This window comes from Lactuca sativa, chromosome 8 (genome assembly GCF_002870075.4).
Source record: "Lactuca sativa cultivar Salinas chromosome 8, Lsat_Salinas_v11, whole genome shotgun sequence".
Taxonomy (NCBI): domain Eukaryota; kingdom Viridiplantae; phylum Streptophyta; class Magnoliopsida; order Asterales; family Asteraceae; genus Lactuca; species Lactuca sativa.
Window position 1 is genome coordinate 83,111,935 of NC_056630.2, and position 123,446 is coordinate 83,235,380.

The window sequence follows — 123,446 nt, forward strand, 5'->3', positions numbered from 1 at the left end:
ACCCTTCCGGGTCAATCTGGTGAGTGGCACTGCGATCTTGGAGAAATCCTTGATAAATCTCCGATAATACCCTGCCAACCCAAGGAAACTCCTGATCTCAGAGGGTGACTTCGGCACCTCCCAACTCATCACCGCCTCAACCTTGGCCGGATCGACTAATATCCCTTTCTGATTAACCACATGTCCTAGAAACTGGACCTCCCGCAAGCAGAAGTCACATTTGGAGAACTTTGCATAAAGCTTCTCCGACCTCAATACCTCAAGGACCTCCCTCAAATGCTCCTCATGCTGCTCTCTAGATCTCGAATACACCAGAATGTCGTCGATAAATACGATCACTGACCGATCCAACATCGGCCTGCATACCCTGTTCATGAGATCCATGAACACAGCCGGGGCATTGGTGAGTCCAAAAGGCATCACCACAAACTCATAATGCCCATATCGCGTCCTAAACGCTGTCTTCTGGACGTCTTCATCCCGTACTCTCACCTGATGGTAACCTGACCTCAGATCGATCTTGGAAAACCAAGACGCTCCCTGCAACTGATCGAATAAATCATCGATCCTCGGCAACGGGTAACGGTTCTTGACCGTTAGCTTGTTCAACTCCCGGTAATCAATGCACATCCGGTGTGAACCATCCTTCTTCTTGACGAACAGAATAGGTGCTCCCCATGGCGAGCTGCTCGGCCGAATGAATCCCTTCCCCAGCAACTCCTGGAGTTGCGAGGACAACTCTTGCATCTCTGGAGGTGCAAGACGATAGGGCACTTTAGCAATAGGTGCTGCCCCCGGAACCAGATCGATATTAAACTCTACTTGCCTCACAGGCGGTACTCCCGGCAGTTCCTCGGGAAAAACATCTGAAAACTCACGCACCACAGGGACCTCCTTAATTGACTTCGGTCTCTCGGAAACCTCCCGCGTATCCATCACATACGCCACATAACCCTTACAGCCCTGCTGTAGACACTGCCTCGCTCTAGCGGCCGAACAAAAAGCTGATCCTGAACGGGTACCCTCACCGTACACCGAAAGAACTCCCCCACTATGGTCTCGTATGGTCACCAACTGGCGCTCACAGTCGATGACAGCGCCGAATCGGCTCAACCAGTCCATGCCCACGATGACACAGACATCCCCCATCGCAATAGGAATCAGGTCAATCGGGAATTCAACCCCGAAGATCTCTAGTACACATCCCCGAAGAACCTCCGTAGCACAAATCACCTTCTCGTCAGCTATAGAGACTCTCAAAGGTCGACTCAACGACTCACGACTAACGCCAATATGCTGACTAAAGGCCAAGGACACAAAGGACCTACTCGCACCCGAGTCAAATAACACTAAGGCAGGCACCGAGTTCACAAGGAAAGTACCTACGCGCATAATAACATAAGCATAACATATCGACATTAAAATAATTACATGAATTACAACATACCTGCCACAACATCGGGCGCAGCGCGGACCTCTTCCGCAGTCAGCTGAAAAGCTCTCCCACGAGCCCTCGGGGCCTCGACCTTCACCGGTCGAGTCTCAGTAGTCCTGGCAATAGGTGCAAATCCCTGACGAAGCTGCGGACACTCGGCCTTTCGATGGCCGGTCTGGTTGCAATGGAAGCAAACCATAAACCCCTTGGGGCACTCCCTAGCAATGTGCCCCTCCTTGCCGCACTTGTAGCAGGCACCGGCTCGACACGCCCCATCGTGACCCTTGCCGCACTTTACGCAAGTGCGGTTCTTCGAACCTCCCGTCCTCGAATCGGCGGACTTGATCCGCTTGGCTGCCGGCTGAGACTGAGCCGGCCGCCGGTCTGCCTGCTGAGACTCGGCCTCCTCCCTGGCCTGAGTCTCTAACTCGATCTCACGCTTCCTGGCATTCGCCTGAAGCTCAGTAAAAGTATGATAAGTGGAGTTTGACACAAACTCCCGGATCTCCCTCCTCAGAACACCCAAGTACCGGCTCATCCGAGCCTGCTCTGTGGCCACCAGCTCGGGGCAAAACATCGCCCTCTCATGGAACTTCCGCGTGATCGCCGCCACCGAATCAGTACCCTGCTTGAGGGTTAAGAACTCCTGAACCAATCGTTCCCGCTCCACCGGGGGAACGTACTCCTCCCTGAACATGGTAGTGAACCCCTCCCATGTCACTGCCGCAGTCTCTGCCAAAGTGAAGTTCGCCGTCACGAACTTCCACCAGTCCTTTGCTCCCAGACGGAGCTGGTTCAAAGCGAACCGTACCCTCAGGTGCTCCGGGCATGAACAAGTGTAGAAACACCCCTCTATATCTGCGATCCACCTCATCGCAGCAATCGGATCCTGCGTCCCATCGAACTCTGGTGGCTTCGTGTTGCTGAACTCTCGGAACAGCAATGAATCACCCCCCTGTGGCCTAGCAGCGGCCACAGCTGCGGTAGCTGCAGCGGTTGCAGCCTCAGTCAATGCGGCGTACCGCTCGTCGAACGTCTCCATCAGGGTGGTCTTGATAGACCCAAACATCTCCGGGATCTCAGCCCGGATCGCCGCCGCCACCTCCTCGTGGATCATCTGACGAATATCCTCGTCACTCACACCGCTCGTACTTGCCCCGTGCCGCGGTCTAACCATGATATCTCTGAAATACAACATAAAACTATCAGAGATTCTACCAAGTATAATCGTACTCGACACGCAACCCTACTCAGTCCCAGATATCCAGGGATTCTTACTTGGGCCTCCCACTGACCCGGTGTCCTCGGTAGTACGGGCCCAATACTACCGACCACACCGCATCAATGTTCATCCCAAGTCCTCCTCCCCAAACTCCAGATAGTGAGTACTCTACTTCTGATACGCTCTATCTACCCGCATACTAGCAAAGCATCTCATATAAGCAACTTCCCTAGACTAAGGCACCACAAATCAGGCCACTCTAGTCCTATCATGAATACCTAGTCTTCTAGCATGCATAACAATTCATATCATATAATATTGTAAGGTATTTTGGGGATCTTTACCGCTCGGGCGCTGACTGATCGTACACACTGCTTCTTTCTTGCTTACCACAAAACCATTTACAAAAGTTTATGCCTTTATTTGAAAAGTTTCCTCAAATCCTCGGTTTGAGTTCAGTTACCCCCAAAGGTGCACCCGAATCCCTCAAACCAAGGCTCTGATACCAATTGTAACGACTCAAATTTTTCAAACAAATTTTTCATTTTTAAAACACAATTGTTTCCATTAAAAACAAGGCATAACTAGTTAATTATTCAGTCAATACAATTATTCAAATCCCAAGATCATAAAAACCATCTTCAGTGTGTATCGATCATGCCGGCGCCTTCCCACGGTCCTCGCTAGTACCTGGAATACATGCACAACAACTGTAAGCATAAATGCTTAGTGAGTTCCCCAATATACACTTACACACATACGCCTTTCCAGGCCCTGACCTTCCGGTCCTCATTACAACGCCTTCCGGCCCATAACATAATCGCCTTCCGGCCCACATATCATACATAGCATACATAACAATTAACTTACCACATATAGCATACATATCACATATCATATCTGACCTTCCGGTCACACAGTCAAACCCTTCCGGGTACAGTATAGTGAGAAGACTCACCTCGTATATGCTGAAAGCTAGCAACTCCTGAAATGACTCGTGCACAACCGACGAGCTACAACCTCCCTATAACATTACATGACTCATTAATACTTATCTCTTCTAAGTGTGACTATCCCTAAGAAGTCAGACTTAGGTCAACTCTGGTCAACGGTCAACGGTCAGCTCGACCGGACTCGGCGAGTCCCCTGGCGACTCGGCGAGTCTAGTCGTCCTCACAAATTCCTGAATATTCCCTTTCTACTCGTCGAGTATTCCTCTTGACTCGACGAGGTCCTCGTGGAAGAATCGCGGGGCCACCCCGACTCCACTCGCCGGGTCTGATGAACAACTCGGCGAGTCCCAGTAAATCTTCAAGCTACTCGCCGAGTCTGAAGAACAACTCGGCGAGTCCATGCCATGCAGACGAGTAACTGCTTCCTGAATTACGTATGGTCCAACAATATACAACCATGGGACCCTCTGGACGTCTAAGCATCTCATTACTGGGGTAAAAACGTTTGGGTAACAACATCATAACCCATCAAATCACTAAATGGGTTTCATAAACCCTAAACTTACATACACATCAAAATAACAGAATTGGTCCGAGTATTACCTGAAAACGCACTCTCTGTGTTCCCCAAATCTCAGGTCTCAATTCTCCTTGATATTCTTTTAGCCAAATCCCTCTTCTTCTTGCCTAACCAATTCTTCCAAGTTCCAAAAGCTTTCTCTCCTGCTCCAGACGTCCACAGCGATTAGGGTTCTTCTCAATCGACCAAAAGACTGAAAATGACGGCCTAAGAGGCTTTAAATACGATCCAAACTGAACGGTTAGGGTTTCTGCTGAACAGCGTCGACTCGCCGAGTCCATATCTGGACTCGTCGAGTCCAGTCGCGGACCCGCGACCAAGTCTGCGATCCTACTCGGCGAGTCTAGGCTCCAACTCGCCGAGTCCCCTCTTAAATCATCCCAAAAACATAATTTTAATAATACCTGAGATTCCGGGCTGTTACAGCTTCCCCGCCCGACATCGAGCTCAGTTCGGTAAACGGGCCCCGCCCAACATACAATAACATATATCGGATGAACACATACACATGTAATAGCATACAAAATTTCATCAGGCCCTGCCCGACATCGGGCCTTATCCCAGAAAACATATAAACACAAGTCCATGCAAGAGTCACAAAGACAGCTAGAATACCAACAGCATATCATGAACATGGGCCAGCATTGGTGCCTTCGACTCGCTAAGCCTGGTAAGGAAACTCACCTCGAATACAGAATGATAGCTGAACAAATCTCTGGCTCCGAATATCGACTCTACTCAACCCCTAAACATAAATGATTTCCTTAAATACAACTCAAAAAGCCCAAAAGCCCCTTATAGGTCAAGCTTGGTCAAAGACTAAAGTCAAAGTTAAAGTCAATGGCCTGAGTTGACCCAAGTCGCCGAGTTGTCCTTCAACTCGCCGTGTTTCTCCATTAATCTGCAAAGATGGGAAGAAACCGATCCAACTCGATGAGTTTAACAATAAACTTGTCGAGTTCGCAAGAAAACCAACATCTTAATTCATTAAGCCGACACAATCGAAACTAAGAGTTTCACTGCTCATATCTCAACTAGAATGACATCTAGAAGGGTAAAGTTTCCCACTTTACACCTAGGAACCACCAAAATGGGTTCAAAACCCAAACGCTAGCCTTAGAAGGGTGATGACTTAATCATTAAGCACTAAATCATCAAAGGCATAGCCCCAAACTGCAGATCTGGCCCCTTAAAGCTGAATAACCATGTAAAGTTTCCAACTTTACACTCATGCATGACTAGAAGAGGCTTAAATGCTCAAAAGTAGCCAAAAGAAGGACTTAATGAATGCATGAAGCCCTTAAGACCATAAAGTTGGTACCTTTATGCCAAAAGAGCTCATGAAGATCATAGATATGAAATAATAAACACTTGGGACGCTCTACTTCCCCAACAACCACCCAACCATAGATAAATGCATACAATCTAACCCAAGAAGAGATCTAAGCAATTATTAAGCAATCTTAGAACTTGATACCTCAAAAACTTGGTAAATGAGCTAGTGATTCTAGATCCAAGACTCCTTCTTCAAGCCAAGTAACTCCAAATTCCTTAGCTCCTTCAACAAGCACCAAAAATGAACACGCAAGGCTCTACCCAAACTTACACACTCAATAATGGAAGAAAATGCTCGATTTAGGGTTTCTGGACATAAGAGGCTAGTAAGGAGGCCAAACAAGGGACTTAATACCTTTAAATATGGTGCAACACCCTAAAAATTAGGGTTTCCTTCCCAGCTGCCAACTCGTCGAGTTGAGACACCTCAACTCGCCGAGTTGACTCATTAAACTTCGCGGCCAAAAATAACTCAACACGTCGAGTTGAGGCATACAACTTGTCGAGTCTTCCAAGATAATATACATAATTGGAAAAATAAATTCATACCGGAACCCAGACATTACATTGCCGGCATGTCTCTCATTCTACTGAGGATCTTATGGTCAAGATGTGACATCCCCAAAATCATGGCCAGAAAAGACCGGTTTGTTTATGCTTTGTTTAAAAATCAGAGTAACATTTTAAATAAAAGTGTTGCGGAATTTGTCCCAAAACAAAATATGATAAAGATTTATCAAAAGCATTTCCATAGAAATGTATTTCATTAAAAGACTTGGGATGTCATGTTCGTACAGATCAAAAGCATAAACAGTACAATATAAGCCTTACTACATTATTTCATATCTACAGGCCTATATCCGTAATCCCTCGTCCAAACATCATAACTATGCTCAAGCGCCACTACCTGTAATACATAAAACTGAGTGGGTCAGGCTTGGGAGCCTGGTGAGCACATAGGGTTTTCAACCCACAATAAATAAGTTTATTAACTTCATTAAATTAAACAAACCCGATTACCCGTTCCCGTTATCCTCACATTACGTCCCTAAGCATCTATCATAAGGGACCTATCCTAAGGATTATCATCGGGACGGACACTACTACTAAGGGGATTCCTCAGAAATAAATGTCCTTAAGGCAACCATGTGGGGGATGGAGTACATCTGGTGAGCACACAGTTCAAATAAACACACAGTTCGAATAAACACCTACAAGTTGCGAGCCTGCTAGTGTTCCACTGGACTGTCTAGAATAGTCCGTGGTCGTCATCTATACTCTGCTAGATGACTGGATCGTCAATAACATCTATAACGAGGCCTCTCATCGTTTTATCTTGTCACACAACAACTATTACATCTACCCATGTTTTACCCAACACATTTTGTAGATATAAAATACATATACAGTTTAAATCATTGAAAACATGTATAAAAATGTCCATCCAGCATAGATAGCAAGTATTCAGATAATATGCACACATAGCACGTAATTTATATAAAATACTTCATATCTATGTGTAAGCTGAAAGTAACTATGCACTCACTTGTTAAAGTGATGATTCCAAAATCGGGCAGCGCTTGCTTCTAACGATTCTATTTTCCTTCGACGAAACCTAGCATTATTATCGCTAAATTTTAGTCTAATATTTACCGTGACCAACTATTAGTCTTAGTATTATTATTATTATTATTATTATTATTATATAAGCGTTAAACAATATTTTCCAACCACTATGTATAGACAGGGGCCAGACATAAAACACCGGAGGGCAGGACCATTTTGGCATATAGCACTTCTGAAATCCAACAACCCTATGCGGCCCTTTAAACCAGATTCCCCGTACCGCGAGTAGTTAAAAAAAATATATTATAACGACACTTATATAAGTTATAATAATAGCTCAAATATTTATTATAAGTTCATAATAACAATACTAATTTTAAATATAAGCTATATTAAAATAAGGTAAGCATAACTTACTTACAAGGGGGTTTTAGCTAGGAGTCGGGCTCTGCAGGGGCAGAACTTTGTCGCTGAATCTTTCTAAGAAAGATTCGTGCAGCGCTTCAGCGCTCACCTTACTATACTAAAACTACAGAAAGAGAAGTCGAATCACGAGAGACCGACATACTCGGGGGATAAGGAGAGAAAAACTCTTGAATCAAGAGAATGGTGCAAGAAATATGAGAGCCCAAGCCTCTTATTTATAGTAATTGAATTTACAAAAACTACCCTCCATAATTACTTAATGACCTTATAGTTATATAAACAACTAAACACCCCTTTATAATACTATTTTAAATAGATTTAATGATATTTGCACTAAACTAATGTCGAAAAAACTCAACATTAGTCTTATAATGACCGCATCGTCGATACCTTTCTAATGATATATACATATGTATATATATGTGTACGTATATATGATTTATACTTTATTTTAATACGTAAATATACTATTATAATTTGTAACTCGTTCATACGAACTCCGTTTTTGACGTTATTTATATCCACGCGTAGGTGGAGACGTACTCTACAACTTTCGTTTAGACTCCGTCGGCTAATTTTGACTTTATTTTTAAAGTTATATTTTTAACAAGCCGGGACAAGATTGGTCCGTTAAAATGTCATAACTTCTTTATCCGATGTCCATTTTCGTCTGTCTATTTATCGTTATGCTACTAATAACGAGATCTTTGATTCTCGTTTAGGTTGTGTCGGCTAAAAATCACTTGATCTAATACTCGAATTTCGGGTTGTACACTGCTATTCCGAAACTTCAAAAAATCATAACTTCTTCACACGAAGTCAGATTTGGGCATTCTTTTTATCGATGTTCTTAGTTTAACATATTGTATGACTTTCGTTTAGATCGCTAAGGCTAAATCTCGCTCTATCGTAAATTCACTGTTTACGCTTCCTGGTATCGTGTCGGTTCTGTCGCAAAACTTCGACGGGTCATAACTTCTTCGTTATAACTCAGATTTCGGCATTCCTTATATGTACGGAAACCTTGAGACATATTCTATAACTTTATGTAGAGATATAGGGATTATCTCACACTTTAATTTTGACGCTTATTTTTATTCTCTATTAATTATACATTTATAATTAAATAATAAACACATAACACACATAATTCACATAATACTCAAATATTTCATTTTTATTACTTCAAAAAGAGTTACAATAGTTGACCTAGACTATTACATTGACAAAAATGCTTAGCCTTGAAACCCGGGCATTACACAAGATTACTCAAATAGAGCATGCTCTGAAAGAGCAGGAAGAGATCAACAAGGATCTAATTCAATAGGTGGAGAAGTTGTCCAAGGACTACCAAATCAAACAACGTTCATATGCGGATTCTCGGAGGATCCCGAAATTATCAGACTTCTTGTTATTAGCATTAGACTATAAATAACACTTGTATTACACACTCAAGACACAATTAGCTCATCTATGATACATGTACTGGCATTTACACACTAATCTATGTAATCAACATTTTACATCAATAAAATCATCGAGAGAGGTGATCATTATCACCTCCCAAGGTTTTGTGTTAGAGATCCTAGCAAGGATCAAGGGCTTTCCTTGTAAACCATTGTGTCACCTTGTCTACCATTTCATACTTGTTTTACCTCGAACATCGCAGCCTCTCATACAATTTGATTGATTATTGATTGTTCATTTTTTGACCAAAACATGTAATTTGTTTATTTTTAGCAATTTACTATGATTTATAAGTAGTGGTTGAAGGAAGTTTACCAATGAAGAAGAAGTGATTGTAAGAAGTTAAAAGCTAAGGTGAGTTACCGGGAACATACATCCCCTTACTAATTTCTATTTGATAAGTTTTACTTAATTTTCATCGCATGATACTTTGTGTACCCATTGATTGGTATATGACCTAATTGAGCATCCATGAAATGTGATTTTTGAAATGTTTTGATAAACTAAAGAATTGAAATCTTGAAAAATGTTTTCATCATCTTATGTGTGCATATTCATACTAGGATGGGTGTGACTTTGAGATTCTCGGGCACCCAAATGGACATTTGTTATTTGTAGGGTTTCAAAGTACTCCATGGATGATGGCAATGGGCCCCCTTGATGAAGTGTAGGTTAAAAGTCCAAGAATTGTCTTTTCCCTATAAATAGTCATGTATTATTCACTATTAGGGTTAAGAATGAGGCAAAATGTAGCCGCCAAACATTGTGAGGTTTCTTATGTAGAGTTAGATTATTTAGTCTATTCTGAAAGTGTAATTTATTCCTCATGTTTTGAATAAATCGAGTGATCATTCAACATATCTTATTAATTGTGTTTGTTCTTATTTTCATCAAATCTCAATTAGGATTTTACTCCCAACAAGTGGTATCAGAGTGGGTCTTTGAAGATCTATGAATTTTTGAAGTATCGGTTCTTGATTTGATGATTTTCTGCACAAATTATTGAAGATGGTGTTTTGGCGGTTTGGAATCAAGATTCTTGTTCGTTCTATTGTTCATGAAGATTTATGGGATTCTTCAACTGTTCATCTGGGTAATTTTTTTTAATCCAATTCGTATCTTGTTTGTATTTTCTGATTAGATCTGATCAATTGTTCAATCCAAGGTTATTCTATTGCTTCCCAGATCTAGTTCTATTTATTTAGCCCAATTGTTTTTTATCTATATTCATTCAGCCGGTAAACTGTTCTTAGCCTATTTTTTATTACTGTTCATTCGTTCCATTCATTGGGCTCATTGTGTTCATTTAGTGTTCATTGTTTAGCCCACGTAGTTGTTGAAATCGTAAGTTCTGAATCTGTAAGTCAAAGTCTTTTACTCAAACAAAGCGTTCAATCTCACGTCGATTACGAATTCTTATTGGATTTCATCATTCTCGATTTTTGTCGCTAGTCGCTTTGTTCTTGTCCGTGTGTTTTGTTCTTAACATCGATTTTGTTTAACGATTGATAATGATTTTTTTTGTCTGAAAGTGAACCATCCCTGTTATCATCGACTGAGATTTTGGATCCAATATTGTTCTTTGATATTCTTATTAATAAATCGATATTTTTTTGAGAACCGATGATGAACAGACGAAGAACATAGGGAGTTTATACTGATTTTCGATTGAATGTGATGTTTGATCTGAAAATCGATCTGTTGAGTCTGGAAAATGTGTTGAAGAAAATTTAATCTTGTTGTTTGGCGTTACCTGATGTCGATGGTCAGTGCTAAATGTCAAAATTGGAATTGTGAATGATAGCTTCATTTTATTTATTTCTTTTTATAGTTTATTTTAGCACATTTCATTCGCATTTTAGTTAATTTTCATGCATATTTCCTTTTTGTTATTTTCATGACGATTTCGGGTACTTTCTAGTTTCTTAAGCATTATTGTAGATATTTTGGAGACTAGCGGAGCGGGATTTTTAGGAGGCGATTGGACTTGAAGGGTAATGGAGATTTCATGCTTGATGGCTATAGAGGTGATTCATGGAGTAGACTTGTCAATGGTTTGAAGGCTTGGAAGTGTTGAGCTTTAAATTTGAAAGGCACGAGATAATTCTTGAATGTGCAAGATCGATGATTAGGGAGTGTGTGGAAGCTATGGGTGATTTGGAGAAGCCAAATTGGGTTTAAAATGAAGAAAAACTTGAAGAAAATGGGCTAGGAGGTGATTGGAATCGATCTGGGCTTGTGGGATATGCTTTGGAGGCCCAAAATCTCAAAGAATCCCATGTCAGACACCACCCGCGCAGCAGCACGCAGGTCGTGCAAGGCCCTGCAGGGGCATTTCCGAGAATTCATGTTTTGAGCTATAGGGGGAAGGTTGGTGCCTATCTTTTGGATATTCTTGGACATCCGATTTTTGGAGATTCTCTCTGGAGTTTTGAAGACTTTTGAAGGCCAAGAACACCTCAAGAACATCATCTTTTTACCTCTTGATTCTTGCTTAATGTTTGGTACAATCTTCTCTAACTTTGTTTCTTTGAGTTTAGCCATGCTTAGCTAAACTAATCTTGGTTGAATTTTGTTGAATCCTTTGAACTTTTGTTGAATGTTGAAGAATCCATGAACATGTTCTTAAATCTTTATGGGGATGTTTTGTGTTTTAACATCTTATCACCACTTGTATGTTTTAGTTCATGAGTTTAATGTATTTGTGGTGATTAGTTGACTAATTTCTTGATTAAGTAAAGGATCCTCAAATTAGCAAGCAACAAATGATTTTTGTGTTGTTTTTGCTTCACACAATCATAAAAACATTTCCTCCAACATGGTGGTGAAAACATTTGACCCCTTTTGGATTTGGTGACTTTTTGGTTCTTAATGCTAGTTGACCTTCACTAATTACATGCTTAATGGGAATTGTGACTTTGACTAAGGAAATTGTTATGAGCTTCTCTAACCATTTTAAAAACTAAGAAAAGTCTAGGTAATCTCAAGCTTTTTGGATTACTATAGCCAAATTAAGGATTTAAATCAAGTATTGCACCATTGGATTCTAATGATATGTTCATCAAAAGTCAAAGTAAGGAAACTTTAAGTCAACCATCATTCTCTTATTGATTTTACATCAAACTCCTATTTTTGTTGAAATTATTTATTTAAATCTTAGTTTAATTCTAGTTTATTTCAAGTATTTCAAAAGACCAAACCCCCAATTTTTAATTTATTGTCATGTTACAAGTATTTTTACAAACAGATTTCTCATAGAGTTATAAAATTGCACCAATCTCCGTGGATACGATCCCTTTACCACTATACACTATTTTAGTGTGTAATAATTAGGGTTATTAATTTTGTTGAACGGACTCCCTGCGAACTTAATTTCAATCGTAATCGGAAGTGTGATGCGAACGAATGAGATCGAAATTAGAACTCAATCGGAATGATTTGAGCAGATGTTCTTGGTGGTCAATGCTAAAAGTCAAAATTGGTGTGATTGGCCTTACCTGCGAACCATCTAAGAATCGGAGTTGATCATCTGGGTTCGGCCTCGTTTTTACCACGAACGTTCGCAACCGATTGTTTGGAGTATGCTTGGATTCGGGGATTGGCTTTGATTCGCACTGCAATTGTTTGACTCGGAACAAACTGACTCGGAATCGGAGTTCCAGTCGGCTCAGAACTGGAATAATTGATCGTGTCGATGTGATTCAGAATAGTTAGCGAACCAGTGCTCAGAACGATGGGGCTGATCGGAACCGGAATTTTGGTTTTCGTTTGCGAGCGTTCGGAATCAGGTCGCTTTGCTATGTTCACATTTACTGGTCACAGTGGAATTGTCGCGAACGGCCTCACCCACGAACTTCAAAATTAAGATCAGAATTGGAATGAAATGTTGTATGGCCTGACATTCGTAACTATGCGATCGGAACGAAGGGATATTCGGAGTTTGGAAATATTGGTTGAGCTCTGAATTGGTCTTTGGAATTAATTCGTTGTTGTTGTTCGTTCGTATTTAATCAAATGGGGAAGAAGATGTCAAAGTTTCATTTTTGGTCCCTGCAACTTCAGCGGTTTGACGCTTTTCGTCCCTGTTGTTTTTACAGCTTGGCAGTTTTGGACTATTTCCAGAAATTGTTACAAATGAAGGGGAATGTGATGCATATTTATTATTTTAATCCCCTAACTTTCAACAAAGTGACAATTTCAGCCCATTTTTCGAAAAGTTTGCAAATTTTAGGGCTGGTGAACAGTTTTGAATTTTTTAACGCACATATTTTTTTTTCGTGAACAAAAAATTAAGGATTCCATCAAGTCATGGTGGCTCGGAAAGTCGTTTTTCGTGATAACGTCAAATTTTTCCGACTATTTCGAATTTTAATTTTTATACTTCATCGTTTATATCATTTTGTCATGGGGGAGCATAATAATTTTTTATCCGTTCAAGATCATTCTCATTACCATTTGAATGCTTTACAATCACGTTTTTGATTATAAATCAGGGGAGAATTTGCTATTTCCATTCGAAATTTGATTTGTGACTTTTCAAATTTGAAGATTTTTGATGAAGCTTGTGGTAGAATTATGAAGGTAGCTTTTACAGTAGCAGTTCTTCATCGAACACTTTTAAAGCTTTTATAGAGAAGTATCATTTACAGTAGCAGTTCTTCATCGAGCTCTTCTAAGGACTTGTTATATCTTTGACTTCTAGTATTTTCTCGATCAAGTGGCGTTACGAATCTTAAAATTTGGGTTGTTACATGATATTTTTTGGTGGCTTATATCATTAGCTTATTTGAAGATCATTGTGACTTGGAGGGGGATTTCTTCAAAGATAAGAAGTGATTTGGTTTCTTAATTCTGAAGAATCAAGATAAGAAGTATCCTTTACAGTAGCAGTTCTTCATCGAGCTCTTCTAAGGACTTGTTATATCTTTGACTTCTAGTATTTTCTCGATCAAGTGGCGTTACGAATCTTAAAAATTGGGTTGTTACATGATATTTTTTGGTGGCTTATATCATTAGCTTATTTGAAGATCATTGTGACTTGGAGGGGGAGTTCTTCAAAGATAAGAAGTGATTTGGTTTCTTAATTCTGAAATGGGTTTTTATGGCGGGTTTGGCTTGATTGAAGATCTTTGGGATTACATTAGAAAATGAAGTTTAAAGATATTACTTCAGTGCTTGGTTTATATATATATCCTAGAACCCGTTTTTGAAGACTCTTGAAGAATCAAGATTCGTGGATTGCTTCAAATATTCCTCGTCGCGAGATCATTTCTTATTTGATAGATGCTTGGATTGGAAGTTGAAGCATTGTCATCCATTCCATACCTTGAGGGGGAGATTGTAGGGTTTCAAAGTACTCCATGGATTATGACAATGGGTCTCCTTGATGAATTGTAGGTTAAAAGCCCAAGACTTGTCTTTTCCCTATAAATAGTCATGTATTATTCATAATTAGGGTTAAGAGTGAGGCAAAATGTAGCCGTTAAACATTGTGAGGTTTCTTATGTAGAGTTAGATTATTTAGTCTATTCTAAAAGTGTAATTTATTCCTCATGTTTTGAATAAATTGAGTGATCATTCGACATATCTTCTTAATTGTGTTTGTTCTTATTTTCATCAAATCTCAATTAGGGTTTTACTCCCAACAAGTGGTATTTTTAGAGCGGGTCTTTGAAGATCTATTGATTTTGAAGTATCGGTTCTTGATTTGATGATTTTCTGCACAAGTTATTGAAGATTATTGGTGTTTTGGAATCAAAATTCTGTTCAAGCTACTGTTCATGAAGATCTATGATTTTCTTCTACTGTTTATCTGGGTAATTTTTATTTAAACGAATTCATATAAGTATTTTCTGATTGGATTTGACCAATTGGTTGATCCAAAATCAACATATTGTCGTTGGATCTATTTATCTTGATTTAGCCCATTGGTTTAATTCTATACTGTTCATCCGATTATCACTAGCCCACATTCAATTTGTTACTGTTTGTCTAATCTCGATTTATCACTTGTGACATGCTTCGTCGAGTCATCGTTGTCGATTTCCTTCATCCTAAATTATTTTGGGTAATCGATTCTCCTTAAGAATCATGTTTCTCATAATGTCAATCCTTAATCAGATTTCTTCTTTATTTTATTGGTTTTTGTTCTTCAATCGTCTTTTTTTTCCACAAAATCCTTTAGCGATTTGTGGAACTGAGCTGTCGATTTCATTATACTATGAATCGATGATATGAGCAATCAATATCCATTGATTTTCTATCTCATAGTTAGTAATGTTTTTGAACTTCGATCGATAATTACATTCTGATGAACGGATGAAGAATATTTTGCTATTTTGGTTGAAAATAATTTTGATCTGAAATCGATTCAAAGGAAATGAAATTGGTGTTTGTCGAGCATTGTAATGGGTCTCGCAATCGAAATTACTCACAAATCATAAAAGAAATCTAGACCTGGATTTGGATTTATGAAATGCATTGACATGATTCGGAACTAAAGTGTATTGGAACTATAACTCGCATCAACATGAATCTCTCGTAGTGATGAAGCGTATCTTGTGTTCGCAATCGAATCAAATGAAATTGGATTCACAATCGGAATGATTAAGCCGTTGTTCTTGTGAGTCAAACAAAAGGTCAAAATTGGAATTATTAATTTGTGAACGATGTAATCGGATTTGAAGTATAGGTATCGGAAGCGCATCTTTCATCTGCCATCGGAATCGGATATCATGGTCAAAATTATGAGCTTACTTGCAAACGTTTGTTGTCCGCGACTCGCAGCGAACCTATGTTCGGACTCGTCTCAACAACCTATGAATGAAATCGGGATTCAATCGGGAAAAACTACAGTAAAACGAAAATCAAAATTAAACTATTTGCGAATGAATGAAACTAGGCTCGTTCTTCACCTACGAACACTCGTTAACTGTGATTCATAAGCGATCGGTATAATCGACGACCTTGGAACGAACCTGGAACGAATTTGGGTTCGCGTGATTATGCTTGGAACGAAAGAAGGGAAAATGAACTTGTGATTCGGTTTGGCTATGGTTTCGCCTTTGTTCGCTTCATGATGCTCAGACCGAACATGGTTTTGTTTTGTATCAACGATCTTGGACCGAACTTGGTTTCAGTTGCTTGTACTCGGACCGAACCTATTGCAGTCGTGTTCGTTCAATCTCATCTAAATGGGAAGGATGACTAATGTTACATTTTTGCTCCTTGCAACTCCAGCGAATTGGCACTTTTGGTCCCTGTTTTTTTCACAGTTTCGTATATTTGGACCATTTCCATTTTTTGTTACAAATAAAGGGGTATATTGATGCAGGATTACCATTCTAGCCCCTTTCTTTCAGCAAGTGACAGTTTCTGCCCAATATTCAGAAAAGTTTACAAATTTGAGGGCTGGTGAACAGTTTTGGATTTTTTAATGCATATATTTTTTTCGTGAACAAAAAAATAAAGATTTCATCAAGTCTTGGCGGTTCGGAAAGTCGTTTTTCGTGATAACGTCAAATTTTCACGACTTTTTCGGATTTTATACTTCATTATGTATATCATTTTGTCATGGGGGAGCACGATAATTATTTATCCATTCAAGATCATTCTCATGACCATTTGAAGGCTTTATAATTACATTTTTTTATTATAAATCGGGGGAGAATTTGATATGGTCATTCGAAATTGGATTTGTGACTTTTCAAATTTGAAGATTTTTGATAAAGCTTGTGGCAGAATTATGAAGGTAGCTTTTACAGTAGCAGTTCTTCATCGAACTCTTCTAAAGCTTTTGCAAAGAAGTATCCTTTACAGTAACAGTTCTTCATCGAACTCTTCTAAGGACTTGTTATATCTCCGACTTCTAGTATTTTCTCGATCAAGTAGCGTTACGAATATTAAAATTTGGGTTGTTACATGATAATTTTTGGTGGCTTATATCATTAGCTTATTTGAAAATCATTGTGACTTGGAGGGGGAGCTCTTCAAAGACAATAAGTGATTTGGTTTCTTTGTTCTGAAATGGGTTTTTATGGCGGGTTTGGTTTTCATGAAGATTTTATTTTGGGATTACATTCGAAAATGAAGTTTAAAGACATTACTTCAGTGCTTGGTTTATATATCCTAGAGCCCGTTTTTGAAGACTATTGAATAATCAAGATTCGTGGATTGTTTCAAATATTCCTCGTTGCAAGATCTTTTTATTTGTTAGATGCTTGTTTTGGAAGTTAAAACATTGTCATCCATTTCATACTTTGAGGGGGAGATTGTAGAGTTTCAAAGTACTCCATGGATGATGGCAATGTGCCCCCTTGATGAAGTGTAGGTTAAAAGCTCAAGACTTGTCTTTTCCCTATAAATATTCATGTATTATTCACTATTAGGGTTAAGAGTGAGGCAAAATGTAGCCGCCACGTTTGTGTGGTTTCTTGTAGAGTTAGATTCTTATTCTAAAGTGTAATTTGTTCCTCATAATTCAATAAATCGAGTGATCATTCGACATAATCTTCACATTTGTGTTTGTTCTTATTTTCCACATCTTATTCATCAAATCTCAATTAGGGTTTTAATTCTAACATTATTGTTATTGTTGTGAGTAGATTTTAGATAATCCTCACATGCACAAGTAGAGACTCGCTACCCCTCGTGTAGCCTAGGTTGGAGACTCCTAGAGCCTTGATTGTGGATGTAAAGGGAAATTTGACAATTTCATCAACTTGTGAGTTGGACTTTGAGATTGACATGGGGTTGGGAATAGATACATGCATAACATCGCATTTAGCATGAGAATCTTATCCATCTTTTGTCATTCTTAGAGTATGATATTTCCGTCGTTTTTCAACTAAAATGTTAATTATAATTTTTTGGGAGGATTAATTCAAGTATTGTGATTGTTATTCCTTACTCAAAATGAGTTGATCATCGGTAACTCACTAGATATGTCATTGTGTAACTTATTTTAGACGTGCATTCAGATTCAGAGGCTTGGTGCTTAGGAGATAGCATGGATTTTAGAAGACCTCGACTTATGGGGAACTTGAACCATTGTTAAAACTTTTATTTAACTAGTGAACAACCTTGCTTCTTAAAACTTTTATTTAACTTTTGGGGACCGTTGAACTTTTCCGCATCAATTTGAAACTTTTGAACTTAAAGAGAATTTACATTTTATGATTTTGCAAGTGGGCCCTAGCTAGGGTTGTTATAGAAGGAAGCACGAATCCTTTGATCCGGTTTGTTTTGTTTTGTTTTTTTTTAGTGTGTGTTCAGAATCAAACTAACTGCTCACCCTACACTTAGAATCATATCTTTTTTATTACGAGAATAACAACATTTTATTCAACATAATATAAAATTTTATTAGTTTTGAAAAAGTGGGTTATGATTTTCGTACAATGGAAAAGTATACACAGATTATTGTGATTGGTATCTCAGCGAAGGAAATTGTTAGAAACTTCGTAAAAAGGATTGAAACTATGGAATCTCTAGTAAAATACCAAAGAAATGCCAATACACGGAAATATAAAGATTACTCATTTGACTTACCCATATAACTAAATATTCTAATTAATCGTGACGAGTTTAAGTAAACATAATTATTTCATATTTATGATGAATAAACCCAAATGATCGATCCTACGGGCTATGGGCATTTAGGTTTGCCATCGTGTGTTTTCCTATCCCTATAACAAGGGCATTCATCTTTGTGTCCAACAAAGCCCGATGGAACACATAAGCATGCTCGACAACAACTGTTACATGTATCCAAACAATTTCCACGATGATGCGTTTTAGAGCAACGAACTCCACAAGCATGTGGGCATTCTGCAAAATTCACGATATTAATTAATTAACACAAATTTAACTCATGTGATGATGGGAACCTTAATTAATTAACACAATAATTTTTAATAATAAGAAGAACAAATACTTACGAGCACGCGTTAACGATCCTTCTCCTCCTGCCTGATAAAAGTTAAACAAAAAATAATAAGCAAATCTAGCTTATATATAAGCATAAACATTATAACAAAACTGCTTAATAAATGAATATTGACACAAAAGTAATAAATAAATAAATATAAGCATAAACATTATCTTCTTACTTGTGAGAGGTCTATAACGGCGATGCAGAGAAGGAGGAAGAAGAAGAAACTTGCTTCAAGTTTGGCCATTAACAAAACGAAGACAACCTTTTGGCTCACAATGTAATGCACAAACAAAATTATTATTTGATTACAGGTGAAAGGTATTATATATAATTTTTTTTTGAATATTGATACGAAAATAGGGACTCTTTCCTTTTAGAATTGACGATTAAGACATTTAAGGCATACAATATATTTATATATAAAATCTTTTTGAATATTGATACAAAAATAGGGACTCTTTCCTTTAAGAATTAACGATTAAGACATTTAAGGCATACAATATATTTGTCCATTTTATTAGGTTTATTGTTGGTATTAACTATGCTTAATTTTAACCGAGCATAAAAGTCAACATTCGTTCTTTGTCCACATAGTACAATAGATTTTAACAAAGCATTATATTTCACATTTATGTTGATTTGGAGAAATATGTCATCTTGAAATTAAAATATATTACTAGAATTTTAAAAATTTATATCGATACACTAATAGCATATCATTTGGAGTTTATTCACTAACTAGGTGTGAAACCTGTGTATTACACGGATTTATTAAAAAAAGTTTTGGTAACCATAAAGACCATGTTCATAAAAAAATAAGTAATGATTGAGTTTGTAACATTTTGTTAAACTGCATGTACTATTTATATAATTTGGTCTTAGTTAATCTATACTAATAAAATTTATTAATATGAACTTACAAATAGAATTTATTATCTACATAATATACATATACATTAATTAATATATTAATAGAAAAAAGAATTCAAAAATAGAAAGTAATTATGAATATTAATGAATCTATTTATAAAATTAATTAATATGAGGTGGCATTTGAGATTTGAATAAAAAATAAAAAACTATAAAAATGACAAGTGTATATTAAATAATTCAAAAAAATCTAGAAAATGACAAGTGTCCAAAAGAAGGAAAAAATGACATGTGACAAAATTATTCTTATTTATTAGGATAGATAGATGGTAATGATTTTTTTTATATAGGGCTACATTTTTTTTTTGAAAAATAAGAAACAAATATAAAAAAAATTATAACTTCTATATTCTATACTAGTTTATAACCCGTGGAAACCACGGTTACAAAATTAATTAAATATTCATAGTAAAAAATTCAAAATTACTAATCAATTATTTTATATAAAATTTTAAATACATTATTAATTAAGAGATTTTTTTATTAGTTATGTAAAATTATAATTATTGATTCAAATAAATATGTGGAATTAATTTATCATATATATTAGACTCTTTTTATTTGTGGACTAATGAAAACAATAATATAAAATTTAAAATTTAAAATAAAGAATAAATAGATTGACAAATAACATGACATTAATTAGGAGGTTTAATGAATTTAAAATAGAGAATTAATAGAATGACAAGTGGCATCATATTAATTAGGAGTTCTAATATTATGACACTTGACAAAAAGACTACTCTTTTATTAGTATAGAGATTATGAACAAGACATATATAATAATATAAAATACGGTTTTCTCAAAAGTTTTAGAAAATATCAAAATTTTCAAATTTTTTGAAATGTAAAATTTTCAACTCTGTTAAAAACAATATTTTATGATGTTAGTAAAGGTCATCATATCTTTGATTGTCTTTTAATAATTAAAGGAGACGGTAACGAACTGGTGCAAAAAGAAGAGAAAAAAACTAATGATTTTGTATATAGACTTTGAGAAAACTTATGATTCTCTAAGTTCTGAATTTTTAAAATAAGATACGTAGTTTATGAGTTTATGAGTAAAATGGAGCGGGTGGATCAAAACATGTCTCAGTTTTTCTAGTTCTTCTATTCTAGTTAATGGTAATCCGACTCAAGAATTTCAACTAAAGAGGGGTCTAAGAAAATAATATTTTCTTTCTCTTTTCTCTTCATTCTTTCCATGGAAGCATTGCATGTCACTTTTGAAGATTCGATAGTTGCGTATTTATTTACATGTTCGAAAGTTAGTGAAGATGGTTTGGTTTTATCTTATATGTTTTATGCATATGATGTTTATGCATTGGAGTATGGTCTAACGAAAATATCATATATATTGTAAGTGTTTTGCAATGTTTATATTTGGTGTTAGGTTTGAAGATAAACATGCAAAAGTCGAGTTTGTATGGTGTGGGGTGAATTTTAATGATTTCGATGGATGTGTTGAGTTGGTTGGATGTAAGTGGGATAAATTGTCGTTTATTTACCTAGGTCTCCCGGTTGGAGATAACATAGCTAGAACTGAAGGTTGGAAAATAGTGATGGAAAGGATTACAAAGAAGTTTTCTAAATAGAAGACTAAAATGTTATCTATCGGTGGTAGATCAAATTTACTAAAGTCAGTGTTGGGATCTTGAAACGCCCGTAGATCAGGGCTAGTCAATTAAGAGACGATAAGTGTCGAAAACAACCTTTTGATAGAAGATTATTTAGAATGAATAATCTTAACTAAGTTGTAGTGGTCGTGACAAGGTTTCCGAATATATAAAGAATGTCAAAATCCGAGTTATAACGAATAAGTTATGATCTGTCAAAGTTTCGCGATAGAATCGGCACGACGCAACGCGACGTAAATAGTGAATTTACGTTAGAGTGATATTTGGCCTTAGCGATCTAAATGAAAGTCGTAGAATACGTTAAACCGAGAGCGTGCATAAAAAGAACGCCCAAATCTAACTTCGCATGAAGAAGTTATGATTTTCCGAAGTTTCAGCTTAGCGGTATGCAGCCCGAATATTCGATTTTAGATCGAGTGATTTCTAGCCGAAACAATCTAAACGAGATTCGAGGATCTCATTAATAGTAGTGCAACGGTAAAAAGACAGACGAAAACAGAGTTCAGATGAAGGAGTTATGAATTTCTAGCGGAGTTTTCCTGTCTCGGCCTACTAAAAATAATATAATAAAAATAAAGTCAAAATTAGCCAATTAAGTCTAAATGACAGTTATAGCTCTTTTTTTTACCTACGCGTCGATATAAAGAACGTCGAAAACGGAGTTCGTATGCGAAAGTTATGAATTTCTGAAGTTCGGGGCGGCAAACCCCACGACTATCAGAGACCACGACGCGAAATCAGTAGTCACGACGTGGCATGTCTTTTGACGCCTCCTGAAGTCTACCAGACCCAACTTGCGATGACGATCAAACCCACGACGTGGAAACACTGTCCACGATGTGGAAAATGAGAAAACAGCCCTATAAATAGATTTGAAGGGGCAGCCGTTTGTGGTTGCCAAATCTCTTCTCTCTCACAAGTATTACATCGATTTACGTGCAAATAAGTACCCCCGAAGCCCCGATATCATCCCGAGACCCGAAGTGAGTCCCGACACTCCGAAGATCCCGAGAAGAAAAGAGTTTCCGAGCCGAAGCTCTGTCCGCGAGAAACCCGGTGTGTGAAGATATCCCGATTTCACCGAAGAGTTACTACTTGGTGAGCCGTAGTGTTGTCCGATAATCGTATTATCAAGTGAGTGTGTAGTTACTTTCTTCTGACACATAAATATGAAGTATTTTATGTGTTTATATATTGTTGTTTATTTAAGATGAGTGTGGTATGGATGTTTTATATAGTTTTTAAATGAGTTAAACTGTATATGTATTTATATCTACAAATATGTTGGGTAAAACATGGGTAGATGATATAGTTGGTGTGTGATGAAAGATGGTATGAGTGAACCTTGGCAGCTATTGTCTTAGTGTCTAACAAAGAACCCTGGCAGCTATTGTCTTAGTGCTTAACAAAGAACCCTAGAAGCTATTGTCTTAGTATCGTATGGATGAACCTTGGTAGCTATGGATTTAGTACCGTATAGATAAACCTTGGTGAATATGGAGTTAGCGCCTATTGTATAAACCTTGGCGACTATGGAGTTAGCGCCTATTGTATAAACCTTGGTGACTATGGAGTTAGCACCTATTGTATGAACCTTGGTGACTATGGAGTTAGCGCCCGATAGCTATGGATTTAGTACCCGAGAGAGAAATGTTGGTAACTATGGACCTAGTGCCTGATAGATAAACTTTGGCAGCAATGGACTTTGTGCCAATCCCTTAGGTTAATTCTTAGGAATGAATGAATGAAGGATAGTTGATTCTTAGGGTAAAACCTTAAGAGTAAAGAAGATAATGAGGATGAGTAATTGGGTTGATTGTTTGATAGTTGAATATAATAATTATATTATTGTGGGTTGAAAACCCTATATGCTCACCAGGCTCCCAAGCCTGACCCACTCAGTTTTCTTTGTATCACAGGTATCAATACGAAGATATATTTCACTGAGAGTTTAAAGGAGATGTAAATCATTAGTGTAAATAAATGTAAGTTCTGTTTATGCTTATGTGTCTGTATCGGAACATGACATCCCGAGATTTTGTTATATAATGAAAATACATTCTCTTTGAGAAACGTTTTGATAAATTCTTATCATATTTCTTTTGGGAACAAATTTCACAACAATTTTCTTTAAAAGATTACTCTGATTTAAAAAGAAAATCATAAACAAATCGGTCTTTTCTGGCCGTGAAATTGGGGATGTCACAGTTGGTATCAGAGCATTAGTTTAAGCGAACTAGGAATTTGTAGGAAATTTCTAGACTTAAACTTAGAATGCTAAGTAATGATTGTGAGGAGTGTGTCTAAAATATGTTAGGTAGTACACCTAAATTGACACAAGCACTAGTTTATTCAGGAATGATGCCTAAAATGCTTTTATGTGCTAAATGCTATATGTTTGCCATATATGAAATTGTTTGTTTGGATCTATGGTCTATTGCCGAACGGATCTGGAAACCTTATGTGTTTAGGATTCTAGGTGTACGACTATGATATTAGAACTAGCAAGTAAATGTTTCGGAGTGATAATGAGATTTATACGTCTATCGTAAATAAAGCTTTCTTCTCTGAAATTCTTGCCCGGTACACCGAACGTCTGCTTGGGTGTACAAAACGTCATGGTGAAGACACGTAGGGAATTGAGTAATTTGAGGAAATGAAAAGGCTTATGATAGTGAATGACACCTATCGGAAGATATAGTAAGAGTGGTATCTTGCCTTTAGAAAGTCTTATAAAATAGCAGTACGTTTAAAAGAGTACGGTACGTCTGAAGTACACCTTCAATTGACAGGATGATGGAACGATTGGTGTAATTCTTGAAGTTGTCCCATAATCTGGAATTTCCATCACCAATTGAGTTAAAGCATGATTGTTGAAAAGACCCAAATTTCACGTCCAAAAAAAAATTTTCTTTTTAAATCAATACTTTAGAAAACGATTTTAATTAAAACACTGTCTGGTCAAACCATCTCATAACATACATCGTGTCTGAAAACCGAAACATGAAAACAATCAACTATCAGAGTACAAAATCCTAGAATGACTCATGGTGCGGAAAACAAGGTGCGTGTATGATGTGCTGCTACCGCGCCAGCTCCTTCCCCCTTGAAGAAGAGGTACCTGAAAACAAAACTGCAAGCCGTAAGCACGAAGCTTAGTGAGTTCCCCCATAATACCTCATACCATACAAACATACAATGAACAACTAGGAGATACGGGCCTCGCCCACACTCATGAAGATACAGGCCTCACCCACACTCCGCTAGCTGGGAGATACGGGCCTCGCCCACACTTCGCTATCTGGGAGATACGGGCCTCGACCACACTCCCTTATCTGAGAGATACGGGCCTCGCCCAAACTTTGATATCTGAGAGATACGGGCCTCGCCCACACTCCACTGTCAGAGAGATACGGGCCTCGCCCACACTCAGCTGCTAAACCATAACATACAAGTATCACACAGACAACGAGTATAAACAATTCTATCATACTGGCATATATCATAATCAAACTCTACCATGAGATACGGGCTCTGCCCACACTCCGACACTAACATATCGTCTATACGGGCCGACCTTGGTGCCTTAGACCCGTTACTACTGGAAGGAAACTCACCTCGAAAAGTAGCTACCGAAAGTCTGACTGCTAGACGTCTGGCTGCTGCACCGGTAATCCTCCGGCTACAAATCCATAAACATAGATTAGCCACTCATAAATACCCTTAGGTCAATTGACTGACCCACCCCTGGTCCAAGGTCAACTCTTTGGTCAAAGTCAACTTCCAGTTGACTGGACTTTCCGAGTCGTGGCACAGACTTGCCGAGTCCTTCTCCTACTAGCCCGGTCCTACTCGCCAAGTCCCTCTTCCCACTCACTGAGTTACCCGTAACTCACTACTCAGGACTATAGAACCAACTCGTGATCCGACTCGCCAAGTCCAAGAACAACTCGTCGAGTCCCCACGAGCAGATCTCCTACTCGCTTCCAAATCCTCACCAGAGCATCCCTTAAGAGGATTTGGGGTTCTGAGACTATTTCTACACGTTAAATTGCTAATTCCGCGTGCAGATACGAAGGGGTTCTGAGACTATTTCTACCCTTCGCCGAGTTGAAGAACAACTCAGTGAAAGCTTCATATAACTCGCCGAGTTGAAGAACAACTCATCGAGTTCCAGGAAATCTTCATAGGACTCGCCGAGTTGTTCATCCAACTCGTCGAGTCTAAGACCATCTTTATAGAACTCGCTGAGTTCCACTTTGGGACTCATCGAGTCCCTTCGACCCACTTCCCATACAAACCAAATCTGAGACATGCAACGCTTCTGAACCATAGATCTATGCTCCTAGGGCATGCTTATCACGTAAAGTTGCAAACTTTACGTGCATGCATGGCCTTATAAGCTCAAGAAGGCAAATCCAAGCTCTTTAAGAGGTCATACACTCAATAGGGACCTCAATAACTCCAACCACAGAGACTTTATACTTCTAAGATGTCCATAAGATCCCAATCTGAAGTCCTTTCAGAACATAGAGCATAAATACATGGAGTTTGAGGTTTTAGGGCTTGAAAACCACTAATTTGGGACAAAAAGGGGATCTAATGAACTAGTGATCAAGGTAAGAACATTTTTCTACCCGAATGGAAGCTTCTCACAGTGTAGATTTTGGATCTACCTCCCCTCCTTGCACACTTTAACCTCTTCCTTCTTCTTCTAAGCTCCAAACCTTCTCCACAAAGCGAAAATCACTCTCAAGAACAATATGGGGGCTAGGGTTTCTTTCTACAGCTCTCTGGAAGTGTTAGGGACAAAGGAGGCCAAGTTAGAGAATTTAAATAGGGTGCAGACACCCGGATTAGGGTTTTTGCCCAAACAGGGTCTACTCGCCGGACCGACTCGCCGAGTCCAAAGTTCAAACCCCACGCCTTATCTCGCTCCTACTCGGCGAGTTGGTCCTTCAACTTGCCGAGTCCAAGGCAAAAATGCACTTTATTAAAATATTAATCACAAGGAGTACGTACCAGGAACCAGGTGCTACAAATCTCCCCCACTTATTTTAGACTTCGTCCTCGAAGTCTGCTGCTCGATCCTGAAATAACTCGGGGTAGTGCTCCATTATCTCTTCCACCGGCTCCCAAGTCCACTCCGATCCCTTCCGGTGCTGCCATTGCACCTTCACGAGTTCCACCCTCTTGTTCCTTAGATCCTTCGACTTCCTGTCGAGGATTGCCATAGGCCGCTCGATGTAATTCAGGTTGTCATCGACCTGAATATCCTCTAAAGGCACCACTGCCGAGTCGTCTACCAAACACTTCCGCAACTGAGAGACGTGGAAAGTGTTGTGGATCTGGCTGAGTTCGGCTGGCAGATCCAACCTATACGCCACCTTGCCCACCCGGGCTACAACCCTGAATGGCCCGGTGAACCTTGGGCCCAACTTGCCTCGCTTACTGAATCGGATGACGCCTTTCCACGGCGACACCTTCAGGAGAACCATATCCCTGACTTGGAATTCCAAGTCTGAACGACGCTTGTCGGTGTAACTTTTCTGCTGACTCTAAGCAGTCTAAAGCCTTCTCCGGACTTGCTGGATCTTCTCTGTTGTCTGGAGCACCACTTCGGTGCTTCCCATGACCCTCTGGCCAACCTCTCCCCAACATATCGGGGTCCTGCACCTCCTCCCATACAACATCTCGAAGGGAGGACGGTCGATGCTCGCATGATAGCTATTATTATATGAGAACTCTGCCAACGGGAGGTAGGTATCCCAACTACCTCCGAAATCTAGAACGCATGCCCGCAACATATCCTCTAACGTTTGGATGGTCCGATCGCTCTGACCATCCGTATGCGGTTGAAAAGCGGTGCTGAAATGCAGACGAGTACCCAACTCGTCATGAAACTTCTTCCAAAACCTGGAAGTAAAACGTACATCTCTATCTGAAATCACTGATACTGGCACCCCGTGCCATGCCACTATCTCCCTGATATAGATGTCGGCCAACTTCTAGGCCGAGATGCTCTCCTGAATCGGGATAAAATGGGCGCTCTTGGTCAATCGATCCACGATGACCCATATAGAATCCACTCCCCGCGCGGTCTTGGGTAGCTTCGTGATAAAATCCATTGTAATATCTTCCCATTTCCACAATGGGATGTCCAACCACTTTATCTTGCCGTGCGATCTCTGATGCTCGGCCTTGACCTTCCTGCAGGTCAAGAATTGCTCGACGTACCAAGCCACATCCCGCTTCATGCAGGGCCACCCATAGTCCAGACGAAGATCCCTATACATCTTTGTCGCCCTGGGATGAATGGAGAATCGAGATTTGTGCGCCTCCTCCATCAAGACCTGACGCACGCCTCCGAGGTATGGCACCCACACCCTGCGGTGTAATGTCAATAATCCCCTGCTATCATAGTCGAAGGAGGAAACCTGACCCACTATGCGCTCACTCTTCCGATGTTCCTCCTTTCTGGCCTCCTGCTGGGCCTCCCGAATCCGCTCTAAAAGCGGAGTCACCACTTTCATCTGCATGCAAATATCCCTGATCGGTGCCGCCTTGCGGCTAAGCGCATCGGCCACCACATTGGCCTTCCCCGGGTGGTAAAGGATCTCACAATCATAATCCTTCACCACATCGAGCCACCGAAGTTGCCTCATGTTTAGATTCGGCTGATCCATGAGGTACCTCAAACTCTTGTGGTCCGTGTAAATGGTACACCGAACCCCATAGAGGTAATGTCGCTAAATCTTGAGGGCGAAGACCACCGCCCCCAACTCTAAATCGTGCGTCGGGTAGTTCGTCTCGTGAGGCTTCAGCTGCCTCGAAGCGTAGGCAATGACATGACCTCTCTGCATCAGTACTACGCCCAACCCTGAAATGGACGCGTAACAATATACCATAAAATCCTCTACGCCCTCTGGCAGGGCTAAGATTGGCGTCTCGCACAATCTTTGTCTCAGAACCTCGAATGTTGCCTGCTGCTCAGGCCCCCATCGAAAGACCACGACTTTCTTAGTTAACCATGTCAGGGGTACGACTATCTTGGAGAAGTCCTGAATGAATCTCCGATAGTAGCCCGCTAATCCCAGGAAACTCCGAATCTCAGATGGAGACTTCGGAACCTCCCACCTCATCACGGCCTCCACCTTGGCCGGATCCACCGAAATCCCATCCTGGTTGACAAGGTGCCCAAGAAACTGCACCTCGCGCAACCATAACTCACACTTGGAGAACTTAGCATATAAGCTCTCCCTCCTCAGAGTCTCCAACACCTCTCCCAGGTGCCCCTCGTGTTCCTCATGCGTCTTGGAATAAACCAAGATGTCATCAATGAAAACTATCACAGACCGGTCTAGCATCGGTCTGCACACGCGGTTCATGAGGACCATGAACGCGGCAGGGGCATTGGTGAGCCCAAACGGCATCACCACAAACTCATAATGGCCATAGCGCGTCCGAAACGCGATCTTCTGCACATCCTCCTCTCTGACCCTCATCTGATGATAGCCCGAACGCAAATCGATCTTGGAGAACCAAGATGCTCCCTGCAACTGGTCAAAGAGGTCATCAATCCTCGGGAGTGGGTAATAGTTCTTCACCGTTACCTTATTCAGTTCCCGATAGTCTATACACATCCGATGCGACCCGTCCTTCTTCTTCACAAACAGAATCGGGGCTCCCCAGGGTGAACTGCTCGGTCTAATGAATCCTTTATCTAACAGCTCCTGCAGCTGTGTAGACAACTCTTGCATCTCGGGAGGAGCCAACCGGTACGGTGCCTTGGCTATCAGAGCCGCACCGGGGACTAGGTCGATCCTGAACTCTACCTGTCGCTCCGGAGGTATTCCCGGAAGCTCCTCAGGGAATACATCAGCGTAGTCTCGTACCACCGGAACCTCGCTCACCGTCGCCTTACCCGCCTCCCGGGTGTCCATAACATACACAACATATCCCGCGCAACCCTGCTGAAGGTAGCACCTAGCTCTCGCTGCTGAACACACTGCGGGTCCACGTTGTGGCCTCTCACCGTGGATCACCAACTCTCCCCCACTTGGGGTCCTGATCCGCACCAGCTGCTGTGCGCAAACTATCACCGCCCCATTAGGGCTCAACCAATCCATGCCTATAATCACCTTGTTTCCACGCAACGGAATGGAAACCAAATCCACCAAGTAGCGCTCCTCAAACAACCTTAGAACACAATCCCTAAACACTGCTGATGCTCGCACCGATCGATCATCGGCAATCTCCCCTCTAAAGGGCAATCCAACGTGACCGAAGACTCAAGAAACTTCTTGCTAAGCGCAAGAGAAACAAATGATCGGGTAGCCCCCGAATCAAACAACACCTGAACTGGGATACCGTTCACATGGAATGATCCTAAACAGAGCACACACATATAGCATATCAAATTTACAGCAACATAACATAAAGCATAAATAAAAAAAATCATACCCGTCACCACATCGGGCGTGGCGCGTGCCTCCTCTGTAGTCAGCTGAAAGGCCCGACTCCTCACCACTGGAGCCTCTGACTTGCCCTGCCAGCCATCTGTGATCCTCAGAGTTGTTGGAGCTGACGCCTTCACTTGCGCTGATGCTGCTGTCAACTGGGGGCAATTGGCCCTCTTGTGGCCCCTCTGGTTGCAATGGAAACACAACAACTCAGATGTCTGAACAACCGAGACAGGGGCAGTACAATCCCTGCTAAAGTGCCCCGTCTTGCCGCACTTGTAGCAGCCTGACGATCCCAATCTACATGTTCCCTCGTGCGACCTGCCGCATTTCCCGCAGCGGCCCGGCCCTCCTTGGCCTTTCGGCCTACCCTCCGATCCCTTGGGCTTCTTCCCCGAAGCCCCAACCACCTGCCCCGTCTCTTCCTTCCTCTTCCGAATATGCTCCAAATCAATCTCCCTTTCCCTCTCCCTGGCAATGATGGACTCTAGGGTAGGGCAAGCTGAAAAGCTAACATGCTCCCGGATGTCAGCCCGTAGCATGTCGTGATAGCGGGTCCTCCTCATATCCTCATCTCCTGCATACTAGGGCACCACAATGCCCTCTCCCGGAACTTGGCGGTGATCTCCGCCACAGTCTCCGTAGTCTGTCTCATGTCTAAAAACTCCCTGGCCAGCTGTTGAAGCTCAACAGCCGGCGCAAACTCTGCCCTGAACCTGGTCACAAAGTCCGACCAGGTCATAGCCTTAACAGCCGAGGCTCCCAATGAGTCGCCGACGGACTCCCACCAATCTCTAGCTCGGTCTCATAAACATCCTACTGCATATCTCACCTTCGACCCCTCGGGGCAGAAACTGGTCAGCTGTGCGGACTCAATGTCCGCAATCCATCGTCTGGCAGCAACGGGGTCCTTCGCCCCATGGAAATCCGGCGCACCACTGCCTCTGAAGTCCTTAAAGGACAGTGTGCGAGATCCTGACTGGCCAGATGCCATGTCACTCTTGAATGCCATGAGGCGGTCCTCCATCAGCTTAACTATCCCTTCCTTTATCGACCCGAAAATGATGGGGTCGACTCAAGGATGCCTCTGGTGATCTCTGACGCGATGAACTCGCGTAGCCTCTCATCTACTGGCTCGAAACCTGATCCCGAACCGATCCCTCTCCAGAACTACCACCAGCTGGCCTCTAGCGTAGTACCACCATTCTGCAATACACACATGCAACCATTAGTGATACTGATACCTCTAAAGGGATCACATCTATTTTAAGTTCCCTGGTCTTGTCTCAGCCTTCCTTAGTTCGGGTACGGATCCTCTGCTTTCAGTAGTACGGGCCCATACTAACTTCCACATCTATCCGTATCTTCTTCAAGGACTGCCTTGACTCCACCAGATCCCTTTCTCTACTGCTAACCACTGCTATACTCGTCCTAGGCCTTAGGGAATCTCTGACTCCACCCTGCCTGGTCCTCAGCTGCTGAAGACCTCCTTGTAATGTCAATTAGCCATTACCTGAATACCATCACGTGCGATGAGGCTCAGATAATCCTTCGAGTAACAGACTCGTCCCTACAACGGCTAGACTCAAACGAGAGCTGCGCAATAGGGCCAAATCCAGCACTCTAAGTTTATCCAACTTTGATCACATGTAATGTGACGTATTCACCTAATGACTAACTCTCCTCACTCAGAGTCCCACAAAGCACATAGCAAGCAGCATTCGGGCACAGGATAACTACTCAAGCAAGTCTATCCTCATAATGGGAAGCTGAACTAGCATACAATGCTAAGCTCATACTACCAGGCATAACCTAAACATGCTATCCTACTACTGTCTACTCAATACTAGCATGCAACTCTCATAAGCTGAAGCACATAAAGCAGGTACATAAGGCATCACTCCTAGATCCTTAGTCCTATTCTAGCATGCTGTTCTACTGAAACTGATAAACGAAACATAAACTTGTATGGGTACTTTGGGGAATACTTATTTGAGCTCGGCCGGTCGCGCACATCACACACTTCGTTCTTTCTAAAAACTCTTTGTTAACTTTTAAAAAACATTTCCTTTTTTCAAAATCTTCTAATCCCCCGATTTGAGTTTAGACACCCCCGAGGGTGTGTCCGAATTCCTCAAACCAGGGCTCTGATACCAACTTGTAACGACCCAAATTTCACGTCTAAAAAAAATTTTCTTTTTAAATCAATACTTTAGAAACGATTTTAATTAAAACACTGTCTGGTCAAACCATTTCATAACATACATCGTGTCTGAAAACCGAAACATGAAAACAATCAACTATCAGAGTACAAAATTCCAGAATGACTCATGGTGTGGAAAACAAGGTGCGTGTATGATGTGCCACTACCGTGCCAGCTCCTTCCCCCTTGAAGAAGAGCTACCTGAAAACAAAACTGCAAGCCGTAAGCACAAAGCTTAGTGAGTTCCCCCATAATACCTCATACCATACAAACATACAATGAACAGCTAGGAGATACGGGCCTCGCCGACACTCCGCTAGCTGGGAGATACGGGCCTCGCCCACACTCCGGTAGCTGGGAGATACGGGCCTCGCCCACACTCCGCTATCTGGGAGATACGGGCCTCGCCTACACTCCCTTATCTGAGATATACGGGCCTCGCCCACACTTTGATATCTAAGACATACGGGCCTCGCCCACACTCCACTGTCAGAGAGATACGGGCCTCGCCCACACTCAGCTGCTAAACCATAACATACAAGTATCACACAGACAACGAGTATAAACAATTCTATCATACTGGCATATATCATAATCAAACTCTACCATGAGATACGGGCTCTGCCCACACTCCGACACTAACATATCGTCTATACGGACCGACCTTGGTGCCTTAGACCCGTTACTACTGGAAGGAAACTCACCTCGAAAAGTAGCTACCGAAAGTCTGACTGCTAGACGTCTGGCTTCTACACCAGTAATCCTCCGGCTACAAATCCTTAAACATAGATTTGCCCAAACAGGGTCTACTCGCCGAGTCCGGGGACCGACTCGCCGAGTCCAAAGTTCAAACCCCGTGCCTTATCCCGCTCCTACTCGGCGAGTTGTTCCTTCAACTCGCCGAGTCCAAGACAAAAATGCACTTTATTAAAATATTAATCACAAGGAGTACGTACCAGGAACCAGGTGCTACAACTGTAGAGTGAAGATGCGCATGGAAGAAGTCCTAGTAGAGTCTAGGAAAATTTGTATGATTAATTGGACACATTCGTATGTGTTAAATTATTTTGTGATTTTAGGACTTGGGGACCGCGAGACAATACTTGGGATGAGTATGAGTAGGTGTGAATAGTAGTAGAGATCTATACTTCTGGAAGCACAGGACTCACACTTGGATAAGGGAAAGTCATAAGGTTACCAAGAAGCTAGTGATTGATTCCGTTTTTATTTAAGTATATCGTTACCATTGTTTAGGTAATGACTAAAAAGATGATTGATATTCTGACCCTAGTGGTCATATCAAATTGAGTCTGACTACAATGAGTTTGTTACGTGGTTCAGAGAACTAAGTTCGATGTAACATCTGACCTAAGTCAGAAGATTGAAATCAATGTGATCGATAACATCACGCTCGTTGTTAAGGAAACCTGTAGCTAGAAATGCTACATCCAAAAATGTGATTATTTCGCATTAGAATATGAAGGAAGGTATATTCCATTATGGAATTTGACTCTAAGAGACCTGAGTCTAAACGTTGCATCATACGATGAGAGGTCATTAGAACATGACCCATTGGTCTGTTACAATTGATAAGGGAAAGTACTTATCCTAAGAATAAGAAGGAGTCCTAAATAAGGATTTATTTTGTAACTCGAAGTTTACGATTGAAAGTCCAACATAGTACGAAGAGTATATGCAGGATTGAGCAACTACCTGCTATCGAGAAGTCCAAGAGTTAGATACTCTTTCGAGGAAACATAGAAGTTACGTTTATTACCTAGGATGAAGAGATAACGTAAGGAATCATTATACAAGCCCTATTTTTGTTGATGATTCTGGGCCGTAATCATCTTAAGGGGGAGATAATTGTAACGCCCGTAGATCAGGGCTAGTCAATTAAGAGACGATAAGTGTCGAAAACGACCTTTTGATAGAAGATTATTTAAAATGAATAATCTTAACTAAGTTGTAGTGGTCGTGACAAGGTTTCCGAATATATAAAGAATGTCGAAATCCGAGTTATAACGAATAAGTTATGATCTGTCAAAGTTTCGCGACAGAACCGGCACGATGCAGCGCGGCGTAAATAGTGAATTTACGTTAGAGTGATATTTGGCCTTAGCGATCTATATGAAAGTCGTAGAATACGTTAAACCGAGAGCGTGCATAAAAAGAATGCCCAAATCTGACTTCGCATGAAGAAGTTATGATTTTCCGAAGTTTCAGCTTAACGGTATACAACCTGAATACTCGATTTTAGATCGAGTGACTTCTAGCCTAAACTATCTAAACGAGAGTCATAGATCTCGTTAATAGTAGTGCAACGGTAAAAAGACAGACAAAAACGGAGTTCAGATGAGGGAGTTATGAATTTCTAGCGGAGTTTTCCTGTCTCGGCCTACTAAAAATAATATAATAAAAATAAAGTCAAAATTAGCCAATGATGTCTAAATGATAGCTATAGATCTTATTTTTACCTACGCGTCGATATAAAAAACGTCAAAAACGGAGTTTGTATGCGAAAGTTATGAATTTCTGAAGTTCGGGGCGGGAAACCCCACGATTATCAGAGACCACGGCGCGAAATCAGTGGTCACGACTTGGCATGTCTTCTGACGCCTCCTAAAGTCTACCAGACCCAACTTGCGATGACGCATGCAGTGACGATCAAGCCCACGACGTGGAAACACTGTCCACGACATGGAAAATGAGAAAATAGCCCTATAAATAGATTTGAAGGGGCAGCCGTTTGTGGTTGCCAAATCTCTTCTCTCTTACTTGTATTACATCGATTTACGTGCAAAGAAGTACCCCTGAAGCCCCGATATCATCCCAAGACCCGAAGTGAGTCCCGACACTCCGAAGATCCCGAGAAGAAAAGAGTTTCCGAGCCGAAGCTCTGTCCGCGAGAAACCCGGTGTGTGAAGATATTCCGATTTCACCGAAGAGTTACTACTTGGTGAGCCGTAGTGCTGTCCGATAATCGTATTATCAAGTGAGTGTGTAGTTACTTTCTTCTGACACATAAATATGAAGTATTTTATGTGTTTATATATTGTTGTTTATTTGAGATGAGTGTGGTATGGATGTTTTATATAGTTTTTAAATGAGTTAAACTGTATATGTATTTATATCTACAAATATGTTGGGTAAAACATGGGTAGATGATATAGTTGGTGTGTGATGAAAGATGGTATGAGTGAACCTTGGCAGCTATTGTCTTAGTGTCTAACAAAGAACCCTGGCAGCTATTGTCTTAGTGCCTAACAAAGAACCCTGGAAGCTATTGTCTTAGTACCGTATAGATGAACCTTGGTAGCTGAATTTAGTACCGTATAGATAAACCTTGGTGAATATGGAGTTAGCGCCTATTGTATAAACCTTGGCGACTATGGGGTTAGCGCCTATTGTATAAACCTTGGCGACTATGGAGTTAGCGCATATTGTATGAACCTTGGTGAATATGGAGTTAGCGCTTGATAACTATGGATTTAGTACCTGAGAGATAAATGTTGGTAACTATGGACTTAGTGCCTGATAGATAAACTTTGGCAGCAATGGACTTCATGCCAATCCCTTAGGTTAATTCTTAGGAATGAATGAATGAATGATAGTTGATTCTTAGGGTAAAACCTTAAGAGTAAAGAAGATAATGGGGATGGGTAATTGGGTTGATTGTTTGATAGTTGAATATAATAATTATATTATTGTGGGTTGAAAACCCTATATGCTCACCAGGCTCCCAAGCCTGACCCACTCAGTTTTCTTTGTATCACAGGTATCAATATGAAGATATATTTCACTGAGAGATTAAAGGAGATGTAAATCATTAGTGTAAATAAATGTAAGTTCTGTTTATGCTTATGTGTTTGTATCGGAACATGACATCCTGAGATTTTTTTATATAATGAAAATACATTCTCTTTGAGAAACGTTTTGATAAATTCTTATCATATTTTGTTTTGGGAACAAATTCCACAACACTTTTCTTTAAACGATTACTCTGATTAAAAAAAAAGCATAAACAAATCGATCTTTTCTGGCCATGAAATTGGGGATGTCACAGATCTTTAGGATATATAGGGACATTACATTCCTCCTATCTTAATGTCAGTTTATGTTTCTAAATTCATAGAAACTACTTGTGTAAGATTTTTTGGGGAGGAGATCAAGAGGATAGAAAATGCCTTGGATTAAACGGAACATGGTGTTGGCATCCTAAGAAAAAGGAGGACTAGATATTGGAAGTTTCTTGACTCTCAATTATGCGTACATGCAAAAATGGGAATGAAAATTTGTTAACAATAAAGCGGATTTGTGAGTGAAGGTAATAATTTTGATTCTTAGTCTAGATGGAGGGGCGGTTCGGTTCGATGATACTTCTTTAGGTACTGGTGGAGTTTGGTTGGATATTGTTGGATGTTGCTAAGTGGTCTTCTGGATGCTTGATATTTAGACGGAAACGATTCTTCTCTAACGAGCAATCTAGAAGAGACGATGCGAATATTGAAAAAACTAAGTTAGAAAGTGATACTGAGGGATGGACCACGATATTGCTCTCTGATGCCTAAGTTAGATGTCGATTAAAAGGAGTAGTAAAATTGCTTAGGTTCTTTGAATACTCTACCTCTTTGTCGTATGTCTGGAATCTTTATATATATATATATATATATATATATATATATATATATATATATATATATATATGTATATATATACATATATATATATATATATGTGTGTGTGTGTGTGTGTGTGTGTTTGTCTTGGTCCAGGTTGTTGGTTTTCCATCTAGATTATCTTTATCCGAGGGTTGGAAAGGTAGAATCGTTCAATATAATAATATTTCTTTTTCCATGTTTCCCAGGAGGTTGCCTAAGAATCCATATGGATGATTTCTTTACTATAGTTTATTGTTGCTCTACATACCTGATTGATTTTCTTTTGTCGCTGTTGGCCTGTATTGAATTTGGGTTGGCTATTTGGTTTTGAATTGTTTTTCGATGGTGTTGGCCCATCTTTGTGTGTAAGCTGATCCCCATACACCATTAAGCACCCCCTAACATAATTGTTAGAGTTGGTTGCTAAACCTTCTGTAATGATTAAGGTTGAATGCATCCTTTGAAAAGGCTTGCGTATCGAGGCGTCTGGCATGTAAGTGTACACACTTTAATATTTGCATGGATAATTGACTCAGTAGTTGGTATTCATGCCTTTCCATTATGATAAATGACCTCTATTATAGTACATGATGCAAGGAAAATATCATCTATTATAGTATAGTATAGGCAGATCATTTTTTAATGATTGCATGGTTTGATTATAAAAACTGACCACTTTTTTAGACCAATCAGTGAAAATGGTCATCATCACCCTAGAATGAATGAGAATCATTCCATGGAAACATTATATGTTAAACTAGACTCTTTCATCTAAATTCAATCCATGGTTTCATGCAATTTGGATTTTTCTAGATTTAATCATACATTTTATAAAATGGTTATTGTAAACAACCAATTTTCTGGAAGAAACTACACATTCCTACCAAAATCCAAAAAAACACCTCATGTAAAATGGATCCTCCTATATTTAAATACAATTTTTTTACAAAAATACCAAAATGATTAGTGAGATTTCCATACAAGCCTGTGTCCATTGCAAAAACCGTACAATTGTGATTAATTAGATCGTGCCCTTAGTCGGGATGAAACTAGACATCCATACATTTTTAGGACATAATTTTTAAGCGGTTTCGACAATCCTACGATTTTTTAAAGTTAGGGGATAATTTTAGGATTTTACAAAACCAACAAGTTTGAGATTCCATTCCCCTTAACTCATTAAGTCCTTAATGATTAATTTTATAAACACCCAATTCAGTTAAATGTAATGTTGCGGAACTTGCTATTTGGTACTCATTCGGTCGACTGGGGCGTAACGAGTAATAGGTTAAAGAAACTAATTTTGTGGAAATTATAATATGAAAAATCAAAAGTTTATTAAAATTCATAACAAAATATGTGAAATATCAACAAAAAAGCACATGTTTAAATGTTAAACTACTTAAAAAAATTAAAGATTTTAATCATTAAAATATTGAATATGAGAATGAGAGACAAGAAAGCATATACAGTTCGTTCATCTGACATCTTAATTTAGTTTTAGGGTTAGTATATTAGATATAATATAAAATATACATATTAATCTTGGAATTCTTGATTTTTTTCTCTTTATAAGTCAATTTTGACCATTTGGCCGAGTTGGCTGAGTTTGATCGAGCTGGCCAAGTGTAACCGAGCTGGCTCTAGTTGTAACATCCCAAGTTCAGAAGCAAGAAGTTGAAGGGTGCTATATGAAAATAAAGGAAGGGACTCGGTGAGTAGGTCTCTTGACTCGCCGAGTCGAAGCGAGTGTCGGGCACATGATTAAGTGGCCTGACTTGCCGAGTCGGTGCTGGATGAGGAAAAGCCCTAATCTTCGGGTTTGCACCCTATTTAAAGGACTTAATGTCCTCCCCTCAGCCCCCTTAGCCCCCTTTGAGATCCAGAAACCCTAATTTCGTTTGTGAGAAGCCTTGGAATTAAATTGGTGTGATTTGTGAAGGGATCTTGAAGATCAAGAAGCTTGGATCAAGGAGACTTGAAGAGATCTGGATTATACTTCAGTGGGAGGTCATTTTGGAGGTAAGGAATCGTTATCCTTGGCCTTCTCCTTTGTAGATCCATTTTCATGGAGTTTTTGTTGGATTAGTGTCTAAGTCCATAACTATTTTGGTATGTACTTGACCCGATGGTGCATGGTCCTTTTGGGTTGCCTTCACCTAAGCAACTTGATAGGATGAATTATGGAGAGAGAGGATTAATTATGATTTATTAATATATTATGAGAATAATATATTAAAGGAGAAATCATATTGTTTAATTAATATTAGTCAAGAATTAATTGATAATTAATTTTGTGGCTAAAAGAGATTAATTAAACTTAAGGGACTATAATTGTAATTATAAGATAATTGCAATTGGGCTATGGATTACCTTATAATATAAGGTTGGACGAATTCTATGGGAAACCCATTAGAAATCGTCCAAGGCTTATTAAAGAAGGGGTTCATGGGCTGCTTAGGGCTTAAGTAGTCAGTTTAGGGTTTCGTAGTTCAAAACCCTAATACCCTACATCTATTTAAAGGACCCTTAAGCCCCAAAAACGTGGTGAACAAGATCCTTAGGGTTTCCACACGTTTTGGGCAGCCTCCTTCTCTTCTCTTCTTCATCCTCTTGCTCTTGGTGTTTGTGAACCATTAGAGGAGTGACATTTATGACTCTAAGCTTTCTAAAGTCATTACAAGAAGGATTTGAGATTGTTATTGCTACATAACAATCAAGGTATGATCTAAACCCTAATTCATATATTATATTGTTTATCATATGCTAGATCTAGGGTTTAAAGTCATGGAGGAATTGCATGTACAATAGAGAAACCTAGATCCAAGCATTAGGGTTTGTATGAGCACATAGGATGTTCTTATAGCTAAAACCCATCAGTGGTATCAGAGCCTTGATTGGTTTCTATTGTATTGATGCCTAGCATGTTCATTCTTGTTGCAAAATCGAAATTTTGGCTTTCTGAATGATGAACTCGGCGAGTTCCAATGTGGACTCGGCGAGTTGGCTCCTACTCGGCGAGTCCATAGAGGAACTCGGCGAGTTCGAGCGTCAGAAGGAGGCAGTTTCGGGATTTCTTGCTGTTTTACTCAAAGATACTTGCCTTAACTGTTATGGATCATTAAAATTCGAATTTTAATCATATTTTCAGTGTATCCTTTATTAAACAAAAGATAATTACCAATTGATTAGATAATAACTTCCTTATTTGATTAAAGTTTGATTATTTGTATTAATTGGGTAACTTATCTTGCAAGAAATTGAATTTAGGTCAAATTAGATAATAATTAGATTAATTGTTTAATTTAAGTTATTTGCTATTTGATCCTTGTGTTTTGAAAAGTTTCAAAACTTGCCCTCAAGTTTTGGAATTTAAATTTTGATTAAAAGGTTTGATTTTGAAATATTTAAATTCTAAACCCTAATGTTTTGAAATGTTTCAAAACTTGTCCTCAAGTTTTGGAATTTAAAAGTTGATTAAAAGTTTAATTTAGGAATGTTAAATTCTAAAACCCTAGTATTATTTTGAAAAGTTCAAATCACACCCTTATGGTTATTAATTAATTAAAGTGTGTAATTAAAAGAGGTTTAATAAATCCATAGAAGTTTTGGTTTACATTTAATTAAAGGTATAAATTTTTTAAATTAGACCAACTAGTATTTTAAAAGTGTAAAATACACCCTATACTATATATAACATTAAAAGTCTAACATTATATATATATATATATATATATATATATATATATATATATATATATATATATATATATATATATATGAGTAAAAGTCAGTCCTACCGTTAGTAGGCCTCATTCATGAAGCTGGTCTATAAGGGGTGTTTAAGGAAATTGCCTATAAAATGGCGATTGAATGGGTATCCACTCTTACCCACCGCACTCTTGACTAGTGGAGGGCCATTAGCCGAATGGGTAGGATAGGACAGAATCCTTCCACTAAAAGTATAATGAAGTACAAAAGGTAACTAAATGCTTAGTTACTCTAGGCAAAAGTGAATTGATGCAATTCCATGAAATTACACTTTGTGCCCTTGCGAAGACGTTAATGGAGCGTGTGTGGTTAACCGGCACACTAAATGGTTCTAAGCAGAGGTAGCAAAGGGTGACTCAATGTTTGTCATAGTTTGGTGGAGCGTGTGTGGTTAACCGGCACATCGAATAGGCGACTGTAACATGTGGGGGCACCATGTAAGTTTGCATGGTAATTCACACCCGCTTTGTGATCCTCGGTATCCCAGTCACAAACTAGAGGGGCATATCGAGATTTAAACATGCCATTGAAAGGTTCAATGAATCTCATAGGATCTAGGAGTTTTCAATACATTTAAAACTTAATCCATTTTTCGTTTTTCATGGTGGAAAATTAGTGAATTGTCATTCACTTACCTTCAAATGTTCTGCAATTTGGGTTACGGCATCCCTCTCCCGAGTTGTAGAATATTGTGTTGGGTCCTAGCCTTAGTATCTCATTTGGGTGATTTATTAAGGACTCAATCAATCAACTAACTGGAATTTATTTTTCTCCCGTTTTGTAGATGTCAAAATTCGACAACTATGGTCTTCCCTAATCCCGTGGAACAAGCATTCCACATGAAGATGATATTCCACGATTCAATCAAGGAACAAGAAATCATGTTTCACTTCCTCCACCTCCTCCAATTATTCTCCCTAACCCACAAGATCGAAGAATTGAAAGGTTCAATGTCACTAAAGCCGTGATGGAAATGAAAATGAAGATGGTAAACCCGTGTGTGCCCACGTTCTAGGAATGAAATCACACATCGATAGGTTGATAATGTTGGGTGCGTCATTCCCTGACAAGTTGGCTGTGGACTGGGTTCTGCAGTCACTCCCTGAATCATATAATGAGTTCAAAAAAAAGTATCATATGATGGATCATGACGCAAGCCTCATTAACTTAACTTACATTCTCATTGCTGCTGAATCAGAAATGATTTGGCAAATCAATAAAGCATATTTGTTTGGAAAGTCAACCAACTATATTTCCGAGGACGTTCTAGGAGAACCGACCTATGTTTGCTGCCAAGTGAAAGGGCGTTGGATATAAGTCTGCCCTATTTACCTAAGAGATCTAAGAGATGGGAGAGTCAAAGCGTATGGCTCTACTTTAGGTAAAATCCATTAACTAACTCTTTTAAGTTCCTATTCTAGATTCTTAATACATAATGTAATAAGATTGCATTTGATGTTTTGTAGGATCAAAGAAAAGAAAGGAAGCTTAAGGGAAGAAGTGAGCTAAATCTAATCGTGAAGAAATGGTTTTCAATCACATTGCTTAAAGATTAGAATTTTAAACTACTACTTGGAGTTAGAATAAGATTACTAAGAAATATGTATTAACATAGTTTTTCAATTGAATTGCATTGTAAGGACAAATTTTTCCGCAATAAAATAAATTTTGATTTTATATTATTTATTTATCCTTGCAATGGCGCGTATGAAAAATTGATGTTTAAATGTTTCTATTATTAGCAATAATGGATTTGATTCTTATTTGTGGAAATGTCAAGATTTACCAAATAGGGAGAGTTTCTCATCACCCAAGTTTCAATTGGACAGAAACTTGGAATCATGCAACTTGGTTGCATGATGAATGAGAAATTTCATATTTGGAAATTAAGACTAATTCGTTGACAAAGTGTCAAGTAAAGGACTAGGAGATAGAGTACACAAAGTTGTGTGTTGACAAAGTCCAACACAAGAGTGATAAAGATATTCGTCACGATTTACTAAAGGTTTAGTAAATATGGTTATACTTATAAGATTGAGTATAATTCTGAATTGATTAAAAGAGTTTCAATCACTAGCAGAACGAATAAGAAGAATCAAGTAGGCAGAAAGATAAAAGTTTCTCTATTCTAAGAAGAAGGGAGAGTACCTTTTATTATGTTTTATGATATGTCTTAATGATTAAAAACCATATCTCAATTAATCCTCTAGGTGAGTCTTAGTGCAATTGTATGTCTGAGAAGAGGAATCAAGAATTGAAGAAATGGTTAAATCAGAAAGTCAATCATACTTCGTTCCAAAACAAGTCTTAAAGTTAAGATTATGACATTGAGTGACAAGTCTAAATAAGGTTTATAACATTCATCAAATGTAGAATTTAGAAAAAGTTTTTCTTATTCTTGCACTTTTGAAATTGGTAAGTTGTGATGTCTTGAATAAGACAAAGACCAACTAGGACCAATTTTGTGAAGTGTTTTATCTTGGTAAAGGCTACACTAACTCTTGAATATTTGTTTGTCAAGAAATGTTTATTGACAAGAGAATCTTATATGTCAAGGAGTCAGTGGGAGTCTTAATTGTCTTGAAAAGATTCGAGAACTAACCAAGAATAAATCTTATCGATCATCACTAGCACACGACTTGAGGTTCACAACCTATCGTGCTGACACTATCTTGTTTCTGTGCCATCTCAATTGAGTTAATTATGCATGTGAGTTATGTGAGTTCTCATTTGAATGCATAAAAGGCAAGCACCTTGATCAATGAAAAGTACATTGATAGGAAAGGGTGAGTTGCTTAACTACTTGGAAGACATGGTGGGTACCTGTGTTACCATAAGGCAAGAAATCAAGATTGAGAAGGTTCGGTCCATACAACTTTGGATTTGTCACAAACATTGGTTTTGACGAATTCACATGGATAGGAACACATACACCGTTAAAATCTAAGTGTCATAAGATTCCCTCCTTCATGAAAATGACTGTGAGGAAATGCTTTCACTAAGAGAGATTTTAAGAAGATAGTGATTGTGAAAATTGTATTCTCGAATTCGATTATGGTTACGGTATCCCTTTCCATGATTCGAATTGTGAGATTTGGAAATTAGTCTAAATTGTTTAGACACACATATGAGCTATCTAAGGGAAAGGTGTATAAGCTTAGACAAAGGATTATCAAAGCATTAGGTGTTAGAAACATGAACTTAAGAAATTCAACAGGTATTGTTTTCTGAAAGTTAAGCTATTTTTTGAATACATGTCAAAGCTAGTGGGAGCATAACTATTATGCTTATATGATAATAATCATCATGATAGTGGGAGCATAAATGTTATGCTTGTATGATTATTAAGGCAAGTATTGCAAGAGTCATACCTTGCAAAGTTGTCAAGGGTTGAATAGTTGTTTTTCTATAATTAAGGGAGAGAATATTATGCTTCATTTCAAATCTAAAGGCTTAGGTTGTGGAATGTTAATAATTTTAGTCAAGGATACATAGTGCATTCTTAAATTTCGATTATGATTACAATATTCCTCTTCATAGTTCGAATTATGAGAAAGTAGCACATAAAATATTATGGCAAAAGATTGATAAAGTATCAAATCTTTATGTAAGACATTATGCATCGTGTCCCATACGCTTCAGGTAAAGGATCGATTGCAAATGCTATAATATTTGACCATTCTAAAATTTTCCAAATGTGTAGCGCATTTAGAGGGAAAAAGGACAAGAATCAGTTTTGACTAAAATAATTAAACAACTATCAAAGGACAATCCAAAGCTCACTGAGAATTGGTCGCTTGTGAGTAGTTGGAAGTATGGTATTGGATGGACCATATCGACATTATTATGGATAGATAAGATTCTATTAAAAATGAGTTGTCATATGGAAAATATGGAAATGTTTCCATATTGGGAGTTGGATATTGAAAGTCTATGTCTAGATTAGAAATTTTATGCAAAAGGATGTTCAAAGGAATGTACTTTGAGTGAGAGACATCATGTCTATGGAATTGTATTGTAACAATCTCAAATAGAGGACTTTGTAATTTCCTTGGCAATAGTCATTGTAAGTTTTGTGCTATGACATTACAAAAGGATCATTGCATAAAATGTTAGAATCTAGCATATTCTATAAGTGGCAAGAATTTGATATTCTTTCACTTGTGAAAAGGATTGGGAGTTGTGAAATGAGTATGATTGGAAATGTGTTCATTTGATCTATTTCACAAAGTAAGAACCATAGGTAAACATTGTATGCATGCTAAGAGCATGGGACAAGTGTTGTAATAATTCAAGTAAGAAGTTGATTTCCCGAAACAACAAATAATTAGTAATCGATATGGTGATAAATAAAAGGTGTTTATTTATACTCAAAGGTTTGAGGCCATATGGGATTAGTATTATTCTTGTGTTTCACTTTGCATGTTTTGACTTCCTGAATAATTTAATTGGTTCTGAACAGTCAAATTATTCAAACGGGCCACAATCGTTCATATGTTGGAAGTAGATATGAATGAAGACTGTCATGAATTGGTGTGTGGATTGTCTAAAGTGTGTTAGACATAAGCAAATGTTTGTTGCAACGTTCATGAGTGCTTATGAATATGATTTTGAGCATTGGATTAAACCCACGCTAACTTGAATCACTTCATGAATTTTATCACGAGTGATTGGTGAGACGATAATATCTTATATTCTTGAAACCGAGATGTGTGAGTTGTATCTTGCGAATCGGTTGCACATTGATAATATGTAAACGCACCAATAACTTGGTGTTATAAAACATATTGTTGTGTGTGATTCGGTAAGTGAGTGCAAGCAAGCATTGACTCAAGGTTTATCCGTTCCTTTTATTCAAAGTAGGATAAAAGCGATATCTTTGGGCCCCTCGATGATTTAGTGATGGCACCTAAGTGCTTGGCCAAGCCGGGACTAAGTTGATGTGTTTAATTGTAATCTGTTGTCAGTCATCATAAATCAGAAGTTGGGAAATAGTATAGAGAGAATGATTAGAATTCATGTCTCATATCTATACGATATCTAGAATGGAGGAATATATGATCCCTTATCTAAAGGACACGCGTATCTGATAAGATCAGAGTTGACAACGGCTTTTGAAAGCTACGATTGCAGATCAGGATCTGAAGTCATGCGCAAAATAGTCATTAGACTTATCCAAGTGGGAGACTGTTGGATTAGTGTCTAAGTCCATAACTATTTTGGTATGTACTTGACCCGATGGTGCATGGTCCTTTTGGGTTGCCTTCACCAAAGCAACTTGATAGGATCAATTATGGAGAGAGAGGATTAATTATGATTTATTAATATATTATGAGAATAATATATTAAAGGAGAAATCATATTGTTTAATTAATATTAGTCAAGAATTAATTGATAATTAATTTTGTGGCTAAAAGAGATTAATTAAACTTAAGGGACTAGAATTGTAATTATAAGATAATTGCAATTGGGCTATGGATTACCTTATAATATAAGGTTGGACGAATTCTATGGGAAACCCATTAGAAATCATCCAAGGCTTATTAAAGAAGGGGTTCATGGGCTGCTTAGGGCTTAAGCAGTCAGTTTAGGGTTTCGTAGTTCAAAACCCTAATAGCCTATATCTATTTAAAGGACCCTTAAGCCCCAAAAACGTGGTGAACAAGATCCTTAGGGTTTCCACACGTTTTGGGCAGCCTCCTTCTCTTCTCTTCTTCATCCTCTTGCTCTTGGTGTTTGTGAACCATTAGAGGAGTGACATTTGTGACTCTAAGCTTTCTAAAGTCATTACAAGAAGGATTTGAGATTGTTATTGCTACATAACAATCAAGGTATGATCTAAACCCTAATTCATATATTATATTGTTTATCATATGCTAGATCTAGGGTTTAAAGTCTTGGATGAATTGCATGTACAACAGAGAAACCTAGATCCAAGCATTAGGGTTTGTATGAGCACATAGGGTGTTCTTATAGCTAAAACCCATCACTTTTAGGGTTTGGTTGGAGAAATATTGATGAGATCTTGGTGCATGAGTTAGATCTTGAGTTGAAACTCCAGATCTGAGTTCTATGTGGATCATTGATGCAAAAAGCCTTTCTAGTTGTTATGAAAAATCCATTCCCCATGAGTTAAGTTCCTTTCTAGCTTGGTTTTTGGATTAATGGGGCATGAAGCACGTAAAGGTAGCAACTTTATGTTGCTAATGGACTCTAGAGACCCAGATCTATTGTTTGGAGCGAAGGAGTAGCTCTGAATCTCTCGATTTTGGGCATACACGTATGAACTTGACGAGTCTGGGAGATGACTCGGCGAGTTGGGCCAGGGTTTTAGGCTTGAGTTGCGTAGTAACTCGGCAAGTCACATAGGTGACTTGGCGAGTCGTATGATGATGAGCTTGGACTCGGCGAGTTGAAGAACTACTCGGCGAGTCTGATAAAGATTGCCATGGACTCGGCGAGTCACAAGCGGAACCTTCAACCTTTTCTGGTTAAGACTCAGAGCAGTGAGTTGGGTGGTGATTCAGCGAGTTGGTCAGGATGAGACTCGGAGATTGTTGAACTCGACGAGTCATGGGGTGACTCGGCGAGTAGAGTCAATCAAAAGTTTGACTTTGACTGAGGACTTTGACTTTAACCTTCAGGGGTATTATGGTAATTTGGATATTTATGTCAATGGTTATTGATGGATATAGGTGTTGGAGTTTGAGGCAGTGCTTCAGGATTGTGCTCTCGTGATTCAGTTTGGCAGTTGCAAGGTGAGCTATCCTCACTATATCAATAGGGTCTAAGGCACCAAGGCCGGCCCTTTTAGTTGTTATCATGGTTACAGTATGCTACATGTGGTTATGATATGTTAGATCGGTATCCGGATAGACAATATGTTGTCATGCTCTTATGATCCGTTAGTATTGGTATGTTAGTGACCTGGTTAGGTTGGTGTTTTGGTTATGAGAGATTACTATGATCGATGATCTGTGAGATAGTTCTATCTGATATCTGTACGTGTATTGTTTGATGTTCTTATTGATCTGTTTAGATCAGCGTCCTGGTAATTAGGATAGTATTATGTTAGTGACCTGGTTTAGGTCGGTATCCTAGTATATAGGATGATGCTATGTTAGTGGCCGGTTAGGTCGGTATCCTGGTTAGGATGTTGCTATGCTTTATGATCTTCTAGATCGATTTATTTGTCTATGGATTGTCATGTGATTACCTGTTATATGTGCACATGGTTATTTGCTTGATGTTTGGGTTGAGGCGGTCCTGCTTTGTGCTGAAGGCTAACATACCCTACGAGCGGTCCGGATAGATTGTAGGCCCGTATGGCGGTCCAGTCATACCGAAGGCTCGAATTAGATCCAGATAGACTGAGGGCTCGGTGCGGGCGGTCCAGTCATACTGTAGACTCAGAGAGTGGACCAGGTGGACTGAAGGCCTGTTGAGGGTGGACCAGTCATACTGTAGACTTGAGAGGCTTAGTTGTTCTGTATTGTGATATGATATGATATGATTATGGTTGTATGTGGTTGGTATTTTGGGGGAAACTCGCTAAGCTTTCGGGCTTACAGTTTCGGTTTATTGTTTCAGGTACATCAGGAGATCGTGGCAAGGCAAAGGCGTGATCGTACCGCTTCTCATATTCATGATTTTATGATTTGGTTCTGGAAATACTCTGATGTTTAAACTATTTTGAAAACAGGTTGTATAACTTAATGGTTTTTTGAATGGGTTAAAATGTTTTAAATTGGCTTGAATTTTATGGGTGTTACACTAGTTTGACTGAGTTGGTCAGAGTTTGACTGATTTTGATCAAGGTTGACCGAATGTCAAGTTATTTGGTTGAGTTGACTTAACTCGCCTCGGTAAGAGGTCGAGTCCGAGTAATCACCTGAGTTAGCCGAGTTTTACAACACTGGTTAAATGTAAGTTGAAACCAAGTATTTTCATTACCAAATAACAAATGACTTAATGTATTAAGAACTTGATCAATTTAACTCATAAATATCACTTTTCTTCATATTAAGCTCATAAAAAGATTTTTAAGGGTTTGTTCTTCAATCAAACCCCTTCAAGCACTTAATGACTCAAGAAATTTATTAGAAATAATAATTTACATCAACCCCACTGATGGATGGTTATACGATGGTCTTATGGTGGCCATTAGATGCACAAAAATATTCTCAAATACAACTAGAGATTTGAATGAAAAAATTTCAACATACGAACAACATGGTCGATTAGTTGTACTCAAAGGATCTCACCACCACCTAAATGACAGTATGGTGGTGGTGGGGATGCTCCTAGGAAAACTCCACCACTGTTGTGCGACGGTGGCAGTTGGTGGTGGTGTGTGACATTTTTGAGAGAGAAAAAAAGATTGTACCCCCAAGGCTCCTTAGTAGTAAGAAACTACAACTTCGCCCTCTTCACCTCTCTTCCTTCTACTTCTTGCGTGGAAAACCGACGGTCGACGATGAATTCTAACGATGGCAAACTGAACTGATGGTGTCTTGAGAGGAGGCCCAAAAACCGTTACCCCTTTCTCACCTTTATAAACTGGTAGGGGTGCACCTCATAGGCTAGGGTTTGGCTTAATTGGTAAAATGGTGCACCTATTAAGGCCTATGAGACAAAAGCCCTTGTTCAAAAAATTAATACTTTTGACCCCTAACTTTCAGATTTGGAAAAAAGGGCCCCTCTAGACAAGAACCTCTACAAAATAAGTATTTAATTAACCATTTTAGTCCATAAATAATATTTTATTAATTATTTATATCTATTTATATATTTTTTAATTAACATTAACTATATTATTATTATTATTTTATTCTTATTATTATTAATTCCTAATTACTTTTACGCTTGTAAAAAATATACGATGTGTTACAAAATATGATCAAATAACAAGATACATTATAGATAAAGAAAGACATGAGAATAAAAAGAACTTTTATTCCAATATTTGTGATGAAATCATCAAACTTTACAATACATAATATTCACTATTTATACTAAACAAAGAAGATGAAAGGTCATGTATGATATGAATGCACATTATAGTGGTGCATAACCACACTCATAAAACTCATAATAATGTTTGCTATAATGTTCACTAATTATGGAGAGTAATGGGGGATATGGAGAATCCAATAGTCATTCACTAAATAATAATTCATAACACTCCCCCTTGAATGACGATTGTATCATGCCTCATTAAAACCTTAATCGGTAAAACCATTTATTAAGGAAAAAGAGTACATGATTAATAATAGATATTTGAAACAATTGCCTCGTTAAAAACCTTGCTAAGAAAACCCAGTGGGAAAAACATAGCTAAGGAAAAGAGTACAATATGTTTCCAACTCCCCCTGATTAGTACATCACTTGATTTTATTGAAGCACCGCATAGCAATGTTTCATATCATCTTTTCAAATTTCGATGTAGGAAGTGCTTTAGTAAATCAATCAGGAAAGTTGTTACTGGATTGAATTTTCTAGATGTTGATGTCACACTCTTTTTGAAGATCATGAGTGAAAAAAACTTTGGTGATATATGCTTGGTTCTATCTCCTTTGATAAATCCTTCCTTGAATGGAGCTATACAAGTTGTATTATCTTCATATAGTATGGTTGGAACATTCCTGTTAGAAGTTAGACCATAATTCTTGCAAATATGTTGAGTTAAAATTCTTAACCAAATACATTCATGACTTGCCTTATAAATTGCTATAATCTCTGCATGGTTAGAATAAGCAGCAACTAAAGTTTGTTTAACAAAATGACAAGAATTTACGTTACCTCCACAAGTGAATAAATAACATGTTTGGGATCGAGCTTTGTGTGGATCAGATAAAAATCCAGCATCTGCATAACTAATTAACTTCACATTTTGTGAATTTGATTAGTATAAATTCATATTAATTGTACCTCGAAGATATCAAAGAATGTGTTTGACTCTATTCCAGTATCTTCATGTTGGACAAGAACTATATATTGTTAATAAGTTTACGACAAAAGATTTATCAGGTCTTGTATTAATAGTAAGATATAATAGTGCACCAATAGCACTAAGATATAGTTCTTCGGGAACAAGAAGATTTTCATGTTTTTTATGATGCTGAAGTTGGTCATTTTTGGCATCTAATTGCCTTACCACCTTCGGGTTACTCATGGATGTGAGTTATTCATATAAAACCTTTTTAGCACCTCTTCTAGATATTAATGTACAAAAAGTCCATTTTTGTGTGTTTAATTTAAAGACCCAAATAGAATTTCATCTTACCAAGATCATTCATTTCAAAAATTTCTTTCAAACAAGAAGTGACCTTTTCCAATTCTCTAGGAATTCCAATTATGTTCAAATCATCTACAATAACATCAATTATGATAAATTCTTATTTGGATCTTTTTATGAATACACACAGGCTTAATGGATCATTTTTTATAGCACTCTTTCAACAGAAATGTACTAAAACAATTGAAGCACATACGACCAGATTGTTTCAATCTATACAAAGATTTATTTAATTTTACCAAATATACTTCACGAGAATTAGAAGTTTGTGCTTCTGGCACGTTAAACCCTTCTGGGATTTTCATATAAATATCATTTTCAAGTGAATCATATAAATAGGCGGTAAATACATCCATTAGATACATCTCCAGTTTTGCATATGTTGTTAAACATATAAAATAACTGAATGTGATTGCAACAACTACCGGAGAATACGTTTCTTCATAATCAATTTCGGGTCTTTGGGTAAAACCTTGTGAACAAGTATTGCTTTATATCCCACAACTTGATTTTTCTCGTTTCTTTTGTGCATAAATACCCATTCGTGTCCCACTGTTCTTACTCTGTTTAGTGTACGGACTACAGGTCCAAAAACTTTTCGTTGAGTAAGAGAATTAAGCTCTTTATTTATTTCATCTTTCCATTTTGATCAATATTTTCTATTCATACATTTCTCAATAGATTTAGGTTCAAGATCCTCATTTTCTTTATTATTGCGCGCGGAACATGATATGAAAAATTATCGTCGACGTCTATCTTATTTCGGTTCCATCTTATTCCTATCATGACATAATTTATTGAGATCTCATCATTTTCCATTTTTCAGGTACCTTATTTTCTTTTGTTATGTCATTGGGCTCTTCTAGAACTTCATTAATCTTTTCAAGAGATTCTGTTTTCTCTTTTGGACCATCAATTGTATTTGCTTCATTTCATTTTCGAGGATTTTTATCTTTGAAACCGGCTGATCTTCCACGCTTCAGGCGTGCCTAAGATTCATTTGCAGTTGTATTTTTTTGCTTCCTTTTGGGATATCAATTCTAACTGGAGTAAGTATAGCTGGTACATGAGACTTTGTTACTCACTTAGGGTCAGTAAATGCTTCTGGCAATTGATTTGCTACATTTTGTAAAGGAATTATCTTTTTTATTTCAAGATCACATTGACTTGAACGAGGATCTAAAACTGAAAGTGACAATTCCTTTCAAGAGATTTTATTTTCCAGCTTCTTTATTTCTCCCCCCTAATGTTGGAAAATATGATTCATCAAAATAATAATCATCAAATATAGTTATAAATAAATCTTCAGTTGATGATTTTAAATATTTTACTATAAATGGGGATTCATATCCAACATAAATTCTCATTCTTCTTGAGGACCCATTTGTGTGAAGTGAGGTGGAGAAATGGGTACATAAATTATACATCCAAACATCCTTGGATGGTAATAATTGGTTCCTGACCGCAATCCAGTTGAATAGGGGAGAACTCATGATAACTAGTTGTTATTATGCATATAAGTGATGTTGCATGTAAAATTTCATGCCCTTATGTTGATTAGGAAGTTTATAATGCATTAGTAATGGTCTTGCAATTAATTAAAGGTGTTTGATTAACGACTCAGCTAAACCATTTTATGTATGAACATATGCAACATGATGTTCAATAGTTGTTCTAATTGACATGGAATAATCATTAAAAGCTTATGATGTAAATTCTCCAACATTGTCAAGTCAAAATGTTCATAACTGGGTAATCGGGAAAATGTGCCCTTAGGCAAATTATTTATGCAAGTAATCTTGCAAAAACAAAATTATGACTAGAAACAAGTACACATGTGACCATCTACTTGACGCGTCAATTAAAACCATAAAATATCTAAATGGTCCACATAGTGTTGGATGAATTAGTCCATATATATTCTCTTGAATTCTTTGTAAGAAACTAAGACTTTCATACCCAACTTTGTTCAATGATGGATTGGAAATTAATTTTCCTTGAGAGCATGCAACACAATTCATTATCTTGAAAAATCTTCTGGTTTTTCAAGGAATGACCACTTGAAGTTTCATTTATTCTACATACCATAATTGATCCGGGATGGCCCAACCGGTCATGTCAAACTATGAAGGTAATATCATACTTTTTTGTTTTCAATAACATGAATCACTGTAATATTTTCAATAGCATGAATCATTGTAATATTTGTATAGTACCATCCGGAGGACAATACAGGTAATTTTTCCAAAAAACTTTTCTTATCCAATATCATTTTTGTAATGTTGAGATAATTTTTATTACCATCATTAGTTGTTTCAATAGGATATCCGTTAGATCGAATATCCTTAAAACTTAATAAATTTCTTGGTGATTTTAATAAAAATAATGCATCACCAATTGTAATTATTGTCACTTGTGGTAATACTATATTCGCTCTTCTGGAGCCTTCAATCTTGGTGATTTAGACGAAAATACTGCATCACTAATTTTTAATTAGTGTCCCTTGTTGTAATATTATATTCGCTCTTCCGGAGCCTTCAATCATTTTTGCATTACCTGTTATTATATTAACATTTGTTTCTCTAATTGATAAGTAAGCAAAATACTTTTCATTATTAAAAATGCTATGTGTTACTGCATTGTCTGCAAGAAATGTATCTTCATTATTTCTTTTGCGAATATCATTTTTCATTACCTGTTATTATATTAACATTTGCTTCTCTAATTGATAAGTAAGCAAAATACTTTTCATTATTAAAAATGCTATGTGTTATTGCATTGTCTGCAAGAAATATATCTTCATTATTTCTTTTGCGAATATCCATGTTTCTTTTCAATAAATAAATAAAACATAAGAAACATTCGACTTAGAGAAATAAATTCATATTTTATTAATTTGGGAAGATTGTGACGACATCATTTCTCATGAAACGAATATGACATAAAAACATAATAAATGTCATGAAACAAAACTATACATTATTCTTTCATCACCATCCATAAGATCACTTGTCCGGTTGTCCCTTCTGGGTAGACAAGAAAATCGACAACATCCAAATGTCTCATTTATAGTTGATCTTTGTAAAAATTATTTTGAAAAAAATTGTATTGATATTTTATTTTTCTTTAGATTTTAGAGAAACTTGATAAAGATCAATAAAATGCTTTGGAGAGTGGTGACAAAGAGATAAGTTTGATAAAGATCAACAAAATGCTTTGGTAAGCGGCATGTATAAGACCAATGAACGGTCATTCCACATCGGTGACAAATATTTTCAACTTTCTTTTTTTTCTTGACCAATTTTATCATTAGGATGTAGATTTTTGCTATTTTCCAACTTCTGGTGGTTGCTTGTAATCTTGTTATTTTTTTTATGATAATAATCTCCACGACCTCCATTATACCCATGACTATTATGACTATATGATGTTGCATTCACTGCAGGGAATGCATTAGAACCGGTCGGGATTGATTGGTGATTTTTCATCAATAATTTTTTTTTTGTTTAGCCACAAGAAGACATGAGATTAATTCATATTTATTTTAAACCTTTCTCATGATATTGCTACTGCAGGAGCATGTTATTAGTATGAAAACTAGAGAAAGTTTTCTCTAGCATGGTTTTCCATAATGAAGATAGAAATCAAAATAAAGACTTGTATGTTAAGGAATTGTTAGTTAAGAAATTCCATAAAATAAGTTGTAAGCATTATACATATAAAATTATAAAAAATACATACCTGAAAATGACAAGAACAATAAGGAGTTAGAGCTCTATGGTAGAGTCGTGCTGATAATGTGTTATAAAATATGATCAAATAACAAGATACATTATAGATAAAGAAAGACATGAGAATAAAGAGAACTTTTATTTCAATATTTGTGATGAAATCATCAAACTTACAATACCTAATATTCACTATTTATACTAAACAAAGAAGATGAAAGGTCACGTATGATATGAATGCACATTATAGTGGTGCATAACCACACTCATAAAACTCATAATAATGTTTGCTATAATGTTCACTAATTATGGAGAATAATGAGGGATATGGAAAATTCAATAGTCATTCACTAAATAATAATTCATAACACGATGGTTTTAAAAGAATAACAAAAGATATGATGTTACAATATGGAACCGAGAAGTTTCTAAGAAAGTTAATGTTTTCTTGTGGAGAAGCCTTTGGAATAGACGTCCAACTCTACTTCTTAAAAATAAAATAGGTGATTGAATTAATTGTGTTTACTATGTGGTGAGTTATTTAATGGTTTTAAAATTCACATGTGTTTCGTGATACTCAACACAATACCATAATAGACACTATTAAAGATTTGTTTTTTTTTTTTAACGTTTTAAAAGTAGAAACTGAAAAACTTCAACTAGTTTTTTTTAGCTTATTGCTAGTTTGGATACATGGATATTTAGCTGTTAAAAAAAAAGACTTATGTGTGCATAGTAATTATGTGAGGGATGTGTTTAGCTTGCGTATTGTGGAGAGAGTGTGTTAATAAACTGAAATTGAAATTGAAATTGTTCTTTCGATACACAAAAAAACTTTTGAGTTTTAGTTTATGTTTTATTCATAATGTACGACGACCATTGACCCGATGTACCCTTGCTTTCTTGTGTGGTTTGGATGACTTATTGACTTTTAATATACTTTAGTGGATATAAATTAGAAGGGGTTATGTGTCATTCCTTTTGAGTTGAGTTGAAACAGTTAAACCAAATGAAAATAAATTAAAACTAAAAAGGTTCACACAAAATAATTTTTTTAAGTTAATGAAGTTATAGAAAATTCCACTTCAACATAAATGTCTACATGACAGATGATGTGGAAGCTCATATGGCAACATGATCTGTCACATTTGCAAATCAAAATCATCGCGCTTCTAGTTTCTATATTACCTAAATCGGAAAGAAAAATGCAAGTTGATTGCTAGTAGTAAGAAATAAAGTATGTCTGCTATTTGGTAAAAATGACAAATTTGGTTGCTATCTGACTTAATTTGTTCTTTACTCATTAGGTCAAATCTTGTTTAAATCTGTATGTACATGACTTTGATCTCATAATTACCAAAAGAACCTATAAAACTCAAGCAATTTATCTTATTATAGTATAGTTCCTAACATTTTCAAGTACAAAGAGTTGTAGTCAAATCACAAAGTCACACAACATGAGACTTATTAAAGTGCAACTTTAACATATGTAAAGGACCCTTACATTAATTGCATAAAAGTCAATTTTCCAAGGCATTTAACTACATCAACTTGACATATTCACAAGCATCACCTAATGAAAGTGACTCATTAAAAGAACCAACTTGCTTCCTATCCATACATCCAATCATATCCCAAACATCTGTTTATTTTATTTTTTCACATTTCTATAATAGTTTACAATTAAAAACATTTCTCAAATACGAAACAATATTGTACAACAACTTAATTATACCTCATAGGCTCATATTAAAGATTGTATGGCTCTTTGATTCTTTCTTGTGTCAATTATTTTACCTAATTCCTGTTTAAAATTGAAAATATCTTGCACAATAATGAATATGCATACAGGTCCCACAATCATTATCATTTTTATTTAAAAATACCAAATAATAATTAATACCAGGTGTACCATTAATTAGTAGGCATCATGAGTCACCTAACTAGTATATTTTAGCCGACTTCCAAATAGCAGCCAAAGAATCTTCTGATGTGTTATCTTTCTTCATGGCAATCTACCAAAGAACGAATTTCATTAAGGGCAACATATATATAATTTCCAGATATTAAATCAATTAAATCTCATTTCTAGTAATTAATATTTGGAGTTCAAGAAAGACCAAATGATAACCTTTAACAAGCACTTGAATCTGTCCAAGAAAATGCTTCCACTCTGATAATTAAGATAAGATTCACATGAGAGGATCAGATCTAAAAAAAACTGAGATTAACCCAAAAAAACATATGAATTTAGGAGATGAGAAAGTTAAAATTTTGGTGAAGGGCTAGTGCTTTTCATATTCTGTATCCTGTAAAGGGAAAGAAAACTTGAATTAAGATGATATATAAAACAGTCTATTAGATACACTCTTTTATACAAAATCAGATAGAAGTCAACCAACCAACTTCTAGTAATCAGCATGAAATTTGTCCAAAATCTTCATCATCATCATCATCATCATCATCTGTACCTAGCTACAAAGATCAAGAATAAACGTTTTTTTAAGAACAATGGAAGATCAAGAAGGTGATTATTCATGGATTATGAACCAATAGCAATGTAGAAACAGCTCTCTAGCTACTTGTGGCCTTCAACTTTATAAACCTTCATTTTCGATCATACCAAATTGTTCAGTAAACAATTCTTCCCAGAATTCTTCATCAAGTTCTTTATCATCAAGATCAAAATTAGCTACTTCCTCTTGATTACTTTTGGATCTACCAATTCCCTGCATTTCTAAAGCAAGTGCATCTAACTCAGACATTTCCCACTCTTCTGGTTCATCTTTAATTACCTTTGACCCTTCACCATGGTCAATCATTCGTCTCTTTTTGTTCATAATACTACATTCTTCAAGATCTTTCCTTTTCCCATGGTGCACTAACTTCTGGACAAAATCAGGATTTTGCATTGCTTTTGCTAAAAAACTCATCATCTTTTGCTGCTTCTTTTCAGTTCCTTGTAATCTCATTTCCATGGCTTGAAGGTGGGCCCTAGTATTTTGCTGTTGTTGTTTCAGCCTCACTAATTCCATCATTAAAATCTGTTTGTCACGTCTCAAATGTTTGACTTCACCATCCATTCCAAATTTTCCAACTTCCACACAAGGTTGATTTGTAGCTTGTTGTGAATGCGTCTTTCTTCTTTTAATGTTCTTCAAATTGTCCCTATGCCCCCTCAAAAATCCTTCATTCGCAAACTCCCATATATCAGGATCTATCTTTCTAAAACCCTGCATTCAAAAACCAAAATTTCCGAAACTAACAAGCTTCAACCACATTAGGGATCATAAACTTTCTTAAAATAAAGCATATGACACATGAGTAAAGATACATATCTATCGTATAATAAAGAAAGAAAGAAAGAAAGATGAAACTTACATAAGTATTGAGCTGTCTAACAAAACTGGAGAAATTGTTGTGCTTGAAGTATCTTGGAAGGAGATTAACAGAGAAAGCATGTGGATCCCATACAACAAAGCTTTGACCTCCTCTACTCCAAGAAACAATGTGATCAATACTTTGATCATCCACCATGTCGTATATTTTTGTCAAGAAAGGTGGAGGTCCGACATCGTGTAGACCCTCCATTGGTTGCGGCATATTTATAATCGCAGATTGCTTATTAGAAGGGTATTCTTCCTTAACAACTGGGTAGAAAGGTTCCATGGTGAAATCCACTAAATTATACGACTTTTTATTATGGGTCAGAGTCTTTTCAAGCAAATCTTAAATGGAATCATCAAATGTCGCAGTAACCCTAAAACCCAAAACCTGAAAATTAAAACGAACGCAGCTCGAGATAATACTTTTAACAAAGAACAAAGTGAAATAAATCAAGAAAATTGGTTGAGACAAAAGGTCAAACACATAAACTGCATGATAAAAAGAGAGAGAAAATCTAACTTTTATAGATTTTGGTTTTTAAGGATCGTTCAGGTAGAAGCAGATGACATGAAAGGAGATTGATGAGAGACAGTTGCACAGAAAACAAATTCTTCAGATGAGTGTTGGGCTTTCTCCTTTCGGAAAGTTCCTTTTTAAAATGGTAAATACATACGCCCATGGTTTCAGCCGCATGAACTTAAAGAAGGTTCTGGAGACTTTTCAACTTGCATATATGAACCACTTTCTCTTTTTCATTTTTTTTAAAAAGAATTTGTGGGGTTTTATATACTTTTATTATGGTCCAAATATAATTTTAAATAAAACATTCAGGAAAAAATCGGATGGTTGTTTTATTCTTCTATTAGTGGTTGAAATTGATTATTAATCAATTGGTTTTTTGAGCGTTTAGAAAAACTGTTTAAAAAATTAATAGATAAATAAAACTTTTTTTTTTTAAATAAATGACAGCCATCTTATGGAACCGGAGAAAAAAATCTCTCAAATTAATTACATAAAACACATTCAGAAACTTCACTTCAAATAATATAATTACGACCCATGATGGTTAAATTAATATTTACTTTTAAGTTATATCAATTTAAATATCTTTCTACTTAAATAATAGTTTGATGTAATAAATAGAACATTGTTAAATTTTATGTTAGCCAACCCCTTTATGTTATTGTAATATTCATGCTAAATAAAAATGTTAAATTCTATGGTATTGCCTATACATTCACGACTCACGAGGTACATGTAGGCATACTTTTACTCGTATTTTGTAAATTTATATGTATTAAAAAAATAGAGATAATTTATGAATATATCTATGATATCTTTAAGATAAATGCAAATATGATCAACCTAATATTACGAATTCAACCCAAAAATAAATCTATTGCTTGGAGTTTCATACAATCATTTATATATAAAGTGTTTTGTTATCAACTGATTTTTTTTTACGATATCAAGTTTTAGAAAAGGTTTCAGTTTTTTTATTATATTCCCAAGGTGTTTGACGTTCCCATAAATATATGTGGTAGGATTAGGAATATCATTTTTTGGATCTTGCGTCCACTGAAAATCTGATTGGTTAGCACATAGAGCCCACTGCCCCACTTATCATTTTGGGACTAAATCCTAGTCACAAAATGCAATTATTTGAAAACTAAGTTTTCTTCATAAAATCTTGACATCTTTGTTTCTTCCAATCATATGATATGTCCAAGACGAACTTTATATATATAAGGTGTACACATTTTCTTTTTCCGAGAGGTAGACGTACGAACCACCATGAATATGGCCAGTGACATGGTTCTTAAAGGTATGATTATGATTATATACTAGGAAACTTATTAATCACGTTTTTAATGAATTAATCAGTAAACTATTTTTATATGATTTTAGGCAAAATACGATTTTAATGATATTTTAAGTTTTTAGTTCAATTTCTTTTGTTGCTCATAATGATAGAAGGAATATAACTATTTGATGAATGGAATATTTCATATTAATTATGTAGTAAGTAATTATAATTTTTAAAGCATATATTTATAGTTTGAGCATGTACACTTATTGTTAAATACCCTAGATTGTACATGACATTCATATTTTGTTAAATACCAGAAATAGGAAGCAAGGGTAAAATGGTCATGTATTCATTTAAAATATTACATAGGAAAATGTTTATTTCTTTGCAAAAGTGTGTACATAGGTCCATGAAATCAAGTTGATTACTACCATCATATGCTAAAATTAACAAAACAGATCGATAATAGTCACCTATTTATGAGGTCGATATACTAACCTAAGTAGCCAAATACTTCACCGATTCAAGCATCTTCGGGAGCCTTATCTTTTGAAAGATTTATTGATTTGCTCCTATTGGCGAGTCCTCTATACTTGAAACAATACGTTCCCTCGCAGATGAAGGATAAAGTTAGTCACATCCAATTTTGTCCCAAATCCAAGAACATTCGATATATGCACTGTGTCCTTTGATAGAAAGCAATGGTACAGAAGGTAAACAAATTTCAATAGTTTTCTAATGTTTTTCAACAATTAGTTTCTCTTACCCATAGTAAATTCTTTGTGGTTATTGTAGTTTCTTTTGTTGATGCTCTTTTAAATTCTTAACGAGAAATGATAATATCCCTTTATCTTACACTAAAATAAATAAGTCCATTACCGGTAATGCTATTAGCATCCACAACGAATGTTAGCGGCGACTCAAGCTTGAGTCGTCATTAAAAGTCATTGTCGCTGCTAATAACATCGTCGGTAATGTTTTGGGGACCGAATCCACACGTTCGATTGACAATCTAATCCAACGACGATGGTTCATTTTCGCACAAACTCAATATCGACGATAAATCGTCACCGCTAAAGGTCAAAATTGTCGCCACTAAAGGTGAAAAAAAAAAAGACATGGTAATCTTCCATCCACAATGTTTGCCGCTGCTAATGTTTGTTGCCGCTAAAGGGTTAAATGTCGCCGGTAAATGTATCGCATCTAACAAAAAAATGACACTTGCTCTTTCACTTTCTGCTTCTTTCGCTTCTATCTGCCCTCGTTTTTTTTCTTCCCCGTTTCTATCCATCGATGACCGATTCAACCAACAAGGAGATTCCGAAGAAGAGGAACTCCCCATTATGAGATTACTGACGAAGGGGACAACAATTTCCAGCGACACCTATGCATCTTCGGCGCCGGTAAGGCTTCAACTTCTAATTTCTCTCTCTTTCTCTTCTAACATCAATTTCCGGCTCCATATTGTGATTAATTGAAAAATAATTGTCGATTTCAGTTTTTTTGTGTCCTTTTGTCTTGCTCACTATTTTTTTGTGTCTCTTTGTCTTGGTTACCGCCGGGTACTGTCACCACCGAGGACCACCACCACCACTATATCATCTCTTAAATTCCAGCCACCAGAGGTTCTATTTACTATGAATTTCGAGATTTTATTGCAAAATATGTGTGTTCGTATATATTATGTGGAATTTGGCATGTGTGTATAAATGGTTTATGTATGTGAAAGCATGTGTATTTGGTGTATCTATGTGTATATTATATATGTGAAAGCATGTGTATTTTGTGTAAGTAAGATACTATTATGTATGTATGTATGTATATTAGATATAAGTATGATGCAATTGTGTATTTTGTATATATATATATATATATATATATATATATATATATATATATATATATATATATATATATATATATATATATATATATATATATATGAAAATGTATAGTTGTCTCTATTATGTGCAATTTGACATATTTGTGTATATTTGGTATAATATCTATGTGTATTTTGTATATGTATGTGAATGTATGTATAAATGTCTCTATGATCTCGTGGTCCAAAACATTACAAAAAAAGTATTAAGAAATTTTAATTTACAAAATTATGATAAATCATCAATATTATTTGTTACTCCATAAGTAATTAATATCTTTTGAATGTAATGTAAAATTACATAATTAAATTAATTATTTTATTATGCTTATTTTTTTCCTTTTCATCTAATTTTTAATAAATAAAATATGCATCGACTTGTTTTCTATTTAAATAAGTCAAAAATTAACATAACTATTTATTATAAATAAATTGAGCCCAATATAGAAAAATTATATCATTTATCTTTGATCTAAATTTGAATATATATATATATATATATATATATATATATATATATATATATATATATATATATATATATATATATATTATTTAAAATAAAAATTGGCGTGTTTCCTCGATCCACAACTAACGACTTCAAATACCATAAGTAACAAAAATATACAAAAGTAAGATCATATAAATAACATAAAAAAAAAAAACTTTTAAATTCTATTCGTTTATGTGTCTTTTTGTAATAGAAACTTTATTTGGATTCCTAGTTTAACTAGAAATGTTTATTCCTATGTAATGTGTATTTGTAATAAAAGTTGTATTTATACATTTTATAATTTTTCAGACAATGTTGTCAATATGACTCATGTGTTTTGTACACCATGGTTGTTGTTATGGGTCGTGGACATAAGGGCGATCGAGCCGATGACCTACCTCTTCCAAGCGGTAGAGGTGCTGGTCAGCATGAGTATGATGGTAAGTCTTATTATGAAATTTTGTTTACTATTTTTATTTAGTTATTATAAAATACCATTTCTAATAACTTATAATTATATTTGTAGTTGTGTCACACACGAGTATCAGAGGAAAAGCGAAAAACATTAAGCTCGAAAGAGCGATCTTAAACAATAAGGGTGAACGATTGACATGAACTATGATGGGGATATCACATATGATCTCGTACGAGAGGCGAAGGACATGTTTGCACGCAAAATTGGGAAAATAATGTGGCGGATGGTCCCTTTCGATAAAAGAACATTTAGGGGTAAATTATTTATATAAAAATATTTTATATGGTTAATTATAACTAGTTTTTACTTGGCTAACTTTTTTTGTAGACAAAGTTTGATGTGGATCGAATGTCCCGGGATCTAGACGCTACTATGTTGTTAGAGAGTTTTGAAGCGGCTTTGTTAAGAGGTTATCAAGAGCGTAAAACTAATGCAAAATAATATTTTTTGAAATTCGGAGGGTATAAGGATATCCCGAAAGCATTAGCCACCCCCCACATGATACGTAGGTTGATAATTGGAGGAAATAAATTGAGTATTTCCAAACGGATGAACACCTAGCTGCTTCGGAAAGAAACAAAAATGTAACGTCCGGTTCCTGGTATGTGTTTAACTTATAAATTATTCAATTTTATAGAGCAACTCGACGATTTAGAAGCAACTTGTCGATTAGAGATTATAAGCTCCACGTATTTTAAGCGACCTACTCGACGAGTTGGGAGGGCTCAACTTGATGAGTAGGCTGGCATATATGAAACCTTAATTTCTGGGGTTTACACCTTATTTAAACACCTTAACCCCAATGTGTTGGGCTCATTTCCAGCTTCCAAGTCCCTAACCCTAAATCTCGAAACCCTAAAGCTAACGTGAGCCATTTAAGTGTTTTTAGTGTGTGCTTGGAGCCATTGGAAGAAGGAAAAGCTTGAGGGCATAAAAAGGAGCTTATAGATCCAAAATCCTTGCCTCATCCACGACATTTTACTGGTATAAAGCTTAAACCTTTCCTTGTGGTCATTTATATCTCCATTTTGAATTTCCTTGCTTCCTTTTGGTCCAAATGATATGATTCTTAGGATTTGGACGTCCTAAGTGGAGAACACTTTAGATATAGGGTCTTGAGGAATTTTCATGGCATAAAGGTGCCAACTTTATGGCCATGGAAGTCCCATGCAACCTTTAGACCATCGTTTTGGTCTTTTGAAGCTTCTAATGGCTATGTATGTGGATGAAGTTTAAGACTTTACGTGATCATTTAGCCCTTAGATTCTAGATCTATGACCTCATGGTCTATCTTGTAGTTTTGGTTGTTTTTGGATCAAGACCTTGGCCTTTTTGGGTTAGGGTTAGAGCTTATTTCTTTTAATGGGTAAAGTTGGAAACTTTACCCTCATAGATGTATTTTCGGCCTAGATCTGGAATATGGGGCTTGGATTTGACGAATAATGACTTAATGACAAGCCTTGCTAAATGTGTATAGATATCCATGTATGTATTATATTTAAAACAATCTCTTACTCATTTTATCCTTACTATAGAAAGGAAGATTAAACAAGCATATACTTGATTATTAGACATGGATTACATATCAATGTTCATGACTCTTAGTCATTAATCAGATTCGAGATCTGATATATCATTTTGGTAGTTGAATGGATTTGTCATAAACCATTAAGTAAACTCATCAATGAGAGATTCCACATTTATTGAATCATAGATGATTTCTACCAATAATGTGAATAGTTTGTGTTTATGAATAGCTATTATTCATGTTTAACAATTTCTTGTTAAAACTAGTGCGAACTTGTGCTACATCAGACTATGGTTCTTGAGCTACTTCAAGTTCCATATGCCTCCCACTTGATTTTTCATCAGAAGCTTTCTTTCTGATAACTTAGCATTCAAAGGAATAAGATAACTTATTATTGTTGGTATCTAAACAACCTTTTAGATTATTCTACAAATATGTATTTAGTATATTTTAGAGTCATAATCTTTAGTCTAACATAGGCTTAAATCCATAAAACATTCAGTGAGATAAGGATGGAGCATTTCCATACAAAATCATATAAAGTGGTTTATCTGCTTATTAATTAGTGTTTGTATTCAAGATATAAATGGTGATTGAAGTATGATCCTAAGAGAATATAGAAGGATATTTCTACTGACTAGAAAGTAAACCATATCAATTAAAGTATAATCCATCCTTTATAATCGGTAAGGCTTTAGATGGTGTTATTGGATTATATCTCAAATTTATATTTGAGAACTTCAACAAAGGTTTCACAATTATATTATAACATGTAAAATACAATTACAACAACTATAGTTGTTAATAAAGTTGATTTGATATTTGGTGTTAAATCTTAGACATTCATTAGAAAAGAAGTCATACATCACAATATATAGTTCCTTAATAATTATCTTCTCTATAGTTTAGTGAAAAAGTCATTAGGAATCTTTTATATATAATTAAGATCCACATATGTCAAATAAACTACATTATTTTCCTTCAAATATCTATTTCTTGAAGTTGGAATATATGTATTTCATTTATATAATAAAGATAACAATGTCGTAGATAAGTTTGATTCAAAACAAGTTTGAATCAAAAGCGATTACATATATAATTTATTTATTTATAATGTTTTGATATTTAATTTATAATTATATTAAGAGATCTATTCTCATAAATAAAAGTTAATCATTTCAGAATATGAATATGATCATTATGAAAAACGATTTAAATAAATAATCAAACATTTAAGTGAAATCAATGAGAAATCTTACATACTTATAAAGCATGCATTTTCCCTTGATTGTCATGCATTTTAAACCTCCCATAATAATTTGCTAAAACCTCATGCATTTGAAACCCCCAAACCTTTTCACCTTCTTAATAATTAATCACACATAATCAATGGTAATTCATATGAGATAATAATTTGCTAAAACCTCATGCATTTGTATGGTATTAGAACATGTTTGAGTTTTTGGGTTTTAGACTTTAGTAAATGGGTAATCCGTTTGATACGTTGGATTTGAAGCTATCTTATTCGAATTACCCAAAACAAGAGATAAATTAACAGTATATGCTCATGCATGTTTTGTACAAGCCCCAATCAAAATACAATATATCATGATCATATAATTAAGTATCTTTTATTCCATTTTTGGTTTTATAACAAAAGTTTGTTTACGTGGCGAAGAAAGAAAACTTGAAGATGAATATTTAGGTTGGATGTTTATATAAGATTTGTTTTAAATATATATTATAGATATAAATACACAAATTTGTGTCAAATACAGCCCATCACAAATTTAATGTTATAAACTACAATAAAACTCAAAGTGGTTTTCCAAATATAATGTTTATACTATAATATAATATATTAGAATAATACCATATAGTAGACGAATCTCACATGTTGTGCAGAAATTTACTTGCATAGATAATATATTATAATTATATTTCATTTAACATATGTTAGGGTCATTTGGTTATTACATTGTTGTATTAGGCACTATAGTCTCATATATTTTGAATGACTCTTACAAAAATGATGTCTGTAATTTGAATATAACGTAATATCTTATGATGTTTATTGAATGATATTATCTTCGATTGAGCACTTTTTAATTGAAATCAACTTTATTATAGTTCAAAATTTTGGCTCCATTTTTTCTTTTCATTAGTTCTAGAATATGATTTTTTATATTAACTTAAAATATGTCACTATCTTAAAATAGATTGAGAATGAGATTTTTTTATATTTACTTAAAATACGGCACCATTTTCTATCCAATAGTAAAACTAACAAAGGTCGTTAAATATATACTTTTATGAGGTTCAACATAAATAGACGACCACAAATGAGAATCCATATCTAATCAATCATCAACTAATTAAATTAGATACTAATGTTTACATAAAAATTACATTTAAAATTTTAAACTAATAGTAAAAAAATTTCATTATTTATTATGATAAAAAATTTGTAAATCAAAAAATATACATGCTATTTAATCGCATACAAGTTTTATGTATGGTTTATTCACAATACATTAAACCATATATAACCATATTAAACTACATAATTATCCCACTGCGCAACGCGCGGGCATTCGCCTAGTATATTTATACATACTAAATTAAAACATACATTGTTCCAAAACAAAAAAGTTTTATAATACAAGTACATTATGTTCTAAGCATAAACTATAAACTAAAATCTGGGAGTGAAGTTTCAATTGCCATGTGCTAAGCTGGTTACTCTTCATGAATATCTACAAGCAATGTAAAAATATTATGTTAAAAATTTAAGTACCTGTTACTTTAGTGTTATACGAAAAGTGTAAGTTCTATCTAATAGATACCAAAAGTACTAGTTTCTCCAAACTTTCATTTTTGACAAAGGAGCAGTTCCTCTTCCAGTATCTTGTTTCTTAACAAAAGTAATAAGATCCATCTTTGTGGGCCTTATTGGATTTCTTAGGCCTAAAGATATTCATTTCGTAAACTATAGGTCTCTTAGATCACACATGGTGAATTTTTTCATCCTACCATTATTCCATTGTTTGAACTAGCTTAAAAACAAAATATCATTGTATTGTTTGAATATTTGCATAACCTGTTATATCATATATATATATATATATATATATATATATATATATATATATATATATATATATATATATATATATATGCATACACACATCTAAATTATCCAAGACTTCCTAAAATTTAGGAATAACTTTTCCTAGTATGATGTTAGAAGTATCTTCATTTACTAGATATCATGTTTAGGTTTATTGCTCAAAGCATGTTGTTTAGGAATAGATCCTTTAAGAGTGTACAATTTTTGGTCTCTCAAGACATGAACCTATTTATTGAAATTATATATGTTGAATGTTATTGTTTTTTAGATCATTAAGTAAATGATGATTCATGGTAATGAGATTGAATTATATATATCTACAAAATTTTAACAAAATTCATTTAGTATTTTTGATATTAAATCTTTATTAATTAATATCCTTTTAGTTTCTAAAAACATTAATTATCTAAGTCTAAGATCTAAGTTACAAAAAAAGGTTAGGTGACCTTTATCTCATTCATTTGAATCCAACTAGGTGGATATTCGATATCAATTATATTCTACTATATAATTTCTAGGTTTATGGGATCACCAATAACATAGTTTAATAGACATTTTTGATCTTATTTATGCATCAGATCTCTCTTGCTTAGGTGACCTTTATCACAAAAAATTTATGATCAAATCATTCAATTCGAAAAACTTGTGTAATCGGACTATAACTTGGTTATAGAAATTGCGAATACACCCTGACAATCAAAAGATAACACTAAGTGGTTAGGTGACGTTTATCCCACTAGTGTATCAAGAGATGTGCTAGTGTCTTTCAAAACGGATTACATAAAGTTGATATTTTAAAGGGGTCTTTGATATTTTTATAATTCTAGTTTAAAAAAAACATAATATCATGATTATTGCATGCATCCACTAAGTCATGGTATACTTTTAAAAATCTTATTTTATGTAAAATCACACTTTAACAATGTTCTTTTATAAAACTTGGTTTTACATAATTAACGCGGTCAATTTTTAAAATTAATAGCTAGTATTAAGTTTTACCGTTTGAGCATTTTAGAGCATTTCTAAACCTTTAAATTAAAATTTATTTTATAAAATAAAGTTGGAGTTTGATAAGTTCATAAAATCTCAAGTTTAAACTTATATGGTTTTAATTGATGAAAGTTTTTGTTTGCTACATTTAGCTAGTTTTGAAGCTTGTTTTTTTTTATAAAAATAATATTCATTGCTCATTTAATTATCATCGTACAACGATGAGATGACAAATGGGTAACAAGTTGCGTCGCTAAGCCTTTTTGTATGGTAAAACTAATTCTTTTAAAGACTACATCCAAAGATCTAGGGGATATAACATTAGTATGCATGATTTATTGTACTCTATTAAGAAGCTCTACCGCATCCGACGCGAGGAAACCAAACGTATCAAATGAAAATGATATGAACACGTGTTGATTTTCCATGCACGATTTCTCATGTTTGGTGACTTTGCATGTAGCTACTTTTAAAGTAGTCTGTCCCGCCGTGAACCCCCAGCCCTCAAGCCCACGAGAGGGGATACCCCTATAAGGTCCACACATGCGTGTTTCCCTCCGGCCCATCCAAAAATGAAAATGTTAATTAGACGGTCTGAGGGTTAACCTGCCTTATGTCGGGTCAGTCAAGAAATTAATAGGTGTTTCTTTCTTAGCGGAAACCCCGACATGCTTAAATATGTCAAACAAAACATCCATAACTATATCGTGCATGTATTTGAACCCCAGGAGTTCATTACAGTGAACTGCATGCTTTCCAAAAGAGTCCAAAAATGCCTTGCGACACACCGGACATATCTCGTCAGCTGGGAATATGGGAATCATGAGTCGATATTTGAGGATAGTATGATACTTCACCAGAGACATATGTTGGCCAAGCCCATCTATAGGGATAACTAGAAGAAAATCTTGAGCATGTGCTACACGTAAGCACTGGAAAATTGCTTCCTGTTGAGCCATCATGTCGAGATGGACTTCCATATCTTGGACAATTTTACGAAAAAGAGCACTCGCCATCGTATTCTGGGATTTAAGGGGGCAGTGTCTTTAGTAGTAAAACTGTTAAGATCAAAATCTGGAAGGTTGTTACGAAGAGATTCCAAGTGTAACGCCCGTGTTTCTAGGCTAGGCATTAATGATGATGTAATAGTCTAGGTTAACCTTTGTAAACCGTTGTGAAATAATAAAAATGTATTATTTTGAGTGTTATCTGTTTTATGCTTAATTGTGTGACTTAAATGAATTAAGAAAAAAAATAATCATAATAATAAAATATTAGATAAGCCCGATATTTATGAAGGAAGTTGTAGTGGTTGTGACGAGGATTCCGGATATATATAAAATGCCGAAATCCGAGTTATAAAGAATGAGTTATGACATGTCGAAGTTTTGCAAATGAACCGGTACGACATTGCATGATGTAAATACTGAATTTACGATAGAGCAATATTTAGCCTTAGTGATCTAAACAAAAGTCGTATAATACGTTAAACCGAGAGCATGCATAAAAAGAACGTCTAAATCTGACTTCGTATGAGGAAGTTATGATTTTTCGAAGTTTCGACTTAGCAGTATGCAACCCAAAGTTCGAATATGAGATTGAGTGATTTCTAGCCGAGATAATCTAAACGAGAATCGAAGATCTCGTCGATAGTAATGCAACGGTAAAAAGACAGCCGAAAACGGACATCAGATGAAGAAGTTATAAATTTCTAACGGAGTTTTTCTATCCCGGCCTACTAAAAATAAAAATAAAGTCAAAATTAGCCGACGGAGTCTAAACGAGAGTTGTAGAGCATAATCTCACCTACGCATGGATATAAAGAACGTCGAAAACGGAGCTAGTATGCGAAAGATGTGAATTTCTAAAGTTCGGGGCACGAACCGCGACATTGTGTCAGAGTTCACGACGTGAACACTGGGTTCACGACGTAAACTCAATATTGACGTCTCCTGAAGCCTATCAGACCCAAGTTGTGATGACGCACCTGATGATGACTGAACTCACGACGTGAATATTTGAGATTCACGACGTGAATTCAAGATTTCAGCCCTATAAATAGAAATCGAAGGGCAGCCGGCCATGGTTGCTAATTCCCCCCTCTCTCACTCCCGATACCCTCTCTAGCTGTCTTGAAGTACCCCCGAAGCCCTGGTATCATCCCGACACCCAATGCAAGTCCCGAGGCCCCAAATATACCGTGAAATAGAGTTGTCGAGCCGAAACTCTGCCCGCGAGAAGCCGGATTTTTGGAAGATATCCCGGTTTCATCGAAGATTACTACTTTAAGAGCCTAGTGTTGTCCGAGCATTGTCTTATAATGTAAGTGCATAGTCTCTTTCATAAACACGGTTTAATACAAATATTGTTGAATGTATTAGGTATACGTTTTGAGTAAGTGTGTAGTTGCTTTCTTCTAACAAATAAATACGAAGTATTTTCCATAAAATATGTGCTATGTGTTTATGTATTATTTGTTAGTGAAATGAGTATTGATTAAATGTTGTATACATGTTTTAAAATCTATATCTATATATATATATATATATATATATATATATATATATATATATATACACACTTTTATCTACAAATATGTTGGGTAGAACATGGGTAGATAGTTGATGTGTGATGAAATAAAATGATGAGAGGCCTCGATGCTGTTGTTGATCAAGTTATCTAGCGGAGTATGGATGACGATCACAGACTCTTTCTAGACAGTCCAGTGGAACGCTGACAGGTTCATAACCTGTAGGTGTTGTAAACGATGTGTTCACCGGTGTACTCTATCCCCCTCATGGTTACCTTTAGGACATCTATTGTTGAGGAAACCCCTTTGAAGTAATGTCCATCCCGATGAAAATTATTAGACTGGGTCGCTTGTGATAGTTGTTGTTTTAGGGACGTAAACCCTGTTCACGGCCGTGAACACTCTTATGGCCGTGATCTTTCCCACACACACACACACACACACACATATATATATATATATATATATATATATATATATATATATATATATATATATATATATTACTTCAATTTTTATTCATTTCTCCAAGCTCCAGCCATGAACTACCCATTCTCTCTCAAGGATCATCAAGTGAAGGCTCACTTTTCACTCCAAAACGTAAGCATCTTATCCTTATTCTTGTTTATGCTTGAATCCTTTGATTACACCATTCATTCATCACTTTCATCATCATCTTCATGATCTCCAAGGGTTCACGGCCGTGAAACCTTCATAAGGGCCGTGAACCCTTCATATGATCTTGGGCCGTGAACCCTCATTCCTTGGTCGTAAACCCTTCATATGATCATTCTTGGGCCATGAACACATCATGTGTTCTATGACTGTGAACCCTCCCAAGGTCGTGAACACTTTTTATGTGGCCCCTTTGAAGTAATGTCCATCCCGATGAAAATTATTAGACTGGGTCGCTTGTGATAGTTGTTGTTTTAGGGACGTAAACCCTGTTCACGGCCGTGAACACTCTTATGGCCGTGATCTTTCCCACACACACACACACACACACACACACACATATATATATATATATATATATATATATATATATTACTTCAATTTTTATTCATTTCTCCAAGCTCCAGCCATGAACTACCCATTCTCTCTCAAGGATCATCAAGTGAAGGCTCACTTTTCACTCCAAAACGTAAGCATCTTATCCTTATTCTTGTTTATGCTTGAATCCTTTGATTACACCATTCATTCATCACTTTCATCATCATCTTCATGATCTCCAAGGGTTCACGGCCGTGAAACCTTCATAAGGGCCGTGAACCCTTCATATGATCTTGGGCCGTGAACCCTCATTCCTTGGTCGTAAACCCTTCATATGATCATTCTTGGGCCATGAACACATCATGTGTTCTATGACTGTGAACCCTCCCAAGGTCGTGAACACTTTTTATGTGGCCGTGAACTCCTTTCCATCAATCATTTGTGATTCTAACACTCCATTGAGAGTGTTTCCTAGTCCCTAAGGGTTTTTCCCTTACATGTTAGTTGTTATAAACACTAATCGTATGCCTATATATGTGATTATATGCCTAATAGGATCCATCTGTGCTTTAGGACTTCATTTGTGATCGCAAGCATCCTATATCTATCTCTCATTGCAATCACTCACTAACAGATGAGTTCATACCCCTACAATCAACATTTTTACTATTTTAAATGCACTTTATGGGGGGATACAAGTTGAAAACGATTACTATGTGTTATTATCATATACATTTGAACAACTTACAAAACATTAGACAGATACTGTTACTAAAGTTTATTCAAAATATTGTTAATCATCATTTTCAACATATTGTTTTCAAAATATTGTTAATCATCATTTTCAAAAGCTTATTCAAGCTGTTTCTAAAATTACTTTCAAACTGCTTTTAAACTCTTTTAAATTTCAAACCATATTCTTTTATATAATTAAGTATAAGTATGCTTTAATGGACTTAGGACTAATGTTAATGACCTTGAATCCTGTTCGTTGTTTGGTTGTGAGCTTAAGGTAGGATACACTTGTCCGCCTGTCGATTAACTCATAATTATACATGTTAAATACATATATGAATATTAAATCTTATCTTTAAATTTATACTTAACTCAATTGTACACGCTGAGCAATTGAGTTTTTGTAACGCCCGCACATCCGGGCTAGTTAATTTAGAGGCAATAGGGGTAAAAAAACGACTTTTTGACAAAATATTATTTAGAATAAATAATCTTAACCAAGTTGTAGAATATGTCACAAGGTTTCCGTACATATAAAGAACGCTGAAATCCGAGTTATAACGAAGAAGTTATGACTCGTCGAAGTTTCGCGACGGAACCGGCACGACACCGAGAAGCCTAAATAGTGAATTTACGATAGATCGAGATTTAGCCTTATAAATCTAAACGAAAATCGTAGAATATGTTAAGCTAAGAGCGTTGATAAAAAGAACGCCCAAATCTGACTTCGTATGAGAAAGTTATGATTTTTCGAAGTTTCGGATTAACAGTGTACATCCCAAAATTCGAATAATATACCGAGCAGTTTTAGCCGATAGGACCTAAACGAGAATCGAAGATCTCGTTAATAGTAGCGTAACGAGAAAAAGATGGGCGAAAACGGATGTCGGCTGAAGAAGTTATGAGAATTTAACGGACCAATCCTGTCCCGACCTGTTAATAATATAACTTTTAAAATAAAGTCAAAATTAGCCGACGGAGTCTAAACGAAAGTTGTAGAGTACGTTCCCACCTTCGCATGGATATAAAGAATGTCGAAAACGGAGCTCGTATGCGAAAGATACGAATTTTTGAAGTTTGAAGTCGAAATTACGAAGTCTGGTGCGAAATTTATGACGTGGCAGCGCCACAGCCGTCCGATGTTGGTTCCAGAAGTCGCTTCGGATCTTGACGCATCACCCTCGCATTATGCCCCGCGTACGAAGTCCCATCCGAAGCTTGCCATCTGTCTGTCTTATCTGAAGCTACGCCTCGCGTAGAGCTTCTGAACGCCCAGCGTAGCGAGGCCCTCGCAGCTATAAAAGGAGGTCGAAGGTTGCCCGCATTTTCACACCAAAAATCACTTCTCTCTCTAATTTCTTTCTCTCTCTAGCTCCCCAAACCACCCCTAAGCCCTAGGAAAAATACCTAGCACCTAAAGAAAGCCCTGAGGCTCCCGGAGTCCCGAGAAAAAAAGAGTCTTTCGGTTTCAAAATGCTGCTTCGAGCAAAGCCCGGTTTTCTTTAAAATCCGCTGTAAGTGAGCTACGCTTACGCAACTTTTAATATAGCTTTCAAATAATTATAGTAATGTTATTAGGTCCTTAACGCTTATATAACAATAATAATAATAGTCAGACTATTAATTTGTCGCGGTTATCGTTAAACTATACCCTAGTGGTATTGATGCTAGGTTTTATCGAAGGAAATTGTTTTGAGAGTATCGAAGCGATGTTCGAATGATGAGTCACCACCTTTCAGGTGAGTGCATGGTCCCTTTCATCTTACACATAGATATGAAGTATTTTATATAAATTATGTGCTATGTGTGCATATTATCTGAATACTTGCTATCTATGTTGGGTGAACAATTTTATACGCGTTTTAAATGATTTAAACTGTATATGTATTTTATATCTACGAAAATGTTAGGGTAAGACATGGGTAGATGTAATAGATGAAATATGAGTTGGATGATAAGTTGAGTGGTGAAATAGACCGTGAGGTAAGGGTGAGAGGTGGACGATGTGAGAAGCCTTTTTCCCAAATGATGGCCCCGTCATTCAGCAGAGTATGGATGACAACCACAGACTATTCTAGACAGTCCAGTGGAACACTAGCAGGCTCGCAACCTGTAGGTGTTGTGAACGACGTGTTCACCGGTGTACTCTAAAAACTCATTGATATGTATTGCGAGTGGACTCTCAAAAACGATACTGTCAATAAAACCCGGCAGATGCGCCTAAAGGACTCTACCGGCAGAAGCGCCTAATAAAGAACCTCATAACCCCGGCAGATGCGCCTAAAGGACTATTTCGGCAGATGCGCCCCATAGAGAATGTCACAATTTTGGCAGTTGCGCCTAAGTGACAGAACTAGTAGTTGTGCTTGACAGATGTGTCATTTACAACAATGGAATTTGTACCTATTCCTTAGGATACTCCTTAAGAATGAATGAACAAGAAATAGCTGATTCTTAGGGTAGATCCTTAAGAATAAAGAAGATAATGGGGATGGGTAATTGGGTTAACTGTTTGATGATTAAACATAATAATTATATTACTGTGGGTTGAAAACCCTATGTACTTACCAGGTTTCCCAACCTGACCCACTCAGTTTATTTATATCACAGGTGTCGATATGAAGTGATATTACACTGAGAGATTAAAGAGAGGTAGATCACTAGTGTAAATAAATGTAAGTTCCGTTTATGAAAAGAAGTACTCTGATTTTTAAAGCATAAACAAAATCGGTATTTTCTGGCCGTGAAAAATGGGGATGTCACAGTCTTTTCTACAAGTCAGTTATAAAACAAACATACTAGTAAACTATAATAGGTATAATTTAGAGGATTACTACTTACTATTTCTAGAACAATGAAACTTACATGAATCAGTACTTACATGAGCTAGTTATTACATGAGTCAGTTCTTACATGAGTCAGTTCAAACATATTATAACTAGAATAGGAAGAAACATATAATAACAAGAACAAAAAGGAACATACATCCTTTTACAAAGAAAAAGATAACATTAATGTGAAACCACTACTTCACGACATAGCAAAATACTTGTTATGTCGCGTTTTGTAACCAGAGTCTCCTGGAGGGAGAGCGGGCATTGTGTGTATAGATCTATATGGGACTGACAATCCCACATCCCAACTGTTAGCTGCAGTCCCGTAGACAAGCCAAGGGGTGACAAATGTCACATCAGTTTCGACGCCAGCAGGTCGTCGTGTTAAACACTCGTCAATCAGTATGGTTATAACCACATCGCATTTTAACATTAATTAAACAAATTGGTTTTAAGGTAGTTAGTGCTTCAATAGTTACTTATTACAACATCACTGTACACTGCCATTTTCACATTCCATTCATATAGTGATCTTCTCACATAAAAGGTAATGTAAACTATTTTCTGGTAATGATAGTCATATACTTGGGAAAGCACTCATTTTTACCGAAGAATAAACATACAAAACAGTTGGGTCTTGGTAGAAGACTACTTTCCATTTTTAGTAGAAAATATAGGACTTTCTAAGAAGTATACAAACATTTACATATAAATACTTACAAACATTTACATCTAAACACTTACAAACATTTACATCAAAACACTTATAAACATTTACATCAAAACACTTACAAACATTTTCATCAAACTTATGCAAACATTTAACACTAAAATACTAATGAACTCACCAGCTTAAATGTTGATCTACTATTTCAAAATAACTTGTATTCTTAGGTCACCAGCAGACAGATACAAATGGCAAGGTTTTGAGAAGACGGAGCACTTTCAAGACTCGTCTTTTATTTTGATATATATATATATATATATATATATATATATATATATATATATATATATATATATATATATATATATATATATATATATATATATATATATATATATATATATATATATATATATAGAGAGAGAGAGAGAGAGAGAGTCAAGATCAAATAAGAAGGAAAATTTTGGTAGGAAGGTAAGAAGTTTTTTTTCTACATATTTTTTTAGCGAACATACAAAATGAATCATTAGATGATTCAAGAGTAAGATAATTCACAAGAAAAAAATCCCAAAAAAACATCTCCATGATTCATTTTTAAGTAAATTAAGAAAAAATACACTTTTATGACAATTTTAGTGAATAACAACGAAATCGTTGTATAAATACATTCAGAACACACTTGTATTAACTATATTATTAATGCAATGGATGAGGTTGTTGCTTGTTTTACTATTGTGCATTGTTATGATACTGAACATGACGTCCTCCGCCCCCAAATGTTTCCGCCAATTTAGTTTGGGGGTGTGACATTGTAATATGTGGTCTTGCAATACCCAAGATTGGGCCCTTAAGGTAACCAAAGCATATGAGGTAGCCTCTACCGCTGAGTATAAACCCAAACCTCCAAACCTAATGGGTAAGGAAGCAATTCACCACTATATGTCGCCAATGAAAGGGCCCCCACAACCCACAATGTCCTCAATCGACCCGCGCAACCCATTGTCAAAGAATATTACTGCCTCCTCCATGTGAACGGGTTGGCACATCCTCAACCCAAATACAAGCTTAGAAATACCCATACAAGACCGAAGCAGAAGGAGCTCACTCTGGAGGTCAGACAATTGTGGAAGAAGGCGCATCAAATTCATAGCGTTTTCGGCTCTGTTTATGGCTAAAATGCGAATGAAACTTGCATCTCTACTAACAGCTCCCCCAAGAAGTTTCACCCCCAAAAGTGGACTCCCAATGCCAGCCAAGAATAGCCCCTCACGTAAATTCCTACCATCACATGAGGTCCAAAAGAGCTCGATTTTTTTGATATTCAGCTGAAGGCCTAATTTTGGGCCAATCACCTTAATGATGTCTAATGCTTTGGCCACCTCCTTTGAATCTCCGATAAGTGTGCCATCATCAAGGTACCATGCAAGGAGAAGAAGCTTGTAGTTGTCCCTAATATTATGCAAGAGCGGGTGTAAACACAAGGGCAAAGAGAAGTGGTCCCAAGGGGTCTCCTTGTTGAACCCCAGTAATGGACCATGTGTTGCCTAGATACAACCTTGCTACTTGACCATATAGGAATTCTAACCACATGGATATATAGGGACACCTCAATCTGAACTCATGAAGTAATGTGAATCTGTCAACAAGGTTAAAGGCATTAGAGAAGTCCACGGTAAGCATGGAGAGAGATCTGTCATTGTGGCGCTCACTCAACAACCTATTTGCGCTATGTAATACGACCTCAGTGCCACCCGATACCCCGACTCCGAACAGAAAATCATTGAGATACTGACCCATTTCTATACCAACACATTTCATAGCCAACTTGGAAACCAAACATCTCTATATAGTACCTACCGCAATAGGTCGTATTTCTTTTTTAGGTTTTAAGAGCAGTGTGAGAGGAGCAGAGGCAACAAATTCTGCCAAACTCGAAGGGCATCTTCCCCCTAGCCATAGATTAACCACAGATGTAATAGCATGTAAGAGGTCTTTGGCTATAACCAAACGTCTCCCTATTTTTAAAACTTTCTTACCATCTTATGTTAAATGACAAATTTATTAAAACGAAACTTCTTTGTAACATTATTGATCAAGTTACAATAATAATCCTTTAGGTATGATGAACAATTTATGGCTCCACTAGGTCTAGAGCATTATTTAGATGCAAGTGGTTGTTGAACTGGTGGTTGAGGGATAGACTGAATAACAGGTGGAGAAAAAGATTGTTAGGACTGTTCATTCACACTTTCAGTATTATTTGCTTCATTTTGATGATCATCTCTACTATCATAGTACAAACATGGAATAACAATTATGTGAAAAGGATCAACTTGATCTTTATACTTGGATTATTGGAATGGAAATATGTCCTCATGAAATGTCACATATATGAGAATTGAAGATTTCTTTTGTCTCAATATCTAACATCTTATATACTTTTATCCCTATTGGATAACCAGTGAAAGTACAACACTTTGCTCTTGGTATTAGCTTTATTCTAGAATTCAGAAGTATTGAAGTAAAGGCTAAACACCCAACTGTTTTTATTTTGAATAATTAGGTGGTGTGTGGTATAATTTTTCATAAGGGGACAAATTCGTGAGACTTTTGGAAGGATTTCTATTGATAAGAAAAGTGGCATATGTAATGCATTTTTACAAGTACTCGTTTGGAATATTCAATTAGAAGGAAATAGCCCTAGCAACATTAAGAAGGTGTTGATGCTTTCTCTCAAACATAAAGTTTTGTTGAGGCCATTCTGTTGGAATAGTGTCTAAGGCTGCAACTATATTAGACAAGTATTTGACCCGGTTGTGCATGGTCCTTTTGGGTTGCCTTCACCATAGCAACTTGATAGGATGCTTTATTAAGAGAGAGTAAATATTATTATATTATGAGAATAATATAAAGAATAATATATTGTTATTTGATTAATATAAGTCATAGAATTAATTAGAATTAATTTGGTGACTTAAAGAGATTAATTAAATAAGAAGGTATAAACTGTCAATTGTTTGATAGTTAAATTTTAGACTGTAAATCCATATAGATATGGATTGGACGGATTCTAGAAGCCAAGGATTGTTTCAAATCGTCCAAGAGTTATCTAAGGAATGGATTTGGATAGCCTTAAGGGAAGATTATCCAATTAGGGTTTAGGTTGTAACCCTTAAGGAGTCTACAAGTATAAATAGACCCTATGGCTAAGGGAAATCGACACCTAACCTAAAGTAGAGAAGCCCTGGCCGATTTCCTCCCCTCTCCTCTCTCCCAAATCATCCTCCTTGCTATTTGGTGTTTGTAAGCCATCAGAGGAGTGACAATTGTGACTCTAGAAGCTCCAAGACAACAAGGTCAACAAGGAATTCAAAGGTATGATTCTAGATCTGTTTCAATATTGTTATTACACCTAAATAGTCATTAGAAGTCTTGGATTCAAAGAATGTTTAATTAGAAAGCCTAGATCCAAGCATTAGGGTTTTGCATGCGCACATAGGAAAGTTCTTATGGCTAAAACCCATCAGTGGTATCAGAGCCTAGCTTGGTTTTCATTAAATTGTTGCTTAATTGTCTAAAACTAAACTGCAAAATTCGACTTTTGTGTTTCTGAGTCATGGACTCGGCGAGTTCCAAAGTGGACTCGGCGAGTCCCTTTGTGCACTCGGCGAGTCCAAGCGTCAGGAATGGCCAGATTCGGGATTTCTTCATGATTATCTTATGGAAACTTACCTTAATCATATTAGATCAACCCTAATCCGTTTTTTTGATATATATGACTATAATCTTGATCTAATTAAAGATATTTATCAACTAATAAAATATTTAATTTCCTTATATGATAATTAATTAATTATTTTTATTATTTTGGTAATTATCTTGAAAGAAATATTGAATAAATCAAATATAGATAATTAGGAAATTAATTGTTAATTGAAATTATTTGTTATTTGATCCTCCATGTTTTAAATGTTTAAAACTTGTCCTCAAGTTTTGAAATTTATATTTTGTGATTAAAAGTTTAAATTTAGACAATTTAAATTTCAAACCCTAGATTTTAAAAAGTTTAAAATACAACCCTATACTAATATAATATTACAAGAATAATATATATATATATATATATATATATATATATATATATATATACTAAAATGCTAGTCTTACCGTTAGTAGGCCTCATTCACGAAGCCGATCTATAAGGTGGGTATAAGGTTGCGGCCTATAAAATGGCGCTTAATGGGTGTACACTCACACCCACCGCTTGCTTGATCGGTGGAGGGTCGTTAGCCGAACGGGTAGGATAGGGCAACCTCATCCTCTCATTAAAAGTATAATAAGTAATACAAAGTAACTACACATATTTTTAAAATTTCCCAATCTTAGTTACTTTAGAAAAAGTGAATTGATGCAATCCCATGAAATTACACTTTGCACCCTTGCTAAGAAGTTAGTGGAGCGTGTGTGGTTTACCGGCACACTAATTGGTTCTAAGCAAAGGTGGCAAAGGGTGATTCATTGTTTATCATAGTTCGATGGAGCGTGTGTGGTTTACCGGCACGTCGAATAGGTGATCGTTACAATGAAGGCACCATGTGAATTTGCATGGTAATTCACACCCGCTTTGTGATCCTCGGTATCCCAGTCACAAACAAGAGGGGCATATCGAGATTTAAACATGTCATTGAATAGTTTCAATGAATCCCATCCGAACCTAGGAATTCTTAAAGCATTTAGGTCTAATAGTTAGGTTGTGTGGTGGAGAATTAGTGAATCGTCATTCACTTACCTTCATTTGCATGTTAGATTACGACATCCCTTTTCTAGTATGTAAATGTTATTGTTGGATCCTAGCCCTAATTTTTCTTATTGGGTGATAATTAGGGATTCTTATTCTAATCTATCTTTGTCCTTTTCTTTTTGTAGATGTCAAACGCAAACAACGTTGCTGCTAGTTCTTTCACGTTGATGAGCCTTTGCCAAAAGGTCACCTTCGATGGAACGAACTTTAGCGAATGGATAAGATACATTCGCACCATTGCTCGCTATAAGGATAAGGAGTATGTCCCCGATGAGAAGCTCGACAAGATCAACCCTGAAATCGCTACTCCGGCTGAAATTACCGCTTTTGAAACTCATGAGCGATATGCAACGAAGGTACATTGCATCATGATAGCCACCATGAACTCTGAATTCCAAAAGTCCTATGAGGACATGTACCCGTACGAGATGCATCAAGACTTATTGGAGAGATACCACCAGAACGCGAGACAAGAGCGTTATGAGATTTTCACTAACATGATTTCCACTAAGATGGGTCATGGAGAATCTCTTACCGTGCACCTGCAAAAGATGCAAAGGTATGTCGACCGCCTTCGCAAGTTAAATGTTGACTTTGGGGAAGACTTGGCGATCGACATGGTGCTTCATTCTTTGCCTCCGATGTACAATCAATTTAGGATGACCTACCACATGAACAAAGAGAAGGTCACCCTAAGCAAACTCCAAGGTCTCTTGAGGGTCGCTGAGAGCAACTTCAAAGACAAGTATGTTGCACCAACTCCCAATCCACCTGCTGCTCCTGTCTTGGCTATTGGTCAAGGAAAGGGAAAGAAGAGGAAGGATTCGTCTAAGAACTATCGCAAGGTTAAAGCCCGAGATGGTGCCTCTTCTAGTGGGACCAAAGTTGATCCCGCTAAGCCCTGCCCTAACCCGAAGGAGGCAGAGTGCCACCACTGCCATAAGATAGGACATTGGAAGAGAAGCTGCCCAGAGTACCTGCAAGCCATCAAGGAAGGAAAGATCAAGCCATCTTTCGCAGGTATATACACAATTAAATCTAACGATTCTAATCATGCTATTTCTTGGGTTCTTGATACCGGTTGTGGTTATCACATTTGTTCTAATGTGCAGGGACTAAGAAGAAGTAGGGATGTGGAGCAAGGAAGGATCAATCTAATCATGGGGAACAGAAGATCGTCGCCTGCGACCAAGATTGGAGTGTATTCTTTAGTGCTTAGGAATAATTTATGTTTAGATTTGAACAATTGTTGCTATTCGCCAGAAATGGCTAGAAACATCATTTCATTTCATGGTTTGTTTAGACAAGGTTTTAGATTTTCTTTTAATAATGAGAATGGTTCTATTTTGGCTTATCTAAATGGTGTCTTTTACTTTGAAGCTATACCATGTAATGGAATTTATGAAACTGTTATGATTGTTGATAACTTAGGAAATGATGTTTTGAATATAGATTCTTCCACTAGTATGGACAAAGCTGATGGGTTTTGAGCATTCTAACACTTCCTAAGTGTACATGCAACCCTAATAACCTTGGATCTATGTTTGTCTAATTATCATGCTAAGTTGAATTCCAAGGTTATATTCCTATCTAGCATACATGGGGAACAATTTTAACTTGAATCATAGATAGAATAACTTACCTTGTTGTTGCTTGTGTTCCTTGAAACCTTGTGAGCCTAGCACCCCAAGTGTGATGCCTCAAATGCTTCACACAACACCAAATGCTCTTGGAAAGACTCTTGAGATAACACACACTTCTCAAAATCGGCCAAGCCCTCTAGTTTCTTATGTCTAACCGATTTTGGTGGAGAATGGGATCTTTATATAGTGTTGGCACATCTAGGGTTACACCATGTAAACCCTAATGTGTCATGACTCTTCATTTCCATGACCCATGGGTTTGTAACTCCCATGGAGCATCCATGGAGCATCCTATGGGTAGAGCCCAACTTGATAACCCATGGAGCCTCTTAGCCCACTATACAAGATATGGATGATTTACATAATCAACCCATATATTTAATTAGTTATCCTTTGATCACTTAATTAATTCCAAATTAATTCTTTGATCAACTAATTAAATAATATTATTAATATATTAGAACTTATAATATATTAATAATCTCCAAGTGTTATTTCTCTCATTTAGTCTATCCAATTGCATGGTGCCATGCAACCCAAATGGACCATGCCGGGTCGGGTCAAGTACAAGCCCGAAATAGTTATGGACTTAGACACCTTATCCAACAGTCTCCCACTTGGATAAGTCTAATAACTATATCTCTAGTACTTCAGGAACCGAACGGCAATCGTAGCTCTTTCAAGGTCTCTTAGAACTGAGAAGATGATGATACGCCATTTAAGATAAGTGATCATATAATCCTCTGTTCTAGATATCAGCCGGACAAATACATGGAACATGTCTTGCTTATTGTCCAGCATTTGTTTCCCGATTTCCGATTTGTTTGACATAGAACTTAATTGAACACATCAACTTAGTTCTGACCGGGCCCGGTACATGGGTCAAAACAAAATCATCGAGGGACCCAGATACCAGCTTCTAATCCAAGAAGGAACAGATAAACTTCGACTCATATGTTTGTTCTACCACTTATTGTATTACACACAAAAGTACGTTTTATAACATCGAGTTACCAATGCGGTTTCGTACAGTCAATGCATAACCAACTTGTAAGTAACAAATCATATCTCTAGGTTTGAAGACTTATATGATATTACCGTCTCACGATCACTCGAGATAAAATTCCATGAAGTGATTCCGGTGAGCGTGGGTTGTGTCCAATGCTCAGAACTTATGAGCACTCATGATTGTTGTAGCCTTGTCCAAGACCTCTACAACCAAACATGACAGTCTTGATTCATATCTACTTCCAACATATGACCGACTGTGGAGGTTTGAATAATATGTTATACCAAACAAAATTATTCTGGAAGTCAAAACATGCAAAAGAAATATAGTAAACGATTGACAAGAGATAGCAACACTTTACTCATAAATAAAACACCTTTTATTCATCATCAAATGTCAATTACACTTTACAAATTTCCGGGTTATCTAACTACTAAAACTTATATCATCCTTCAGCCCTATGCTCCGAGCATGCTGAAGATGCTTAACCCTACTCAGTCCCTTCGTGAGGGGATCTGCTGGGTTCTCATCCGATGATACCCTCTTTGCCACGAGGAGTCCTTCTTCGATCCGATGTCTAATAAAATGGTATTTTCTGTCGATGTGTCTAGATCTCCCGTGATCCCTTGGTTCCTTGGCTAAGGCAACAGCACTTTCACTATCACAGAAAATTTCCATTGGCTCTTTAATAGCTGGTACAACTCCAAGGTCTCCAATGAAGTTCTTCAGCCATATCGCCTCCTTTGCTGCTTCACTAGCTGCAATATACTCTGATTCACAAGTAGAATCTGCCACTGTCTCTTGCTTGGAACTCTTCCAAGAAATTGCTCCTCCGTTTAGGGTAAAGACCCAGCCCGACTGAGAGCGGAAATTATCCCTATCAGTCTGGAAGCTAGCATCACTATACCCAACAACTCTCAAGTCATCACTCCCACCGAGGGTAAGGACCCAATCCTTAGTCCTTCGTAGGTACTTGAGGATATTCTTTACCGCAGTCCAGTGTGCCTTGCCAGGGTTCGCCTGATACCTGCTAACCATGCTCAAGGCAAAAGCTACATCGGGTCGAGTACACGTCATAGCATACATGATCGATCCTACAGCCGAAGCGTAAGGTGTTCGACTCATTTCTGCTATCTCAGCCTCAGTGCTAGGGCTTTGTGTCTTACTCAATCTGGTGTTACTCTGGATGGGTAACTCTCCTTTCTTGGAATCCTGCATGCTGAATCTCTTCAGCACTTTATCCAAGTAGGTACTCTGACTAAGTCCAATTAGTCTTTTACTCCGATCTCTCAAGATTCTTATCCCTAGAATATAGGCAGCTTCACCAAGGTCCTTCATAGCGAAACACTTCCCAAGCCAGGATTTCACTTCCTGCAGGGTTGGAATGTCGTTTCCTATGAGTAGTATGTCATCCACATACAAAACCAAGAAGCTAACTATACTCCCACTAGCCTTGACATACACACAAGATTCATCTTCACTCCTAGAAAAGCCAAATTCCTTGACCTTTTCATCAAAGCAAAGATTCCATCTGCGAGGTGCTTGCTTCAATCCATAAATGGATTTCTCAAGATTACACACTCTATTAGGGTACTCGTTGCTGACAAAACCCTCTGGCTGACTCATGTAAACATCTTCAGCCAACTTTCCATTAAGGAAAGCAGTTTTGACATCCATCTGCCATATTTCATAGTCATGAAATGCAGCTATGGCTAACAGAACCCGAATAGACTTAATCTTGGCTACCGGAGAAAAGGTCTCATCATAATCCACTCCAGGAATTTGAGAGAAGCCCTTTGCAACCAGTCTAGCCTTATAAGTGTGTACTTTACCATCCATGTCGGTCTTCTTCTTGAAGACCCATTTGCACCCTACTGTCTTACGACCTGGTACATTTTCAACCAAGTTCCAAACTTGATTGTCATACATGGATTGTATCTCGCTATCCATAGCCTCCTTCCATTTAGCAGACTCGGGGCCTGCCATGGCTTCCTCGTAGCTGTTAGGGTCATCTTGACTTACTAGTGTTTCATCACTAATAAGTGTCTCACCTTCTGCAGTAATATGGAATCCATAGTAATGCTCAGGTGCACTCCTAACTCTCGTGGAACGTCTCAGAGGTACAGATTTGTCAATTGGCTCAACAGGAGTTTCCTCCTCAAGTTGAGGGCTAGAGTTTGAAGTTCCTTCACCGCTTGATTCTTGAATTTCTTCAAGATCGATTTGCCTCCCACTGTCTCCTTGGCTTATAAACTCTCTTTCTCGAAAGACTCCTCTTCTTGCTACAAAGACCACATTGTCACTAGGTCTGTAGAAGAGGTAACCAAAGGATCGCTGTGGGTAACCGATGAAAATACACCTCTCGCTTCGAGGTTCGAGCTTATCATGAGTCTTGCGTCTCACGAAAGCCTCGCAACCCCAAATCTTGATGTGGTCTAGTTTAGGTACTTTACCAGTCCACACCTCGTGAGGAGTTTTGGCAACTTTCTTTGTAGGGACTAGATTAAGAATATGGGCGGCAGTTTCTAAGGCATACCCCCAGAATGAGATTGGTAGCGTAGCTCAACTCATCATGGAACGAACCATATCTAACAAGGTTCGATTACGCCTCTCAGCCACACCATTCAACTGTGGTGTCCTGGGAGGTGTCAATTGTGAGACTATCCCACATTCCCTTAGATAGTCGAGGAACTCTGAACTAAGATACTCACCACCACGATCGGATCGAAGCATCTTAATGTTCCTGCCCAATTGATTCTCGACTTCCTGTTTAAATTCCTTAAACCTCTCGAAAGTCTCTGACTTATGCTTGACCAAGTAGACATATCCATATCTACTATAATCATCAGTGAAAGTCAAATAATAACGATTAGCATCCCTTGTGGCATGTTTGAATGGTCCACACACATCCGTGTGTATAAGGTCCAACAAACCTTCACCCCTCTCACACGAACCTGTGAAGGGTGACTTTGTCATTTTTCCAAGTAGGCATGATTCGCAACTATCATCTGACTTTAGGTCAAACGACTCCAAGACTCCATCCTTTTGGAGTTAGCCTATGCGCTTCTTGCTTATATGTCCAAGACGACAATGCCATAATGATGCTTTATCCAAGTTATTATTAGTAGAATCAATACACAAAACATTATTTCCTAAGTTATCAACAACAGATACAGCTTCATACACACCATCACAAGGTAATGCTTTAAAATAAAGAATACTATTAAAGAAAGCATCAATAGAACCAACTTCATTATTAAATGAAAAGGTAAACCCTTGTTTGTACAAAGCATGGAAGGAAATAATATTTCTTGCCATTCCTGGCGAATAACAACACTTATTCAGATCTAAACTAAACCCACTACTTAGCGATAAAGTATAAACTCCAATCTTGGTAACAGGTATAACTTTCCTATTCCCCATGATCAAGTTTATCCTTCCTTGCTCCACATCCTCACTTCTTCTTAGTCCCTGCAAGTCACAACAAATGTGAATACCACAACCGGTATCAAGGACCCAAGAATTAGAATGGGGTGAGTTATTAGAAATGATAGTGTAAATACCTGCATGGTTGGGTTTAACTTTCCCATCCTTCACATCTTGCTGGTATTTTGGGCAGTTCCGCTTCCAATGAGCTTTTTCATGGCAATAGAAGCATTCAGCCTCTTTTGGGTCAGAAGAAGGAGTGATGAAACCTTTCTTGGTTCCACTTGAAGAAGAGCCATCAAGGGTCCGAGCCTTGGTACCCTTAGAAGATCTCTTTCTCTTCCTCCATCGATTCTTCCCGATTGCCAAAACCGGAGTAGAGTTTTGAGTAGGAGTGATAGCAACCGACTTCCCCTTAAGACCTGATTCTGCGGTCTTGAGAAGTCCCTGAAGTTTGCTGAGGGTGACTTCTTCCTTGTTCATGTGATATGTCATGCGGAATTGATCATAGCACGATGGTAAGGAATGCAAAATAATATCTATTGCAAGATCCTCCGGGAAGTTCACATTAAGCTTCAGCAAACGATCCACATACCTTTGTATTTTCTGCATGTGGCTCGTGACGGATTCCCCGTCCTTCATCATGGTTGTTATCATGGAGCAGATGATTTCATACCTCTCTTGTCTTGCACTTTGATGGTATCTTTCCATCAAATCTTGGTGCATGTCATAAGGGTAGAAATCCTCATAAGACTTTTGGAGTTCCGCTGTCATCGTGGCCGTCATGATGCAAGCCACTTTCGTAGCATCCCTTTCATGTGCCCGAAATTCAGCGATCTCCTGAGGAGTTGCAGTGGACTCATCAATCTCCTTAAGCTCCTTGTCAAGGACATATTCTTTGTCCTCGTAGCAGGTAATCATCCTGATGTTTCTGATCCACTCATTGAAGTTGGATCCATCAAAGGTGACTTTCCCACACAAGTTCATAAGGGTAAAGGAGCCATTAGGATTAGAGCTAGAAGCATTGTTGAAAGACATCTGAAGGAAGGAGGACAAGATTAGTTTAGATATAAGAGAGTCCTTAATAAAACACCCAAATGTAATATTAAGGCTAGGATCCAATCACAATATAATATAACTTAGAAGAGGTATGCCGTAATCTAAGCTATATCATATTTGAAAGGTAGGTGAATGACGATTCACCAATTTCCACCACGAAAACCGCAATATTTTAGTATTAGGTTTTTGAATGGTTCTTAGAAATTCCTAGATTCTTTGAGATTCAATGAACTTTTCAAAGGCATGTTTCAATCTCGAGTGTGCCCTCCAAGTTTTGTGACTGGGATACCGAGGATCACAAAACGAGGTGTGAAGTAACCATGCAAATCACTTGGTACCCTTAAAGTTTATCACTCAATCGATGTGCCGGTTAACCACACACGCTCCATCGATACTATAATAAACCCTAAGTCACCCTTTACCTACCTTGTTAAGTCCAAGTTAGTGTGCCGGTTAACCACACACGCTCCACCAACGACTTAATCAAAGTGTAAAGTGTAATTTCATGGAATAGCACCTTATTCACATTTTTCCTAAAGTAACTAAGATTGGGAATTTAATAAAACATTTAGTTACTTTATAATATTCATCATACTTTGAATGAGAATTAATAAGTCCTTGTCTTACCCGTTCGGCTAACGACCCTCCACCGATCAAGCAAGCGGTGGGTGAGAGTGGACACCCATTAAGTCACCATTTTATAGGCAACAACCTTATACCCACCTTATAGACCGGCTTCGTGAATGAGGGCGTACTAGCGGTAAGACGACTTTGTTCTTATACATATATATATATATATATATATATATATATATATATATATATATATATATATATATAATTATTAAATCATAATAATATAAGTATAAGGGTTGAATTTTAACTTTTAAAATTCTAGGGGTTGGAACTAAAGTTTTAACTTAACTTTACTTGTTCCAAAACTTGAGGGCAAGTTTTGTAAACTTTCAAAACTTTTCATTTCTTGTAACTTATGAGTTTAATAGAGTAATAAAATGAGGACTTTTCATTTTTCCTAACTCTTGTGTTCTTTTAATGGTTTTTAACCCAAGAGACTTTTGAATATGAACACTTTCAAGAATTAATCTACCACATAGGTTACAAATAATTCCTATGATCATCTAAACATCATAAGAACAAGAATATGAATATGAACACTTTCAAGAATCAAAATCACATTTAATCTTTGTAATTTTGATAACTAGTTGTTGTAAATGAGTTAGAAAAGACATTACACCTTCTAAAACAAGTTTTCAAGTACCAAAACATTTTAGGGTAATGATTCTAATCCATTTCCAGCAACTCAAGTCGAAATTCTGCACTCTGTCGACCCTACTCGCCGAGTGCATAAACCTACTCGCCGAGTAGGTTGAAGATACACATGAACTCGACGAGTCCTCCCCATGGACTCGCCGAGTCCATCAGTCAGACAGCAGAAATTTCGACTTTCTTCAACTTTTAAGCACAAATAACAAACAAACAAGCCTAGGCTCTGATACCACTGATGGGTTTTGAGCATTCTAACACTTCCTAAGTGTACATGCAACCCTAATAACCTTGGATCTATGTTTGTCTAATTATCATGCTAAGTTGAATTCCAAGGTTATATTCCTATCTAGCATACATGGGGAACAATTTTAACTTGAATCATAGATAGAATAACTTACCTTGTTGTTGCTTGTGTTCCTTGAAACCTTGTGAGCCTAGCACCCCAAGTGTGATGCCTCAAATGCTTCACACAACACCAAATGCTCTTGGAAAGACTCTTGAGATAACACACACTTCTCAAAATCGGCCAAGCCCTCTAGTTTCTTATGTCTAACCGATTTTGGTGGAGAATGGGATCTTTATATAGTGTTGGCACATCTAGGGTTACACCATGTAAACCCTAATGTGTCATGACTCTTCATTTCCATGACCCATGGGTTTGTAACTCCCATGGAGCATCCATGGAGCATCCTATGGGTAGAGCCCAACTTGATAACCCATGGAGCCTCTTAGCCCACTATACAAGATATGGATGATTTACATAATCAACCCATATATTTAATTAGTTATCCTTTGATCACTTAATTAATTCCAAATTAATTCTTTGATCAACTAATTAAATAATATTATTAATATATTAGAACTTATAATATATTAATAATCTCCAAGTGTTATTTCTCTCATTTAGTCTATCCAATTGCATGGTGCCATGCAACCCAAATGGACCATGTCGGGTCGGGTCAAGTACAAGCCCGAAATAGTTATGGACTTAGACACCTTATCCAACAAAAGCATCCTTGTGGCATTGTCGTCTTGGACATGTCAACAAGAAACGCATAGCCCAACTCCAAAAGGATGGAGTGTTGGAGTCATTCGACCTTAGGGAAGATGACATATGCGAGTCTTGTTTACTTGGAAAGATGACTAAATCACCCTTCACGAGTACGTGTGAAAGGGGTGAGGGTCTATTGGACTTAATACATACCGATGTATGTGGACCGTTTAGATCAACCACGAAGGATGGGAACCGCTTCTACGTGACCTTTACCGATGATTATAGTAGATATGGGTATATCTATTTAATCAAGCAAAAGTCAGAAACCTTTGAAAAGTTCAAAGAGTTCAAGAATGAAGTGGAGAATCAATTGGGCAGGAAAATCAAGATGCTTCGATCCGATCGAGGAGGGGAGTACCTAAGTCTTGAATTCCACGATTATCTCAAGGAGTGTGGAATAGTTTTGCAATTGACGCCTCCTAGGACACCGCAGTTGAATGGTGTGGCAGAAAGGCGTAATCGAACCTTATTGGATATGGTTCGCTCTATGATGAGTCATGCTTCACTACCTATCTCTTTTTGGGGGTATGCCTTAGAGACTTCCGCCCATATCCTTAACTGAGTCCCTACGAAGAAGGTTGCCAAAACACCTCACGAGATGTGGACAGGGAAAGCTCCCTCGTTGGCACATATCAAGGTTTGGGGTTGCGAGGCTTTCGTAAGACGAGATACTCATGACTAGCTCGAACCTCGAAGTGAGCGATGTATTTTCATCGGCTACCCGCAGACATCCTTTGGATATCTCTTCTATAGACCGAAGGACAATGTTGTCTTTGTTGCGAGGAGAGGAGTTTTCCGAGAGCGAGAACTCATAGGCCAAGGAGACAGTGGGAGGCAAATCGAGCTTGAAGAGATTCAAGAGTCGATAGATGAAGGAACCTCTACCGCTGGCACTCAACCCGAGGAGGAAACTCCGGTTGAACCTATTGACGAGTCCTTACCTCTTAGACGTTCCGATAGAGTTAGAGTTCATCCCCAGTTTTATGGTTTTCATATTACTACCGAAGGGGACACGTATATTAGTGATGGTACACTAATAAATCTTGATGAACCTAATAGCTATAAGGAAGCCGTGGCAGGCCCGGAGTCTGCAAAATGGAAATAGGCAATGGATAGCGAGATCCAATCCATGTATGATAACCAAGTTTGGAATTTGGTTGATTACGTGCCCGGACGTAAGACCGTTGGGTGCAAGTGGATCTTCAAGAAGAAGACCGACGTGGATGGAAACGTACACACATATAAAGCGCGATTGGTTGCGAAGGGCTTTACTCAAACTCCCGGAGTTGACTATGATGAGACCTTCTCACCAGTTGCGAAGATAAAATCTATTAGAGTGATGCTAGCTATTGTCGCATTTCATGATTATGAGATTTGGCAAATGGATGTCAAGACCGCCTTCCTTAACGGAAAGTTGGTTGAGGATGTTTACATGGCTCAGCCAGAGGGGTTTGTGGATCCGAAGCATCCGAATAGAGTGTGTAAGCTTGAGAAGTCCATTTATGGACTTAAGCAAGCGTCTCGTAGATGGAATCTTTGCTTCGATGAGAAAGTCAAAGAGTTTGGATTTGTACGAAGCGAGGACGAATCATGTGTATATGTCAAAGCCAGTGGGAGTATAGTAAGCTTCCTCGTTCTATATGTCGACGACATATTACTCATAGGAAACGACATCCCGACTCTGCAGGAGGTTAAGTCCTGGCTCGGGAAGTGCTTTGCTATGAAGGACCTTGGAGAGGCTTCTTACATTTTGGGAATAAGGATAGTAAGAGAAAGAAGTAAGAGACTAATTGGACTTAGTCAGAATACTTACTTAGAGAAGGTACTAAAACGTTTTAGTATGGAAAACTCGAAGAAGGGAGAATTACCGATACAAAGTAATGTCAAGTTGAGTAAGACTCAAAGTCCGAGTACCGAAGCTGAGATAGCAGAAATGAGCCGAGTACCATATGCTTCCGCAGTTGGCTCAATCATGTACACTATGACTTGTACTTGCCCTGATGTAGCCTTCGCTTTTAGCATGGTTAGCAGATATCGAGGGAATCTTGGCAGAGCACATTGGATTGCGGTGAAGAATATCCTTAAGTACCTTCGGAGGACAAAGGAATGGTTCTTAGTCCTCGGGGGGAGTGATGACTTGAAGGTGCGAGGGTATAGTGACGCCAGTTTTCAGACCGACAGGGACAACTACCGTTCGCAGTCGGGCTGGGTCTTTACCCTGAATGGAGGAGCAGTGACATGGAAGAGTTCCAAGCAGGAAACCGTAGCTGATTCAACGTGCGAATCAGAGTACATTGCAGCGAGCGAAGCGTCGAAGGAGGCAATATGGCTGAAGAACTTCATTGGTGATCTTGGAGTTGTACCTGCCATAAAGGAGCCCATGGAGATTTTTTGTGATAACGAAGGAGCGGTTGCCTTGACCAAGGAACCGAGGGATCATGGTAGATCACGACATATCGACAGAAAATATCACTTCATTAGACATCGTGTAGACAAAGGACAACTCGTAGTGAAGAGGATATCATCAGAAGATAACCCAACATATCCGCTTACGAAGGGACTGAGTAGGGTTAAGCACTTGCAGCATGCTAGGAGTATTGGGCTGAAGGATGATATTAGCATAGATTAGATAGTATTAGAAACGTGTAATAGATAAATGTAATTAACATTTGATGATTAAATAAAGGAGTTTTATTTATGAGTAATGTTACTGTCTTATGTTAATTGTTTAACTATTGTTTCACTTTGCATGTTTTGACTTCCAGAATAATTGAGTTTATTAGGAATAATCGAATTGTTCAAATTGTCCACAATCGTTCATATGTTGGAAGTAGATATGAATGAAGATTGTCATGAATTGGTGTGTAGATTGTCTAAATGGTGTTAGACATAGCAAAGGGTTGCTGCAACGTTCATGAGTGCGTATGAACTAGCTTTGAGCATTGGAACAAACCCGCGCTTGCTGGAATCACCTTATGGAATATGATATAAAAGGGTGATCGCAAGACGATAATATCATATAGTCTTAAAACCTAGATATATGGTTTGTTATTTGTTAATTGATTGTACATTGATAATGCGAAAACGCATCAGTAACTTGGTGTTATAAAACGCATTGTTGTGTATAGTTGGTTAATGAATAAGTAAATGCATATAAGTCGAAGTTTATCTGTAACTTTTATCTAAGAAGGTAAAAGCGATATCTCTGCCGCTCGATGATTTGATTTGACTTATGTGTCGGGCTCGGTCAGAACTGAATTGATGTGTTTGATTAAGTTCTATGTCAAATAAATCAGAGATCGAGAAACCTAAATGCTAGACTAACCATTCCATAGGATTGTCAGCATGATATCTTACAGAGGACTGTACGATCCCTTATCTAAAGGACAAGATTGATTAGATCAGAGTTTGACAGCGTCTTTGAGAGCTACGATTGCAAACCGAATTGTACTTGTGCATATAGTTACTAGACTTATCCAAGTGGGAGACTGTTGGAATAGTGTCTAAGGCTGCAACTATATTAGGCAAGTATTTGACCCGGTTGTGCATGGTCCTTTTGGGTTGCCTTCACCATAGCAACTTGATAGGATGCTTTATTAAGAGAGAGTAAATATTATTATATTATGAGAATAATATAAATAATAATATATTGTTATTTGATTAATATAAGTCATAGAATTAATTGGAATTAATTTGGTGACTTAAAGAGATTAATTAAATAAGAGGGTATAAACTGTCAATTGTTTGATAGTTAAACTTTAGACTGTAAATCCATATAGATATGGATTGGACGGATTCTAGAAGCCAAGGATTGTTTCAAATCGTCCAAGAGTTATCTAAGGAATGGATTTGGATAGCCTTAAGAGAAGATTATCCAATTAGGGTTTAGGTTGTAACCCTTAAGGAGTCTACAAGTATAAATAGACCCTATGGCTAAGGGAAATCGACACCTAACCTAAAGTAGAGAAGCCCTGGCCGATTTCCTCCCCTCTCCTCTCTCCCAAATCATCCTCCTTGTTATTTGGTGTTTGTAAGCCATCAGAGGAGTGACAATTGTGACTCTAGAAGCTCCAAGACAACAAGGTCAACAAGGAATTCAAATGTATGATTCTAGATCTGTTTCAATATTGTTATTACACCTAAATAGTCATTAGAAGTCTTGGATTCAAAGCATGTTTAATTAGAAAGCCTAGATCCAAGCATTAGGGTTTTGCATGCGCACATAGGAAAGTTCTTATGGCTAAAACCCATCACATTCAATACATGAAAACGAATGTATGACTCCCTATTTGTTGAAATTTTTTGTAAAAGCCAATTCCTTTGCATTATCATATCCAAATGACTTGATCTTAGCATTGACTTGATTTGACGTCGTCACAAAGAATCGTGGAATGATGGATTGTAATTTAGATTTATGTTTCACTAACTAAACCCATGTGAAATGTGTACAATCATCCACAATAGTAAAAAGTACTTGTGCCCTTTATGATCTTGTATGTGATAGGGTCTCCATATGTCACAATATATTAAATCAAAATGATCATTTGCAACATGATTCAAAGATTGAAAAGATAATATTTTTTGTTTAGTCAAAGGACATCTAGAACAAAAGTGCTTACTCAACTCTTTATTTGAAAATAAACTACTACTAAGAAACTTTAATTTCTCATTTAGAGGGTGTCCAAATATTTGGTGCCAGTGATGAAGAGAGACAACGACAACTAGAGCTTCTTCTAAAACATCTTCAACCAAATAAAGCCCTCTTTCTATTCTAGTTATGATTGAAACGATATCCTGGAGGTAAGCCATGGAGTTTGTAACACTTATCAACAGCATGTCCAATTTTCTTATAGTGAGTTCATGTTACTAAAGAACGACTATTGCCATAGAAACAATTTATTTTATTATTATTGCTTTCCACATTAAACGCTACAAGAGAGTTAGGGATTTGAGAAATATTTATCTCCCTTTCATGCTCTTCTTGAATCACCAGTGAGAAAATTAGATTGACTCTGGGAATTAGATCCATCAACAATATATGTCCTCTAATTTGTGCATACTTTTCATTTAGCCCCATCAAAAATGTCATGGTGTATTCAACCTTAGCACCACCACATATACATAATTTGTAGGTACAACAAGCATTAAAACTGTCTAATTCCTCCCAGAGTACCTTGAGTTTAGTGAAATAGGTGCTTACAAAGTCATCTCCTTGTGAGATATTCATCGGTTCTCATTTAATCTGAAATATTTGAGGTCTATTATGCTAGTTGTGCCAATTTGCTTCTTTGTTAACATCTATTTTATAACAGCATGATCATGATAAAATGTTGCCTTAATAGTCTTCTTATTTGCCATTTTTTGAAATCGATATGAGGTTAAGTTCAAATTGTGGAACATATAGTACATTATTTAGAATGATTTGCTCATTTATATGAATATTCCCCATATACTCAACTTGAATTAACATGTGATTTGGTAAACTAACTTTTGTCCCCATAACCGTTTTTAAGTATGTGAATAACCTTTTGTTATTACGAATATGTCAAGTTTCACCAGTATCAAGAATACAAATATTGGATTGATAATGTCTAAAACTAAGAGTGAGATTATAGTGGATACCTGACTCCTTTTCATTTGCAACAGTAACACAGTTTGCAGAAGCCAATTTTCCAGTGAGAACAACAGTTAATTGTTGGCATGGGGAATTTGTGAGACTTGTGATAACATCAACAACTTCATCTCTGTTTTGATTGTCAATTTGTGAGTTATTAGATACAAAATTAACATGTAGAGTGTTTTGGTTTGAATTGTGATTGAAACGATATCCTAGAGGGAAGCCATGGAGTTTGTAACACTTATCAACAGTATGTACAGTTTTCTTCTAGTGAGTACATATTGTTGAAAAATGAATCTTGCTAGAGAAATGATTTCTTTGACTATTATTGCTTTGCACATTAAATGCCACAAGAGAGTTAGGGATTTGAGAAACAGTTATCTCCCTTTGATGCTCTTCTTGAATCACTAGTGAGAAAATCTGATTGACTGTGGGAATTAGATCTATCAACAATATGTGTCCTCTAATTTGTGCTTAATTTTCATTGAGCCCTATCAAAAATGTCATGGTGTATTCAACTTCCTTAGCACTACCAGAGATACATAATCCGCATGTACAATGAGCATCAAAATTGGCTAATTCCTCCCAAAGTACTTTGAGTTTAGTGAAATAGGTACTTACAAAGTCATCTCCTTGTGAGATATTCATCAATTCTCATTTAATCTAAAGTATCTGAGGCCCATAACTCTATTGAAATCTTTCTTTGAGATCTTACCAAATAGCAAATGCAACTTTCAAATATATGACAGATGTAGAAATTTCCTTCAAAAGTGAGTTCAAAATCCAGGAAATAATGATATTGTTGTCCAGGTTATATGATTTAAGTCGATTTGCATCAATAGCAAAAAGTTGTGCAATATCTCGAGTAACAAAATCAAGTTTGTTCTTAACGGAAAGAGTTATAGTCATAGAACGGGACCACGAAGAATAATTCTCCCTAGTGAGGACTTGATTAACAAGAAGCGTGCCAGGATTGTCTATTTGTCTGGGTGATGCAAGTAGTACAGATCATCAAATGATCCATTATTTACAGGAGTAACAAATTTGTTGGACATGATCTTAAGAAGAATGAATCAATTTGAAACAAAGAACAAAAGAAAGTTGAGTTCAACAAATTGAAAATAGAGGATCAATCAATCATGAATCATGATGAATTTGGAACAGAGAATGATACCATATTATCATAGTAAAAGAGATGAAGAAGAATGAAATATGAAGCTTCGTTATCTTTATTGAACTGGAAACAAAGACATATAGTGTCTTAAGTTGTGCATCATTATCTATCATGAGCCTAACTAACTATAAACAACTCAAGTTAATTTAACTAATGCTAAACTATCCACGATAAGAAATAATAGATCAACAACTTCTAACTATCTCTAAATGACAAAGCATAAGGCTAATACATGGAGGCACTTTTCTAACCTTGAACCGTAGATGGGGATGGGAAATTTAAGGGAGAGTAGAGAAGGTAGCAGTGGTGGTCATCCTTTTCAGATGGAGGTGGTGAAGTGAGTTGATATGACGGGAGAAGGGGGAGGAGGAGGAAAACACGGGCTACAATCTGTGAAGGGGGATTGGGTTGTGGGGGGCGGTGGGGTCATTTTATATTTATTTAACAAAAAAAGTTAAAAAATGGAAAACAATTGAAAAATAATTATGTAAATATAAAAAAGTCCCGTTTTTTAATTTTGGGAGGGACATCCTCCTTAATAAATGAAGGGTTTTTTTGTCACATGTCAATCTCTCATGAATTTTGACACTTGTCATTTTGTGGTATTTTTGAAATAAATATTATGTACTTGTCAATTTTTGGTTTGTTTCAATTTTTAAAATTAAAGTCATATACTTATATATGTAAAGTATTAAATATGATATATATATATATATATATATATATATATATATATATATATATATATATATATATATATATATGAAATTAAATTGCAATAAATATGTATCTTTTTTATTTTAAAGTTATACATTAAAAAATATTTTATGTTTACACTTTAATGTTTAATCTTTTTTTTAAATCAACCTGTGTAATATACGGGTTTCACACCTAGTATTTCATAAAGAAACTTGTTGAAAATGACTATTTTTCCAATTTTTGAAGGGTTTGATTTGATTTCCTAGGAAAAAATACAGGACTATTTTTACGGTTTTGTTAAAAATTAAATAAAATTGACCCTAAATAAACAATAAAATAAAAAAAAAATACCAATTTTCGAGCATACGATAAACTTGACCAAGCCGATGAGGTATCATCAAAAGACCAAATTTTTAAATGTACATCATATCTTCTACCTCTCCATCTCAAAGGGGCCACTAATTAACCTTCTCTATACCCTAACCCATCTTCTATGTATCTCTTCAACCTGATCAAACTCTATATTCCAGTATTATTTGGAAATCTAACAACATCAACAACAAACAAAAAAGAAAAGGAAAACTCAAAATCTATACTCTTAAAATGCTCCATTCCTCTTCAAGATTTAGCAAACCGAGCATTAATCCTCTTCTGGATCGGAGTCCTACAAGAGGGACACTCATTCATCCTCTCCTCATGCTTCACATTGCATGCTTTACAAAGAACTTGATGACCACAAGGAACAAAAACAACACTCATCTCTTCATTCAAACACATCACACATTCCCTATCCTTCTTCTTCTTCTTCATCTTCTTCTTCTTTTTTTTCTTCTTGCTCATATTTCTGAAACCTTCTAACCCTTTTGAAGAGTCCATGTTCATATTCATACTCATATACATTTCAGCAATCCTCTTACTTTCAGCCTCTAACTTTAATGCGGATATCTCATACTCAATCCTCTTCTTTTCAGTCTCATTCTTTTTAAACTCTTCCTCTGCCTTCCCTTTCATTATCTCATATTCTGCCATAGCCAAAGCTTCAATACGTTCTCTTTCGTTCTTGATACATTCAGCCTTGTTAACAACTTTAGCAGTCTCCCTTTCCTCCTTCGCCACCCTAATCTGAAATTTATCAATCGCATTAATAAGTATCGTATTCTTTGGTAAATATTATTTTAAAAAAAAAGGTACAAAAATAAATAAATATACCAGGGTTTCTGAGAGGAGACATTTGGCCTTTTCTAGTTCCTGTTGCTTTTGACCCACCTGACGTTTTAACACTTTAAGCTCTTCTTCCAATGAAGTCTTTTCAGACCCAAAAGCCGACTGAGACTTTTTCCGAGCTTCCTCCTCTTTGATCAGCGCTTGTTCCAATCTTTTAGCTTGAAAGATGCTTCGATTTCTTTCCCTTTCCATCTCCTCTTTGATAACAGATTGTTCAGTCTTGAGCTTAACAATGGTGGAATTAGCCACATTAAGCTCGCTATTTGTAGTATTCAGAGTAAGCGTCGTTTCCAATAGTCTCTTAGCTGTATTCTCATCCATGGCTTCATTATCTTTCATTTCCGCTTTCAACATATTGACCTCCGATCGATTCTGGTTCAGCCGCTTGGTGACCTCCATAACCTTCGAGGTCGCCCAATCATCCCAGCCTTGAAGCTCTTTCTGCAACGCCTCAATTTGAGCAACTGCCTCTAATCTCAGTATATCCTTGTCATCTCGAGGCACATACTCACCCTTTTCATCACATGGAATGTTTTTCAAATAGTAATCTAGGGTTTTCGGTTGTTCAGACTTCGGTGTTCCTTTTGGTTTCTCTTCGGTTTCTTTTAATGCCAAAGATGTGTTCTTGTTTTGTTCAGAAGAAGAAGAAGAAGAAGAAGAAGAAGAAGATGGTGATTTTTTGTTGACCAATGACAATTCTTTCAAGCTAAAAACTTGCTTCTTCAAGCCTTTTCTAATACGTCGTCCCTTATATGGCTTTTCTACAAGTAAAGCAGCCTTCCCTCGAAGGGTAGCGTCTCGTTTGTGTGTAGCCACTGCGCACCAGTTTCTACAAGTGCATATGTCATCCGTTTTTTTCCCAGATTTTGAGCTTTGAGAGGGTGGTCTTTTAACATTTGAGGCTATGGTTTCTTGATTTTTAGGTTCAGATTTAGACCCGGATTCAATTTCGGGTTCTGCAGATGTACCCATTTGTTGAAGGTCTCTTTCCATAACACTTGCTTTAGACACATTCAAATCGCACATCAAAAGACACCAAATTGCTTCACTAACAGATAGATTTGGTTTGCTATCTCTAAGCGTAGCCACCATCTCCAAAACCGTGAAATCCACCAATTCGTTTAATTCTTGAAATGTATAATCCGCTGAATCATTGTATTTCTTGTTGTTACTTTTAAGAGAAAGTAAAGCACATTCAGCAATGTTTGACTCCACGCCTTCGGAGCAATAGAAAGGAGTCAAAGGACCACATCTTAAAATCGCATTCTCAGCAGCTTCCTTGGTGTACCCTTTTTTAGTAATCTTTGTGATAGCATTTTGAATGCATAGGTTTAAGGTTTCAGACACAAGTTTTATGAGACCTCTAACACCTGTAGTATCGCAGTCAGGATCAGTCAAGAATGCTTCGACTTCCTCCTTGGTCATAACGAGTTTAGCCTTCATTGACTCCATGACTTTGTCTTCAAAATCTTCATATTCGAACAATTTTGTTAGGAATTATGAGTATAATTCGGGCCAACAAGAGGAAATTTTAACAAATTATAGTATTATGAATTAAAACATTTTTGACATAATCAAATAAAAGCAGCAAATTAATGAAAACATCATGGCGTCACCTTGTAATCAATGCTAAATTGTATGTGTTCACATTGGTTTCAGAAAATGATGAAAATAATTCACGAAAGGAGCACCATTACCTTGAACTAACTCTTTCTCTGTTAAATCGGAAAGGATCCTAAAACTCGATTGGAAAATTAATCCCAGAAGAAGAAAGCATAAAAGGAAATGTTCATTCAGTCAATTAAACAAACACATAGAGGGACATGAATTGAACTAAACCAGCTTCACGCAATCAGATGAAAACCTAGGAATCCCAATTTAGTTCAGAACGGAAAACAGAAATTGTATCATCGGAATCAAGAATTAATCAAATTAAGAAACATACCCATCAATAATGATCTTGTGAGAAACTCGAATAATTCAGAAACACAAACGGTGGCCTCAAACTCAAGTGAAAGAAGCAACGATGGCAGAATTTACAGAAAATGTAGGATGAAACCCAACTCCATTCTTGTCTTTTTACAACCCCGGAGAAGAACGCTTGTTCTGCTGAAAATCAGAAGGTGGGTTTGGAGCTATTTATAGGGGTCTGGGAAACCCATTTCAGCAGGATTGAAGCGAAAAGTGACAAAAACGGGCACTTATTCTATTTTCTATTATTAATATTAATTTTCATTCAATGGATATATCATGTGAATACACAAGCGAATCTCCGTGCGATGCACGAAAAACATTTATATAGTTGAAGTCTTTACATATATATGTTTTTTTTTAAATAGAACAATAATGTTGTTGTTAAATTTGATATCCTAAATTGATAAAATATATTAATTATTTTAAATTATATTATAATATATATACATCTATTATAACTGCATTATCTTAATAGTTTGAATGACTTCTACCCGCGAGTTACACATGAATAAAATTAAATATAATATATGATTTAATGTTATTTATAGTTGTTATTATTGTTAATTAAATTTTTAAAATTCATTTGCTTATTGTTTTAATTTCTATCATTATAATTATTTAAAACATCAAATATTGTTTTATGATTTTAAATATAATAATATAATCATTTATAGAGAGTTATTTTTAACTATTGTTACTGTAAGTTATTTTAAGCTACTTATTTGAAAACTTTTAACGATTGTAAAAATATCATTGGAAAATATTTTAGTTAAATTGAGATTACAATTTAGTTTTTGCGTTTATCACTACAATTTATCACTTTTAACTTCTTACAAAATATTTTTTGGTTTTTGTTAAGTGGAAATGAAATTTATATTTAAGTTGACACTGTAATGTTATATTTAAATTAACAATTTAAGTATTTTTGTCCAAACTGTTCAAAAGTTGTAGCTTTAAACTAATGATGGTTTACATACAACAACATTTTAAATCTAATAAATAAAATATAATATGTTAAAAATTAAAGACATAACTTTATAAGTAGAAGTAAAGATATTATTTTAAAATTGAAATTTAGTTTATTTATGATTACACTTTAGGTTTGATATTTATTTAACCTTATTAACAAATTTATAATCATTATTAGAAAGACACTACAACTTATCACTTTTAAATATTTACAAAATATTTTTTGGTTTGTTTAAGTAAACTAAAATTTATATTTAAGTTAAACATCTATTATTATATTTAAATTAACAATTTAAGTATTTTTTACAAATTGTTCCAAAATTGTATCTTTAAAATGATAATGGTTTACATCCAACAATATATTAACACTAATAAATTAAATATAATATGTTAAAAGTTAAAAAAAAACATAACTTTATAAGTAGAAGTAAAGATATTTTTTTAATATTAAAATTTATTTTATATATGATTACACTTTAGGTTTGATATTTATTTAACCTTATTAACCAATTATAATTATTATTAGAAAGAAATTGAAAAGTCATGGGAGTTTCAAATGAATGTGGTGAAAAGAAAAATGCATGGGAGTTTGAAATGCATGAGGTTCAAGGAAAAATGCTAGCTTTATAAGATACTAGGCGAATGCCCGCGCGTTGCGCAGAAACACTTATACAGTTGAAGTCTACAAATATATGATTTTTTGAATATAACAATAACGTTATTGTTAAATTTGATATAATAATTTCTATATACTATATTAATAATTTGATATAATATATTGATTATTTTGAATTATATGATAATATATACATTTATTATAACTTCATAATCTCAATCGTTTGAATGACTTCTACCCGCGAGTTACACATGAATAAATTTTAATATAATATATGATTTGATGTTATTTATAGTTGTTTTTACTGTTAATTAATTTTTTAAAATGTATTTGTTTAATGTTTTAATTTCTATCATTATCATTATTTAAAACATCAAACGTTGTTTTTTTATTTTAAAGCTAACAATATAATCATTTATATAGAGTTGTTTTTAACTATTGTTATTATAAGTTATTTTAAGCTACTTATTTGGAAACTTTTAACGATTATAAAAATATATTTTAGTTAAATTGAAATTACAATTTAGTTTTTGATTTTATCACTACAATTTATCACTTTTAACTATTTACAAAATATTCTTTAGTTTTTTTAAATGGAACTAAAATTTATATTTGAGTTGACATTGTAATGCGCAGAAACACCTATATAGTTGAAGTCTTTACAAATATATATTTTTTTAAATATAACACTAACGTTGTTGTTAAATTTGATATAATAATTCGTATATTAATTTGATATAATATATTGACTATTTTGAATTATATGATAATATATAAATATATTATAACGTCATAATCTCAATCGTTTGAATGACTTCTACTCGCGAGTTACACATCAATAAAATTAAATATTATATATGGTTTAATATTATTTATAGTTTTTATTTTTAACTAATTTTTTAAAATATATTTACTTAATGTTTTAACTTCTATCATTATAATTATTTAAAACATCAAACATTATTTTTTTGATTTTAAAGGTAACAATATAATCATTTATATAGAGTTATTTTTAACTATTGTTATTATAAGTTATTTTAAGCTACTTATTTGAAATTTTTTAACGATTATATAAATATATTTAGGAAATATTTCAGTTAAACTGATATTACAATTTAGTTTTTTTGCATTTATCACTATAATTTATCACTTTTAACTATTTACAAAATATTATTTGGTTTTTTTAGTCGAACTGAAATTTATATTTAAGTTGACACTGTAATGTTATATTTAAATTAACAATTTAAGTATTTTGTCCAAACTGTTCAAAAATTGTAACTTTAAACTGATAATGGTTTACATGCAACAACATTTTAAATCTAATAAATCAAGTATAATATGTTAAAATTTAAAGAAATAACTTTATAAATAGAAGTAAAGATATTATTTTAAAATTGAAATTTAGTCTATTTATGATTACACTTTAGGTTTGATATTTATTTAACCTTATTAACCAACTTACAATCATTATTAGAAAGACACTACAATTTATCACTTTTATCTATTTATAAAGTAATCTTTGGGTTGTTTAAGTTAAATAAAATTTATATTTAAGTTGAGCCTATAATGTTATATTTTAATTAATAATGTAAGTATTTTATACAAATTATTCAAAAATTATACCTTTAAAATGATAATGGTTTACATCCAACAATATATTAAAACTAATAAATTAAGTATAATATGTTAAAAGTTAAAAAACATAATTTTATAAGTAGAATTAAAGATATTATTTTAATATTGAAATTTATTTTATATATGAATACATTTTAGATTTGATATTTATTTAACCTAATTACCAAATTATAATTATTATTATAAAGAAATTGAAAAGTCATGGGAGTTTCAAATGAATGTGGTGAAAGGAAAAAAGAATGGGGGTTTCAAATGCATGAAATTCAAGAAAAAAATGATAGCTTTATAAGTATGTATGATATGTAACTCAATAATCTTACGATATTTATCTCATACTCAAATAAATCGTCATGGGTATACAAATACTATTACACTCATAATTAAATTATAACCCGTGTTAAACATAGGGAACCCATAAAAAAACATACAAACGTCTATAGATATTGCATAATGATTAAAAAAAATTATAGCTATTGGTATTATTGAAATATATAGAAGATACACTGAAATTGATAAATATCTATAATCGTTGAAAGACCTCTTTGTAGACAACATTTTTTGTTTTATTAGTTGAACAACCTTCTGTGTCACATATGAATACCTTCAAACATTTTTTATTTGTGACACGGGGAAATAGCTACATATAACCGATCATGAGTGAAAACGAGTCTACGCAAGTATAATCCAACATCTTATAATGACTGTCTTTGACTTTTGTTAATGGCCATAGCGAAACAAACATTTATGGGGAATTGTCTCCGCTGAAAACGAAATTGATTTTTTTTTATCAGACTGAGATAACTTCATGCGAGGTATATAAGTAGTCTCATTGAAAAATCTGACAGATATGATTCGGGCTTCAATGACGTGTCTTCCCAGCCTTACGATATGTAATCTAGTACCATTGCATAGTCCTTTGGTTTGGTCGATATAACGAAGTAACATGACCAGAACACCTTTTTTTAGTATAAGTTTATGGTTGAGAATTCCAGAAGCCTTAAAACCAGTCAACATATCTGGAGAGTATACCGATTCCTCAAAAGAATTTTGTGTCTCAGTCTCACATAAAGAATCTAAACTCGGATACGTTTTCCCTTCATCTTTCATCAATTCTAACATGTAGCCATTGATAGCATCGACTTCTTCATTTGTAGAAACCAAAATAGCTTTATTTTGAAAATACGATGGATCATCAAGATGGTTCTAAAAGGATGAATAAATGGTGGATACAATTGAATGAATATGGTCACCCGTAGAGGGAACGATAACATCTTCTGAAAAATCAACTTCAACTTCACCATCATTAGGATCATCAATAGTACCTTCACCAATTTTAAGAATCCATTCAGGAAATGATTTTGTCTCTTCGAAATCATTGTTTTGACTAACGAATTGAAGCCTCATGTTTACATTCAAACATAAAGTTGTACATTCATAACATAATCTTGATGAATGCAATGATGCCTGAACAATATTTGAACAATTTCCTCTTTGTATTACTGGAAGAATCTGTCGAAAGTCACCTCCAAATACAATGGTCTTGCCTCCAAACAGTTTATTCTTGACCGATGAAAGGATAACGTCTCTAAGTGTCCTATCAACTGCTTCGAAACAATGACAGTGCATCATCGAGGCTTCATCCCATATGATAAATCTAGCTTTATTCAACAGTTCACATACATCGTTACCTAATGTAATAGAACAAAACGAATCCTCATTCAAGTTGATTGGTAGATGAAATCTTGAATGCGTTGTCCTACCACCAGAGAGCAAGAGTGTTACAATTCCGCTTGAAGCAACGTTGATAACAATTTCACCTTTAGATCTAATAGCAATAGACAATGTCTTCCAAACAAATGTTTTTCTTGTTCCTCCATAACCATACATGAAAAAGACACAACCTTTTTTGTTGTTAACAACATTGATAATTGTATCTTAAACCTTTTTTTGCTCGAAATTTAATTTGGAATGCAGTTGTTGATGTTCGACTTCAAAACCGGATGGATCATAATTAAGCTTATCTTGAATTAACATATTACAAGAATCTTGAATATATTTGTGTTCAGGTAACGGCATATTGGGTATTTGCTTCAGACTCAATCCACAACTCAATAAAGATTTTTCAATGTATGACAACGTTAGGTGGAAAATTGCTTCCGGTTATAGCTTCAAGCCTAAAAAGACAAAAAATTATGAAATTTTCTATTTTTAATATCAATTAATTTTAGAACATTTTTTTGTGTAAATAGGTTAGATTATTTGAAAATGTATCTGTTACGCCGATTTCTTGTTCACGAATGTGAACGACATCATCAAAAAGACAATTATAGGTCACTTTAAAAACATGATGAGGACGGCATAGACTATCGGATGTAATCAACATAACAAATAGAGACCTGCAGAATGAAGCAATGGCCCAATGATGTGTTTCATGTATAGAAGATATATACTCTTTATCATCTCTAATAGACCAAGAGCATCGCAAACATCTTTGTAAGATTCATAAACGGTACTGTTAACTGTCCTGATATCTTCATAGCAAGTAGGACCCTTTGCTTTGTTAAGTAGAATGCGTAAGTAATAAACATCACCAGATTTGGGAGACACGTGATTAATTCTACCAAGTGACTCTGTCTTTGTTTTTCTTCTTATCAATACTTTATCTGATTTATTCCAAACATATTGACTTGGGAATTCAACATATGATAACTTTCGTGCATTTTCATCATAGATGTTACATTCCATCCAAGCCAATTAAGAAGCATCAATAGTTGGTTTAGAAACAACATTTGTAACACGTTGGGATGGTTTAAACAAAATAGGTTGTTTGTCTTCAAGGTGAAACGACAAACTTTCAACATGAGGTGTTCTATAATAGATATCATGCCCAAAAAGTCTCCAGCATGCCTCACAAGCATAAATATACCAACAATTGTAAAAGTCAACAATTTCATCACGATCGTTATTTTCTTTATGTTGCTTTTTTTATTCTCAGCGTCATCAAAAGAGGTTGTGATCTTGTCTGGTCCTTTGTTAATATACTTAAAAAGCTACTTTATCGATCCAAGTTGATTAGACCACTCAAGATTCATATGAGTTTGGTATTGCTTCAAAAGTATCTTATTATATGGAACAACATATCTGAAAAAGGAAAAAACATGTCATAAATAACATTAAAATCATATTATTTTTAAAACACCAAAGGGAGGGCAACACCGGATACCGCTGGGCAACACCGGATACCACTCAAGATTCATATGAGTTTGGTATTAAAACACCAAAGGGCTTCTATCCCAACTGTATCCGGTGTTGCCCTCCCTCCTTGAGGTTGAGGGTTTAGTATAAATTTGTATTTGTCGTTCCAAAAAAAATATCATTTTTAGTATAAATTTGTATTTGTCGTTCCAAAAAAAATATTATTTTTAAAACAGAGGAAAAACAAATAAACATATATAATAATTATAATTTTTATATTATATAAAGTATTTAAATAATATAATATAAATGTATATAAAATATGATGTATAAATAGTTTATGTGACTTAAGCTTTGATTTATATAAACTTCAATGTTGAAATATATTTAATGTAACTTGTTTAGCGATATTATATATTAAAAATATATATAACATATATTTCATACAAAAAAATTAATACTTAATTAAATTTACATATGAATAAAAATTAATTTTTTATACCTGTTGTCCAAAGAAACACTGTTTTTCCCATTGTTGCATCTTCTATAAACTGGATAACCATCGTCGTCAATATATATATGATTTGTATAGTCTTTTGGAAATCTTTTAGAACATTTTCCTTTTTTCATACATAACATAAATGAAAATTCCTTGCCGCGTGATCCATGTATCATGTTGTAACAAACAATTTGATACAATTATGGTTCAAGCTCCTTGTCTACTCCTTGTCTGGTAATTCAGCACCGTATAATACAATCTTCAGGATTTGGAAGTTTAGATTTTTTTTCTAAAAATAGGCATATGTGACAATGTGGAATACCCTTTTTCTGAAATTCGATGGTGTATGAGGCAATTAGATTAGTTGGTTAACACATAATATTATAAAATCATAAAACAAAAGATAATGAATAATGATATTTTAGATTTATGCCTCCATCGACTTCGCCCAAAAAAACTTCTTCCTTCAGTCGACTAATTAGTGAATCAAGTTTTATTTTGAATATTCGTGTCAAAATATCGGGCATGTCTTCCGGTTTAAGATTCTTAGATTCAACAAATCTAATTACCTCCAGCCATTTAGGATTGTAGTAAGATTAAAAAAGAATTGAATAACCAAACCACTTAACCAAAGTCATTGCGTCTATGTAATTTTATTGCATGTAACGGTTGCGACCAGTAAAAGAAGATGGAATAATGATACGGTTTCCCATCATAGAAGCATCTTCAATTCCGTCTTGAGCGCCTCAACCAAGTTGCCATAAGGAACGACTCGTAATGTTGGTTGGTTAAACAGTATACAATTAAGGCGGTCGTTTTCAACCATTGTATAGTAATCAACCAAAAATTGTTGGAAGAGTTTTCGGGATTGTAATATCAAAGATATTTCATTAGCTCTATGTTGTATACGGTAAGCAAAATACTCTCGCATGGTCAACTTTATTCATCCTTTAGAGTCTGGTTCTTCTACACCGCGATTTAATATATCCAATCGAAATCCATCCTCGGCATAAAGGAACAATAAAGGATATTAAAGTGAAAGATATTGAGGATGAAACTCATTAATACGTTGAAGATGTCGGCTCTGTGTTTCCAAAACAATATATCGTGAATCAGAACCATCAATGCCACATATAATGAGTGCAGCCACCTTACTTGTGGTAGGAAGATTATACTGCCTACCATCCTTTTCTTTTATCCCAATCAATTTAAGCCTAATATGCTATGTTGGATTTGATCCAAATCGATCATGTGTCATTCTAAATTGCTTAACTAATGAATTGATAGAATCCAATAAACCCATCAACTCATGAACAGTCAAGAACTTGAGTGAAAAGGGATTTGCCATTGAATTAGGAGATGTTGACCTTTTCTTTTTTGAACTACATTAAGAAAGAAAAAAAATAATGGATATAATATTATGCAATATAATACAAAAAAGCAATATATATATATATATATATATATATATATATATATATATATATATATATATATATATATACACTTATATGATAGAAAGTATTTACATACTCGTATGCATTGAATCCGTTGCCGACTTCATGATCTGTATCGTATATGTACAACTGGCAAAATTTTGGTAATTTTCCCTCCTCTGGTAGTAAGTTGCCTTCAATATGATAATTTTGTCCATGTATTCGATAAACATAAGGACCACCTCCAAAGTTAATAGCATGATCAAAGTACCAGTCATAGATGTAAATGCAAACATCATATTGTATCGACGAATATTTTGTATAAAGTTTTGTCTTTTTCTGTAACGCCGCTGCTTTTCCATTGTAACAACAAATGGAATAATAGGTTTTCTTTAAATCTTTATTTCCTCAAATTGTTTCTCCCTTCCAAATATTAGCTTTACATACCGAGCAAACATATATCGCATCACCAGAATCCAAATAATCTATAAAGAAACAAAAAAGTTCATCCGATTATATATACTATACGCCTAAAATAAAAAAATAAAAAAAGGTAAAGAAACTTTTAAAGTACTTTTTTAATCGGATAACCAAAATCATAAATTTTAATTATAAAGAAACAATACCTTTGCTAATTCCAAAATACTTAGTTTGATTGTCAACCGTTACATCATTTTGAACAATTGAAATATAAGGCACAGATGTTTGTCTCTTTTTGTGTAGACCGATTAATAGTACTGCTTGAATGTTCCACATAATCTTCATTAAATAAAAAAAAAATATCATTTGTATTGAACTGTTTTCGTTTCCCTCTTGTGGATTTAGTTGTGTTATTTTCTTGAAATGTAGCACGTTTGTTGGAAACAACTAAATCATTAGATAAGGTCAATTAATGTATTGGAAATATTTGTGGAGTAATTTTAAAAGGTGAGAAAATGTTTAAAGTTAAATATAAAGTTAAATATAGCGAACATACATGTATGATCAAATAAAAAATAATATGTATTAATTGATAATGAAAGAATATGAAATCTATGAAGTTGCATGCATTTAAAGTTGTTGAATTTAATTTTGAATGAGGCTTGCATTTAAAGTTATTGAATTTAATTTTGAATTGTTTGGTCATTTGAAGTTGATAATGTACTTGAACCATTTACAAGTGTTCATTGATTTTTTTAAAAGTTAATAACTATTAAGATTATTAATGTTTTTATATGATTTACATTGTGGAGTTAAACATAATATAAAAGTAATTATAAAATATTTACCCTGACCGATTATTTGTGAGAGTGGCAACCTTGATTAAATAAATGAATGTTGCACATTCGGGTGTATAAGGTTATAAGAGGATGAGGTTAAAAGTGATTCAATAACTTTCCAAGTAACTCGAAAATTAGGTGATATAAATAAATTATTTTATGAAAAAAATGTACTGAAAAAAAACAAGCTATATATCAATATATAATATTAAAGTACATATATTGAAAGTAAATTTATCATCAATAAAAGAAAAAAAATATAATAAATAGTAATATAAGAATAGGAAAACTATTACTAGAGTTGTGATGCTTCCTAACAGCCTTGAAACTTGTGTCATTTTGATTTGTTCGGTCATTTGAAGCAGGCGACGTACAAGAAATGTTTACAACTGTTACTTAGTTACCATAACAGTTAAAAATTTTGGAAATTATAATAGTCATTATATGATTTTCAATGTTAGGGTGAAAAAATATATAAGTAATTATTATATATTTACCATTATTTGTTATTTGTGAAAGTGACGACCTTGATGAAATTGGTGTAGGTTGCACATTCGGGTTTATGACGTTATGAGATGATGACTTTGAAGGTAATTTCGTATATTTTCGAGTAACTGGACAATTAGATGGTATGTAGAAGTTATTTTCTTAAAAAAAATTGATTATGATAAAGTTGGAGGAATATATATATATATATATATATATATATATATATATATATATATATATATATATATATATATATATATATATATATATATGATAGAGTTATATAATGATCATAGTTAAATTAGAAATTTACCGTTTGTGATGTCCGGCAGGGGTGTGCATGGGGATGCTTTTGATTTGGTTATTCCATCGTTCGAAGTCATATACATTGGATTCTGTAAGACATAAGATGAACTACATTTAAACCATTATTTTTACCATTTTTTTAATTATTTTAATATTTTCACAATTGATAATGTATAAAAATTACTTTTTTATTAGTCAATTTAAATTACATTTGTACTTTACGGTTATAAAGTAAAAGATTGATACTTATACAACATTGTTATGTATTTAACCATTTTGCCTTATTACTTCGTTATTATTTTGGAGCATAACCAAAACTATGAACTTGCATTATGAAGGAACTATTTGGTTTTAGCTAAATGGAGGGTAAAATGGTAAAACCCGAAAGAATACTTTGAGGTTTTTTGATTCTTTATTATTTCTGAACAGAAAAAACATCAATTTTACAATGGTAATCAACCGAATACTATTACATTATCATAGAAAGATAGGATGGTATTGTAGAAAATGTAATTTTATAGTAATTATTCATCTGTTACTTGTCTTTTACTAAATAAATAATCAAAATTTTACCAGAGATTATGTTGAAAATACTAATAAAACTCCAATAATGAAAACAATAACTCAAACAAAAATATAATCTTATGATTAAAAGATGGGATACAAACAAGAATAAGAACATGAAGAAGATGAATCACAAAAGTGAGAAGGATGGGTAGGTTATGAAAATAATCTATGTAGATTTTTTTCTAAAATAACAGACAGAAATAAAAAAATTTGAATTTTTGAAAATAACAGACAAAAATAAAGAAAATCTTTTTGGATTTTTGAAATTTTTGAAAATAAAAAAAAAAATAATAAAGAAAAGTAGTTACCTAGTGCACCGGCTTACGAAACATCGTACCTCTCGCAACTAAGAAGTAATTGTAAAGCACAACAAAAGAAAATTAGAAATGAACGGTAAAATTAAATATCATAAAAGAAGTATAATAAATCTGAAATGAATAGTGAATTCAACAAATTCCGAAGTTCAGAACATTTCGGAGAAGAATTAATGAATTCCGAGATGAACAATGGAATCCGATGATCTGAATAATTCGGAATTTTGCAAATGATTTCGGAACCGACTCAGCCTCAATCATTTTGAGTCCTTGAAGAATTAGATTAAAAGAAACTTCTGGTAAGGCTTTTATAAATATGTCCGCCAATTGATATGCTAATCTAACAAAATGAACTTCAATGTTTCTGTCTTCAACATGGTCTTTTATGAAATGATATCGTAAAACGATGTGTTTTGTTTTAGAGTGCTGAATTGGATTGTGACAAATATGAATTGCACTATCTGAATCGCAATAAATAGGAATCTTCTTCATGCTAATTCCGTAGTCTCATAATTGACTTTGTATCCAAATAATTTGTGATGTGCATGAAGTAGCAGCAATATATTCAGCTTCAGCAGTTGAAAGTGAAACACAAGTTTGCTTCTTTGATTGCCAACTTATAAGTTTACTGTCCAGAAATTAACAGCCACCTATAGTACTTTTCTGATTAAGCCCACAACCTCTGAGATCAACAATTAATAGGATACCACAAACCTAGTGAAGAAGTTCACTTTAGATATCTGAAAATGTTTTTCACAGCGATCATGTGTGCTTCTCGAGGGTTTTCCTGATAACGAGCACAATAGCAAACAACAAACAAAATATTCGGTCTGCTCGTGATGATATATAAATGTAATTCAATCATTTGTAGATATAGAGTAAGATATGCAACATGTTTATCAATATATGGAGACAACTTGGTTCTGAATGCCATCATAACTTTCACCTTCGAATCACCTGTCATTCCAAACTTTGTGAGTAAAGATTTAGTGTAAGCCTCCTGCTTTATAAAAAATACATTCCTTACTCTCTCTAATACTTAATCCAAGAAATAAATTTATTGGACTCATCGAACTCATTTCAAATTTAGTTCCATCAATTTTCGAAATTCATTAGTCAGATTTGGACTAGTGGATCCGAAAATGATATCATCAACATAAATTTGAACAATCATAAGATGTTCACCTTCTTATGAAAGAAAGTAGGATCAACTGAACCTTGTTTAAACTTAGATTGTTTAAGAAATCGAGTTAGAGTTTCATACGGAGCTTGTTTCAAACCATAAACAACGTTATCAAGAACATAACAATGATTTGGATATATTTCATTTACAAAACATGGTGATTGTTCGACATAAACAATTTCTTCAAGTTCTCCATTTAGAAATGCACACTTCACATCCATTTGATAAACTTCAAAAATTTTGTAAGCTTCATATGCTAGAAAAATACGAACCAATTCCAATCGAGCTACAGGAGCAAACGTTTCTTCATAATCAATTCCTTCTTCATGGCAGTATCCTTTGACAACAATATGTGCTTTGTTCCAAATGACATTACCTTATTAATCCAACTTATTTCTGAAAACCATTTGAGACCAACAGCAAAAGCATCTTTCGGAGTAGGAATTAATCTCGAGAACTTGTTTCTCTCAAATTCATTTAATTCGTCTTGCAATGTTTTTACCCAATCTACAAGATCAAGAACAACTTTAATAGTTTTAGGTTTAATTTTAGAAATAAAAAAATTGAACATACAAAATTCCATTTTTGAAAATAAAGCAGCATGTTTTTCTTTTTGTTGAGCACGAGTTAAGACTCATGAAAAAGTATCTCCAGTGACTTGAATTTTTGGATGATCTTTTGTCCATTTTGTCAAATGTGGATAATTTTGATCATATTCTGGATCAATTTCAGCATTTATTTCTTCAAATTTCGATTGCTCATCAGCATCATCATGTAATGAATTCTCCCCCTGGACAGTTGCTTTCGGATTTGAAATCTCCTCTTGAAAATGATCATGATTATTTAAATCCCCCTACACAACAACATCATTATGTAAATCAGAATTGGAATTAGAAGTTAAAGTAACAACTTCTTCTTTTGAAAGAGGAACAAAATTTTCTAAATTCTCCCCCTCAAAAATATGATTCTGATTATCATCATGAATTTCATTATTTTCAATTGCATCGTCAACTAATTTCAACAATTCATCCTCTTTATTGTATTTGGTTTTCTCTTTGGAAAAAATTGCCTTTTTTGGCTCATCAAAAAGATTAAAAAAATCTTCGTAAAGAGTCATAAGAGGACATGTTTGAGTATGTGAAGATGGACAAATTTCTTCATTCCGAACAATTGGATTTTGTTGAGAATTCTTAACAAATTTATCATCAAAAGTAACATAATAGCTTTTTTCAATTTTCATTGATTTCTTGTTGATAACTGGGAAAGATTTTCATGTCAGAGCATATCCCACAAAAATTCCTTCATCAGCTTTAATATCAATCTTGTTATGAAGTTCTTTCGAGTTATAGATAAAGCACCTAGATCCAAAAACATGAAAGAATTTAACGTTAGGTTTCCGTTTATTCAAAATTTCATATAGAGTTGTTGAAAATCTTTTATTGATAAATGAACGATTCTTAGTAAAACATGCAACTCCAATTACTTCAGCCCATAAATAAAAATGAAGATAGGCAAAAGATAACATCATCCTTGCAACTTCACATAAGGAAATGTTTTGTCTTTCAACTACATCATTCTGCTGTGGAGTATACAGAGATGAAAAGTTATGACTTATTCCTTTGTTAATCAAAAAAATTTCAAATAATTGATTTTTGAATTTTGATCCGTTATCGCTTCTGATCTTCTGAACTGGTTTTCGCAACTACAACTCTATCTGCTTCACAAAATCAATCATCCTTTTTGTCGTTTCAGAATTTTGCTTAAGAAAGAAAATCTATGTAAATCGTGAAAAGTCATCAACAATAACCAAGATATATTTGTTACCCCCAATACTCTCAATTGATGAATATCCACATAAATCAATATGAATTAGTTCAATTGGCTCAACAATTTTAGTATTTATTATTGAAGAATAACTTTTTCTAATTTGTTTTCCCATTTTGCAAGTTGCACACAAATGTTCTTTTTCAAATTTAAGAAGTAGAAGATCTCGCACATGATCACCAATAACAAGTTTTTAAATATCTTTGAAGTTGAAATGCGAAAGTCTTCAGTGTCATAACCAACTATTTACTGAACACGCTTTAGCAAGTAAGAAAATTGAAGGTTTTCCTTAAATCGGTTTCAAATTTAGGGGATACATTTCTCCTTTCCTTTTTTATTTCAAAATCACTTTTTTTCAAATCTTTATCAACAATTTCTGATCCATCCTCATCAAAACAATACTTTGAGACCAGAACCTAAAACAAGTTGAGAAACACTTATTAGATTGTGTTGCAATCCTTCGACATAAGCTACCTTTCAAATTGTAAAGTCTCCATTCATAATTTTCCTATATCCTTTGATTTCTCCAGTTGCATTGTTACCAAATTTCACTTTTCTGCAATCTTCCAGACTTCAATATTCTCTTAACTCTGGTTTCCTTCTAGTCATATGACAAGAACAGTCACTATCAATGTATCATTCTAAGCTATTTAGGAACCCAAACCATTTTGGGTCCTTGTGAGAATTTCGATTTTGAATTCAAGACATGAAAAATCTAGTTTTTTCGATCTAAAATGATTTCTTAATCACAACATTATCCACTCATTTTTCATTTTTGAAAAGTTATCACAAATATTAATTTAAACAAATGAAGTTTTTCGATTATAATGAACTCTTCTTTGTTGTGCCATTTTCTATAAAAATTCTTTTTCTTCTTGTTTCACTTTAGCTTCATATGCTTTTAGAATATCATCTTGATCGAAAACCTTTTTCTTTGACACTTCAGCATATCTTGACTTTGTCATATTGACTTTTCCACTTTCTGGATTAGAAGAATTTGATGAAAATTTTGATTTTGGATAAGGAGAAGAATGAATATTTTGATTAAAAGATCTTAATGAATTAACAAACTTTCGATGTTGATTTTTAGAAACAAAATCAACATTTTTATCATTAACCCTATTTTACTTTTTCTTCCAAAACTGTTTTCTTGCACTCAAAATTTTCTTATATCTAACATTCGTTGCTTTTTTATTTGTTTTGATCTCTTCAATTGATTTTTGATTATTTGCCTTTCCTTTTGAATCATTTTTCACAATCTCATTCTTTGTAACACAAATTGGAACATCTTTCATGCCACTTGTTTCACCAACATCATGTGAAACATTCACCTTGTTCAAAGGTTCTGAAACGTATTTTCCTTTTATTTTCCATAAAGTTTTTTCAGAAAGACCTTTTGTTTCATCACCTTTGTTAATTGGTACAGACCAAAAATGATCTTCACAATCTTTTGCATTATCATCATTGACAATTGATGTCAATTCCAATGTATCACTCTTGTTAAGACCTTTTTCACAAAAACTTGATTAGGAGTCTTTTGAACTTTTAGAAAAATAGTTGCTTTTACTTTCAAATTTTCAAATAATTTTTTCACAACATGATTTTCAAATTCAATGGAATCTTCAAAAACCAAATTTCTTTTTGGTTCATCAATACTTTTCACAAAAGAAGAACAATCAACTTCGTCTTTAACAGAATCTCACTCATTTCGCTTTCATCAAAATCAGAAGTATTCTCATTAGAATGATTTTCTTCTGATTTCAACTTTTGGCATAACAAGTTATATTTTTTCAACTGAATTTTGTTTGACTTGTTGTTTATCCTCTTCAATTAGAATATTGTTTAACATCAATTTATTTTCTTTGGCGTTAATGAATTCCTTAACCTTTTCAAGTCCAATTTTATATGAATCATGCAAAGATTCATCTGATGAAATCATAGATTCACATTTATAACAATCAACATCAATTCCATCTTCTTTAAATTCAAAAAATGGAAGAATCATTTTATGCAGTTTTTCACCAATTTCACAGTTAAGATAAAGCCGAGTAATATTATTATACAGACGTTTTGCGATTAAACATAAAATGTTTCGTTGCTTTGTCATTAACCTATTGTCCCACTTCAACACAATAACATCATCTTGAAGTCTAGTTATTTCTAGTTTAAGGGCTTCTATTTTCATCCTTCTTTCCTTTCTTTTGAAAGTATCCCTGCTAAAACTATCACTAAGATCAGAATTCTTAATACAAGATCGCTTAAGATATTCACTAAAATTAGAAACTGTATCATGTAATTCGGTCAATTCGGAATCATAACGAGTAATAGGAATATTAAGAGATTTAAGAATAGAATGTACCTTGTTGATTACATTCCCACTTTCTCATGCATATTCTTTGATACTTTTTGATGTGAAACACAATTCCGATTTTGCACCCTCATCAATGAAATATTCTTGGTTTTTCGGAATCTATGCTTCCGACCATCAAACACTTTCCTTCAACGTAGCTATTCTCTTCTCTCACAACAAACCTTTTTCCATGAGTTGGCCTCCTAACTTCATCATCTTCGGAATCAGTTGACCATACTTCAACTTGTCCATCACTATCATCTTTTTCAACTATCAATGCTTTTCCAGTACTTTTGGCTTTCCGAGGCTCTTCTATTTTCTGAGTATAGTAATCTTCATATTTTGTCTTTTCTTCTTCTCATGCACCTTTCTCAGCATACACTCCTTTGCAAAATGATTTTTTCCATGACAGTAATTACAATCGTAACCTGAGTCACCTAGCAACTTTTTCTCAACTTTCTCTTCATCTTTCTAAAACTTCCTGTAACATTCCCCTTTTTCTTTCTCTGAACCAGAGTTTTGATTCATGAAGGTTCCATTACCATTTCTTCCTTTGTTAAACTTGTTTCCTTTGAATTTTGAGTAGTTTTTCTTGAAAAACTTTTTAGGATTGTTGACCATGAGTGCCTTGACATCGCTTGTTAATTTATCATCCAAATTGTCCGAATTATAGTCATCTTGAATCATATTTGATGATTTACCTTTAGACCCTTCTATTATAGCAATAAAAGTTAATGGACCTGCATTTGGGACACTTTTGGTTTCTTTAAGAACTTGCTTCTCATGAAATTTGAGAATTCCAACCAGTTTTGCAAGCGAATAGTCTTTAAACTATCCATGAGCTTTAACAGTTAAAAAATGAGCTTCCATTTAGATCTTAGGCCATTTAGAAAAGTGACCTTCTGTTCAATCACATTCATGTTTAAATCATGCTTAATAATTCTTCTTAGCAAATGGTTAAAAAGAGTGACAGTTTGATCAATAGATTCATATGATTTTTGTTCGAATGAACCAAATTCAAATAAAAGAGTAGTTTGAATTGAATGAAGTAAATTAGCATCACTAGACTATAATTCTTTCAATCTTACCCATATTTCATGAGATGTAAGACAAGAAATTACCAAACAAAAGGTATATGGAAGAAGAGCAAACCTCAAAATTTTGAATGCCTTTAAATTGCACAACATCAATTCTAATTCTTCAGATACAGTAGTCTTTTTAGCAGCAAGATCATCAAATTCCTTTTGAGTATATATTATCTGTTTAATATTTTCTACTTTGAACGGTCCTTCTTCGATTGTATGTCAGATACTCGAACCATGATTTTCAATGTTATGAACATAGTCCTCAAAATGAAGTGCCCAGACTTCATAGTCTTCTAGAAAGAGAATTGGAATTCGATTTATAGAACCAATAGCACCATGAAGATTTAATGAAATCAAGTGAGAATCTTCCTTAGACATTTTCAAGAAAATTTCAACAATAAAAGAGATTAGAATCAGATTTGTAAGCTAGAAACAAGTTCCAAACCAAAAATCGAATGATTCGAACTAAGAATCTTGGATCAAATTGCAATTAAAAGTTGCAAAATGCGGAAGTGACTGAAAAATTCAAAGTAAAAAAAATTAAAGAACACGAAGAACTTTGAACGATTTTAGATATGAAAACATCTTACAAAACCTCCCGCTATGATACCACTTGATGAGAATTATAGGAACGATAAATTCTAAAATGAAAATGTCATATGAAGATGTGATTGATTTGAATGAACACAAAGATGTAAATAAAATCTGTTTGCATTAATGGATAGAGAAAGAACAATTCGTTACAATGACTGTGTAGAACTATTATGTGGCAAAAACTCTTATCCATTCTACTAACTAATGCTCTTATATATAGGCATCAGAGGAGCACTAGAAAGAAATCTAAGTCGATAGTTCAAAATTGAAAACCTAATATTAAATACATTCCAAAATTGGAATAACAACTACCTAATTTGGAATTAAGAAAAGACACTAAACATTACAATTTGATTATGAACAACGCATACAACTAGACACAATCTAATTCTGAACCTTAACAGTTAGCGACGGGATGTTCGGAGTTTTCTAGCAGCCAACGTCACTTTGTTGTTTCTCAGTAACCATAAGGAGAAGGAGGGTGAAATGAGTTAGGGTACTCTTCAGGTTCGATTAGAAAACTTTCCCTAGTGAGATGTATAGGAAACAAGAAATAGAGGTAGAAGTTTTGAGGAGCTGAAGTCACCATCGAAGATGGGTGATACATCGAAATAAGAAGCATCTTCGAATTAGGTTCTGGTGGAGTAATGTCGTTGTTGTCTTTTTGGAGAGAATATGTATTTTAATTTTGACTTTGACTTAACATTTGCATTAGGGTAAATGATATGTAATGGGTAAATTGATTTCTATTTGGCTAATTTAATTGGACTCTTTAAATGGATTAAATGACGTACCAATTAAATGGATTACAAATAGTTTGGGCTTGAACTAAAATACATCTTCTTACCCACGAAATGGATATATAATTTAGAAGTCCAAGGTTTAATTGTTTTGGAATGGAATGTGCTTATAAGAACTTCTAAATAATTAACAAGTATTTTATATCCATACAAAGCTATAGAGACATTCTTTTATAATACGTATTAAACTTTCAAAAATAATTGAGCTTAAGATGTCTAAATCGGTCCACGAACCAATTTCTATAACGATAATGATAGTTTATAAAAAGCATTTATGAAGTATTAGCTAGTAATAATGTAATACCTAAAATATAAGCTAAGTAAACATTATTTGTATGGTTTTAGGTGTTTAGAGAACTGGAAATCCATCTTAGCCATTTCAATGATTTTATTCTATGCTTATTGCAGTAGGTGAGTTTTCTCACTATACTGTGTAGGTTGCTAAATTGTCTATGTGACTCTTACATGAAAGATTGTGGTTAGATCACATCACATGTATGAAAGACTATGATTGGATCACAACGCATGTATGAAAGACTGTGGTTGGATCACAACACCTTTATGGAAGAATGTGCTTGGATCAACTCACTTGTTTGTTTTTTTTACTTGAATGGAAGACCATGGTTGGACCATGGAAGAAAGGTTACGGATGGGCTGTAATCTGGAAGTGATTGTAAGACTATGGTTGGATCATAGCATTCACATAGGGTTGAAATACACCCCTAGGGTTGTGCCCACTGATATGTATGGTATGTGGTATTTTGGAGAACCTACTAAACTTTGTGCTTACGGTTTTAAGTTTAAATATTGCATGTATTTTTGGAAGTTCGGGAAGAGCACGACGTGACTGCATCGCATATGTTGTTATGTTTTCAAGATGTTCTGCATTATGATATTAATACTTTGATCTATGTTTTTGAAATAATTGAATATTTAATTTTATGAATGAATGACATGGTTTCCTTTAATTTAGAAATGAAATTTTTGGTTTGAAATTTGGGACATTACAATCTTGCATTGCAAAGGAGAATGCATTAAGCTTGATTTGTTCATCAATTACATTGTGTGATTTCATTCTAACACACACAGACACACACCATGGAACAAGGCAATGAACTTGTGGGGATCTTCAGTTTTGAGTCCTCGAAAGGTAGGCAGGAAGTGTAAGCCCAAATTTTAGTTCAAAGTTGGTGGCTGTTGGATAGGTGATGAAAAAAGGTTGTTAAGCGACCCATTGGTGAAGGGTTTGCTCAGTTGGTTGATTTGGTGGTCCGTTGTTATTGTTGACTGACATATTGGGAATTAGGATTAAGGCTTATGTAGGTGTAAGGTTTGGAGTATTATGAAATGGAGAGGGGGTGGGTGGTGTTTCTAGATGAGGATAGATGATGTGATAATGATAGAGTTTCTGTTTCTATTTCTGATGCCCTTCAGAGAGGTATATTCTTGCAAATGTTAATAACCGGAGGGGTGGATGACGAAGAAGTCCTGGAATCCAGTTATTTCATTCGTAACCTCTTTGTTGTCTTCTCAATCTCTGCATCAATAGCTAATTGTGTGCTTGTACAAGAAGACCTAGGCATAAACAACTAGTAACATCGTGTCCCCGACAATGGTGCCAATTTGTTAGGGTGTCAAACCCAACAAATAATATGGGTATAAATGACTCCAAATACACTATTAATATGCGCTAAAAAGTGATATAAGAAAGCATGGTCAATCTTCACGGACGCGGGACAATTCATTATGCCTTTTTGTACAAGGTACAAAGTAGTCACAAAGTAGGGGGATTTGTTTGAAAGATTTGAAAAAGACAACTAAAGAAATAATGAGTTGTAAAAGAATTCAGAATTGTAAATATTTCCAACTATATGGTTGTCTGTCTTGCTAAAGTCAAGGTTGTTAAGATCGATATCTTACTTATGATCGTTTTACATTTTGCAAGATCTTGATCGTAGATTGAACTGGGATCGAAAGATTCTACCATAATGAACTCATATTCAAATATGCTCACAATATGTCGAAAATAGGATCAACTTTAATTTCTTAAGAATAAACCATATTTTTTTTGCTACAGACAATAAATATTAAGAAGACAACATTTTACTTCGAAACAAAATTTATTTTGATTATATACAACTAAAGACAGAAGATCACAACGCGGTTATTATGAGTATGCTCTGGCAAATTCAAGACATACTAATGAAATGATGATGTTTCACAAGACTTCTTGCAACTTGTAATGCTCGATTTTAACTAGAATAGTTAAATTTTTAAGACTCGACCAAGGGCGGATCTTTATTAGGGCTAGGGGGTTGTGCCCCCCCCCCCTGATTTTTTTATCACAATTAGTCCCTATACTTTAATTTTATACATATTAGGCCCAAAAATATAAAATTTTGGCTGTGGCCCCCCTGCTCATCGATTTTTATACATATTATATTTTCACCCCCCCCCCCACCCAAATAAAATGTTGAAGCTCCGCCCCTAGACTCGGCTATACAGTAAAACTAATGAGGGGAGATCGGGATCGTATCGTGATCGTTTTTGACTTGTAGGAACTTAAAATCATAAAATCTTAAAAGAAAATTTGGGAGCTAAAGTGATTCAATTATGAAATAACATTCACTCAATTCTATCCAAGTTGATACTTGGAAGTGTTAACAATCTCTAACACTTCTCATTCACCAAATGATTAGATTTAAACAAGATCTTTAGAAGTAACCTAATCTTTGAATTCAAATCTAAACAAGCTCTTAGAAATAAACCAAAAGATTGCATTAAGCTTTATGTGAATGTTCCCAACAACACCCAATGCTTCTCATAAGCTTGGGAGCATAAGAACGTGTGAATAAGATTTACATTAAAATCATTCATTAAAAATCAATTTAATGTTTGTTACTAAGTCTAATTCACAAAACAACTATAGATTTTACAATTTAGATAACTTGAATGATCTTAATCCTAATTCAAATGGTCAATAAGAATCAAAATTAAAATCAAACTCTTTATTGTAAGAAAATTGAATTCACTAGATAGAAATTGAATATAAACATGCATTCATATGATTAAACCACAAACGACAAGTCAAGACATAAATTTGGAAAACCTATGGTTCTAGCCACACATGACTAGAACAAAATTAACAAGCCTAGAAATGAAATTAAAGTACTAAAGTGACTTACAAATATTACATTAAATGTTTTCAAATGATCTCCTGAAAGTTATTAGCTAAAACCCTTTTTTAAAAATACACATTGGTCGCCTGGAATGAGAGACAATGTGCGTAATGGCTAA

The 123,446-nt window shown here is 35.4% G+C and overlaps 4 protein-coding genes across 11 annotated transcripts; 1 reads left to right on the forward strand and 3 right to left on the reverse strand.

Annotated features, from left to right (window-relative positions):
* Positions 1-56,237: 56,237 nt before the first annotated feature.
* Positions 56,238-58,702, reverse strand: LOC111897870 (heat stress transcription factor A-6b). Of its 4 annotated transcripts, none has more exons than XM_042897035.2 (5): positions 58,514-58,702; positions 57,989-58,367; positions 57,010-57,840; positions 56,739-56,916; positions 56,238-56,622 (listed from the first exon to the last, which is right to left on the reverse strand). In XM_042897035.2, exons 2-3 carry the CDS (start codon positions 58,274-58,276, stop codon positions 57,205-57,207), a joined length of 924 nt encoding a protein of 307 aa, XP_042752969.1. In that variant the 5' UTR covers positions 58,277-58,367; positions 58,514-58,702; the 3' UTR covers positions 56,238-56,622; positions 56,739-56,916; positions 57,010-57,204. The 4 variants fall into 4 exon arrangements, with proteins under 4 accessions (XP_042752969.1, XP_042752967.1, XP_052622032.1 ...); XM_042897033.2 differs by having other exon boundaries at positions 57,989-58,381; positions 58,514-58,701; XM_052766072.1 differs by having other exon boundaries at positions 57,989-58,702.
* A 1,023-nt stretch (positions 58,703-59,725) lies between these two features.
* LOC111897852 (uncharacterized) lies at positions 59,726-96,238 on the forward strand. Of its 4 annotated transcripts, XM_052767029.1 has the most exons (8): positions 59,726-59,819; positions 60,422-61,429; positions 62,489-62,619; positions 62,706-62,908; positions 62,982-63,255; positions 63,544-63,638; positions 80,988-81,882; positions 81,975-82,207. In XM_052767029.1, exons 7-8 carry the CDS (start codon positions 80,988-80,990, stop codon positions 81,989-81,991), a joined length of 912 nt encoding a protein of 303 aa, XP_052622989.1. In that variant the 5' UTR covers positions 59,726-59,819; positions 60,422-61,429; positions 62,489-62,619; positions 62,706-62,908; positions 62,982-63,255; positions 63,544-63,638; the 3' UTR covers positions 81,992-82,207. The 4 variants fall into 4 exon arrangements, 2 of the variants coding, with proteins under 2 accessions (XP_052622989.1, XP_052622988.1); XM_052767028.1 differs by having other exon boundaries at positions 59,727-61,429; positions 63,535-63,638; XR_002852419.3 differs by lacking the exons at positions 80,988-81,882; positions 81,975-82,207 and adding an exon at positions 95,987-96,238 and having other exon boundaries at positions 59,728-61,429; positions 63,535-63,638.
* Positions 96,239-98,423: 2,185 nt separating this feature from the next.
* On the reverse strand, positions 98,424-101,216 carry LOC111897873 (putative E3 ubiquitin-protein ligase RF298). 2 transcript variants are annotated; one of them, XM_042897713.2, is made up of 4 exons: positions 101,000-101,216; positions 100,752-100,918; positions 99,040-100,523; positions 98,424-98,952 (listed from the first exon to the last, which is right to left on the reverse strand). In XM_042897713.2, the coding sequence occupies exons 3-4, from the start codon at positions 100,504-100,506 to the stop codon at positions 98,449-98,451; spliced, it is 1,971 nt and encodes a 656-aa protein (XP_042753647.1). In that variant the 5' UTR covers positions 100,507-100,523; positions 100,752-100,918; positions 101,000-101,216; the 3' UTR covers positions 98,424-98,448. The 2 variants fall into 2 exon arrangements, with proteins under 2 accessions (XP_042753647.1, XP_023749584.1); XM_023893816.3 differs by lacking the exon at positions 100,752-100,918.
* A 3,749-nt stretch (positions 101,217-104,965) lies between these two features.
* Positions 104,966-108,006, reverse strand: LOC111897859 (uncharacterized). The gene is made up of 4 exons (XM_023893799.3): positions 107,946-108,006; positions 106,645-106,911; positions 105,512-106,149; positions 104,966-105,451 (listed from the first exon to the last, which is right to left on the reverse strand). Exons 1-4 carry the CDS (start codon positions 108,004-108,006, stop codon positions 104,966-104,968), a joined length of 1,452 nt encoding a protein of 483 aa, XP_023749567.3.
* Between the last annotated feature and the right edge of the window lie 15,440 nt (positions 108,007-123,446).

What these genes read in the sequence shown, in the direction of transcription:
- LOC111897859 (XM_023893799.3), bottom strand. Translation starts at nt 108,006, where the DNA reads ATGGTTATCCAGTTTATAGAAGATGCAACAATGGGAAAAACAGTGTTT. An exon ending in AGTGTTTCTTTGGACAACAG is followed by an intron (nt 106,912 to 107,945) that starts GTATAAAAAATT and finishes GGAATAAATCAG; the next exon opens with ATAAAGTATTGATAAGAAGA. An exon ending in GCCATTGCTTCATTCTGCAG is followed by an intron (nt 106,150 to 106,644) that starts GTCTCTATTTGT and finishes ACAACAAAAAAG; the next exon opens with GTTGTGTCTTTTTCATGTAT.
- LOC111897870 (XM_042897035.2), bottom strand. Translation starts at nt 58,276, where the DNA reads ATGGAACCTTTCTACCCAGTTGTTAAGGAAGAATACCCTTCTAATAAG. An exon ending in TTAGACAGCTCAATACTTAT is followed by an intron (nt 57,841 to 57,988) that starts GTAAGTTTCATC and finishes TTTTGAATGCAG; the next exon opens with GGTTTTAGAAAGATAGATCC.
- LOC111897852 (XM_052767029.1), top strand. Translation starts at nt 80,988, where the DNA reads ATGTCAAACGCAAACAACGTTGCTGCTAGTTCTTTCACGTTGATGAGC.
- LOC111897873 (XM_023893816.3), bottom strand. An exon ending in GTCTCCTCTCAGAAACCCTG is followed by an intron (nt 98,953 to 99,039) that starts GTATATTTATTT and finishes GATAAATTTCAG; the next exon opens with ATTAGGGTGGCGAAGGAGGA.